The following is a 144,179-nucleotide window of genomic DNA, read 5'->3' on the forward strand; positions in this document are numbered from 1 at the left end:
GTATCAATCAATAACTCTTTCTTCAAAGTCAAAGATTATGAAAAAATGATATTTATTTGAAGATATGACATTTGTCAAACCCAAAATAATTTTATACATGTTTAACCTTCTCCGTCAGTTTATATGTTCAATTTATTGTTTTTATTTCATTTTTACTATAAGTATGATTTGTAATGTTTTTCGATGGCAAAAAAACTAACAACTCAATAAATTATAGGCCCCGAAGAAGCTTCCCACTAGAAGCGACAGCTTGGCAAAGTAGAGCAGAGTTCTGATTTTTTATTTTTTGACTGAGAGAACCCGTTAATCCATTTTCTCTACACCCGTACTCTAACAATACACTTATTTGACCATAATCCGTTTCATAATGATATCCATTATGATACAGATTTTTCATAACGATACAGATTATCAACCAATAAAAACCCATAATTTTTCAATCAAGAATCCTGTTCCTTTGTTTGTCCTAGATTCTAACCTAAGTAACTAATTGCTTTATTTGTCAAAATCAGTTTTCATATTACCTACCTATATTATCAAAATGTCTGAAAACAGCGATTTAGAAGGAATACCATCGACTCCAATATTTTTAAAAGATCAGATTAATTACAGTTGTTATATTCAATATAAATATAATTAGAATCTTTATAGTTTTCATATATCCATGATAATACCATTAAGTTTGTGTTTTTTTTTTAATATGAGTTAATTACTGTAAATGTGTTCAATACAAATATAATATTTATAGTTTTTCATTATTTATCGGGTTTAGAAAAAATAGCGTATGCAACTCTCATGTAATTGTTATTAATACACTCGCATATACCATACAAAACTCGCCTTCGGCTCGTTTCGTATCCCGGTTAATGCTCGTGTCTTAATAACCATCATTACATGATCGTTGCATAATATACTATTGCTGTACATTTCTCCAGTCGCTAAGATCATCCACTTTATACCGGCACAGCACAGCACGGCGCTGTCCGTCGCCTGATTGCGACGGGTAGTAGCATCGCCAACTTGTCCAGCGACAACCAGCATACTGAAGGTGCTGTTTGTTCTATTTCAAGGGAAATACTCACAAAAAAGAATGTTGTCGGTCCATCCCATTTATCAAAAGAGGGCAAATCTGGGAGAGTTTCATCATCTTTTCAACGATCTGAAAGAAGACGGGGAGAAATTTTTCCAATATTTCCGATCGGAGAGCTGGAATCCTTACTTCGTCGAATGAGAAATAGGAGAATAGGATTTTTTCAGTAACGATGTTAACATTGTATTAGGGCGTTTGCTTGGAATATAATGTTTCAAAATATTTACCAAAGATTTGAAAGGGTTATATTTTTAGGAGTGATTAATTTTTTGGGAAAGAAAGTTTTTGGCTTTCTACTACTCCATCTGATACAAAAAAATGGATGAGAGAATCTTCCAAAGAAAGGAAGGATTAATCAATTTGAAAATAAGTAACTCTATACATGGATGTGTAGATCATGCAAAGAAGTAACTTTCAGACACAAACTGAAAGAACGTCCTCCTGAAACAGCTACTTTCATATAAACATTGAATTAAACGAAAGAAAAAATTCTTTCGAAACAAATACTTCTATATGAACACTGAATTATACAGAAGATACTTTTCTCTATTCAGTTTGTATATCGAACATTCGTGGAGGAATAAGAATCAGATATCATTCACATGAGTTCTACTTTAAATGAATGGTAATAAATTGTACTCACATGGAACACTGTCACAGATCAAGCTTATTCCGTGACATTCAAAATCGTAATTCATTAATGAAGTGTGTGTATTTTCTATAATGTTATCCAATTTGGTACTGAAGAGCCTTAGGGCAAGTGTCTTAAGGCGAAACACGTGTATACCAGTTAGGGTGATAGTGTTCCATGTGAGTACAATTTATTACCATTCATTCAAAGTAGAACTCATGTGAATGATATCTGATTCTTATTCCTCCACGAATGTTCGATATACAAACTGAATAGAGAAACGTATCTTCTGTATAATTCAGTGTTCATATAGAAGTATTTGTTTCGAAAGAATTTTTTCTTTCGTGTAATTCAATGTTTATATGAAAGTAGCTGTTTCAGGAGGACGTTCTTTCAGTTTGTGTCTGAAAGTTACTTCTTTGCATGATCTACACATCCATGTATAGAGTTACTTATTTTCAAATTGATTAATCCTTCCTTTCTTTGGAAGATTCTCTCATTCATTTTTTTGTATCAGATGGAGTAGTAGAAAGACAAAAACTTTCTTTCCCAAAAAATTTACCAAAGCTATTTGGAACCTCAGCCCCATTGAGTTTCATATTATTGTATTCAAAGAACTAAGGTGGTGAAGAATTATTTTTGTTATTTTTTGTATACGTATACACAAACGGTTGAAATGTCACTCCACAGTGAGATTTTTACTTGAAATTTCGCAAATCCGCAACACGTGTTTCGCTATACGATAGTATTTTTTGACGTCACAATATCTACGATTTTATGAACTTTCAAGTGAAAATCCCACACCAAAGTATGTTTTTTGAATACGTTATAATGAATTTCTATCAAGTATCGGTCAATTCTATCATATATTCGTTCGAAATATTCGTCGTCTGAATCTTCAGTATCTCAGATATTTACCAAGAAAATCATCTATAGGTATATCAAACTTTATTGAAGTATTCATATAATTGTTAAGTAATTGAAAACGACTCCAGTTGAAAAATCGTATAAGATTCAATACCCAATGAGGACACATAATTTGTCCACTAAACAATTTCGACGTTTCGAAACTCTCTTCATCCTAGCTTCTTGCTTGAATTCTCTCCATGCTGTGTTTTCTGTCATATCCTTAGGCCCCCAAGATTCATGTGAAAGCATCGACTCCAGAACCTGAAAATAAATCGAGAGTGAGAATGAGGGATAGCAAATTTGATTTCAAAAAAATGAAGGATGGAAATCCGTATATACGTCAAATACAAAATTAGTCATCGGAAGAGTGCCACGAATAAAAGAGATATCAAAAATTGTTTAAAGATATCAAAAATTGTTTTGAGACAGTAAGAGGGAAAGTTTCGAAACTGCAGTGGTTCATAACTGATCCTCGACACTCATCACTTCAATCTACGAACTCTTTGAAGAAAGAAACATAACAGAAATTGGTCAAAAATCAAAGAACAATGACTAGTAGAATTAAAAAAATGTGAGGAAATCCGAAATGAAATTGAATAAAAAAAAGGTGAACAATAATCGAAATGTTAATCATATACTTGGGAGAAAACACTTTTTGGCTTTCTACTTCTCCATGTTTCCACAAACAATGTGGAAAACATCCAAAGGAAATATTTGTAGATCATGCACAAAAAATACTACTTTTGAAACTTTTCTAAAAGGACAAAACACAAGTACTACAGGAAAATCCATGAGGTACTCTCAGAGCGGTACCTGTGCGGAAGTATCGATTCACATTGGATTTGAAACGCTGGAGATTATATCCATTTGGAAAAACGTTGCCGGGAAATCAATCTCACGTAAGCGCAGTTCTCCAGATGGAGCAGTTCTTAAGCAATGAAGTTCGTGGTGTACTGAGTTGAACTTCATAACGATAAGCAGCCACAGTCCGTCACGTATCCATGATATGTACCACTCTTGGTGGGATCAAATGTGCCATGTCATCTCGTTAGGAATCACACGTTAAAACGTAAGACCTCGTTAATCTTTAGCTCGCACAAGTTTCGACTTCTGAGGTTTGTCGTTCGTAGAAGTACGACAGCTGGTTAACGGAAAACAGATTTTAAACAGAAACAAAAACTTGAACACTTTCCGTGAAAGTATCTATAGAAGAGAGACAAATCTCCAACCTTTTTCGATGTTCCTGGCAATCAAGGTTGTACGTGATGTTCGCGTACTTTAAGGTATGTTTGGAGGCAGAGCTCCATTCATGAGAACAATACTCCATAGAAGGTATGATCTGAGCTTTATAAAGCAACAAAATTTTCTGAGGTGTGTAAAGTTTTCTGCTTCGGAACAGTGTTCCAAGCTTTTGAAAAGCAGCCTCTGCAAATTCAGTGACATGATTGTGTCAAGACATATTGGTATTCATTTCAACCCCCAACATAATAATAATAATAATAAATAAATAAATTTATTTATCCTTAAAAGATCATTCACATGATTTAGGATGTGTCATGAAATACAACACAGAAAACAGTGAAAACAATAGATAAGTAAAATCTACGTGTTACATTATTCATTTCATTGTAGGGCAATAATCTGAAACATTGTAAAAACATGACTCTACTAAGTGTGATTTCAATTTGGCCTTTAATTTCATGAAATTTTGTTCACCCTCAATGCTGATAGGAAGACACTTATAAAATTTGATGCCAGTAAAATTTGAAGATTTCTCGTACAACGAGCTGGTATGTTTTGGGATCCTGAGTAGGTTACCGTTTCTAGTAGGGTACTGGTGCATGTCTGAATTCAATTTGAATTTTTCAATATTTTGTTCAACATATAATATTATTTAATATATATAAATCGATGAAAGTGTAAGAATTCTACTCTTTCCAAAGTGATTTTAACATATTTCATTATGTGGAAGATTGTATATGAGTCGTATCATTTTTTTTGCAATAAAAATACTATAGAAGCATCGACTGCATTCCCCAAAGCAATACATTGTTTGAGATATGACAATAAGCTATACCATAGTAAACACTTAGCAGAAAAAATATTCATTAGCTGTAAAATCGCATAGTAACTACTACGTAACTTTTCAATGACATAATTAATGTGGGTCTTCCAGCTCATGTCTCCATCGAGATATACTCCCAAAAACTGTGTATGCTCTGAAAACTCAATATTGGGAGAGGTGTTCAGTGGCTCATAGGCCGTCACTTTATTGGAAAATTGAATACATACCGTTTTTTCGCAGTTGATAATTGAAGAATTCCTACGAAACCAGTACGAGAATTCTTCAGTCAAAATTTGGAGTTTATCCTCCAGTTCTTCGAGAAGTTGGCCTCCGTCGCTATTGCCATGTCATCCGCATATAGAATGATATTGCTGGAACTTACGTGACGTGGCATGTCATTTATATAGCACAGCAAAATCAATGGCACCAATATGGAAGCGTGAGGAACACCTAGTTCCATTTCTTTTAGAGAAGATTTACATCCTGCGATATTTACTGATATTTTTCAATGTTTTAAATATGAGGACAGCCTTGACAAGAAATTATCACGGAATCCAATACTCTCTGATTTAGATAAAGTAACATTTGTATTTATTGAATCAAAAGCCTTTGATAGATCGAAAAAAAGTGCGCCCACGTACTTTTTTTGATCCAGCGAGGAATATTTGAAATTGGAAAGTGAAACAGCCGCACTCTCCGTTGATGTACCTGGCAGGAAACCATTTTGGTGATCAGTGATAATTTTATATTCATCCAGAAAGGAGAGCATTTTACTGTGGATACATTTCTCAACAATTTTGCTGATGACTGACAGTACCGTAATGGGTCTGTAATTGTCAACTAGATGGGGGTCACCTTTTTTAAAAATAGGGGTAACAACACCGATTTTTAAATATTCCGAAGAGACTCCTGATTCAATTGATACGTTTATCAAATGAGCTAATGGCTCGGCTATACATGGCCCAATACTTTTAATTACTCTGGTGGAAATGCAACCAACGCCCATGAAATTTACATTTCTGAGAGAACGAATTATTTCAAGTACTTCAAGACTAGACACTGGAAGAAAATAAAACGTATTTTCTATATACGTTGATGTGAAATTTTCCAAATTCAAATTCGTGAAATACGTTTGTATTGCCTTCTTTACTGAAGATGCAAAATGTTCAGCAAAGACTGTGACAATATGCTGTTTTTTATTGAAAATTTTTCCTCCGACACTGATTTCATTTAATTGATTTGGTTTTGATTGGGTCCCTAAGTTTTTGTTGATAGTTTTCCATATATATTCCTGTTTTTTTTGTGGAACTCATTTCATTTAATATATTTTGGAAATGCGCTTTTTAAGAATCATTCATCTTAAGATTGTATTCATATCTTCAAGATTATAGGTCGTGGGGGTGGTTTTATTGATTTTAACAATCTTGAAGAGCTTCGTGGTAAAGTTCGTAGTGTAACAATTTTCAAAAATATGTTTGTACTTGCTTATACGTACAATATCATTCAATTTGAATTTGAGTTTACTTTGTTTTCCTCCTATTCCTTTGATACCTTTGAATTTCAATTTTGTTGTTGAATCAAAATTGATGGGTGCCATACCTATTGTACGATGAACTGATATCTATTAGTTATAGTTGGAAGAATATCAAGCCATTTGTGGTGACCTCTCATCGAAAATTCCTTGTAGAGCCATGCCTTTATTGTACGAATCACTCTTTCTGCTATAGCCGCCTTCTTTGTGCTAAATGTTGAATAATGATTGATATTATATTCTCGCATGAGAGATGAGAAGCTTCTATTGAAAAATTCTTTCCCTTGATCACTTTGTATATGTTTGGGGGAAAATTTGGCTTCCTTTAGTACATGTTCCATTGCATCAGTTATTGTACTACCTGTTATATTTTTAACTGCTACAGTCCACAGATATTTTGAGTAACAATCAATCACTACAAGTATATATTGGTATCCTTTATTACTTTTTGCATAAGGTTGTAGTTCAGCTAGATCTATTTGTCATAGATCTGCAAAACTTTTGATGGTGGTTATTCTCCTACGAAAATTACGTCTTGCAGGTCTATGTAATTCATTAACAACTTGTCGTTTGACATCACTTATTTCATTAGTCATTCTATTTCAAAATGATAAAAGGGAAAAGTTGATAATGTTACTGCATTGGATGATGATATGATAGTGATCATTACTTGTGGATATACCAATATATTATACCTTCTTCACGTAATTCTTCAATTATTGAAATCATTTCATTGTCATGTCCAGTATGCCCAGCTGACTTTGAAGCTACCAATAGTCGTAGATGAGCAACTAACTCTCGCTGAATTCCAGTACACATTCCAGTACACATAATTCACAGGTTTAGAATTATATGTTTTCGCCATTTTCTTTCGTTTGAGTGCTCCACCAATTTTACTTCTACTCCTTATTGGATATTGTCGTGAGTCTAATAGTGATTTGATAACTTCACGAAATTTTTTTGAATTTGTGTTTTTAAAACCATTCTTCAGATGAAATTGTTTATATGGAGCATTCGTTATTTTCAATATTTTGGAATATACTTGACGAGTTTCTCCATTATCAACATCTTGCGGATTCTTCAAAAAGATCATATCATACAAGTCTGGACTACCTGAGCATTCATATTTTTTCACTTTATTAGCATCCCAAAATGAAATGTTTCCATCTTTGAAATGTATCACTAGACTTCCCATTTTCAGCTTTTGTGTAATAGAATCCATACGTACACCAAATGTTCCATCATATGCTGGATTTCTAGATTTTACATTATTCAAATGTTTCGCCAAAACTTCTTCACGAATTTCAATCATATTAGGTGAGGAGTCATAATCCGAGGAATCGATGTGGGTCGATGATGGTGTTTCGAATAGAGTTGTTCTCATATCGTCTTGAAGTGTGCTCACAGATGATACACTACCAAAAGATTGTTTTCTTCCTATTGGAGTACTCATGGGATAATTTGAAGTAGATTGAACATTTCCATGTTTTGACGATAACATTGATGATTTCGAAGCAGCGTTTGATGATATAACATTCAACGGTTTCGTTATGAGCTCATACAATTTTTCAAGTGTCTGCCTGACAGCTTCTGTTGTCTCTACTAGTTGAGACATTCAGCTAATAAATTCGTCAAGGACCGTCTGTTATTACTTGCAATGGTGTATAGATATGAAAGGGTTAAACATTGCACAGAGCGGTAAAAGCACCTAATACGTGGCCAAAAATAAATTGTCACTTTTTCTAAATGTTATTGATTGAAATTGACATATTATGATATTTTTTATAAAAAACAAATCAATAATGAAGATGAAAAAATATATTTTTTTGTATTGAAAAAAGGTTTATTACATAAGACAAAGGCAGTGAATAACATTATTAGAAATAAATCAAACTACAAAAAAATATGGATCTTATTAGCATACTCAACAAATTTCACTTCAACATAAGTTTTAATGAATATTGTTCCCGAGGAAGGTTGTCATCCAATTTAAAAAACTGCTTAGCATCAGCACCAAATGGTTGCTTTGTTTTGTTTTGTTTTCGCCTCAAGCTACTAAGATATGGATCCGAAGTGAGCAAAAGTCGATTAAGTATATCTCCGTTGCACTCTCTTCTGGAAAACTTTCTGGAAAAACTCTCTCTGTACCATCGGAAATGTTTATTTCGAGCTTCCGCAACTTCTTCCGATAATTGTCCAATCGGTAACAAGGCATGAGCTATAACGCTTGATGAGTGGACCAATATATTGTTAGTGTTGCCATACCCAACCTAAGGAATATTCAAGAGTGATCCCAACTAACATTAAAATGTTTTTGAATTTGTTTATTTGCATTTTTGTCGGTTACGCGATCCTTGTAGATCCTTCAAAAGTCCCAACGACTTTTGAAGTTCATCACTTTTTTCCGGGGGACATTTGGTTATCTCAACCAATCTTTCTTTCAAATCCTGGAGCTTTCTGTCAAGCAGTCACTGTGGACTTACTCTAAAAAGCTCGTGTAGTTTTTATCTTGTCATAGATATAACAGAAGGTCCACAATCTGTATCAATTGATGAAATATCTCTTTAAACTATAATTTTGCGTAAATTTCAACAGAAAAATTCTATGGAATATGAATACTCGTGAATGATTTTGCTTCATAAACTTATACTAGAAACTTTCAAGTGTCATGAAACGTAAATATTATTTTGTTGGAATTAGTTGCATTGAAATGTTTAAAATATTCACGATTGCTGAAGAATGACGAAAAATACAAGTTTTTTTCTATACGAATTATTTTACACTCTATATTCGAAAATAAAGCCTATTAAATAAAACCTATGTATCTTAAAATGTAGTGCATACCTTGACCAACAGCATCCATAGCAATTTTTTCACCAATATAACACAAATTATGAATTAATAAATAAGCAAACAAATGAGATTCAAGGGGTTATTTAAAACACATGCTCAGTGAACAAACGCTAGGTTTCAACTGCTCTTATGTGACAAGTAATGGACATACACAGGTAACGATGGTCACAAAGGATGACCCATTTATCTATGTATCCTAATTGCCATTATTACCTGTGCCAATTGAAGTTGACAAATTTCATTTATGACCAAGTTTTAGGTGATTTTGCCGCTCTTTGCATTGTTAATTATTTTAATTTATTGTATTTGTCTTAGAATGTTGTAAGATGAAACTGCAGTAACGTTAGTTGCAATTACGAGCGGTACTGAAAAACAAACCGTTCCATTTCTTATTTTTGGAAATGATATTTTTCGGTGAAAAGTGTTGGCTACTCGATTCTCCATCTTTATTCGAAATAATGTGAAAATCACTATGAGAAAAAAATTAAGCAATCAATTTCGAGTAGAACGTCAAAACTTTTTTTACCGAAAGTCGATATCACCTAAATATATATCTCCTTTCAAATCAAACAAAATTTTTCAAATTCTCTCAGACAAAAATCCATTTTCATTCATAAACTACCTGCGATATGATAGAAAATGGCATCAAAAATCAATATTCGGAACGGTATCATTTTCATCACGCACTAAGTCATCATAAATATCCCCATCAACTTTAGATCATTCTCTCATCAAATTTCTAAAATTCTACCTGTACCTGTTTAACTCGTCTCCTATTGGCTGAATTTACCAGTAATCACTCACAAACCATCTATAAAAGCATTACCAGGTACGCAGCCCCTCATTCAAAGTTTGATAGAATACGGTGATAGTTATAAATTGAAAATACATGTGCGAGAATTGTTTATTTTTCCGAAAATCCAAGTTCCAGAAGAAATACGCTCCTTTTTTACGCTCTCATCATCTGTTTTACATTTTTCAAAATGAGTTCACGAAGAGGACCATCGACGACATTCTACGGCCGAGAAAAACAACGCTGCAAGAAAAGACTATATCCGCGTATTTGGACGGCGAGCTCTCTTCAGTGCACGGGATATGTGTCTGAGGTGAACCGCAAACGAGGAATGAGTACCATATCGAGTTTTCATATGGGGTTGACATCACGGAGAATCGAGCAAATATTGACACCCCAGCTCAACACTTTTTCAAATTTCGAGTATTTATTCGTAACATTGCTTCAAAATTATTTGATCACATTCGACGAAATGGCAAGCCTAGGATACACTACTCCGATTGATATAGAACGTTTCTATTCCCAAGTCTATAGGTATTCCACCGGAAAAGTCTCCTCGATTTCCGGTTCTTCAAACTTCACGACAGCCAGCAACAATGAACTCTCGAACTATGATTCTGCAGGATATCTTCGGAGACAGTCAGACTGTTATCACTATTCGAGGATATGCTGTAGGTGCGGTAAGACATTCTACACAACAGCTGATTTCTACATCACAGCTGAAAGATGTTGCTATCATTGGGGCAAACTGCGGCGATCGGTTCACCCACAAGATTCTACTCGTTGCCAGATGACTCACGAATGCTGTAGAAGGCCGCCAGGTTCGATTGGATGTACCGAAAGTCGCCTTCACGTTTGGAAAGGAACAACCGAAACTTATGACGATTACGTTTTCACGACACCCAGTCGAAATCCCCGTCTATATGGAACTTATGGTGTTTATGCTCTGGACTGCGAAATGTGTTACACAGTAAAAGGCCTTGAAGTAACAAGAGTTACTATAGTTGACTCGAATGGAAGATGTGTATATGAGTCGTTTGTGAAACCTCTTCATGAAATCGTTGACTACAACACACTTTTTTCCGGGATAACGGCCGAAGACATAATTCGAGGTCCTACTAACAGCCTGGCTGAGGTGCAGAGGGATTTGATGAGCTTCATATCAGCAGACACGATATTGATTGGTCACGGCTTGGAGAATGATTTACGAGCCTTGAAAATCGTGCACTACAAAATTGTGGATACCGCATTTACATTCCCCCACTACAGAGGACTACCTTTTCGTAGATCACTGAAAGATTTGATTTCGGAAATCCTCCGAGATGATATACAGTGTAGTTCGAAGGGCCACGATAGTCGTGAGGACGCTACGGCTTGCATGCGGCTTATGTTATGGCGAGTAAGGATAGAATTTCCAGGTTATCTGTAGTCTTTAAGAACGAAGAAGGAGCGTGCTCATTATGCTTCCGGAAATGGCAACGGAGTGCAAAATGCAATGACAGCATTCATTGTTTTGTAACGTTATTTTCCAATAAAACCTTTGATCTGTATTGTATTTCTCAATTCTTCATTCAAATCCTTCAATGGGTCGTACCTACTCACGAAAAATTTTAGTGCCCATAGTAATTTCATCGAATTCATCTTGAATTCATGACATTATTTTCTAATGACACTTTCGAACTGGTATGACATTTCTATAAATTGATTGAATTTTGACATAATTTAGTAATAGAACAAAGACACTTTCGGGATTTTCCAAAAAAAAGAATGTGGTAGTGGCATTCTGGCCACATGCTAGTTTAACTTATATCCTTTTCATTATCGAAAATAAAGCGGACGCAATGGTGGAATCTGGAGTTTATAAACTTGAAAATCCGGAGTGTGATAGTGATGCGGGATAATGTGGCTGAAATTTCTCAAAACGGTATACTGAACATGGAAGGTCCTTCAGACTAGTTGAAAATAAATCGACGTTTTCGAACCAATCCTTGGAATACAGCGACCGTATCTGAACGATACAAAAACTGCACTGTGCAGGCAAATATTTGGAATCCTTGGGAATTCATAAGCATCATCATTGCGGATGTAACCGTCTACATGACTGAATCGACCTGGTTGGTTTCCAGATTAGCGTACCCACATTGTTACAGGTGAACATTCAGCTAATAAATTCGTCAAGGGCCGTCTGTTATTACTTGCAATGGTGTATAGATATGAAGGGGATAAACATTGCACAGAGCAGTAAAAGCACCTAAAACGTGGCCAAAAATAAATTCTCACTTTTTTAAATTTTGTTGATTGAAATTGACATATTGTGATATTCTTTATAAAAAAAGACAAATCAATAACGAAGATGAAATGAAATATTTCTTCGTATTGAAAAAAGGTTTACTATAAGAATCTTCGTGAAGTGTTACCGTAATAAGTGTTGCCATACCCAACCTTAAGAATATCCACGAGTATTCCCAACTTGTCATTAAAATCTTTTTGAATTTGTTCATTTGTATTTTTGTCGGTTACGCGATCCTTGTAGAGTTTGCCATGTAGTAAAATCTCACCATTGAACCATTCGTGGTCTTTTCCTGTAAAACGACTTTCTGTACTATTACAAGCAAGCCATTTACGTTTATATACCACTTTAAAAGACCCAACGACTTTTTGAAGTGCATCACTTTTTCCCGGGGGACATTTGGTTATCTCAACCAATTTTTTTTCCAAATCCTGGAGCTTTCTGTCAAGCAGTCACTGTGGACTTGCTCTGAAAATTTCGTGTAGAAGGTCCACAATCTGTAACAATTGATAAAATATCACTTAAAACTATAATTTTGCGTAAATTTCAACAGAAAATTTCTATGAAATGTGAATACTTGTGAATGATTTTGCTTCATAAACTTATTCTAGAAATGTTGAAGTGTCATAAAACGTAAGTATTATTTTGTTGCAATTAGTTGCACATGTTTAGAATATCCACGATTGCTGAAGAATGGAGAGAAAGTTTCTTTCGATACAAATGATTTCACACTCTATATTCCAAAATGAAGCCTATTAAATAAAACTTATGTATCCTTAAACGTAGTACATACCTCGACCAACAACATCCATAGCAATTTTTTTCACAAATATGAAACAAATTATGAATTGATAAATAAGCAAACAGATGAGATTTGAGGGGTTATTTGAAACACATGCTTAGTGAACAAACGCTAGGTTTCAACTGCTCTCATGTCACAAATAATGGACATACACAGGTAACGATGGTCACAAATGTTAACTCATTCACCTACCTATCCTAATGTTCATTATTACCTGTGTCAATTGAAGTTGACAAATTTCATTATTGGTCAGGTTAAAGATGATTTTACCGCTCTGTGCTTCGTTAATTATAAGGAAAATTTCGAAATTGATCATTTACAGTGAACTATATAAGAACTGATGCCGAAACATTCGTTTGAACATAGGGTTGCAAAACTGGGTATTTGGATTGAAGGTGGGATATATTCACTCAAATACATATACTGAAACCACCAAATACCTTTGATTAGTTCAATATCTCAGGATGAGCAACTTATATTCCGAGCACAGAAACAAACTTCTGAAATACTGAGTTAATATTGAACTAACTATCCAATGATAATGATAATAGAGTTTTCTTTTCAAAATCTCATATAAAACTATAATTATAATATATAAACAAAAATTATGAAACAAATACAACTTAACGAATGGAAGCAGTCACTAAGATTCTGAAGACCTGGTCATATTTCGTGAAATAAAAAATTCGGGAAAAAAGTTTTTATAGTTTTTGTAAGGGAATGTACTTAGGGTGAAGTGGGGTAATTGCGTACTTGGGGCAAATGTGTACTCATTTGAAAAAAGGAGTAAAAACTGAAGCTAGTTGCTATCAGTGGCGCCATTTGGAAGCCTGTAGTTCAGTGAGCACTTCTCAGATGGCTGCACATATGTCCAGATAATAAGGCTTTATCAATCTGCCTCCATTTTGTCAGGTGTTTTTTTTTTCGTTATGAATCATATTTCGTGGACTTCTGTTTACAGTGCTGCAGGATCACCATTTTCAGCTAGATTTGATTAGTTCTTGGATAAATCACTTGAAGGTAAGTTGTTTTATTCATTAATGGCTGCAGATTAGTTAAATTAATGTTTACCTGTACATAATGTTGGGGTATACATTTACCCCGGTTTGTTTTCAGTCACGGGGTAAATGTGTATTTTTTCCTGGGGTAAATACAAAATATGTGGCAAATGTGTACAAAAGAGCAGTTAAGGACAAAAAATTCTGTATATGATTTTTTTATTTCTGAATTTTCCAGTGGAAGCTATGCACTTTTTTTGTTGCCCACCTTCTGTCCTCTCTTAATTAGCACAGTTTACAGAGGTGAAAACAAAGTACAAAGCATAGGAGTAAAAGGTAAAAAACGTCTTTAAGAACATGTCAAAATTTGTATCTTGGAAGGTAAGAAAAAGGAATTATAGTGGCAAGTCCTGGCCAAAATGGGGATAGAAAATTTGAGTGAGACCTCCAGCAACTCTGCTAACCCATGTTGTAGTTTGCTGCTTGAACTGTGGTTTTCGATAGAAGCTAACGATGAATTTTCCACTGAAGTATGTAGGATACTAGGTCCTGACTGTGGCACAGGTTGAGTCGAAGTGGAAGGTGTGGGGAGATCTGAAATGTTTTCTCGAGAGCTTTGTTGGTGGCGGTCCCATCTTTCCAGTGCTTGAGGGTCAAATTTGTTTCTTGGAACTACATCCCGGTTGAAAGGGCTGATGCCACATCCCTCAAATCCACTTTTTATCATATCGTCTGACAACTGTAACCATGTCTGTCCCAACATGATTGAAAACTCTTTTTTGCTTACTTTCCGTCCTAATTTTTTTCTTTGCCAAGTGACGAGTTATTCGTCCCATTTAACTTTGAACGAACGAAATACTGCCTTGTCTAATGGCTGCAGAAAATGAGTAGTGTGGGGAGGGAGTTTGAGAATAATGACATTTTCTTCCAGAGCCTCTTCAATCACTTCAGGACTAACGTGAGTGTAATGCCCATCATAAATTACCAACACTGGTCTCTCTGACCCTAGTGCAGGTATCAAATGTTTCTTAAAATGATTATTGAATATTTCAGTCGTTATCCAGCCATTGTCACTTGCTGTGTATGAGGTCCTTGGATACCCTAATCCTACATGAGCTAACCATTCATCCCAGACATTTTTAGCTTTAAATATTATGAGGGGAGGAGCCTTCGAGCCATCTGCGTTACATGCTGCCAGTACTGTCGTATTATCTTTCCCCCCCTAGTAATACGGGATGAGGGAGTGTTCTTGGTACCAACAACTTTGGTGCGTGAAGGGTCAGAGCAAAATGATGACTCATCTAAATTCCATATCAACTGGGGCTTGTCATGCAGTTTATATTGGGTCAAAAGTCCTTCCAACAAGTCTAAATATTCTCACACTACAAACGGATCGGTCATCTTTTTCCTTACATATTCCAGGGGTTCAGGTTTTTTTATTGATAACCTATGACGAGCTTAGAAATTAAGGAACCAGTCTTCGCCTGGGCGGTTGTCAGTAAAAGGGGTTTTCATTTTGTTTGACTCAACATACAACTTAACTACTTCCAAAACTTCCTTTCTTGACAAACCGAAACCCCATTTTTCCATTGTCTTCAAGCCGAAGCGAGTTTTTCTTCTTCAGCTGCTGGAATCGCAGTCGTTCTACCTCGAACACAACCTTTTTCCTTACCTCTAGTACCGTTAAGTCTTGAATCCAACGTCATCCTCGGAATGCCATAAAGCTGGTGTGCTCTGTGGGCAGTCATAGTAACTCGACGAATGTCTTCAAGTACTTGGTCCAGTAACTCAGTGCTGTACTTCTTAGGAATGTTCTTTGCAACAAATTTTCGAAGCATCTTCTTCCTGATAACAAATAGAATCAATTAATTTATTGTGAGGAGGTCAATCAAACATTTGGGAACAAAAATATAAGCCTGATAAGATTGTAAAAGTCCAATAAGGAGTGGGTGAATGTGTATTCTATGTAAATTTTGCTTGGGGTAAATGTGTACTGTAGTACACATTTACCCCAGGAAAAAATACACATTCACCCCGTGACTGAAAACAAACCGGGGTAAATGTATACCCCAACATTATGTACAAGTAAACATTAATTTAACTAATCTGCAGCCATTAATGAAGAGAACAACTTACCTTCAAGTGATTTATTCAAGAACTGATCAAATCTATTTAAAATGGTGATCCTGCAGCACTGTAAACAGAAGTCCACGAAATGTGATTCATAACGGAAAAAAAAACACCTGACAAAATGGAGGCAGATTGATGAAGCCTTATTATCTGGACATAGGTGCAGCCATCTGAGAAGTGATCACTGAACTAAAGGCTTCCAAATGGCGCCACTGATAGCAGCTAGCTTCAGTTTTTCCCCCTTTTTTCAAATGAGTACACATTTGCCCCAAGTACGCAATCACCCCACTTCACCCTAAGTACATTCCCTTACAAAAACTATAAAAACTTTTTTCCCGAATTTTTTATTTCAGGAAATATGACCAGGTATTCAGAATCTTAGTGACTGCTTCTATTCGTTAAGTTGTATTTGTTTCATAATTTTTGTTTATATATTATAATTATAGTTTTATATAAGATTTTGAAAAGAAAACTCTATTATCATTATCATTGGATAGTTAGTTCAATATTAACTCAGTATTTCAGAAGTTTGTTTCTGTGCTCGGAATATAAGTTGTTCATCCAGAGATATTGAACTGTTCAAACGTATTTGGTGGTTTCAGTATATGTATATGAGTGAATATATCCCACCTTCAATTCAAATACCCAGTTTTGCAACCCTATGTTCAAACGAATGTTTCGGCATCAGCTCTTATATAGTTCACTGTAAATGATCAATTTCGAAATTTTCATTTTTCCTTATAATTAACGAAGCACAGAGCGGTAAAATCATCTTAAACCTGACCATAAATGAAATTTGTCAACTTCAATTGACACAGGTAATAATGGACATTAGGATAGGTAGGTAAATGAGTCATCATTTGTGACCATCGTTACCTGTGTATGTCCATTATTTGTGACATGAGAGCAGTTGAAACCTAGCGTTTGTTCACTAATTATGTTTCAAATAACCCCTCAAATGTCATTTGTTTGCTTATTTATTGATTCATAATTTGTTTCATATTTGTGAAAAAAATTGCTCTGGATGTTGTTGGTCGAGGTATGTACTACGTTTTAGGATACATGAGTTTTATTTAATAGGCTTCATTTTGGAATATAGAATGTGAAATCAATTGTATCGAAAAAAACTTTTTCTCCATTCTTCAGCAATCGTGGATATTTTAAACATGTGCAACTAATTGCAACAAAATAATACTCACGTTTTATGACTCTTCAACATTTCTAGAATAAGTTTATGAAGCGAAATCATTCACAAGTATTCACATTTCATAGAAATTTTCTGTTGAAATTTACGCAAAATTATAGTTTTAAGTGATATTTTATCAATTGTTACAGATTGTGGACCTTCTACACGAAATTTTCAGAGCAAGTCCACAGTGACTGCGTGACAGAAAGCTCCAGGATTTGGAAGAAAAATTGGTTGAGATAACCAAATGTCCCCCGGGAAAAAGTGATGAACTTCAAAAAGTCGTTGGGTCTTTTAAAGTGGTATATAAACGTAAATGGCTTGCTTGTAATAGTACAGAAAGTCGTTTTACAGGAAAAGACCACGAATGGCTCAATGGTGAGATTTTACTACATGGCAAACTCTACAAGGATCGCGTAACCAACAAAAATACAAATGAACAAATTCAAAAAGATTTTAATGACAAGTTGGGAATACTCGTGGATATTCTTAAGGTTGGGTATGGCAACACTAATTACGGTAACACTTCACGAAGATTCTTTCAGACAACTGAAGAAGCAGCTTCAATAACGGGCATCGACATGGAATTATTAAAAAGATTCAAATTAATATTGGAGGTTTTGTCGTCTGGCTTTGAAATAAACTCAAAAAAATGTTCTAGCTTCGCCAATAGTACACCAGAAATATACATAAATGTATACTCTTGGTAACCTGTCGTCTTACAGTACGCAAAATATTGGTCCACCCATCAAGCGTTATAGCTCATGCCTTGTTACCGATTGGACAATTATCGGAAGAAGTTGCGGAAGCTCGAAATAAACACTTTCGACAGTACAGAGAGAGTTTTTCTAGGAAGTTTTCCAGAAGAGAGTAGTAGGATCTTAGTAGGATCAGGCGAAAACGAACCAAAGCATCCATTTACTGCTGATGCTAAGCAGTTTTTTGAATTGGATGGCAGCCTTCCTTGGAAATAATATTCATTGAAACTTATGTTGAAGTGAAATTTGTTGACTATGCTAATAAGATCCATATTTTTTTGTAGTTTTATTTATTTATAATAATGTTATTCTTTGCCTTTGTCTTATTTTATGTCTTATATAGTAAACCTTTTTTCAATACAAAAAAATATTTTATTTCATCTTCGTTATTGATTTGTCTTTTTTTATAAAGAATATCACAATATGTCAATTTCAATCAACAAAATTTAAAAAAAGTGAGAATTTATTTTTGGCCACGTTTTAGGTGCTTTTACTGCTCTGTGCAATGTTTATCCCTTTCATATCTATACACCATTGCACGTAATAACAGACGGTCCTTGACGAATTTATTAGCTGAATGTTCACCTGTAGCAATGTGGGTACGCTAATCTGGAAACCAACCAGGTCGATTCAGTCATGTAGACGGTTACATCCGCAATGATGATGCTTATGAATTCCCAAAGATTCCAAATATTTGCCTGCACAGTGCAGTTTTTGTATCGTTCAGATTCGGTCGCTGTATTCCAAGGATTGGTTCGAAAACGTCGATTTATTCTCAACTAGTCTGAAGGACCTTCCATGTTCAGTATACCGTTTTGAGAAATTTCAGCTACATTAACCCGCATCACTATCACACTCCGGATTTTCAAGTTTATAAACTCCAGATTCCTCCATTGCGTCCGCTTTATTTTCGATGATGAAAAGGATATAAGTTAAACTAGCATGTGGCCAGAATGCCACTACCACATTCTTTTTTTTGGAAAATCCCGAAATTTTCTTTGTTCTATTACTAAATTATGTCCAAATTCAATCAATTTATAGAAATGTTATACCAGTTCGAAAGTGTCATTAGAAAATAATGTCATGAATTCAAGATGAATTCGATGAAATTACTACGGGCACCTATATATAATTTTTCGTGAGTAGGCATGACCCATTGAAGGATTTGAATGAAGAATTGAGAAATACAATACAGATCAAATGTTTTATTGAAAAATAACGTTACAAAACAATGAATGCTGTCATTGCATTTTGCACTCCGTTGCCATTTCCGAAAGCATAATGAGCACGCTCCTTCTTCGTTCTTAAAGACTACAGATAACCTGGAAATTCTACCCTTACTCGCCATAACATGAGCCGCATGCAAGCCGTAGCGTCCTCACGACTATCGTGGCCCTTCGAACTACACTGTATATCATCTTGGAGGATTTCCGAAATCAAATCTTTCAGTGATCTACGAAAAGGTAGTCCTCTGTAGTGGGGGAATGTAAATGCGGTATCCACAATTTTGTAGTGCACGATTTTCAAGGCTCGTAAATCATTCTCCAAGCCGTGACCAATCAATATCGTGTCTGCAGTTATGAAGCTCATCAAATCTCTCTGCACCTCAGCCAGGCTGTTAGTAGGACCCCGAATTATGTCTTCGGCCGTTATCCCGGAAAAAAGTGTGTTGTAGTCAACGATTTCATGAAGAGGTTTAACATACGACTCATATACACATCTTCCATTCGAGTCAACTATAGTAACTCTTGTTACTTCGAGGCCTTTTACTGTGTAACACATTTCGCAGTCCAGAGCATAAACACCATAAGTTCCATATAGACGGGGATTTCGACTGGGTGTCGTGAAAACGTAATCGTCATAAGTTTCGGTTGTTCCTTTCCAAACGTGAAGGCGACTTTCGGTACATCCAATCGAACCTGGCGGCCTTCTACAGCATTCGTGAGTCATCTGGCAACGAGTAGGATCTTGTGGGTGAACCGACCGCCGCAGTTTGCCCCAATGATAGCAACATCTTTCAGCTGTGATGTAGAAATCAGCTGTTGTGTAGAATGTCTTACCGCACCTACAGCATATCCTCGAATAGTGATAACGGTCTGACTGTCTCCAAAGATATCCTGCAGAATCATAGTTCGAGAGTTCATTGTTGCTGGCTGTGGTGAAGTTTGAAGAACCGGAAATCGAGGAGACTTTTCCGGTGGAATACCTATAGACTTGGGAATAGAAACGTTCTATATCAATCGGAGTAGTGTATCCTAGGCTTGCCATTTCGTCGAATGTGATCAAATAATTTTGAAGCAATGTTACGAATAAATACTCGAAATTTGAAAAAGTGTTGAGCTGGGGTGTCAATATTTGCTCGATTCTCCGTGATGTCAACCCCATATGAAGACTCGATATGGTACTCATTCCTCGTTTGCGGTTCACCTCAGACACATATCCCGTGCACTGAAGAGAGCTCGCCGTCCAAATACGCGGATATAGTCTTTTCTTGCAGCGTTGTTTTTCTCGGCCGTAGAATGTCGTCGATGGTCCTCTTCGTGAACTCATTTTGAAAAACGTAAAACAGATGATGAGAGCGTAAAAAAGGAGCGTATTTCTTCTGGAACTTGGATTTTCGGAAAAATAAACAAATCTCACACATGTATTTTCAATTTATAACTATCACCGTACTCTATCAAACTTTGAATGAGGGGCTGCGTACCTGGTAATGCTTTTATAGATGGTTTTTGAGTGAATACTGGTAAATTCAGCCAATAGGAGACGAGTTAAACAGGTACAGGTAGAATGTTAGAAATTTGATGAGAGAATGATCTATAGTTGATGGGGATATTTATGATGACTTAGTGCGTGATGAAAATGATACCGTTCCGAATATTAATTTTTGATGTCATTTTCTATCATATCGCAGGTAGTTTATGAATGAAAATGAATTTTTGTCTGAGGGAATTTGAAAAATTTTGTTTGATTTGAAAGGAGATATATATTTAGGTGATATCGATTTTCGGTAAAAAAAGTTTTGACGTTCTACTCGAAATTGATTACTTATTTTTTTTCTCAGAGTGATTTTCACATTATTTCGAATAAATATGGAGAATCGAGTAGCCAACACTTTTCACCGAAAAATATCATTTCCAAAAATAAGAAATGGAACGGTTTGTTTTTCAGTACCGCTCGTAATTTCAACTAACGTTACTGCAGTTTCATCTCACAACATTCTAAAACAAATACAATAAATTAAAATAATTAACAATGCACAGAACGGCAAAATCACTTAAAACTTGGTCATAAATGAAATTTGTCAACTTCAATTGGCACAGGTAATAATGGCAATTAGGATAGATAGATAAATTGGTTATCCTTTGTGACCATCGTTACCTGTGTATGTCCATTACTTGTCACATAAGAGCAGTTGAAACCTAGCGTTTGTTCACTGTGCATGTGTTTTAAATAACCCCTTGAATCTCATTTGTTTGCTTATTGATTAATTCATAATTTGTGTTATACTGGTGAAAAAATTGCTATGGATGCTGTTGGTCAAGGTATGCACTACATTTCAAGATACATAGGTTTTATTTAATAGGCTTTATTTTCGAATATAGAGTGTAAAATAATTTGTATAGAAAAAACTTGTATTTTTCGTCATTCTTCAGCAATCGTGGATATTTTAAACATTTCAATGCGACTAATTCCAACAAAATAATATTTACGTTTCATAACACTTGAAAGTTTCTAGAATAAGTTTATGAAGCAAAATCATTCACGAGTATTCATATTTCATAGAATTTTTCTGTTGAAATTCACGCAAAATTATAGTTTAAAGAGATATTTCATCAATTGTTACAGATTGTGGATCTTCTGTTATATCTATGACGAAAAAAACTACATGAACTTTTTAGAGTAAGTTCACAGTGACTGCTTGACAGAAAGCTCCAGGATTTGAGAGAAAGATTGGTTGAGATAACCAAATGTCCCCCGGAAAAAAGTGATGAACTTCAAAAGTCGTTGGGACTTTTGAAGTGGTATATAAACGTAAATGGCTTGCTTGTATAGTACAGAAAGTCGTTTTTCAGGAAAAGACCACGAATGGCTTAATGGCGATATTTTACTACATGGCAAACTCTACAAGGATCGCGTAACCGACGAAAATGCAAATAAAAACATTCAAAAACATTTTAATGCTAGTTGGGATCACTCGTTAATATTCCTTAGGTTGGGTATGGCAACACTAACAAAATATTGGTCCACTCATCAAGCGTTATAGCTCATGCCTTGTTACCGATTGGACAATTATCGGAAGAAGTTGCGGAAGCTCGAAATAAACATTTCCGATGGTACAGAGAGAGTTTTTCCAGAAAGTTTTCCAGAAGAGAGTGCAACGGAGATATACTCAATCGACTTTTGCTTACTTCGGATCCATATCTTAGTAGCTTGAGGCGAAAACAAAACAAAACAAAGCAACCATTTGGTGCTGATGCTAAGCAGTTTTTTAAATTGGATGACAGCCTTCCTCGGGAACAATATTCATTAAAACTCATGTTGAAGTGAAATTTGTTGACTATGCTAAAAAGATCCATATTTATTTGTAGTTTGATTTATTTCTAATAATGTTATCCATTGCCTTTGTCTTATTTTATGTCTTATGTAATAAACCTTTTTTCAATACGAAAAAATATATTATTTCATCTTCATTATTGATTTGTCTTTTTTTATAAAAAATATCATAATATGTCAATTTCAATCAATAACATTTAGAAAAAGTGAGAATTTATTTTTGGCCACGTTTTAGGTTCTTACACCGCTCTGTGCAATGTTCAACCCTTTCATATCTATACACCATTGCAAGTAATAACAGACGGTCCTTGACGAATTTATTAGCTGAATGTTCTCCTGTAACAATGTGGGTACGCTAATCTGGAAACCAACCAGGTCGATTCAGTCATGTAGACGGTTACATCCGCAATGATGATGCTTATGAATTCCCAAAGATTCCAAATATTTGCCTGCACAGTGCAGTTTTTGTATCGTTCAGATTCGGTCGCTGTATTCAAAGGATTGGTTCAAAAACGTCTATTTATTTTCAACTAGTCTGAAGGACCTTTCATGTTCAGTATACCGTTTTGAGAAATTTCAGCCACATTATCACGCATCACTATCACACTCCGGATTTTCAAGTTTATAAACCCCAGATTCCTCCATTGTGTCCGCTTTATTTTCGATAATGAAAAGGATATTAGTTGAACTAGCATGTGGCCAGAATGCCACTACCACATTCTTTTTTTTTTGAAAATCCCAAATTTGTCTTTGTTCTATTACTGAATTATGTCAAAATTCTACCATCAACTTATAGAAATGTCATACCAGTTCGAAATTGTCATTAGAAAATAAAGTCATGAATTCAAGATGAATTCGATGAAATTACTATGGGCACCTATCATATTAATAGTGATTGGCGAAAAATTATCTATCATTTGGGCCCTCGAATGTGAATATATGACTTTTCGTGAGTAGGTACGACCCATTGAAGGATTTGAATGAAGAATTGAGAAATAAAATACAGATCAAAGGTTTTATTGAAAAATAACGCTACAAAACAATAAATGCTGTCATTGCATCTCGCACCTCGTTGCCATTTCCGAAAGCATAATGAGCACGCTTCTTCTTCGTTCTTAAACACTACAGATAACCTGGAAATTCTACCCTTACTCGCCATAACATAAGCCGCATGCAAGCCGTAGCGTCCTCACGACTATCGTGGCCCTTCGAACTACACTGTATATCATCTTGGAGGATTTCCGAAATCAAATCTTTCAGTGATCTACGAAAAGGTAGTCCTCTGTAGTGGGGGAATGTAAATGCGGTATCCACAATTTTGTAGTGCACGATTTTCAAGGCTCGTAAATCATTCTCCAAGCCGTGACCAATCAATATCGTGTCTGCAGTTATGAAGCTCATCAAATCCCTCTGCACCTCAGCCAGGCTGTTAGTAGGACCTCGAATTATGTCTTCGGCCGTTATCCCGGAAAAACGTGTGTTGTAGTCAACGATTTCATGAAGAGGTTTCACATACGACTCATATACACATCTTCCATTCGAGTCAACTATAGTAACTCTTGTTACTTCGAGGCCTTTTACTGTGTAACACATTTCGCAGTCCAGAGCATAAACACCATAAGTTCCATATAGATGGGGATTTCGACTGGGTGTCGTGAAAACGTAATCGTCATAAGGTTCGGTTGTTCCTTTCCAAACGTGAAGGCGACTTTCGGTACATCCAATCGAACCTGGCGGCCTTCTACAGCATTCGTGAGTCATCTGGCAACGAGTAGGATCTTGTGGGTGAACCGACCGCCGCAGTTTGCCCCAATGATAGCAACATCTTTCAGCTGTGATGTAGAAATCAGCTGTTGTGTAGAATGTCTTACCGCACCTACAGCATATCCTCGAATAATGATAACGGTCTGACTGTCTCCGAAGATATCCTGCAGAATCATAGTTCGAGAGTTCATTGTTGCTGGCTGTCGTGAAGTTTGAAGAACCGGAAATCGAGGAGACTTTTCCGGTGGAATACCTATAGACTTGGGAATAGAAACGTTCTATATCAAGCGGAGTAGTGTATCCTAGGCTTGCCATTTCGTCGAATGTGATCAAATAATTTTGAAGCAATGTTACGAATAAATACTCGAAATTTGAAAAAGTGTTGAGCTGGGGTGTCAATATTTGCTCGATTCTCCGTGATGTCAACCCCATATGAAGACTCGATATGGTACTCATTCCTCGTTTGCGGTTCACCTCAGACACATATCCCGTGCACTGAAGAGAGCTCGCCGTCCAAATACGCGGATATAGTCTTTTCTTGCAGCGTTGTTTTTCTCGGCCGTAGAATGTCGTCGATGGTCCTCTTCGTGAACTCATTTTGAAAAACGTAAAACAGATGATGAGAGCGTAAAAAAGGAGCGTATTTCTTCTAGAACTTGGATTTTCGGAAAAATAAACAATTCTCGCACATGTATTTTCAATTTATAACTATCACCGTACTCTATCAAACTTTGAATGAGGGGCTGCGTACCTGGTAATGCTTTTATAGATGGTTTGTGAGTGATTACTGGTAAATTCAGCCAATAGGAGACGAGTTTAACAGGTACAGGTAGAATTTTAGAAATTTGATGAGAGAATGATCTATAGTTGATGGGGATATTTATGATGACTTAGTGCGTGATGAAAATGATACCGTTTCCAATATTGATTTTTGATGTCATTTCACATCATATCGCAGGTAGTTTATGAATGAAAATGAATTTTTGTCTGAGAGAATTTGAAAAGTTTTGTTTGATTTGAAAGGAGATTTATATTTAGGTGATATCGATTTTCGGTAAAAAAAGTTTTGACGTTCTACTCGAAATTGCTTAATTTTTTCTCAGAGTGATATTCACATTATTTCGAATAAAGATGGAGAATCGAGTATCCAACACTTTTCACCGAAAAATATCATTTCCAAAAATAAGAAATGGAACGGTTTGTTTTTCAGTACCGCTCGTAATTGCAACTAACGTTACTGCAGTTTCATCTTACAACATTCTAAGACAAATACAATAAATTAAAATAATTAACAATGCACAGAACGGCAAAATCACCTAAAACTTGGTCATAAATGAAATTTGTCAACTTCAATTGGCACAGGTAATAATGGCAATTAGGATAGATAGATAAATGGGTCATCCTTTGTGATCATCGTTACCTGTGTATGTCCATTATTTGTCACATAAGAGCAGTTGAAACCTAGCGTTCGTTCACTGAGCATGTGCTTTAAATAACCCCTTAAATCTCATTTGATTGCTTATTTATTAATTTATGAATTGTGTTACATGGGTGAAAAAATTGCTATGGATGCTGTTGGTCAAGGTATGTACTACATTTTAAGATTCATACGTTTTATTTAATAGGCTTTATTTTCGAATATAGAGTGTAAAATAATTTGTATAGAGTATAATTTCGTCATTCGTCAGCAATCGTGGATATTTCAAACATGTGCAACTAATTGCAACAAAATAATACTTACGTATTACTTGAAAGTTTCTAGAATAAGTTCATGAAGCAAAATCATTCACATGTATTCACATTTCATAGAATTTTTCTGTTGAAATTTACGCAAAATTATAGTTTAAAAAGATATTTCATCAATTGTTACCGATTGTGGATCTTCTGTTATATCTATGACAAGAATAAAACTACACGAGCTTTTAAGAGTAAGTCCACAGTGACTGCTTGACAGAAAGCTCCAGGATTTGAAAGAAAGATTGGTTGAGATAACCAAATGTCCCCCGGGAAAAAGTGATGAACTTCAAAAAGTCGTTGTGACTGTTAAAGTGGTATATGAACGTAAATGGCTTGCTTGTAATAGTACAGAAAGTCGTTTTACAGGAAAAGACCACGAATGGCTCAATGGTGAGATTTTACTACATGGAAAACTCTACAAGGATCGCGCAATCGACAAAAATGCAAATAAACAAATTCAAAAAGATTTTAATGACAAGTTGGGATTACTCGTGGATATTCCTAAGGTTGTGTATGATAACAATAATGACAGTAACACTTCACGAAGACTCTTTCAGAAAGCTGAAGAAGCAGCTTCAATAACGGGCATCGACATGGAGTTATTAAAAAGATTCAAAACAATATTGGAGGTTTTGTCGTCTGGCTTTGAAATAAACTTAGAAAAATGCTCAAGCTTCGCCAAGAGTACACAAGAAATGTACATAAATTTATACTCTTGGTAACCTGTCGCCTACAGTACGCAAAAGATTGGTCCACTCATCAAGCGTTATAGCTCATGCCTTGTTACCGATTGGACAATTATATCGGAAGAAGTTGCGGAAGCCCGAAATAAACACTTCCGACGGTACAGAGAAAGTTTTCCAGAAGAGAGTGCAACGAAGATATACTTAATCGACTTTTGCTTACTTCGGATCCATATTTTAGTAGCATGAGGCAAAAACAAAACAAACCAAAGCTTCCATTTAGTGCTGATGCTAAGCAGTTTTTTGAATTGGATGGCAGCCTTCCTCGGAAATAATATTCATTAAAACTTTTGTTGAAGTGAAATCTGTTAATTTTGCTTATAAGATCCATATTTTTCTGTAGTTTTATTCATTTTGTAATAACGTTGTTCTTTGCTTTCGTCTCATTTTATGTGTTATGTAATAAACCTTTTTTCAATACAAAAAAATATTTTATTTTATCTTCATTATTGATTTGTTTTTTTTTTCATTGAGAATATCACAAAATGTCAAAAAGTGAACATTTATTTTTGGCCACGTTTCAGGTGCTTTCACCGCTCTCTGCGATGTTCAAAATTTCGATTTGAAAACCAATATTCTAGAAGTAAATCAGTTCATAATGATAACTTCTGCAAGTTCCTTACAGAATTACTCACTTCAGAGATTAAAAATTCACTTACCTCACTGTAAAGACGTTCCTTTCTTTTTCTTTTGCACAATTCTATAAAAAACCAGAAGAAGGGCTGCAGAACTCCAAATGCAAATAAAGCATAACCTCCCGCTAAAACAGATGAAAATAATCTTATCAATGAACTGGAATGGTTTTTTCTCCTGACTATTAATCATTATGGATATTGTTGAAAAACTAGTGAAAGATAATATTATGTGATTTCTAGCACAGATCAGACAATACGTTCGGGTTGAGAAGATCAGAGCATGTTTTGCAAGTCATCCATCGAGTGCTGGATGAGAAATCGAACCCGCATTCTCCATAGTGGTTGTTCCACAAGAGGAACTCACTAGTCAACTGGCTACCTCTTATAATCTGTGATATTCGTTGCAAACATACTAATTCGGATCTTTCAACATCGAAATTTCCTGAAGATTTCCATATGTCTAGCAGAGGGGTATGAATTTTATATCAAAACATTTTTTCCAGATTGAAATTAGTTAACCTATTTGTTAATTGTCATCTGACTGCACACTCCAAATCTCCAAATTAATGGTGTCCATACGAGTCAGTAAAGATTGAAATTATTAATTTTAATGGAAGAAAGTATTCCCGATCTATCATCCGTCAACAATTATGCATTATTCAGATATTCCCGATGAGTTGTGATCTCCGAACGATCAAGGAATCAGACACGCATAAGATATATATCTTTATTTGGAGGTAGAGGTTCATATGCCAGGGAGATTTATATATTGAAAATCGAAAAATGAGTAATTACTTTTCAAATTGAATACGATTCATTTCTTCCTGAAAAAACGTTCCCTGCAAGTGGCCATCGACGGATATCTCCCGAATACTTTTACCATCTGCGCTGGTATTCCCCAGGAGTCTCCAACCCTTTTTCTATTGTATATCAACGACTCATTGGTAAGAAAACAAGAATCCAATACATTACTTTGCTGACGACAGCACACTTGTCTCGTAATTACATTTGGATTTCAGGACATCGTCTGCCGATGCACATCCTCACCGGCAGCAGGAGGTTGAATATCTTAATGGGGTAAAAGTAACCAGGTTCAATTTAGTGCGACGAAAACCCAGGCATCGGTTTTCTCCAAGAAGATAAATGTCTCTGAACTAGATATAATAATGTCAGGGTTGGGGGTTGAAATGGACACCAATATAGCTTGGCACAATCATGTCGCTGGAATTGCAAAGGCTGTTTCTCAAAACCTCTCTTCCGAACCAGAAAACTGTACACACCTCAGCAACTTTCGATGCTTTGTAAAGCTCAGATCATACCTTCTTTGGAGTATTGTTCTCATGTATGGAGCTTTCTACCTAAGCATACCCTAAGCTGCTGAATTCCATGCAGAAAGAACCATCCGCCTGATTGGAGATGTGAACATCACTTGCATTTTTGATAGTTTGGAAGATCGAATGAAGGTTGGAGATTTGTCTCTCTTCTATAGATACTTTCATGGAAAGTGTTCAAGTGACTTGGCATATTTGATTCCATCAAGAGCGGTACATATCAGAAATACACGACGGACTGTATCTGCTCATCGTTTTGAGGTTCAACTCAGTACACCTCAATCTTCACTGTTTGAGAACTCTTTCATTGGGAGAACGGCGTTTATGTGATATAAACTGATAAAAGTGTTTGGTAATCTATCAGAATAAACACGTTTCGCTATCATTACTCCAAATTGATTTCATAGAATTTTTTTCCAAACTCTTGTTCTCACACCATAAACCAGAACCGGACCCGAGTGGATGAGATTTTATTAAAAAAATATTCTATCCTGGGAATGTCTGGAGTCATTCAGTGACAATAGTAATTAATAAAATAGCTCAGTTATGCTTTGGTAATGCAACTACTGAGTCGCAAGTAATTGCTGTCCTCTCTTTTCTTAGTCATTGACGAAAAAAAAGATCATGCTGTTCACACAAATCATATAAATGCAAGTCTCAAAATATTGCAGTACACAACCCACAGGGATGCACAGTTGTTCACTCTTTCAGAGTTCGAACAAAACTACCAATCCGTTTTATTGATGAATCCTGGTTTTTTGGCCGTCTGGTATGTCTTTTGTCATTATCTGGCTTCGGAACCCCAATGGGCTAACTCTTGACCGGGCAAATCTCTGATGATATATCAGGGACAGTTTTATTCACAATAAAGGACGTCTCCGAATCAACTTTTTAATTTCGATATTCTATTTTATATTGGAATAGAATATCAAGCCATCGCTCACCCAATTTGTTTTTTTTCTGAATCCGTTTAATTTTATTTCTATTCATCAAATATACATATAAAGATTCTTTTTTCGATGACTAAAATCATCATTCACCGCATACTAACTCTTTCTTCCTTTCTACAATTATTTATCTCTCTCTCTGGTACAACTGAAGTGGGGGGCTCTATTCACCTACTTACTGTACCTTTAAGACCCCCTTCGCTACGTTTTTTGATAACTTTTCTAGTTCTCACTAATTTTTTGACATTCGTAGAAAACCGGCCAGTACATGCAACGTAACAACTATGCTCTATGCAATGGGCTCATTCAGGCTAATTTAGTTTTTTATTGAAAATTATTTATTATAAAAGTTAATCATCTTCCACGTATCCCACAAAATTCTCCAGCAATAGCTGAAGAACTTACCAAGCAACGCCAGGAATTGATGATTAGAGCTAAAGTACAATATGACAGAGAGGCAGTCTGGTCAAAAAATGGGACCATATATGTCAAACACAATGACAAAAAACGGGAGACGAACCTTCAAGCTGACTGAGAGATTTCATTAAAAAAAAATTAATTTAATTTCAATTGTTATATTTATTACTTATTTTTCTTTTGTAATTTTTTGATTGATTTATTTTCTCTTCCTTTATATATATATATATATATATATATATATATATATATATATATATATATATATATATATATATATATATATATGTCAATATTAAATTCTACAAAAAGGATGTGAAGCTTTATATCTTCTATTATTCATCTGCGAGCGCTTTCGACAGTTGGTAGTACCACAGTATACTATATACAGTAATCCCACTTCGGGTGATTTTTGGTTTCAAATTTCTACACGCAGACCCAGGAGTTGCAGTCTCAGGTCTGCGCAAACGACGAGTTCGAAACAGGCACGCAATCAAAGCGTTTAAACACTGCTCAACATAACAAATATTCATATAAACTGCTCAAAAAAATACAGTCGATGAAAACCATGTTTGGCACCTAAGAAAATTGTACAAATGATAATTTTGCATTTGTGTAATATTCAAGTAACGCAGATAATTTCGACAATGATGAACTATGTTTCAAGTAGATTTTAAAAATTCATGGGATCGGATGTGACAAAATATACTTTAATTTCAACAAGAAAAAAGACAAGATGAAGAACGAGTTTTGTTATTCATGAACCATGGTACTGTGCAAGAGCTCTCTAGGAGGAATAACGAGTCCCTGTGTGTATACAACCGTGATAGCATGGTCTGCACTGATGAGAAACTTCAAAACGGTTCGCAGTTGGTTCAGGCGAAGTCCTACTATTTGTCCTAGAGAGCTCTTGCAAAGTTGTTTCTTCAAAGTGAGAATCTTTGCAATTATGTCTGAGGCGACTTGGATTTCGAAAGGTTAACAGTCGTAAGGTATTTTTGATAGTCAAACTTACATTATATAAGAAGTTGCTGACTAATAGGACATGTTTCATTAACTGTTTTTAATCTACGCAGCAACTTTTCGGGGTTGATTAGACATCTAGACTTGTATAAATTCAAATATCAACATTTGTCAATATATGTCGAGTTATTAGCTAAAGAAGTAGTTGTTTTCTGTCGGAAAACATATATAATGGTATAGTCAAAATGCATTTGGACTTGTCAGTGATTTTATTATCAATTTTTACTTGGATAAAAGCTGGAAGCAGCAAAACAACCTATTATCTTACAGTGTGAATAATTCATAACTTCCGACTCCGAAAACTCTCACATACATTTAAAGTTAGTAGGTACATACATACAAAAAAATTATTTTTGTATGATTGAACACTACATACCTAATTACTTATTTACTTCTTCAAGTCCTGAATAGTAACTACATAATTCAGAAAGAATAGGCTCTACAGATTCCTTAATCTTGGGTGATGAATTCGATTAGGAATATTTTTAATAATTGGTCCTTAATATAATCGCCATCTTGAATTCTCCAATCAATAAATGAAAATGCTATATTTGGCCCCAAAAATCCAAAAATCACTACAAAGAAATTTCGCATGGATTCGTACCACGGTTCATGAATAACAAAACACGTTCTTTATCTTGTCTTTTTTCTTGTTGAAATGAAAATATATTTTGTCACATTCGAATATGAACATCTGCCGATTCCATGATCTTTTAAAATCTTTTTGAAACTTAGTTCATCATTGCCCAAATGATCTGGGTTACTTCAATATTACACAAATGCAAAATTATCATTTGTACAATTTTCTCAGGTGCCCAACATGGTTTTCATAGACTGTTTTTTTTTTGAGTAGTTTATATGAATAGTTGTTATGTTGAGCAGTGTATACACGCTTTGGTTGAGATTGTAGTAGGGAGAAATGTCATTAGTGTCAAATACGTCATCATTATAAAAAATGAAACTCCTGGACACCGACATCAAAGGGACCGACGCTGAGCACTTCTGGCACTCCTCGAACTGAACTGGTCATCCTGTTGTCTGTCTCTTTATATGGTTAGAGCGTCTTAACTCAGGTATTTCAGGTACTTTAGGTAAATTTGCCTGTATTTGTTCTGCATCAGGTACTCTTCTTCGTGTTAGATCTTCTCTAGGAATGTGTATGGTTTCGTTTAATATATTGAATGTGAGATCTTGTTGTGTTTTGATTTGTACTTGTCCCCCGATAAGTGATTCATGACTGTTGAATTTGTAGATGTTCAAGTTTTCCCAAATGTCCATGCGGTTTCCCTTGTTGATTTGTTTTATTAGTTTTATGTTATGTTTTATGTTTTCTATGGTATTAGAAAATATGACAGAATTTCATATAAACTCAAGGAAACCAATTGGTTGACTATGGAAAATACTGCTACCCTCTTTCATAAAATATTGATTAACAAATGTCCATCATATTTGTATAGAAAAATAAGATTTCGTAGCGATGTACACACTCTAAATTTGGGGTTTAAAGGGTTACTTTCTCCGCCGCCCCTTCGAACCACTCTATATCGACGATATAGATATATATATATATATATATATATATATATATATATATATATATATATATATATATATATATAGTTTGTACAATAATATTCTACAAAAATATTAAGTTGATAAATTTTCTTCATTTAAGTGCTGTTACAAAAAATATCTCATCGCTGCTCAATCATAAAGCCATTGATTTCATAGATTTTATACTTCTAAAAAATTTTCAGTAATAAATTTGACATGTTTTCTCTCTCTCTCTCCCCTTCCTCTTTTTTTCTCTCTTCTTTTTTCATTGTTTTTTCTCTCATTTAGTTTTATAGGCTGGAACTAAGATCAACAGTACCCTTTCGGTACATGTTGTTTCTAGCCTTATTTGTAGTTTTTTTTTATCATTCTTATAGATTGTATATTTATTGTAATTACATGGAACTACAAATAAATATTATTATTATTATATGTCAATCAACAACTGAGCAAGAGCATTTAAAAATGTGAGATCGTCTGCGGTACATCCTGACGTCACACCAGGCAACGATCTTCGAGCGGCGGATTTACTGGTTTGAAAACACCACATGTTGAGTATTTTTCAATTCTTTTGTTTTTGAAACAATTTGGAAGTCAAGGATCATTATGTGTTCATTAGAAGACAGCTTCAGTAGAGAACTGGGTCACATGGATTCTGAATCGACGTCTCAAAACAATCATTAATGCACTAGTACGTTATTTTAATGTTGTCTAAATGGTATAGGCAGATTTTCCCTGACTTCCTCTATAGTTTTCATCGAATGGATGTTTTCAAATGAACTACTTTCGAAATCGTCCGCCAGAATTTCATAAGAACAATTCAATTTGATTTTCTTCAAAGTAATGGATATATCAATTCTGGGTGACTGGCATTTTTGAGACAAAAGTTCAATAACAAATAAAGAGTCCCTTGAGATTCCAAGATATAATTTCGGATTTTTCTTTATGACGTAAATAGATCTTCGCTCAATATTGTTTTTCGAATTCCAGTTTTGAACAAAAATTCCAGACAAAGTAGAATCTGATGATGTATCAACAGAAGTCATGTCTGATGTACTCGAACTCTCACTGTCCTCGGGGAAACTTATTCGTAATTGTTTTCCAATACTTTCTGTATTTTTTACTTCTTTATAACGATTTATTTTTCGGTGGTATATAATATTTACGATCTGTGTAGCTTTCGATCTTCGAAAAACCTGTTTATTAACTTGAACTCCAACATCAAAGGTCTTTTTCTGTGTACCTGCTTCATCAGACATGATTTGATTTTCAGCGATATCTTCGTTACAAGTATTTAACAAAATTCGTTTTTCCTTTTTTTGAACAAACGGTGGAGCTTTAGATGTATGGGCCGTCGGTCTATCAATCTGGCAATCAAATATATGCGGAATAAAACCTGGTTTCAATATAATTTTTCCCACTTTCATAGTTTTGATATACATGTTTTTCTTAGTCTTCTTCAACCTAAAATTCAAAGTAGTGCTCAGAGTAAAATATAATTATTTTTATTAATCATTATCATTCATATTGATAGATACAAAGTCGGCCCTTCACATAGCGCGCTGTCACAACTTTCGTTGTGACAGCGCGCTATTTAGGAACGATGCAATACTTGTAACCTTTTTTTATCATCATCCATATTCACACAGTTGACACACTTCAGTAAACAACACACAACTTGCTTTCTACGGCTAATTGCACACACACCGATTTTGGACGGCCGATTTTATAGCGGTCGTCCAAATTCCAATAGTGAACCACATGTGGGAACGGGACTTGGCACACACGCCGACCGCTGATCGTCGCCGGTAAAATACCGGTTAGCAACCGTCCACTGCCACTTTATCGCCGGCAGTACCGGGAAGTAGTGGCGTACGTGACTAAAGGCCAATTGCACACATAGCGATTTTAGACGGCTAGTATAAAATCGGTCGATATTTTATTGGTAGCGGATGCTTGTAGACTCAGCTGATTTTTACCGGTCAACGTAATTAGCACGCACTACCAAAACTAACGCTAGTTGCACACACACCGATTTATGACGGCCGGCTTTGTACTGGTCGTCCAAATTCCAATAGTGAACCACTACCTGGCACACACGCCTACCGGTGATCGTCGCCGGTAAAATACCAGTGAGCAGCCGTCCACTGCCACTGTATCGCCGGCAGTACATAGAAGTAGTGGCGTACATGACTCAATACACTCTTGCATACCGGTTTACCGATCATTACAGTCTCGAATGCTCGGTGAAATTGTAGTTACTATGCATTAACTTCGTTTTGGTAGTGCATGCTAATTACGACAACAAAGCAACTGATTGTTTGACCGATAAAAATCCGGTGAGTGTGCAAGCTACCACTACCAATAAAATATCGGCCGATTTTATACTGGCCGTCCAAAATCGGTGTGTGTGCAAATAGCGTAAGTTAATACGTAGTAGCTACAATTTCATCGAGCAGTCGAGACTGGAAAGGTCGGTGAAAAACCGGTGAGTATGCAAGAGTGTATTTAGTCACGTACGCCACTACTTCCCTGCCGGCGATACAGTGGTAGTAGACGGCTGCTCAACGGTATTTTTCCGGCGACGATCACTGGTCGGCATGTGTGCCAAGTCCCGTTCACACATGTGGTTCACTATTGGAATTTGGACGACCGGTATAAAATCGGCTGTCCAAAATTGGTGTGTGTGCAATTAGCCAAATACACTCTTGCATACTCACCGGTTTTTTATCGTGACCGATAAAAATCCGGTGAATCTGCAAGCACCCGCTACCAATAAAATATCAGCCCATTTTATACTGGCCGTCCAAAATCGGTGTGTGTGCAATTAGCCTACGGCTTTAGCACACGTATTTCGCTTATCCGCCAGCACTCCCTTGTCGCCGAGTCGACTGATGTGACGTCAAGCTTACCACGTCCCGTTTTGGTGAACGCCACAGTCAACTTTTAATTTGAGGGGGAAGATAAAGAGTGAAAATTCAGATTTTTTGCAGATGTACTTTTTGAAACATAAACTTTCAAATAATGAAATAAAAAAAAATGTTGAATGAGCCCATTGTGATTTTCGTATGCAGAGATGAAAATTCAAAATAGGAAACCACAGACAACTCTCACTTTTTCAATATTTTGTTTTTTCATGCGAAACGTAATAATTTGCACAAAAAAGAATACAGTCTAACCTGATATCAACTGAAAAAATGTAATCATGAAGAAATATGAATATCTATGAATATGTATGACATATGCCCATTGATGACCCCTACCATTTATTCTCTGAAGATGTAAACAAGTCGATATCCGGCTCCTACCCGTTTCTAGGCTTTCTAGGCAATGGATACTATCTGCCAGGGGGCAGATGGATACTATCTGCCAGGCGGCAGATGGATACTATCTGCCAGGCGGCAGATAGTATCCATTATTTACCCGGAAGCTCATCTAGCAGCATTTTTATTTATTATCCTGTACGGCGAAATAAATGTTAGTTACAATCTTAAGTTACAGTTTCTAGTTACAACCTGACAGTGTTACAAGTACAATTCGTCATTTATATTATAATTTATACTATAAATGTTATGTAACTCAATGGTAATAATAATCTCCCTCATTTTCGAATTATGAAAATGTTCAAAAATTTATTTTGAATAAATTATAACTTGTATTACCTTCTACAGTAATCGGATAAATGTTATCCGCATACCTCAGCGGTTCTAAGTTACTGAGGAAATACACCATCACCGCTAATAAAGCTACGGGTATGATGAGTCCCCAAGACATTCTCCAATATATGCCCGTTTTTCTTCCTAGCATAAATTCAATATCCTTACAAATATCCTCAATACCTATAAAGTATCTTTTGAATATTATTGAGCTTGTTAGTCATGAAAACTTACCATACCACCAAGCGATGATGATTATTTCACTTGTATTCATGAAGAAAAATATTGCAGTTCCTGCGTAGAAGTCTACCATTGTAAATATCCACTGCCCTCCCTGAAATATCCCGAAACATAAAAATATCCATCGTTCTGAAGGAATTTATGAGATTCAAAAGATACACATTTCAATAATATCTGTCTTTTCAAAAATACTAGAAAAAATAATTTTAAACATCGGATTTACTCCTATTTTGAAAAACACGATGCTGTTTTGAATGTCGCAAGAGCTGTGGTCGAGGGATTTGAACAGGGTACTTATACGTCAATCACGCTCCAAGGCTCTCGACTGTATCTCCTATCATATACTTCTGGAGAAAGTACTATGGTTTCAGAGGGGCCTCTCATTGATACATATTTATCTATTCGTTATCAAGCAGTCAAGCAGTGAACTTAAATAATTCAATACCTCAATATAAAGTTGTAAAGCACAGAGTGCCCCAAGGATCAGAACTGGGGCCACTAATATTCAATTTTCCTAGATATAACCTAAAATAAATATTGTTGAACATTATTTCTGATAATTTCACCTCTTTCACGTTTCATTTATAGTACGCGGGGAAAAATGCAAATTTTGGGTTTAATCTGCATTCAATTCAAAATAATTTTCCGACAACACATTTATTCTCTCGAGAAGTGATAACGAAGAACTCTTAAGTGTAGCTGATGTAGTGAATAATATGGTAGAAAGTTGGTTCACAATAGATCATCTTGAATTAAATGCAGAATAAACCCAAAATTTGCATTTTTCTACGCGTACTGTAAATGAAACGTGAAAGAGGTAAAATTATTAGAAATAATGTTCAACAATATTTATTTTAGGTCAACTGAGTGATGTAACTAGTCCCATACTATAAAACAACCAATTTATATAACACACGGAATGCCAGTTCAGTTTGTATAGAACGAATTCGTTTAACAAATTCTCAGGAAAATAGCCTGGACTATAATTTGTATAATGGCCTCTCCTTGAGTTCAAAGTTCTCTGTCAATCTAAGTTTTTAAAAAAACAGTGAAATACTATCTCCTGAGATAATGTTGTCACTCAATCTCTGAATATTCAGAACATATTTTTGTAACCTAGATTTGACAATAGTTTATGTGTTATTCATTTCTTTTTTTTTTTCATTTGTAGGTTAGTCAAGTTTTCTGTATATAATTTTCCTGTTTGGCTCATTGTTATCGAAAAGATTAGCAACTGACCACAACAGACATCTTTCAACAGAATAGATTGATTGATGTAGCCGTTACTACTTGGTTTGAAATCATAATAAAAAGAGAATCGAAAACTTTCTATATTTTTTACCACTTTTATTTGTAACAAACTTCACTGCAGTTTTGTTCTATAAGGACATTTTCAAACTTATACATTAAACTTACAATGGTTTATTACATTAGCCTTTGTATAGGTAATAATAGAGGTACTTGGTGATTGAGTACATGAATTTTGTTTAATAGTTACAATGCGGATATGCTAATTTGAAAACCGGTGAGTGAATTAAATCAATTTGTTCATTCAACAGGTTGCCCCCGCAATGTTTATGCTTGTGAATTTCCAAGGATTCTGAATAATAGAGTTTGTAACCCTTCCTTGCATAGTGCAAAATTTTTGTATCGTTTAGATTCGGAAACTTGTGTATGCATGCCAAGGAATGGTTTGAAAACGTCGAATTATTTTTTCCTAGTCTGAAGGACCTTTCACGTGCAGCACACCGTTTTTGGAAATTTCGACCACATTGTTCCACGTAAACAATATTTCACTCCGGACACTTGAGTTTATAAACTCCAGATTGCTCCAACTTGTCCACCTTATCTTTGGCATTGAATAGAAAATCAGATGACCTGGCATGTGGTCTGAATGCCACTTCCACATTGTTTTTTTCTGAAATAACTCGCAATTTTTCCTAGTCTGAAGGACCTTTCATTGTACCACATTGTACCACGTAAACATTATTACACTCCGGACACTTGAGCTTATAAACTCTAGATTTCTCCAACTTGTACACCTAGCATGTGGTCTGAATGCCACATGCCAGATTCGTATACAAATAGTCCGGTAAGAGAACTAGGAATACGTATTAACCAGTTGTTCAAAGATATTACCAATTTGGTCGCACCTCACACGTGGGACCAAACCAAATTAGTTCCTTAACCTAACCACGCCACATATAATTCAATTTTAGTTTCATTCGATGTAAAGAGTATGGTCTCCAACCTACCGTACAAGCAGTATAAGCCCCTCATTTTAGATAGAATCAATAGATTTCCATGTGTGCCTAAATCAGAGCTACCTACAGTTCAACAAAAAATTTTATAAACAGGATTCAGGTTCACCAATGGGCTCACCCCTTAGTCCAGTTTTAGCAGACATATTCATGAGCAGCTTGAAGACCACTATAGGAAATTCCGACCTGGGAAAAATACATATTCATTTTTGGTACATATGTAGACGATATTCTCGCCTGTTGTAGAGGTAATACAGAACAGCTGACCCAATTTATGACATTCATGAATAATCTCAATAGGAACATTCACTTCACATTCGAAACAGAGATAGAGAAAGAGAGAAATTTTTTAGACCTGACCATTACACACGATCAGAATGAATTTGAGTTCAATGTTTTCAGAAATCTAGCTATACAGACATCACCATCCCAAGCGATTCTTTCCATCCAGGCAGTCATAAATTAGCAGCCTACAATTCAATGTTGCACAGAGCATTCTCACTGCCTTTGTTTGCTAACAATCTTGCTAGGAAAATTAAAATGATTACACATATAGGTCATAATAATGGTTTCAACGCAGATACTATCCAGAAGTTAGTCAGACAACAAAGCCGTAAATTCACTTATAGATTAATATACCCTCAGGTCAAACAACCAGAAATCAAAAAATGGGTAACTCTAACATATTTCGGAAAAAGAAGAGAGATAATTGCGAGTTTTTTCAGAAAAAAACAATGTGGAAGTGGCATTCAGACCACATGCCAGGTCATCTGATTTTCTTTTCAATGCCAAAGATAAGGTGGACAAGTTGGAGCAATCTGGAGTTTATAAGCTCAAGTGTCCGGAGTGAAATAGTGTTTACGTGGAACAATGTGGTCGAAATTTCCAAAAACGGTGTGCTGAACGTGAAAGGTCCTTCAGACTAGGAAAAAATAATTCGACGTTTTCAAACCATTCCTTGGCATGCATACACAAGTTTCCGAATCTGAACGATACAAAAATTCACACTATGCAAGGAAGGGTTACAAACTCAATTATTCTGAATCCTTGGAAATTCACAAGCATAAACATTGCGGGTGCAACCTGTTGAATGATCAAATTGATTTAGTTTACTCACCGGTTTTCAAATAAGCATATCCGCATTGTAACTATTGAACAAAATTCAGGTACTCAATCACCAAGTATCTCTATTATAACCTACAGGGGTGCTATACAAAGGCTAATGTAATAAACCAGTGTTAGTTTAATGTATAAGTTTGAAAATGTCCTTATAGGACAAAACTGCAGTGAAGTTTGTTACAAATGAAAGTGGCAAAAAACATAGTAAGTTCTCGATTCTCTTTTTATTATGATTTCAAACCAAGTAGTAACGGCTACTTCCATCAATATATTCTGTTAAAAGATGTCTGTTGTGGTCAGTTGCTAATCTTTTCGATAACAATGAGCCAAACAGGAAAATTATATACAGAAAACTTGACTAACCTACAAATGAAAAAAAAAGAAATAAGTAACACATAAACTATTGTCAAATCTAGGTTACAAAAATATGTTCTAAATATTCAAAGATTGAGTGACAACATTATCTCAGGAGATAGTATTTCACTGTTTTTTTTTTAAACTTAGATTGACAAAGAACTTTGAACTCAAGGAGAGGCCATTATACAAATTATAGTCCAGGCTATTTTTTTGAGAATTTGTTAAACGAATTCGTACTATACAAACTGAACTGGCATTCCGTGTGTTATAGGTATGTGCATCATACTGTCTGATCAAGGAACTCGACTGAACTGCAAATATGTATAATGTAGGTGATGACATTATCTTAAATTTCATGAAGATATGCTAGCAATGTTCTCTTCAACTAGAGACTGGTGATTCGTATAGTTCTTTCTTGAATCTTGAAAATATGCGCAGCTCCCGTAGAATTTTCTCAGAAAACTACACCATAGCTAACGGAAGAGTGAAAAAGAGAAAACTTGGTTGTTTTTAGAGTATGGGACTAGTTACATCACTCAGTTGACCTAAAATAAATATTGTGGAGCATTATTTCTAATAATTTTACCTCTTTCACGTTTCATTTACAGTACGCGCAGAAAAATGCAAATTTTGGGTTTATTCTGCATTTAATTCAAGATGATCTATTATGAACTAACTTTTTACCATATTATTCACTACATCACCTACACTTAAGAGTTCTTCGTTGTCACTTCTCGAGAGAATAAACGTGTTGTCGGAAAATTATCATAAAATTTAAGATAATGTCATCACCTATACATATTTGCAGTTCAGTCGAGTTCCTTGATCAGACAGTATGATGCACATACCTATAACACACGGAATGCCAGTTCAGTTTGAATAGAACGAATTCGTTCAACAAATTCTCAGGAAAAAAGCCTGGACTATAATTTGTATAATGGCCTCTCCTTGAGTTCACAGTTCTCTGTCAATCTAAGTTTTGAAGAAAACAGTGAAATACTATCTCCTGAGATAATGTTTTCACTCAATCTTTGAATATTTAGAACATATTTTTGTAACCTAGATTTGACAATAGTTTATGTGTTATTTTTTTTTTTTCATTTGTAGGTTAGTCAAGTTTTGTGTATATAATTTTCCTGACTGAAGAATATTTCCGGTAATTTTTGAAGTGTTTGTGTTGTCCAATATTTATGACTCATTTTGATTGTGAATTACTTGCTACAAACATGTTTGAGTATGTAACGTGGTCAATAAATTAACTTTGCTTTATATTACTTTACATCTTTTGGCATATCTAATACCTTGATCTCTCATAAAATCACAACTTATCGAAAAAACCAATGCATCACGTTGAATGAAGATTTGATCAGGAATGATTTCTCTCATCCTAATTTGTCAATCTGTATTTTTTCTGATTCGTATAGACACTATCAATTTTGCAATTTGGAGTACGTACTCGGATGACAATTAACAAATAGGTGAGCTAATTCAAATCAAGAAAAACAATTTCGATGAAGAATTCATAGCTCTCTACTGTAAAGAAATTTCTCAGAGATTATAGTTTGAAAAAATTTTCAAACCTCCAAAACATGATATATCCTTTTCGACTCACAAGAGAAATTGAATTTATTGCATAACATAGAACTTCATTTCTGATCGCTCTGAAACCATAATAACTCTTGAATATGTGTAACACTTTTGTTATAACCATCAACCGATTGCTTGGGATTTTTTTTATCATATAGGCCTCTGTTTAGTTGTCATCTTTTTGGAGATTGATTTTCATTAATGAATGATCCCATAAAATTTCGATGTGCCAAAAGTTCATGAAGGAGATTTTCCTGGAGATTGAGGAATATATACCTATTGCAAAAAACCAGCCAGGGGTTTGAAGTCATTCATTCATCTACCTGGAATAAATTACTGTAGAGTTGTTTTCATGGTTTTCCCGAATTACTTCACATAAACAAACAATCGCTTCAACCATAATGAAGTGATGAATGTCAATTTGATATAATACACCGTTCAATGAATTGCATGCATTAACAGTAGATAAATTAAAACATGACGACATACCTATTTGGATGGAAAAATTTATCATAATTTTGAAACTGTTTGGCTCATTGTTATCGAAAAGATTAGCAACTGACCACAACAGACATCTTTTAACAGAATAGATTGATGGATGTAGCCGTTACTACTTGGTTTGAAATCATAATAAAAAGAGAATTGAAAACTTTCTATGTTTTTTACCACTTTTATTTGTAACAAACTCCACTGCAGTTTTGTCTTATAAGGAAATTTTCAAACTTATACATTAATCTAACAATGGTTTGTTTGTTGTAGTCTTCAGCTTAATGGTTCATTACATTAGCCTTTGTATAAAACCCCTGTAGGTAATAATAGAGGTACTTGGTGATTGAGTACATGAATTTTGTTTACTAGTTACAATGCGGATATGCTAATTTGAAAACCGGTGAGTAAACTAAATCAATTTGATCATTCAACAGGTTGCACGCGCAATGTTTATGCTTGTGAATTTCCAAGGATTCTGAATAATTGAGTTTGCAACCCTTCCTTGCATAGTGTAAAATTTTCGTATCGTTTAGATTCGGAAACTTGTGGTTGCATATCAAGGAATGGTTTGAAAACGTCGAATTATTTTTTCCTAGTCTGAAGGACCTTTCACGTTCAGTACACCGTTTTTGGAAATTTCGACCACATTATCCCACGTAAACACTATCACACTCCGGACACTTGGGCTTATAAACTCCAGATTTCTCCAACTTGTCCACCTTATCTTTGGCATTGAAAAGAACATCAGATAACCTGGCATGTGGTCTGAATGCCACTTCCACATTATTTTTTCTGAAGAAACTCGCAATTATCTCTCTTCTTTTTCCAAAATATGTTAGAGCTGACCATTTTTTGATTTCTGGTTTTTTGACCTGAGGATACATTAATCTGTAAGTGAATTTACTGCTTTGTTTTCTGACTAACTTCTGGATAGTATTTGCGTTGAAACCATTATTATGACCTATATGTGTAATCATATCAATTTCCCTAGCAAGATTGTTAGCAAACAAAGGCAGTGGGAATGCTCTGTGCAACATTAAATTGTAGGCTGCTAATTTATGACTGCCTGGATGGAAAGAATCGCTTGGGATGGTGATGTCTGTATAGCTAGGTTTCTGAAAACATTGAACTCAAATTCATTCTGATCGTGTGTAATGGTCAGGTCTAAAAAATTTCTCTCTTTCTCTATCTCTGTTTCGTATGTGAAGTGAATGTTGCTATTGAGATTATTCATGAATATCATAAATTGGTTCGGCTGTCGTGTAGTACCTCTGCAACAGGCGAGAATATCGTCTAGATATCTGTACCAAAAATGGATATCGCACTAGTATTTCTAAAATGCCACAACTCAAAAATCGGTATATTTGAGTTGAGACTATGAAAAAATTGGTAAATATTTCTGTATCAAGTTGTATTAACTGTATCAAGTTGTATTAACATCCAAACTGTATCAACTTGATATAGTTCAGATGATACTGTATCAACTTGATACAGTTTATATGATCGATAAAGAAATATTTATCGATTTTTTTCATATTGATTTTTGAGTTGTGTCCCTTTAGAAATACTAGTGCGATATGTATTTTACCCAGGTCGGAATTTCCTATAGTGGTCTCCAAGGTGTTCATGAATATGTCTGATAAAACTGGACTAAGGGGTGAGCCCATTGGTGAACCTGAATCCTGTTTATAAAATTTTTTGTTGAACTGTATATAGCGCTGATTTAGGCACACATGGAAATCTATTGATTCTATCTAAAATGAGGGGATTACACTGCTTGTACGGTAGGTTGGAGACCATACTCTTTACATCGAATGAAACTAAAATTGAATTATATGTAGGTTGAAGAACCAATTTAGTTTGGTCCCACGTGTGAGGTGGGACCATATTGGTGATATTTTTGAACAACTGGTTAATACGTATTCCTAGTTCTCTTACCGGACTTTTGTATACGAAACTGGCATGTGGCATTCAGACCACATGTTAGGTGTACAAGTTGGAGAAATGTAGAGTTTATAAGCTCAAGTGTCCGGAGTGTAATAATGTTTACGTGGTACAATGTGGTCGAAATTTCCAAAAATGGCATGCTGAATATGAAAAGTCCTTCAGACTAGAAAAAAATGATTCGACGTTTTCAAATCATTCCTTGGCATGCAACCATAAGTCTCCCAATCTAAACGATACGAAAACTTTGCACTATGCAAGGAAGAGTTACATACCCAATAATTTAGAATCCTTGGAAATTCAGAAGCATAAACATTGCGGGTACAACCTGTTGAATGATCGAATCGATTTAGTTTACTCACCGGTTTTCAAATTAGCATATCCGCATTGTAACTAGTAAACAAAATGCAGGTACTCAATCAAACCAAATACCTCTATTATCACCTACAGGGGTGCTTTATGAAGGCTAATATGATAAACCATTGTTAGTTTAATGTATAAGTTTGAAAATGTCCTTACAGGACAAAACTGCAGTAACGTTTGTAACAAATAAAAGATGTAAAATGTATTGAATGTTTTCAATTCTCTTATCTTTTTTTAACAGACATCATATAATATTTTTTCCACACGTTTGAAAAGATTTTCATACGTCTGATGATTTGGTAAACAAATGTGCATCATTGTTTTCTTAGTGAGCGATTCAAGAAAATTTTCCACATGGGTTCAATGATTCAATTATATTCTCGTTACCAAAGTAATAGATCAATATAAATTTTCACTCTTCAAGTAAAGTAGACACTCTGTTCCAAATCTTCTTTCCTGCACTTAATTTCCTTCATATTCATGTATTCAATGATAACTCCTGCGAAAAAAAACTCGATATGATTATCTAGGCACTTTCGAACCGGCCAAACAGGGCGCTACTATTTTACTATTTTTTTTCGGCAATTTATATTTTCTCGCTATGATGCATATTGCTGACTTCACTTTTGAAATAATATAACAATTATTCATGCACACATAATCACGAAAGTCATAACCTCAATTATATGTGCACGCCTATTGACAGCTGTCATCAGCTAACAAACCGAACTTTGTCAATTTTTCCAAATTTTTTAATTGTTTCAAAAGTCATTTTGCTATTTCGGGCGAAGACATATGTAATGAACTAACATTCATGAAAACCGGTCTAGCCGTTCCTGAGTTATGAATGGTATAATTCACAGGATTAAAATTTTGTTCAGCTTTCATTGTTCTATCGATAGATTCGAATGTTTTGATGAAGAAATGTTATGATTTTGACGTTGAAAAATGCTCGATTCAGTAGATTAGCAGAGATGATAGGATCAGAAAATTATTTAAAAAACTCTAAAATTTAAATAACATCAACCAAAGTTTAGGACTATGAAGGCAGATGGAAAAAAAATGGGTTTTAATATTTCTTCAGAAAGTGTATAATATCTATCGAATATTTTGAAAGTGTTATGTGCATGATGAGAGACAATCAATATATCTGATAATATTTTTCAACGATATATTTGATGTCATGGAGTATGACATTCAAAATAGCATTCAGTGACACCAATAAATAAAATTTTTCTGTTGATTTTACCAAAAATTGTGAAGTTGATACTGACGGATGCATAAAATCTATGAAACTTACCGGAGTGATATAAACAAGTCCAATGATGAATCCCACAACAGCAGTACCAAAAGAAACATATGAAATGTTCAGGTGAGGATATGAATCCATGATCACAGTAGAAGCACTAGCATAGAGAGCTATCAGGCTTCCAACTCCTAAGATAAACAACATCGAAAAAAATAACACAGCAAAAACCTGAAAAAAAGTATTCAATTTCAGAGTCAATTCAATCAGTATACAGATATAGATGTTAGTGAGTGTGTAAAAATTGGAAGAATTTATACATGAACAGTGATTTTCTTCAGTGCCCCCTCTTATTATTTTTTGAACGGGTCAACTTGAAAAATTGTGAGTGTGAAATTGACAGATGAAGCTTTCAAAATGACGAATGGGCGCCATCTGGGAAAAAAATTAAAAGAAAAGGCGGTTTTGTGACGCATCTTTTTAAAGCTCCCTACAAATGCTTCACAACCCTAAAATATAATATCAATATTTTCAATTGATACAAAATCGCGGAACTTTCAATAATTGCCTGAATACATTGACATTTAACTACATAATATGAGGTATAAAGCTTGAGACTAGTTCATAAGATGCCCGAAATGGTTGCCTTCAACTTCTTGACATATGAACAGCCTATCCGATATTTCACGCCGAACATTTTCGAACACAGTAACGTCAATATCTCTACAAATATTAATTACTCTCTGCCGTATATCCAATATTGAAGAAGATTCAATTTCGTACACCTTTTGCAATAGCCCCATAAAAAAGTAAGAGTCCAAAGATGTCAAATCTGACGAGCGGGCTGGCCATTTTGTAGTGCTTACATGAAACGAGAACGAGGTCGTAATCTCCCTTGTCCCCAAGTCTCGTTACTAGTTCTATGTGTGCTGTGTTCCACTCTAAGTTCGTACTGGTCACTCTGCTGTTCGAAGCCCATATTTATGTTATTGTAGCAGATATCTGGTTTTCCTGACCGTGTACCTGAGTCATTTACAGGTATCTTGCGTGAAATCAATGGTCTCTATGTTTGTGGTAGTCTCTGCGAATCATCTCGCTTGTTAAGGCAGTTGAGGCGTTTTTCAATTTCGATTGCTTCCCGAATTATCCTTGCCTGAAGATTTTTCTCTGTAGCAATGGTCTTGGTGTTTTCCAAGCTTATTGTGTTGCCTGTTTCCTGATGGTATTTGGAGAGAGATGATGCTGGATCTGATTTGCGAACCGCCAGTTCATGATCGTAGGCTCTGTTGGAAATTCTTCTATTGGTCTGGCCGATGTAAGTTCTGGGGCAGTTTGAACATGATATTTCGTATATGCCCTGTGCTTCATTGGGTATCGTGTCCTTGGGTGTTCTTAACATAATGGAGATTTGGTTGTTGGCTGTGAATACTGTCTTCAAGTTATGATTCTTCAGAATTCGGCTCACTTTGTCAGTGACTCCATGGATGTAGGGGAGAAAAGCCTTGGGTAACTCGTGGGGTGGGGTTTGTGTTTGCTGTCGTTGGATGGATCTTTGTATTTGGGAGACGGGATTGTCATTGAGGTAGCGGTTAGTATGGGTACGTTTTCGGTAGACAGTGTGTGAGAAGGAGTTGTTGGACTTTGTGATGAGAACGTCTAGGAAAGAGAGTGAGTTAATATTTTCCAATTCCATTGTGAACTTTAGGTCGGGGTGTGAGTAGTTGATGTGGTTCAGGAATGCATGAAGATCTTCAGAACCATGGGGACATATGACGAAGACATCATCCACGTATCGAAGCCAACTCGTGGGTTCGAGATGAGACTTGTCAATGGCTCTGGTTTCAAAGTCCTCCATGTAGAGATTTGCAAGGACTGGAGAGGGAGGAGAATTCATTGGGGCGCCTTTGACTTGTTTATAGAATTTGTCCTGGAAACGCCAGGATAATTCGGGAATCAATCGAAATTGAAAAACATCCCAACGGCCTTAATAAGCGAGATGATTCGCAGAGACTATCACAAATATGGAGAACATTGATTTCACATTGATATATATATATATATATATATATATATATATATATATATATATATATATATATATATATATATATATATATATATATATATAAATATATATATATACAGTGTGACCCATTTAAAATGGAACCACCCCTGTAGAATGTGCATTTTTCAATCAATCTCAATTTTTTTTTTATTGAAATATTAAGCATGAAAAACTGTATCTTGACACTAACTTTCACAATTTTAGTTTCATTTCCAAGGCACTCTATGGTTTTTTTTGTTTGTCAAAAACGGCAAAAGTTTATTAGGCAATTTTTGTTTTTAAATTTGACTACACCACTGGATTTGTAGTCGTTATAAATCAAAACTGTCAAATTTTCATTAAAAAATATTTGTTAACAACGAAGTTACAACAACTTCAATTTTGGAAACAAAGTATTTGTTTGTAATTTTTATTCAGATTATAGACATATTTGAGATCTGACAATACTGTCATCACCAAGTAGGACACCAGTGAATTTGTACAGTGAAAATCCGAAGTCAACAGCTCAATGCGTTCTACAGTTATAACTCCTGAAAATATGGTAATGTGAGAGATTTGTGGTGCAAGCGTTTTGTAATAAAAATCTGACTACGCCACTGGATTTGTGGATAATATTCCCTTAAAATCATTCATTTGAGTGTAGGTTACGAGAAGTGTATTCTAGAATAACAGAAAATTAAAAATTCATTTTCAAGTTATGCAGTACTTGATACATTCTTCCGCATAGCCGCTAAAATCAAATTGATTTAAAGCATGGAAATCATTTATTTAATAATAAAACAGAGAGTAGGACAAAAATTGTTTTCTGTAAATTCTTCATAACTCAGCTAAAACAATCTTTTAGAGGAGATATCAATAATTTGAGGAAGCTGAACTCATTATGCAAAGGTTTTATAATTAATCAACAGTAGGCTGTGATTTTGACAGTTAATCATAAATAAAATAATAGTTGTTAGTTACGTGCATTTAATAATGGCTTTGCAATTATCATTAGAAGAAAGAATTGAAATTGTGAGAATTTCTGGGGACAATTATCATAGTGAAAGAGAAGCAGCTAGGATATTTAATCACAGACATCCAAATCGACTTCCCATTGACAGAAGCACCGTCAGTAAAATTAACAAAACATTTAAAGAAACCGGTGCAGTCAGCAAACATATTTTAAAAAATAATCACCGAAGAAGAAATTTAAACGAAGGTGCTGTTTTAGATTATTTTAGAAACCACCCAAACAGAAGTTTACGAGTCGCCAGTTTGGATTTAATTTTACCGAGAGAGACTATTCGACGATGTCTTAAACAAAACAAAATGAGAGCATTTAAACCTAAATTTCTTCACTCTTTAAAGGCAGGTGATGAAGTGAAACGTATGGAATTTTGTTTGTGGGCACAAGGCGAGTACCTGAATACAAGAAATTTTTTAAACTGCATAATGTTTAGTGATGAAGCTTCTTTCAGCACCAATGGGGTAGTTTCATCGCAAAATGCTCGGTATTGGGCTACGGAAAATCCGCACTGGATCATAAATTGTAAAAGTCAATATTCCGAAAAAGTTAACGTTTGGTGTGGTATAGTACAAAATAGAATAATAGGTCCATATTTTTTTGATGGAAACATAAACGGGCAAAATTTATTGGAATTTCTAAATAACCAATTATCGGACGAAATAGATGAAATGCCTCTTGCGGAACAAGTAAATTTATATTTTCAGCTCGACGGCTGTTCCGTGCACAATTCGAGGATTGTTAAAGAGTGGCTAAATAACCAGTTTCCAAATCATTGGATAGGACGAGGTAGTGACTTAATTGAATGGCCACCTAGATCGCCTGATCTAACAATATTAGACTTTTTTCTGTGGGGTATTCTGACACAAAAAGTATACAGAACAAGACCAACGAATCTAGCTGAACTCATGCAAAGGAAACGACAAGCTTGTGCCGAAATTACAGTTCAACAAATAAGAAATAGTGTAAACAATATTCGGAAGAGATACGATAAATGTATTGAACTTAATGGAGGTTTGGTAGAAGCCACAAAAATTTGAATGTTTAGTTTTAAATCAATGTTTATTTTAGTATCAGTTTTTTCTTAATGGCAATTAATTGTTGAATAAATACTTTGAAACTTGTTTGTATACATTTTGTTTTCATCAGCTATAGAAGAAGGTAGAGTAAGTTCAGAATCTCATAAAATGTGATTTTCCAGGTGCGCTGTTACAAAAGTACTATTATTTATTATTGGGAAACTTCCAAAAAGCTTACAAGTATGACCATTAATACTTCAAGATTCTATCAAGATTTGGTAAAAGCGCAATTGGGAGATCCCATGACATGAGATTCTGAACTTGGTCTACTACTGCGTTACTTGAAAATGAACTTTTAATTTTCTGTTATTCAATTATTCAATTTTTATTTTAATTTTCACTTCTCGTAACCTACACTCAAATGAATGATTTTAAGGGAATATTATCCACAAATCCAGTGGCGTATTCAGATTTTTATTACAAAACGCTTGCACAACAAATCTCTCACATTACCATATTTTCAGGAGTTATAACTGTGAAACGCATTGAGCTGTTGACTTCGGATTTTCACTGTACAAATTCACTGGTGTTCTACTTGGTGATGACAGTGTTGTCAGATCTCAAATATGTCTATAATCTGAATAAAAATTACAAACAAATACTTTGTTTCCAAAATTGAAGTTGTTGTAACTTCGTTGTTAACAAATATTTTTTAATGAAAATTTGACAGTTTTGATTTATAACGACTACGAATCCAGTGGTGTAGTCAAATTTGAAAACAAAAATTGCCTAATAAACTTTTGCCGTTTTTGACAAACAAAAAAAACCATAGAGTGCCTTGGAAATGAAACTAAAATTGTGAAAGTTAGTGTCAAGATACAGTTTTTCATGCTTAATATTTCAATAAAAAAAAATTGAGATTGATTGAAAAATGCACATTCTACAGGGGTGGTTCCATTTTAAATGGGTCACACTGTATATATATATATATATATATATATATATATATATATATATATATATATATATATATATATATATATACATATATATATATACATATATATATATATATATATATATATATATATATATATATATATATATATATATATATATATATATATATATACAGGGTGTCCCTGGACTTCCTCTTTTCCTCTCGGGAATGTATAGATGGGGTCAAAATATCACCAGTACTTCATATAACTTTTTTTCCTAAAAGTCTTCGTAACCAAGTTACGGGCCCTCGAAGTTACAAAATGAAAAATGCTTTTCTTTGATAACTTTTCAAGTGAATATTCAAAATCATCCAAATTTTGGTAATTGACTAAACAAATGAATTCCGTCGATGAGCTTTCATGCATGAGTCAGTTGTTCTGCTACAAAGTCATGAACGGACTACCCCCTATGGTCCACACCCCAAAACTTTGAAATGACAGATATTTTTCAATATTTTTCAACAAAATAAGGTTACTTGGACAATTTTATGAATAAAAGTACTCGTGTGGAAAGTCGATCGGAGCAACGAGTCTTGATAAAAATGTAGTTCTACTCGACGACATCAAACCCGCTCGTCCACCATTATTTGAAGTGAATAATTATTAAAGCAGAAATAATAATGATAACGTTAATTCAACAACATTTATAACAGGAATAATACAAAGTATGCTAAAATGAAGTCGTAAACAAAAAGTACAGTACCTATATGGAAGTTTAAGTCACAATTGTGATAGCAGATATTTTTTCAAAAGAAATATCAAGTTCTGTAGATTCGTGGTGTTTTTAAACTAACAAGCTACTCTACTATGAAATATCGAATTTATTCCATATTTTGTATGTACATAATACTTGTGGAATAATCACGTTTCGTGTTGATCTGAATCTCATGAAACTCAACATTCGAATGTTTCAAATTCTTCTTCACAGCTAAACTGTTGATGAGTTTCACTGATAATTATAATTTTATGGGAGAAATTCTTTAACACGAATCTAAATTTAGCTGAAAAAACGCACATCGGAAAAAATATTTACTATACTAATAAAAAGCAAACGAATGAACTACAAAAACGGCTGCACATGATCAGGTGAAAAATATCCAGGGAATAATTATGTTCCATTTCTTTCACAGATGTTGACAAAAAAACCTTTTAGAAAGTTTTGATAAAAAATGAGAAACTGGAATGCGATTTTGTTTTGTTGAGTGGTGCGTTGTCATATGACTATCATTGTATTGTCAATATTCTATAGGATATTTTGAATTTTTTTGATATGGCCGAACAGTTTACATTCAATGAATATGCAGATATGCATGTATTTTATGGACGAGCATTTTGTAATGCTGCAGAAGCTCGTCGTCTGTATTCCGAGCATTTTCCCAATCGAACGGTACCGTCAAGAGAAACATTCGAGCGTGTCGATCGCAGCTTGAGGGAGACAGGTATGTAATAATTGATAATTAATTTGAGCACGTTGTTTTATTTCGATATTATTGTAGGTACAGTTTTGCTAAAACGAGGTGGTGAGGGCGCTCCTAGGACTGTACGTACCGTTGTATTGGAGGAAAACAATTTGGAAGCCGTCGCTGATGATCCTTCAATGAGCATCAAAAATCTATCAGAACAGTTCCATACATCCAAGTCCACTATTCATAGAATAATTAGGGAACAACTGCTCCACCCATTTCACATCCAGAAGGTACATGCCATGACACCTCAAGATTTTCCAGCACGACTGGAATATGCCAATTGGTTCATGGATAGGCAAAGAGAGGATATGACTTTTATTAATCGAGTTTTATTCACTGATGAAGCAGGTTTCAGTAGAGATGGAGTTATCAACTCTCATAATCTCCATATATGGGCCGAAGAAAATCCCCATGGGATATTGCAAACCAAACACCAACGGAAATTCAACGTGAATGTTTGGGCTGGTATCATAGGAAACCATCTTATAGGACCATTCGTTCTACAGGACCGATTGAATGGAGAACGTTATTTGGAGTTCATTCAGAACGATTTGAATGGAATTTTGGAACATGTTCCATTGCAAACCCGAAGAGATATGTGGTTTATGCATGATGGCGCTCCTCCTCATTTTAGTTTGATTGTGCGTGACCATCTGAACCATATTTTCCACAATAGATGGATTGGTAGAGGTGGGCCATATTCATGGCCATCGCGGTCTCCGCATTTAAATCCATTGGATTTCTTTCTGTGGGGGCATCTAAAAAGCCTTGTTTACGCTACACCTATTCACACAAGAGATGCATTGTTGAATAGAATAACATTACATTGTGAAGCCATACGAAACGACCCTGGAATGCTATTTCAAGTACAGAGAGGGTGTCTTCGCAGACTAAGAAAATGTATAGAGAGAGAAGGTATTCTTTGAACAACAGCCCAGCAATTTTGACTGCATCCCCAACATAGAAATATTCAAAATGTTATGAATTATATTTAAAAAAATCTGGTTCGAAAATCATGTGAATTTTCATCAGTATCTAGTAGGAAGGCATAGATGTCATTGCGGTGATCAATGTCTGATCTTTTATCTAATCTTTTTTTGATATAGTTCAGGGCCCACTTAACTGTAGAACTATCTGTGGCAATGATTCAATTATAATCGAATAGTTGGATACGTGTGTAATCCAAACAAAAAATTGAAAATTGATGAAACGAATTCAAATGGAGCTAAATGAAATTCAACCGTTTCTAACAAATACTTACCCAAGGTACAGATTCAAACCTAGCTATAGCTTCTGGGTATGAAATGAATGCTAAGCCTGTGCCGGAAGTTACAACTTTATCGATATCCACATTTAATTTCAGTGCTAGATTACCCAATATTCCAAATATGATGGTTCCTGCTAACATTGATGTTCCCGTATCCAGTATGGAAACTATTATCGCATCACTATAAAAAAAAAAGAAGTCGACAAATTTCTTATAAAATATCGACTAGTTTTCATTTGATATTTCACAATAATGAAAATAATTTTTAGACCGTCTGAAAAGAACAATTGAACAATAAACATTTTTCGAATACATAAAAATCACTCGTGAGGAGCAGAGTTTTTGAAAAACTATCTGTTACATCTGAAGTTAAATCATTCGAATATCAGCTACTGGTTATAAAATGATCAATTACAAACGGCAGAATGATTTTCGATTCCAACTCCGAAAATTCATATGTTGAATTATATCACAAAACAAAATTATCAACAATTCTCTCATTCCTTGGCCTCCAAGGTGTTCATTTCTAGACTATCACTTTTGGTTTCCTTCAATCTATACTTACAAATGCGAAAGTTACCCACATGATACATATTCATCTCTGTTCCTCCGTACTGGTAAGTCCTAGAAAGCTAAAATTTTGTATATGGGTGATTTTAAGGATAAAACACGAACACTGCAAAAAAATCTCTGAAGCGCTCTGAAAGCTTTTGCGAAAGTAGCAATTCACGTTGGATTTGAATCGTATCGAAGGAAATTACATTCATTTGGAAAAACGTTCTCAAGAAGTTTTTTCCATATGAACGCAGTTCTCCAAATAAAAGAGTCCTCAAATAGTGAAGTTCGGGGTGTACTGAGATGAACCTCAAAACGTTGAACAGTCACAGTCACAGTCTCTTGCGTATTTCTGCTAGGTACCGCTCTTGGTGGAATTAAATGTGCCAAGTCACTTTTACATCCTCCATGAAATTATGTATGGAAGAGAGACAAATCTCCAACCTTTCTTCGATGTTCCAGACTAACAAGATTGCAAAGGATGTTCGTGTCTTCAATCAGGTGGATGGCTCTTTTCTGGATGAAATCCAGCAGCTTCAGGGTATGCTTAGGGGCGAAGCTCCATACATGAGGACAATACTCCAAAGAAGGTCTGATCTCAGATTTGTAAAGCATCAAAAGTTGCTTAGATGTGAACAGTTTACTGGTTTGGAATAATGTTTCAAGATTTTGAGAAGTAGACTTTGCAATTCCAGCGACATGATTGTGTTCATTTTAACATATCGAAGCAGAAAGCGGAATTGTCTGTCCTGACATTATTATATCCGGTACGGAGACATTTATCTTCTCGTGGCAGTGAATTGAACCTGGTCACTTTCACTCCAATTCGAAATCACCTCTAGATGTGTTCAGGATATTCAACTTCCTGTTGCCGGTGAATCCAAATAGAATGACGAGACAAGTGTGGTGTAAGCAATGAAATACATTGGATTCTTATTCTTTTCCAATAAGTCGTTGATATTCAATAGAAAGAGGTCTTGAATGCTCACTAAGAAAGGATTTTTAGATATTTCAAAAAACGCGCGTTTATATATCTTTCGTCTCATCTGTCCATGATATTTCCGAAGATTTAAAATGAAGGGACATAGCGGTTGGGTTGCGGTGGTACGGGGCCAATTATATGTCGATCTTTCAAGGATAAATTCTGGAGAAAACGTGTTTGTATTGTCTACTGACGAAAAATCTGTGAACGTTGTATATAAAGACATTCATAGTATATTTAGTATCAGCATTGCACCCGTGCGGAGCCCAGGCGGATCTTTAGTCTATACATAATATAAATTATGTCCCTTGTCATGTCAGTCTACCTGAATCAGATAAACACAAACTACACAATCAAATTTCATACGGTTTTCAATGAATGAATAATTCAGGAAATATGTTAATGTGTATAATTATTCAATGTTTTGTGTAAATTGGTTGAAGTATGACAATTTTACTGTGAGAAGTCGAAGCGATCTTATCATCTTCCGAGTAATCATTCAAAACTGCGCCTCATTTCTTCTTACATAGGTCCGAATGTTCTGGTCTATTCTAGATATTTCCAGAAGACAAAACTTTCAGCTGTTGTTTCTTCGAAAGCATGTCCTCTAGGCGAAAATGAAAAATTTCTCTTCGGATGGGAAATCGAGGGCTATCTCAACGTAAAACTTCCTATCTGTTCCACAATCTTCTGGAATGTTACGAAATATTGTCGAATATTCAAGATCTTCCCAACCCATGGGTAGGGCTACCTATCAGGCGCGTCCCCAGGTGGTGGAGAGGGGAACGGCCAGGGAAGTAGGGGCCCTGCCCCGGAAGCCAATAAGTAGCCTTACGGACGGGATCGCCGGACTCCTGGCCAGTGGCAGGAAAAAGTAAGGTGAGGGGAACTAAAACTCCCCAAAAGCCTTTGCAAAGTATGCCATCGTGGACCAGCCTACCCAAGCTAACGTGTAATCGTGTGGACAGCTGAATGGCCGCAGGGTGATATGCGTTTACGAACGATCCCCTTGGGAAATCGGGCGAAACCTCATTGTAATGAGTCTTTTTCTGGTTATGCGGGGCTCTGCCAGAGGTGACGAACTCTTCCCTTGCTAATCGTTTGAACACACATACAAACAGACACAATAAAAACCAATCCCGAGACTGCACAAAAGTGCTCACCTCAATCTATGGCGGTGGCTGGGGATGAACAGAAATGTCCACCCCAATCTACCGCTTAGAATGAGGCTGGACACAGCAGATCACCTCGAGATATAATACAAAGGCGGCGCCTTTGCGGCGCCAAGGCAAAAATGAGAAAGGGAGCGAATGAAGCAGGAGTGGCAGCAAGTATAACTGCACCCTCCTCCTCCCCCACTCCATCTCCAACTGCATTTCCTGCGGCAGGCGCCAAGATCTCCGCCTTGAATAAAGGCAAGGAATCGGCTGCCCCTGCACGAAAGTGCCCTCACTTCGAACACCTCCATTAGGGGAACCCCAGGAAGGTTGAAGAAGCAGCGCAATGGCAGTAATGTCGCTGCACCTTCCAAAACCCTCACGGAGGCCGCCGTGAGATACCTCAACGTTGCCAAAGAGAGTGTGTGTTCGGCGAGGCTTGGCCTACACGTGCCGATATAAAGGATATGTTTCCTAGTGGCCTGTCCACCTTCCTGGGAAGGACATGATGAACGGTGACCTAGGAGGACAACTCTTTTGGAGGATGTACAATGGGTCACATGTGGCCTAAGTACTGTGGGTTTACACTCACCCTCCCTACTATATACCTACATACATACAAGATCTTCGCAAGCATTCCATAAAGTTCCGGAATATTTCAGGATGTCCTGAAATATTGAAAAATAAGCGTCAAGATCAACGCTTGAGAAAGCTATTGTAAAAACCCTATGTAGTGGAAATCTACAATAAACTGTTTCAATAAGTTTCAATATGGATTCTCATCAAGTATCGGCCAGTTCTATTCGATTGTTTAAGAATTGATTTTGAAGTAAGGGATTTGAAAATAATTGAAACAGAACTGTGAAGTTGTTACTTTGCACATCGGTGATTGGCCTCGAAGTTAGTGATGTTTCTGGTCGATTATGATTGGTTTTGAAGTGTGAGTCATGGATCATTTTACCTACTTACCTAAAGAAAATGGTCACATATTTGATGCTTTTTTCAATAGTCATTGAAAATGGTATATTATTCAACGAGGGAGAGATGTAGCCATCATTCGTGAAAATGAATTTTGTTGGCGTCAGTTGAAGGCGAGCCTAGTAAATCAATCAAACGATTGATGAATCACGATGGATGATTATTCAAGCATATTCAGAAACAATCTGAAAAGCTTCTGGAAAATTTTTCTGTTTCTGTCATTTTGAATAATTCCGGATATTTCAGTGGTTAAAATGAATGAGAAGCCACCGTTGATGAGAATGGAACAGGACCACTGACACACAACACTCAAGTCCACCTTCTAACAACTCCAAGAAGTAACTCAGACGTTAGTGACATAAGAGTATTGGATGTTTTCATAACTCTCATTTTATTACAAGGCAAAGAATTTCCAGAAAATATAATATTCACGAACTCGTTATCACTTTTCGAGATCATGTTCATATTTATGTTTACCTTTAGAAACTATGTAATTAAAAAAAAATGTCAGTTCAATTATTGAGTTTTAACATTTTGGAATATATTCTGAAGTACGGAATCATCAAAGCTTATTTGTGATTGAGAATATTTGAAACGCAATTGGTTCGTAGGTGTCAGTTATGAATCATTTTGCTTACTTATCCTGAGGAAAATGATCAAATAATTTACACTTTTTTAATGGTCATTCTAGACGACTGACTGACATTGAATTTCCACTTCTTCACTCGTATTGATGTTATTTTTTATTATTATGTTCCAATTTAACCAACTCCAGTATCGCACACAGCATCATATTATTACGCATTTCGATAATGAAATCAGATTGTTTTAATAAAAACTCAAAATCTAATTATTCAATATCACTTTTTATAAAACTCACCGATATGTATTATGTCTAAAACTGTTGTAAGAAGCATACATAGTAACAGTTCCAAATCCAATGTTCAGTGAAAACATACATTGTGTTATTGCAGCATACCAAACCTGAAAACGACAAATTCCTTCATTTGAAAAAGATAACTAAAACGATATAATCATTATGAGTTCAACCTGAGATAGATACAAAAAATGAGAAGGTTTCCTATTGATTCATTTTTCAGAGACTACTTACTTTTGCTTCCAACAACTTTTCCCATTGAGGCAAAAAAAAGAAAGCTATGCCTTCCGCTGATCCTTCCAATGTAGTTGCTCTTATCAGAAGAGAAAATAATATAATGTATGGAAACAACGCCAGAAAATATGATACTTTTCCCGAACTCTTGACACCTTTTGAACAAATCAGAAATGTAACTATCCATGACGCTAAGAGATATAGGGCTAGACGCCAATCTGGTATTCCGAGTCCTTCAGATATATCGGGAGATTCTCTTAGAACCTCTATCCTAAAATGGAATCATCATCAATGACATCAACCAACCATCCACAGTAATATTGTGTCAAACTAGGCTAGAAGGGTCAAGTGGTTGTATCCTTCCGACTATACGACCAATCTGACCCTGTTCAGATTCAAATGAGTTTTAATAATAATAATAATTGACCCGCTAGGTGAGATCTGAGGCAAGGTGGTGAGGTTTATGACGATAACTTACCTACCGATGACCACCCTGGCAGTGACAACTGACAGTTTGAGTGAACGCATGGGCTGAGAGATGCATTGCTACGAGAGTAGTGAGCTCACGCGGAGCGAGGATGCGTGCTCCGTGGTATGAAACATATCCGGAACATGCCGCCTTTTCCTATGGAAACTTTAGAGATTACGTATCTGATATTATTCGGCGGCTCTTTTCCAGCCACCATGAAGTGGTGAAGGTGATATTTCTACCACCCATTGACACGGCTGAAGAAACTAGCATAATGACACCAATGAAGATAATCACAAGACGCAGTGCGCTTCACAGAATTGAGTCCCTGGAGCTACATGAACTGGTTTGTTTGGATGCTTAGGTACAGATATGGCTGACATCTCGCAAATTAACATCGCAAATTTGCGTCTCCAACCAAAAAAAAAATCCCTGACTTATGGCACGGAAAATAGCTGCCAAACTAGTCGAAGCGTGCTTTTGAACTTTAAATAGAACTGTCTTGAACCGACACAAATGCCAGTAGCTGTTATAAAGTCACTAGTGAGGCGAGCGAGAAGTATCGCGGGAAAGCTCAGGTTCCGCGTAAACCCTCATCAATTAATTCAAGAGCATTTGCGTGTTGTGGATAATCCGCCGAAGGCTGATCAGGTGCAATCCTTCTGGAACGACATCTATGAACGCCTCTAGCTACTCAACTTAAAATTTCCAGCCCTAGGGCAATACGAAGCTTTCAGAAGAGAGCTCCGATAGCCTAAGCTCAATGAACTGCGCAACCCGATAACTTCTGATGACGTTCGAAAAGCCTTTGAAGGTTTCAAGAACTTTGCTGATCCAGGTCCACTTCGGCTGAGTAGTCATTTATGAAAAAAACTATCGAAAACTCACCACCATCTGGTCAGTGTTTTCAAATCAGGCTGGATGGAGAGCAACCGATTCCGGATTGATTTTTTGAGGGGCGAGGCGTTTTCATCCTCATAAGCAAATATTTGTCGATTTCTAAGAATTACAGAATGTTAACATACTCAAATTTGTGTTATGATTTATTTATGAGCATCTTATACACAAGAATATTCACTGCAGTTGACTGAGTGTTCGAACAGATATATGAGTAAATAGGGTCGAAGATAGGAGTCGCTGGATGTAAAAAAACCTTTTCAGTAAGCGATACACTACAAGCGTAACCTCTCTATAGCCTAGATCGATTACCGTAAGGCATTCAATACAACATCGCATGAGCTTGCATTTGCTCAAATGCCTTGAGGTACCCGACATAATAGTGAGATGAGAATCTAGTGATGTGAAGCAGTAGTCGGCACAGGTTTTTGAACATGACCTCAAATTTGTTTTTTCATATGAATGTGAGAGAGATGGTATCGAACTGATCCGTTTGAACGATATTATTAGCGCAAACATTTCGGTGTTGTCGGTTGTTAAGTAAAGCATTGTTCATGGGGGCGATGTGGCTTGTGAGGCGTTGCCGGATTTTTGAAATCAAGTGTGAGTATGAAAAATGAAAATGACGTCGCCGGCGATGATTAGGAGGGATTGGAGTTTCAACGTGCGATCCGATATGTCAGAAGAGCAATGAGAGTTGTATCTTCTTCACCAAGTTGGGCATGTAAACTCAAAATCAAGCGTGGGTAAAAGAAAAATAAATGAAAATTTCGCCGACGGCGATGATTCAGAGGGCCTAACGTTTCAACGTGCGATGAAGGTGTTAATCAAGTTGACATTATCAGGAGTGGACGAAGGAAATAAACACAGATGGCGTGCAGCACATCGAATCAAAGGGAAATTATTGTGTAGATGAAAAAAAAAGGATATACAGTGTGTGTTTCAATGAATTTTTTCATTGCAAAAACACAAAGAGTCATACATTTTATCATAATAATAATATTAGTAATAACAATAGTGTTTATTATACCATCTTACCTTCCAATATGTAACCAAATATGAATGCACATTCACATGTGTCAATAACAATCTGATCATGTTGAATACGTGTTAACGGATATGCTGATGACGTAGCTAGTGGTCTCAAAACACTTGCTTCTTGCTGTTGATTTATTTTTTCAGAAGTCCACTTTTTAAGGTTCTACGATGGATAAAGGTTATCTAGTTGCTTTTTAATTTCACTTTCATCTTTAAAAAAACTAATGACTTTTCTTAAAATACACAATTTTTCTTCAAATTCTTCTAATTCGTGTTTATATCCTTTCGAATACATTTTGGTTGATACTGATAGTTTTTTGTATAGATCATCGATTGAAAAGTATGGTATTCATGTCATGATGCTGCCAATACACCTCTTTTACGTTAGGCCCTCCTAATCATTGCTGTCGACGTCATTTGCAATTTTTTCTACCCACGCTCAATTTTGAGTTCACACGCCCAACTTGTTTAACGAAGATACAACTCTTACTGCGCTTCTGACATGTTGGATTGTACGCCGTTGGAATGTTAGTCCCTCCTAATCATCGCCGTCGACGTCATTTCTTCTGATAAAAGGAATGTCATGGACTTCAAAGTCATCAGAAGTTTGGATATCCTTCTCTGCATGATCTGCAACCATGAGAAAACAGAAACTGGAAAATTTCTCTTTAAGGCAGCTTTTCGAGCGACGAATGAACTTGGTTTAGTTTTTGACACAGAATGAGATGATGACAACTCCATCAGACACTTGGAACTCCTCAAGCAAAAAGCCCACATAAAAGTCCACGTCACATATAAAAGCCTACTGCAACACAAAGATGAACCTTAGATTATCCTAGCACCTGAAGATTGATTTCTTTAGGTCTTATATGCCGAAGACGATAATTGAGCGATTCGGTCTGCCAGGATTGTGTATTTTACACCTCAGTCTACCGTAGTCGCGTAGTGAAATGAATGATCACGAAACCAGGTGCAAGGCTTCCCCCTAGACGCCTGAGAACGAAATTTAGTTGTTGACGAGGTGCCTTGCTTATGCGTTATCAGTCTATAGTCATCGACATAACCCGTCCCCAAAATCACTTCATTATGAACTAAGCCACTTCTATGGTATTGTCTTGTGTCTCGTGAATATAGAATTCGTTATAAAGAATGAGAGGTACCGAATTTTTTGAAAATGCTCAATCTCCAACTTCAGACCGATAGATACAAGCGAATAAACCTGATGTAGTCCTTCTCGACCATCAAATTGAACTTTTAGCTCCGACTGGAACGAATATCATTCAAATAAAATGAAAACGACTGAAGTATCGTGATCAATTTTTCGAACTTCTCAACCATCAAATCCGAAAGATATTCGCCATTGATTTTTCTGCTCGGACTGAAACGAGTATCCTTCGAATAGAAAAAAATAATGAAGTATCGTGATTAACTTTTAGAACTCTCTTTTTCTATAGAATACTCTGTTGAAAATGTTTTTCTGATCATCGACCAAGAATCCTAGGTGGAATGAAGCCTTCAATATTCTCTTACACTCTCTTACACCTGCTCTTCGATTCGTCTCCTTACTGAGGCTTGAATGATAGATTATTGAATCATATAGTTGGATGTGTCATCAATATCCAATGAAGCAGCCAAAAGTATTCAGTTGTTTCCTTCATAGCATAAACCCACTTATATTAATAAATGAGTACATTCTCTTTACGGGTACTGATCTCAGTTCAGTGTCTTCCGGTCTGTCCCTAAAATTTCTGTCAAATAGTTTTCATAACATTTTCAGAAATTGAATTGAAAATGATATATTTTCAGAATAAATCACAAAACCTCTTGTCTGTCCTATGTTTCAGAAATATACATGTTTTGGAAAACTAATTCATATCAAATTTACATGATCTGAATTAAAAATATGAAAAGAATCTTACCTGAAATAAAGCTCAGATGAGCTGACCGAAATATTATTCGAAACGTTAACAGATTTTGAAGAAACACATGTTTTTCCCTGCAGAAATGGGTTGGTTTTCCATTCATCTCTACACTCGGTCCAAGGAAGATCAGATGTGAAAGACTGAATCAAATAGAAGAGAGATATCGCCATAAGGGTACAATAGTAAGTAGCCACAGAAAAGTCACCAATAAGTTGTCCATAACCGATACCTGAAAGTTATACTAATGAAATTATTTCTAAATATGTGTGAATGTAATTGTATGCGTTCAGAAATTCGTATATCATTCGCAGTTCTAGTGCCATTGACAAGAAATATAATTTTAGACAGACTCACCAGAAATCAAGAAGCAATTATATGATTCACATAATTGAGCAAGATCCATTCAGTCCCAAAGCTGACTAACAACATTGTTGGTGTGTCCTTTTTTTGTACACTTCAGAAAAATAACTCAATATAATACGACGTTGAGCTAGTTGGGAAATGATCATGTTTGCTAATACAGATCCGAAAAAATATTCATCTTTTCATTAGGATTATTATCTTGTGATTGAAATAGAAATTGTAGCATCGATTTCTAAGAGAGGAGGTTTTGTTTACTTTAGAATATTCCTAATGATTATATACAGTACAACTATGTACTTTCATATTATCATTACTATCATTATTATTAGTCGGTCGGTAGCCGGGCGGTTCGACATGGGTGCTTTAGTCACTCAGTCAATCGGCCGATGTGTCACTGGATGGTTCAAGCCACAGACTGAACGATCGATTTTCACTTGCTATCGTCCAACCCATATTTTAGACATATATATTTCAACATATATATTATCAATGAAAAAAACTTTCAACAGATGTATCCACTGAAAAATATTATTTGAATGAAAATAACACAAAGAAGGCCCTGGGATGATTTGTTACTACACGTGTTAGACACATGCATGGGAAAAGACAAATTATTCTCAATGAGTACTAGTTAACCTGGGATTAATTTTCTCCCATCCCAGCTTCACAGTGCACTTGGAAAGCACACGACGAATGTCGTGGCCTGTAGATACTTCCTATAGAAATGTTCAAGCATGGGACATGTGAGTTGATATTTGCTGGGGAGAATAGCAGGGGTCTAAGAGTATACTAGAAATTGAAGGCGACTACCCATTCTGAGTATAACATCTTGTCCAATAAATGGACCAAGCTTCTTATAGATACTCTCTCATCTCGAGTGGGAGTAGTCAAGACAGACAATAGAATTTCAGAAGAGTTAAGCCTTCAACGAAGAAAAACATCGCAGCTGGAGTTCGTGTGTCAGAAAAACACAGTTTCAGTTCTCTGAACTATAGTGAAATTCTTCATTTCCTGAGGGATTTCGAAAGAATATGCTCATTCTGAATTTTCTCCGAACATAATAGGTACTTCCTGATTTGAGATTTCTTTCTAACTGCCTCAATTTCTTCAACGTTGAATCCAGAGGACAATTAAAGGTAGATGAAAGGGAAATGAAGTTAGCAGGATGGGTGATTTTCGCAAATTCTACCGCCGTGCAGAATTTGCGGAAAAAATATTCGCTCCTAGGAGCATCTCAATCGAATCAAAAATGTTAAATTCAATATCAGCAATGAGACCAATTCTCACTGGACTCATGAGGAACGTGCATAGTAGAGCAGAGTTTGGGTATTATGGTGATATCAACTTTGAGAATTGTCAGAGAACAACCCAAAAGTCTGAGCGCTCAAGTTACGAAATTGTATGAGATTGAGGATATTGTTACCTGGGCCATTTATGAAAAGCCGTAATCTATATCATGGTAGATTTAGCCTGTTTACACACGATTCGATAATGTAACTAGTTTGGTACCCAAAGTTGAGTGAAAGTCGGGTATTATGATAATTTTCTCGAACAACCGACACTTCCACTTATATCAGTGGTTCTTAACCTTATAGTCATACGGGACCATTTGACAAAATTTTTGTCAGGCCATGGACCACCAAGTTGGTTAATTAGTTTGTAGTTAATATAAATTACCTTACGATAACTTTCACGTATAGTCAGTGGGCATACTTGAAGACTGGCTATAAATCAAATCATCTAAAAGAACAATTCGTTCAGGCCAGTCTCAACACCCTACACAGTAGGTTAATGGACTGACACCTATCAGAAAACAACTACTCCCCTGGCTAATACCACGAAGGGCGTTGGATTATATCCGACAGGTGTCAGTGCAGGATTCTTCACTGAAGTTATTCCTGCATATGCTGTTGGCGATACAACTGCCGCAATAGATTTTCAATTATTGGAACACACTTGCAGACCGGTTTCGGGCTGTTTGGCCACTCGTCAGTGCAAGGTAGTGTATATCATGCAGTTGGTTACCTCGTTCACAGGCAGATGGAGCGACGAGAAACCTGTTGTTTGTTGTAGTCTTCAGCTTAGTTCGGAATTCGATTTTCGGAATTCGATTTTCAATTATCGGAAATCATCAACTTTATGTTGATGATATACACTACCTTGCACTGACGAGTGGCCAAACAGCCAGAAACCGGTCTGCAAGTGTGTTCCAATAATTGAAAATCTATTGCGGCAGTTGTATCGCCAACAGCATATGCAGGAATAACTTCAGTGAAGAATCCTGCACTGACACCTGTCGGATATAATCCAACGCCCTTCGTGGTATTAGCCAGGGGAGTAGTTGTTTTCTGATAGGTGTCAGTCCATTAACCTAATGTGTAGGGTGTTGAGACTGGCCTGAACGAATTGTTCTTTTAGATGATTTGACCTTACGATAACTACAAATAAATACAGTACAGTACAGTAAATAAATGGAATGGTTGTTCTAATGCATCTATAAATGAAATACGCATGAAATTATTTAAAAATTAGGTAAAATCTGTAACTGTAACAAAAATTGCATTATAAATTAATGCCATTATATGCGAAATATGTTCTTTTGTATTTCTCTTTCAATTCCAGGACTCTGTCCATCAATAATTTGATTAAACTTATCAAACACGTAAAAGTTATTACTTTCGACCTTGTTGTCGACAGTGATGAACGCACTGATTTTATCTTCATAAGCAAAAATACCTTGTTGATCCATAGCTCGATTTTAGCGATAAACACACTGATTCCATTTTCATAAGCAAAAATATTGCTCATGCCTTGCAACTTAAAATTTCACGACTCTTGCAGTAGAAGGTTTGATTTGTTCAGTTGCGCAAAAAATCGACCAAATAAGCAAGATGTATTTAAAATTTGGACTCGTAAAACTGATCAAACAAATCTTTGTTTTCCTTGATGATCAAAATAGTTCTACTTCCTCCCTTAATTGAAAGCAAAGCATTCTGGAAGCGTCTTGGCAGCTAGTGCTTGACGATGAATAACGCAGTGCGTCGCAATTGCAAACGGATTTTTGTTTTTTTTTCAATGCTGCAAGACCAGAGCGAGAACCAAGCATAGCAGGAGCACCGTCCCTACAAAAGCCCGCAAGCCGTTCCCACATAAGTCCATGTTTCTCCATATATTGACTTATTGCATCCATAAAATTTGCACCTTTCGACGTCGTTTCAAGTTCTTAAGAAAATAGTAATTCTTGTTCAAACATTCTAGCGGCGGGTCGCATTGTATCGTGTCGACTCGTCTAACATATTCATAAGGATGGCTTAGCGGACCGCTTGAGATGCTTCCAGGGACCACCAGTGGTACGCGAACCACCGTTTAAGAACCACTGACTTATATGATAGGAAAAAGAACAGTAGAATATCTGGGAGAAGCACTTGGAGTTGATGTGGGTTTCAAGAAGTTCATTTAAGAGTCTCAGTTTAATTGGAATCAACCGATCATTAGTTGTGCAGGGTGCAGGAAATCATTTGTTGGCAGAGAGTAGAATACAGTAAGTGGAAGACAGCAGGAAATGGTGTCTCTGTCTACAAACCTTACAACAAGACTTCAACAAATGCAATCACGATGTGTATGTTTGGTATACAAACATCATTTATTCTGCTTCACAAGACCATACCTATTCTATGGTATATCGGATAGTAGTATTATTCAAGTAACAAACAAGATCCTTGGAATGTTGTATTTCAAGTTAGTCACGAGAGCAGCAGAAAAATGGGACTAACTAACGTGATGTATCCGAGTTGACTTTTGTCATTCTCTCCAATAAAATTGAGATGGGAGTCCTTCATTCTGAAATCTAGATGTTTGACTGTTATGAGCCATAGCATAATTATCAATCATGAACGGCAGTTTTTCATCAAAGCAAAAACTCCAGTTGAAACCACAAACAACGAATATTGAAACTCTCCATTGTTAGAGAGGGAATTATCATTATTATGAAAAGGAGAATTGCAATGATCAATAAAGGTTGGTCATAGCTTCAGCCTTCGATCAAATATGGGACATTTAATTTAATATTCTATGTGAAGAGATGAGATGCGATAAAGTAACGTTTTAAAATAGAACAGAGAAAATGCATTTTGTGATACTATTTGTCCACTTTCTGACGTATCGATTTTTCGGTGTTGAAATCGGGATCATCTTGTAAAGCAACTAGTTGTGCAATGGCGATGTGTTCATGAATGTATCTGACTCATCATATACCACGTCCAAACCAGATTATCAAACTCTGAAAATCACATGAACAGATGCGTCGCCTACGGAAGATTAGCTTCCTCAATGGGCTCATTCAACAATTTTTTTTATTTAATACTGCAGGAGATTTGCTTTCCTGCTGCTGTCGTTTTCGAAGCAGACTATCAAATTGGGGAATGATCAGATGAATCAATAAATTGTAAAGCAAAATTCTGACAAAATAGTTAATCCATTCACAATTTTAAACTTTGCAGTAATATAATGTTCAGTAAGAGTGTTGAGCAGTGTATGTATTGAGCAATGTCCTAACAATTTCCAAAATAGATAAAAAAATATTTCATATTTTACGACGTAAAAACTATCATAAAAATTTTTCTGCGTTCGGTACTGAATGAAAATAAGGAACGGCTTCTCAAAATTTACTCAAGTAAACAAGTAATGAAAATTATTTCAATTGTTTTTGTAGAGACAAAATTTCAACAGGTAATATGAATAATTTGTGATTGATTTGTCCATTACTTGATGAAGATCCATTGTAATTTCGAGAACTATACCTAGCGATTTGATGTTTGTTTGAAGGTGATTGACAATGTTTCGTGATGAATTTCACTAGTTCGGACTTCCATTGTCTACTATATAAAATGATTTGAAATCCCTGAAACAAGTAAAAAGGAATAATTAAAAAAGAATAGCTGAAGATAACAATTATATTAAGTAAACAATAAACCTGAAATGAAATGATAGTGAAATAACCTACAAGTAAAAATATAATAATTGAATAAATAAAAATTAAAGGAATGAAAAAAGAAAATAATAAAAAAGTGTAGAGATTCCAAGTCACGTTAGTTCACGACGTTTCGATTGTTGGTATCTACAATCGTCTTCGGGTGATGACTGGACTGATTCCTCCGAGAGATGACTATTTATAGGCCGTTGAAGTACTTTCACTTTCTCTGCTTTCCATTTTCCGCTTCACTGATTCCGTGAGAGATGACCGTTTTGTCGGGAGTTGGCCATTTTTCGTTCGATGATGGGTTTCCATATGTTTCGTATTTCTATGCTGGCCTGGCTGAATACGTTGTTGGACAACATGTATGCGGCTTCCTTAAATTTTCACCTAAACCAATGTTCCTCTCTGTGCAAGATCTCAGCTTGAGACCACTCGATGTTGTGTTGATGGGTCCAAACATTGTCTGCTATTCCTGATTTGCTGGTTTCTCCTCGCTGTGTGTGCTTCTTGTGCTCGGCAATGCGAACATTCAATGGTCTCTTAGTTTCACCAATATAGGATTTTCCGCACTCACAGAGTATCTGGTAAATGCAATTCTTGGAATCGCAGTCCGCGTTTGGGGGCCTGGTTTTCGTGAGGCTGCTACGGATAGTGTTACCGGATCTGAAACAGGTTCTGATGTTGTACTTGGAACCAATTCTTCTTGTCCTCTCCGATAATCCTCTGATGTAGGGAAGTGCATGCACTGGTTGTGACGGCTTCTCTTCCTTGCGAGGCTCCTGCTGTCTTTTAGCCAAAGTTTTCTCTACCATCGCTTTGGAGTATCCATTCCGCTGAAGATCATTTTTGATGATGTCTAGTTCCTTCTCGAGACCTTTCTTTGTATTACAGAGCCCAAAAGCCCAAAAGCAGGACGCCTTCCTGAAACACATCAACAGCGTGAGACCTTCCATCACTTTCACAATGGAGAAGGAAATCCACAACGAATTGCCATTCTTAGACGTTTTGGTGAAGAGGACCGACACTAAGTGGGAAACATCTGTATACCGAAAACCCACTCATACGGGACAGTATCTGAACCACGAATCCAACCACCATCAATCGACAAAAAGAGGAATCATCAAGACTCTATTAGACCGTGCTTTTGGGCTCTGTAATACAAAGAAAGGTCTCGAGAAGGAACTAGACATCATCAAAAATGATCTTCAGCGGAATGGATACTTCAAAGCGATGGTAGAGAAGACTTTGACTAAAAGACAGCAGGAGCCTCGCAAGGAAGAGAAGCCATCACAACCAGTGCTTGCACTTCCCTACATCAGAGGATTATCGGAGAGGATAAGAAGAATTGGTTCCAAGTACAACATCAGAACCTGTTTCAGATCCGGTAACACTATCCGTAGCAGCCTCACGAAAACCAGGCCCCCAAACGCGGACTGCGATTCCAAGAATTGCATTTACCGGATACCCTGTGAGTGCGGAAAATCCTATATTGGTGAAACTAAGAGACCATTGAATGTTCGCACTGCCGAGCACAAGAAGCACACACAGCGAGGAGAAACCAGCAAATCAGGAATAGCAGACAATGTTTGGACCCATCAACACAACATCGAGTGGTCCCAAGCTGAGATCTTGCACAGAGAGGAACATCGGTTTAGGAGAAAATTTAAGGAAGCCGCATACATGTTGTCCAACAACGTTTTCAGCCAGGCCAGCGTAGAAATACGAAACATATGGAAACCCATCATCAAACGAAAAATGGCCAACTCCCGTCAAAACGGTCATCTCTCACGGAATCAGTGAAGCGGAAAATGGAAAGCAGAGAAAGTGAAAGTATTTCAACGACCTATAAATAGTCATCTCTCGGAGGAATCAGTCCAGTCATCACCCGAAGACGATTGTAGATACCAACAATCGAAACGTCGTGATCTAACGGGACTTGGAATCTCTACACTTTTTTATTATTTTCTTTTTTTATTCCTTTAATTTTTATTTATTCAATTATTATATTTTCACTTGTAGGTTATTTCACTATCATTTCATTTCAGGTTTATTGTTTACTTAATATAATTGTTATCTTCAGCTATTCTTTTTTAATTATTCCTTTTTACTTGTTTCAGGGATTTCAAATCATTTTATATAGTAGACAATGGAAGTCCGAACTAGTGAAATTCATAGCGATTTGATTTTCAAAAATTTTATTTTCAAAAAATATATCACAACATGTTTCGCTATCACAGTAGCTTTTTCGTGTTGAATGACATTCTGACAGACAGTACGTCATTTACTACGAAAAAGCTACTGTGATAGGGAAACATGTCATACATTTTTTTAAAATGAAGTTTGTGCAGATCAAATCGTGAGGTGTAATTTATGGAAAAATGAAAAACTTAATTCGAAGTCTAACAAAAAATTTTGCAAGAACATTCAAAGTGTTGAAATGTTATAAGTTCGCTAATGAAAAATAAGATCAACGTCGCCTAGCTGGAGTTCCACGTCTCTTATGGCATGTTTCTCCTAGGTATTTTTTTTAATAACCGCATCAACCGCGAAGGATTATTAGCGGAGGAACAATTAGGTATAATTATATTTTATGTAATATATGAATAGATTTCAAAAAGGTTCCTAAAAAGTTCAAGTTCACCACGTTTAGGGCAGAATTGAGATCACTGGGAAGTCTTGCTTCTTGTCTTTCATATTCAAAGACTGGGCACTGCAGGATAATGTGTTTCACACTGTTGATCACACCACAAATATCACACTCCGCAGAATATTCTTTTTTCATGAGGTGTTGGTGTGTTAGTCTTGTGTGTCCGATTCTGAGGCGAGTAAGAATGACTTGATGTCTTCGTTAGGCTGACTGGTAGTTCCGGAAGCGCATGTCAGGATTCATCTCGCGTAATTTATTTGATTCCATGGCCATCCATCCTTCTTTCCAAGTGTTTGCTATTAGTTTCTTTATGATTTTAAAGTAATCTGAGTATGAAATTTGCTCAAACAATGTTGCGGAAGGAGTAACTGTAACATTGCGAGCAACTGCATCGGCTTTCTCATTGCCTCTGATTCCAGTGTGGGAAGGTATCCAGATTTGTTTAATACATTTTTGATTCTGCATTAGCTTGGAAATCCTTTCCTCTATACGAACAAGTAGTGAATTCCTTGAGTATAACTGTCTGGTTCCATGAATTGTGCTGAGAGAATCGGTGATAATAACAGAGTTGCCTTCCAATCTTTCACAGTGTGCTACGGCTTGATCTATGGCGTATAATTCACCTGTATACACACTACAGATTGACGGCAGACGTTAGGCAAGCTCCGTATCTCTAATGTAATGACACAATCAGAAGATTTTGAAGCATCTGTGTATAAGTGATTGTATTCCTTGTACTTGGAGATTATTTCAGAGAAAGTTTTTCGGATAAAACTTGATGTTATATCATTTTTCCTATGGGTGGAGAGTTGGGTGTTATGGGATCTTTATGGTCCATGGTGGTGGATAGCAGATACCAAGTGACACGACATTATTAGGGACTACAGGATTATTAGGCATTTTTGACATTTTTGCGTGGAGTGGTAAAGCCCTTTATTACTTTGATTGAAAAAAAGGAGAAATCTGTTACTGAAGGTATAGTGATAGGCGGGGTTGTTTATATTATCAGAAATTCTTGCAGCATACGTCATGGTCAGGTATTCACGGCGAAGATCAAGAGGCTGTTCTCCTGCTTCGATAAGTAAACTTTCCACTGGACTACTACGGTATGCTCCTAAGGCTGTCCTAATGGCGGCATGTTGAATGACATACAGCTGACTTATTTGTAGTAGAGTAGGCAAATACATCCATAGACTATTTTAGATCTTATTGGCGCCCGATAGATGGTTAACAAAGTATTGCAGTCCGCTCCCCAGGTGTGATTTGACAAGACATTCATTAGATTCAAACCATTTTGACAAGATTTCTTAACATTGCGAATATGGGCGTTCCAATTCAGTTTGTAGTTAAACGTCATCCCAAGAAACTTCGTTTCCTCAACGAATTCTAACTGCTGTCCATTAAATGTAAAGTTTGGGAAACTAGTTGCTTGCTGTTTGGAAAATGGGAGGCATTTGGTTTCCGCTGGTGGAAACCTGTATTGAGGGACCATAATTCCAGACTTGATATTGCCTCCTGAAGAAGTGACTCTAATATGTTTATATTTCTGCCACTGACAAATAGGACTAGGTCATATGCTTTTAGCAGCCCTTTGACTGGGGATTTGATATTCTTCAAGATATCGTTGATGGCTATGAGGAAGAGGGTGCCGCTGAGTGATGATCCCTGAGGGGTTCCGTTTTTGAGGTACTTTTTCTCAGATTTTATGCTATTAGCTCTCACAGAAAAGGATCTATTTTTCAAGTAATTGTCTATAAAAGCAAGTAGATTTCCTTGGATATGCCAATTTTTCATCTGTTCCAATACATTGCGATTCCAAACTGTATTGAATGCTCGACGAATATCGAAACAGATGGCTTTAACCTTGTATCGATTTGCGAAGGACTCGTGTATGGCTGACTGTAGGATAACCAGATTGTCTCTTGTTGATCGGTTTTTGCGAAATCCACTTTGTTGGGGAATTATCAGGTTATTCTGCTCGAGAAAAAACCGTAGTCTAGCTTTCAAAATCTTCTTCAATACCTTACACATGGTGGAGATAAGGGTCTATATGGAGCCTGGCTCCTTGATCCTTACGGCTTACGTTCGTCAGAAGGAAAAAACGAGATGAGGATTGACTGTATGAAGGTCCTGAGATATCCGTAGAGTCTATATGAGGTCTATATGAGTCGGAATCAGATGAATATTCATTCTGTTTCAGAAGAGGCAGTACAATAGAAGTCAGACCAAGATGTGGGAAGTTGTCTGGTGCGGTATAAAGTGTTGTAAATCCCTAGGAGATGGAGTTTGCCGGATTGTGGCAGTTTCGTGATAAATATATAAGAAATGTCATCTGGCCCCGGTGTATGGCCTTTCACTTCAGACAATGTCTCTTCGAGTTCATCCGTGTTTATATCGATGTTTAGTAAATTTTCATCGTCGTCTTCAATTACAAAAGGATTGGAGTCTAAGACTTCCCTTCTTTCTAAAAAGTTAATATCGTAGTTGACGTCATTAGACTGGAATTTAATAGCTAGAATGTTAGCAATCTCGCGACTATTTGATATGACGATATCGTCATCAATAAGGAAGGAAATGTGATTTCCTTTCGACCTTCGGATCCTGTTTATTTTTCCCCATACTTCAGCTATTGAAATGTGCTGGTTCAAAGTGTTTACATAATTTTTCCAAGATTCTCGTTTGCTTTGCCTTAGAAAAAATCGTTGGTGAGCTCAGAGACGATTAAATTCGACTTCGTTCTCAAGGGAGAAATGTCATTTCAATCTGTTGAAAGAACTTTTGCACTCAATTGTTGCTGCCTGACATTTTTCGTTCCACCATGGTACTGGATAGTGATGTGTTAATTGTGAATTTTTACCTATGGCAGTGGATGCCGATTCGATTATAAGTTTGGTGATTTTCTCCACCAGCGTATTCACGTCATAATCGAAATTTGTAGAAGAAATATCTGATAACTTGGAGTCAATGAGGTTCTCATAGTGAGTCCATTTGTCATGCTGTACATTCTTGAGTTTCCATGTGGGATGATATATTGTTGTCTGAAATGAGTTATCATTGCTTACAATCAAGATTGGAAAATGATCACTATCGTATACCTGTGATGATACTTTCCAAGAGAGCGATGTAGAAATCGTTGGCGTGCAAAAGGCTAAGTATGTAGCGGAATGGTTGCCAGATGTGCTATTGAATCTCGTTAATTCAACATTGTTTAATATAACGAGGTTGGAAAGGTTGATGTATTCCTCTAAGACTTCTCCGCGTTTGTCAGAAGATGCGCAGTCCCAAAGAGGATTGTGGGCGTTGAAATCTCTCACAATAATGAAGGGTTTTGGAAGCTGTTGAATTATCGTATCAAGTTTTCGAAAGGTTAAGTCTACATTCGGTGGAATATATACATTGCATATGCATAATTTTCGCGGAAATGTGACAAGAACTGCTATAACTTCGAGTTCTGACGTTATTGAAACAATTTTTGAAGCGATCGATTTTTTAGTATAAATGGTAACTCCACCGCATGCTCTTATTGGGTTGTTTCTAATTTTATGGAAAGAGTTGTAAGATTTCATTTCGTATGTATGTGCAGTCTTGAAGTTAGTTTCCTGCAAACATATAACTAAAGGGTTTTCCTTATTCATCAGAAGTTGGAGCATTTCCAGATGGGGAAATACTCCATTTATGTTCCATTGAAGAATGAATTCTGTTGATGAAAAAAAATGAAGGAAAGGGGGGTCATAAACTTCAATAGGTTCCTTGTGAGAGGTCGCTTTCGTTCCCAGAAAGGGAAATATTTGAGTTTATTTCGAGTTCATTATTCAGTTGTTTCATCAACTTTCCCTTTAATTTTGTGATACGAGGCTTAATACTTCGTTCAGTCAGAGCTGGGTATATTGTTGTTGATATATCCATGAGAAAATGCACGTTGTCAGTATATTCACGTGCTATACTGGGAGGATCGGATGACCCGTACGTATTTTCCTAAAAACTGACTCTTTGATTGAAGTCTAGAGAAAATGGTGGTGATTCATCGTCAAATATCCTTTTCGCTGAAGAAAGGCGTGCAGCTGTAGCGTTTGATGAGGTTTTCTTTGGTTTCTTATGAGTTTCCGAAAACGGCTGAATAAACTCGGGCTGTTTATGTGGATTGGAGTCGGTGTTTGATAACGTGGGGCTTGTTACCTCTGGTTTTGAACGTTTTTGTGTTGAGTTGGTGATTTGTGTTGGAATGACCACACGTTCATTTCACAATTGGTTTTCGGGACTAACTGTGGTAGGGATATCATTAACTGTTTCCGTGCAAGAGGCGGCTTCATGACCATCCTTTTTACATTTGAAGCAGGTTAGCTTGTCTTCGGATAGAAAGATACGGTATGGAGTGTTTTCGAAAGGAATAACAATTGATTCTGGGAAGGTAGAGGTATCGGTTTGAACGTAGACTTGCCTCTGGAAACTAAGAATATGGCTGAACTCTGGTTGTGAAATCCCGATTCTGAGAAATGTTATAGGGGACATAAGGCTTAAACCTAGGTCTTCAAGGCTATTTTCAATTATGATGTGGGGAATTGATGAGCATACATTTCATAGGTTGCGAGTGTTATTAACCTCCGTGCTTTCAGTAGTTGTTGGTTCACCACTATTTCTCCACCTTGTTGAAGAAAAGTATCTACAACTGCAAGACTGGAAAATTATATCTTCAGGCTGAACTCTGGTTCCGATGATGTACTTCTGTATTTTAACTCCTTCGATAGAATTGAAGACTATGGCTGCTCTCTGGATGGAAATTTGAAGTTTTGGACTGCAGTAGAGTATGAGTTGGATTGAACATTTGATTGATTACTTTGAGTGTCCCTGTAGTCAGAAACACTCGGTATGTTAGTGGGGTTCATGGTAGTATCAGGAATTTATGCTGATAATATTCAGCATACCCCTCTGAAAAAACCACTTTATCTTTCTCTTAGGAAAGAAGTCTCACCGATATAAATTGAAGTTAGGATCTTGCTACACTTTTCACACCTTTTTTTTAATTTTATCACTTGTAGAGATTGATAGCGGCCACTACAACCATTCACGACGAATTGTCAGAGTCGACTCTTCTCCTAGGTATGTTTTCAAATATTCTTGATTTGTTAGTGAGGGATTGCATAGTGGTGAATTCATGAAAAAATGAACGATTTTGTAAAAACAGTGGAAATAAGACAAAGTCTCAAGTGTCAACAAAGGTAATACACCGAACAGTATCGAGAACCTTAGACTACTCACGATTTTATCGATGGGAATGTCAAAGGGGGTGTTTGATTGCTACTGATACAAGATATATTTCATATATCCAGATACGCTATGATTCGTTATTTCACAAGCAATGTGCTTTCGACAAAAATCTTGACATTTTCATTCATGAATGCAAATTTTCAAATATATATTCTCAAGGTACTACGCCACTGGTTTTGATGTAGTGACGTCAGTTTATTCATTAATTGAAATATAGGTCTCGTGACACTCCATCTGAAAAGTCTTTCAATATTGCATTCAGTGATGATATTTGATTTAGTATCTTTGTACTGGGTGACTCGAAAAAAATTTTTAAAATAGGAGAATAATCCAATATTCAACATAATACAATAGTTGATTGAAATATTCAAAGTGCCATCCATCAGTCTTCAGACAATGATCAAATCTACGGGGATATTTCACATTGCGAATAATTTCTGGGGTAATTCTGCTAATTTCGACCTATAGCAGTCTACCTATAGCAGGGGAGCCCACGATGCAAAATGGGGAATTCCTCGAGGTCATTGAGACATATTAGGTTGCAAAGCTTAGATGATTAGAAGAAAAAAAATGTATATAATATATACCTTTTCATCGGTGGGGAAAGCGGCTATAGATTTTTGAATATGTAAAAAAATACTGTTGCATGGACATACTCGAGCGCATCAGATATTGATAGCATGAATGTCCTACGTATTTTCAATAATGTTGGTATGTTAATATGATCGTTTGCATGATGTGGGTGGTTGTACATAAGGGTTTGAAGTGAAAAGAAAAAAAATTCAACCGAGCGCGTCAGATTTTCTAAGGAGGTGTTAAGTGCAAGAAAAAAAAAGCTCTCATTCAATAATCTGACGATTTCGATCAGACGCAAACTCGCCGCCATTATTATAATGTGAAAAAAATTCGCCATTTTGAAATACTCAAGCACGTCAGATTAGGAAATATATGGTTCATCTTTATGTTTCAGACGTGCTGTCTCATAATCTGACGATTATCTAGAGGGATTCGCTTAATCTGACAAAAACAATATTTTATTTTTTAATTTTTCAATTCATCGAACTTAATTAATTGAAAAGCTCAGGAAATAGCATGCAAATAAATGAGTGTATTTTTTTAAGTAGAATACTTGTATTTATAAGAAAAAAAAATTTTTAAATGCTCAAAAAAAATTTAATTTTTTTCAATCAATTGATTAATTGACGAAGAAAAGAGAAATTTAACTTTGGTAAAAAACAGAAAGTTTAATTTCTCTTTTCTTCATTATGATTTCCTACCACGTAGTAACGGCTACATCCATCAATTAATTGATTAATTAATCATCATCTTCATCACGAGCGAGTCTCTGTGATCAACTGTGATGGCATCATGGCAACAGAATTCACAGTGGGAACGGAGTGAGAGAATAATAGATAGAGAAAAAGTGAATAGAGAATAGAGAAATAGAAACTCGGAGAGGGAAATATAGGTATCACACAGCTGCACGCATTAAACTTCATCGACGAATTTTTGTTATTTCGGCTTGCAGAAATCGTCAGATTATATATTTTTCATTATCCTTGAGTTATTTCCTTCAAAATGAAAAAAAATAGCTACGCTCCAGAATTTCGAAATGGAGTTATTTTTTTTACAACTTTGCTGCCCTCCCCTTTTCTTTACGTCACTCTCAAATTGTCACATCACTGGAATATACACATTTTAGCAGGTAATTAACTCACTCTACCTTAATCTGACGCGCTCGAGAATTTCTGATGATCAATTTTTTTTACTAATCTGATCCTTTATCCCTCACAGGCGGCCTTATAAATGGAGCTCATATTTGGTGGAGGTACTTAACCGGGTACAAGGTATCCCCCTATATATTAATCTGCCGCGCTTTAGTGAATCCCGAAATCCCCGCTTGGGCTACCCTATTACTACGCAGAGTTTCGATTTCAAATAACTTCACAGTATTATTCTTACAAAGTGAAAATACATCTACAAAGTAATGAAGATGATCTCGTTCACTGCATGGAAATCTGTCAAACGATGCAGGATTTATGTAACCGCAATCCATGTTTCTTTAAACAAATTATGTGTTTTGATGAGGCAACCAATGAAACTGTAGATATTGGGGTAGGAATAATCTTTATTGAAAAAAAGTCAATGTTTGGGCATAATAAAAGCCAAGATTTTTGGCCTTAATTTTTTGAAGGAGATCCTACAGAGGAGCGTTATACCAAACGCCAACAATCCCAACTCACCAAATGGAAACATAAGGCTGCAACATGACGATGCACCATGCACGTGATGTTCGCGAGAATCTGAATAAATGTTTCTCTAAGACAGGGGTTCCCAACCTTCTTGCACCTGCGTATCAATTGACTCTTTGAGAAATTTTGGCGTACCACCAAACCTAAATATTTCAATGAACGTATAATATTTAATTTTATAAAAGTTTTCAAATGTTTTTTCAATGGAATTCTTGGGAAAACTTTATATTTAATAGTTAGATATTTATTTATTCATAACATGCTTGAAATGAAGGAGAAATAGAAAGATTGAAATGGTATTAATTTGCAGTTTTATTTTTTACCCATGGGTCTAAAATCATACAAATGAAAAATTAGTACAAATTCAGCAAAAAATTAATCATCATACAAAATATACTTTTATAGTATTTTGTGCGAAACTTGTTGTTTGCCTGTGATTAAAATATCAACATTAGGACTGATTGAACTCAACTTCACTCTTGAGTCCTCTTCAAAAGTTATTCTGCTTCTATGTTCATTTTTTATGTACAAGAGTTCAGAAGATCCACTCTCACACAAGTAACTCATAAAAAATGATATCAAGAATAGCAGAGCTTGCCTGAAGATCATAGGGTACTTGGTTTTACATCCGATCCAGAAGTTAATTGAAGATTTCCCTTTAAAATAATCTTTCATGGAACTATTTTCTGTATGATCGTTAAAATCTTGTTTTAGTTACAATTCATTTGGTGAGGTTCCTGAAAAATAATTTCTGATCCAGTCCACTTTTGAAGGCCATCCAAGTGAACAATGATATCTGCAACCACATCTGGCATTGGAGATATTTCATTTCCTTCAAAAGATGATGATAGAGTAGGAAATGCAGATAAATTCTTCTCCTGTATTTGTAAACAAAACAGAACCAACTTTCTCTTGAAGGAGTTTATTTTTCCACTGGCTCTGAAGGCTGTTGTGTTTGGTCCCTGAAGTCCCGAATTCAGAGTGTTGAGTTTGTCAAAAATGTCGGATAGATAAACCAATCTTGACAACCATTCTTCATGAGCAAACAATTTTTTGACGTCATGATTTTTTTCACTCAAACATAAAAACTTCTGATCTAAGTTCAAAGAGATGGTTCAAAATTTTTCCCTTAGATTAAAACCTCACTTCTGTATGCAGGCTTTACATCCTTTACAATTCTTAAACTAGCAAGGTATGACGTATCAAGTTAGTATCAAGTTAGTATCAGTATTGACAAACTTCGTCAAACATTGAGTTTCTTAAAAGATTTTCTTTAAAAGACTCAATGGATTCACTGATCGAATCAGGGTGTTTGGTATTTTGATGTCGCATCAGTAAAGAAGGCTTCGTGTTTTGGTTCGACAGTGTTTCAAGAAATACAACACATTGAGGAATAGGAATGTCACTACGTCCTCGTCCCTGGCTTCACTATAAAACCGTGCTGTAAGTAGCTTTCATCGTATTTATGATTGGCCGGTGATTTAGATTTTTTAGCTCAATCCTTTGAAGTAGAAGAGAACGTCAGAAATCATTTCTTAGTTCAGTTTTCTTATATGAAATCACAATTAAGTATTACAACACCCCATCACAACAACATATAAACATTGCACAATCACTAGCAATATCGTGAGGCGGAAAAATGTAGGTGTGGGGAAAGAAGGAAAAACAGCTTTCTGGCGCCGTCACTCCTCACGCGTACCACCTAAAACGTTCCCACGTACCACTAGTGGTATGCGTATCACCTGTTGGGAACCTCTGCTCTAGGAGATAGATTAGTAGATGCGAAACGATAGAGTGGTCCCCAAGATCTACAGATCTCACGCAACTAGATTTTTTCTCATGAAGTAAGTTGAAATCAAAGGCCTATGTATGTAAATCGTAGAATGTAGAGTAGTCAAAAAATCGATTGAGGGTCGAAATTAGCAGAATTACCCCATGAGTTATTCGCAATGTGCCAGACGAATGTTTTTGTAGAATTGTTCCTTGTCGAGAGACTGGTGAACGTCAGTTCAAAAATCTCATTCAATAGTTGTATTTTTTTGGAACTTTCAAACTATCGATTGTTAAACCAATCTATAAAAATGGCGAGAGGAGTGAGGTGACAAATTACAGACCAATATCCCTTATTCCTTGCCTAGCCAAGATATTAGAAAAAGTTGTGAAAGTTAGGCTTAATAAATTTCTTTCAAAATATAAACTTTTGTCAAATTCTCAGTACGGTTTTCGTGAGGGAAAATCCACGCAAGACGCAATTGCCATTGTGTCAAACAATATTTATGACTTTCTAGATAAAGGAATTCCGTCGATTGGTGTATTCCTAGACCTAGCCAAGGCATTTGATACCGTGGATCATTCCATTCTTCTGGACACACTTGCAGATTTGGGAATAAGAGGTACAGCACATTCGTTTTTCAGAAGTTATTTGAAGAACAGAAAAACAGAAAGTACGAATACAAGATAGTGAAAGTGAAGAACAAGAAATCACATGTGGTGTATCCCAAGTCACGGAATTAGGGCCTGTATTGTTCTTGATATATCTGAACAATATTTTTCAATTGGAGAGAAACGGAAAGATCGTTAGCTTTGCGGATGATACCGTCATAATATATAATGACAATAATTGGTATGAACTTAAATTAAAAATTGAAAATGACCTGACAGAAATAAAATTGTGGTTTGATCATCGCTTATTGTCAATCAATTTCAACAAAACAATTTACTTACCCTTCAGTAGCTTTGAAAATGCACTCTCCACCTTTGATATCATGATCCAAAAGAAATATAAAATAAATCAAGCCAAAAATATCAAATATCTTGGTATTGTATTAGATTGTCACTTCAAATGGGACCAACATGTGAGATTTCTGACTCAAAAGTTACGCTGTATCCTGTACAAATTCAAACAACTGACGCAATATCTCAATATCAAGCAGAAAATAATGATATATAAGAGTTTAGTAGAATCTCATTCGAATTATGGAATCATTGGTTGGAGGGGTCTTTCGAAAAGTTATTACAATATACTGGAAATCTCGCAAAAACGGTTTCTCAAAATTCTTCTCAATAAGAATAGAAGATATTACATACAAGCAAATCTGAGACACTTTATATACAGATCTGAGTTGATAATGCAAAACCATAATTACTCGACTAGGCATAAATATAATTACAAATCACCCCTTACGTATAAGTCGATCGGGCAAAAAAGCTATCCATATCTTGGGCCTAAGTTGTTTAATACATTGCCAAATGATATTAAAAATGAGGTCTGCGCACACCGTTTCAAAAAAAAACTCTTGAACATTATGTACAAAATACAAGCAGAAACAATTTTCATTAAAGTATAGAGAGTTAAATCAAATAGGCAATGGATTGAAATGAATAGAATTAAAAAAAATTAAAAAAAAGTATAATAAAAGTAATGACATTTTCACCATTGAATTCTTCAATGTAGATATTTTAGTATGTTTTTGCTTTTAGATTTTAATTTTAGATCATTTTATTAGATGAACTTATACACTCTGTGTATGTATATTTCGTTTCAATTAGTAATGTCTTATGTGTTTCTTTTAAAACTTACAAAGAAGTACTTGTACTTCGTATGCTGTAAATTTATTAACCGTTAGTTTTAGAAATTTGTTTTCAAATTACAATTTTGTACTATTATCCTTGTACTATTATCCTTGTGTGTGAATAAATATTATTATTATTATTATTATTATTATTATTATTATAAACCTATTCTTCCACTGAAAAAAAAATAAATTTTTGGTCACCCAGTACAAATATATCAAATCAGTTATCTTTTCACATATAGTCAATGGGCATACTTGAAGACTCGCTATAAATCAAATCATCTGCATATATGCTGTTGGCGATACAACTGCCGCAATATATTTTTAATTATTGGAACACACTTGCAGACCGATTTCGGGCTGTTTGGCCACTCGTCAGTGCAAGGTAGTGTATATCATCAACATAATTCATTCAGTTTAGTTCGAGGATTGATACTCTGAAGGAATTTCATTTTCAATTATCGGAAATCGTCGACTTTATATTGATGATATACACTATCTTGCACTGACGAGTGACCAAACAGCCCGAAACCGGTCTGCAAGTGTGTTCCAATAATAATTGAAAATCTATTGCGGCGGTTGTATCGTCAACAGCATATGCAGAATAACTTCTGTGAAAAATCGTGCACTGACACATGTCGGATATAATTCAACCCCCTTCGTGGTATTAGCCAGGAGAGTAGTTGTTTTTTGATAGATGTCAGTCCATTAACCTACAGTGTAGGGAGTTGAGACAGGCCTGAACGAATTGTTCTTTTAGATGATTTCAAATCAGTTAGCATCAGTGAAACAAAATATATTTGAAAACACAAATGAATTGAATTTGATTGAATGGATAAAAAAAGGAAGTGAACTCATTTGCACAGTGTTACCATATCTTTCGATTCCCAATGAATTACCTTTCAGAATAGGCGCCAAACTCTCAAACATTTTGACATTTCCTCTACTCGTGAATTGACCCAGACACATTTCCAAATAATACATTGGCCTTCCAAAAAAAGTCAAAACTAAAAGGTAAGGAATCACGAAGGCTCCCCCTCCATTTTCATATGCTACGAATGGAAATCTCCAAATATTTCCCAAACCAACGTTCATGGCAATGCAGGACATCAAGAATTCTATACTACGTCCCCATTGTGGCCTATCCTGTGGGACACCTTTCACGGCATTGTCCTGAAAATTTTTATAATCAGTATGGAAAATATTCGTTTTCGGGTGATGATGCTTGTGGATACTAACAATCGAAAAGTCGCGAAACAATTTGGTTTTGAAATATTATAATTTTATATCAATTCATTTGTTCAATTTTGAATTTTTTGCTTATTTTTATTTCATTTCAAAGTTTTTTGCTTTCAGTTGTTTTCAAATCATATCATATTAGACAACGGAAGTCTGAACTAATGAAATCCACACTTCAGATTAGGTTAGGTTAGGTTATGTTAGGTCTGAAGTGGGTGGGTCTATTCGACCCTCCACCGCAATCCACAAGGGTTTATTGATTATTATCACATATTCATATGAGTGGTCTTTCAGGTCAGATGGTGAGAGTATGGCTCTGCCGAACTCTAAAAACCTGATTCGATCCCTAGCGTGGCAGGCAAAAAATATGTGCCCCGCTGTTTCATCATTTTCCAGAGGTGACACACACTGTCTTTCTACAGTCCGAGTCTCTGCATAATATGATGTTTCAAATGATAGTGACCTATAAGAAGACCTGTTAAACCGCGTAATTCATCCCTACTGTGGTCTAACAACAGTTTGGTATCAAGCTTCGAAGGGTGAATAAACGCCTTGGAGTGTGCCAATCCTGGAAGATTCTGCCAGAAGTCCTTAAATCATTTTGCCATCCAGGTGTTCAATCTTTGTTTGGCAAAGCCTAAAGCTATGCCAATGACAGGTTCTGGTCCGATGAAGTTGCTTGCAGCACCCTCCTTTGTAAGGAAGTCAGCAGCCTCATTGTTTTCTAGGTCAGTATGGCCGGGAATTCAGACCAGAGACAATCTCTTGAGTCTTTTTATCGAGGAGAGTCGTTTTTGGCAATTTGCTACCAATTTCGACGTTGTTCGGTAGGAGCCAATAGGTTAAAACGCCGCTTGACTGTCACAGAATATTTTTATTGACTTGTGTATGAGGTTGGATTCTTTCAATCTCCCAGCACACAATTCAATAACGTGAATTTCCGCTTGAAATACAGTCGCATAGGTTCCTAGGCATGTTTTTGATCCATCACTCTCTGTTCTTAATACCTTCTTTTCCTGGAGGATCCAGTCCTCTCTACTCGGGAACAGTACTTCATAAATCAGTTGGTAGTTGACAATTGGAGACTTCCAGAATGCTGTGACTTCCAGTGTCAACCAACAGTCTGTTGCACTCTGTATTGAATTGATTTGTGCAATTGGCAATGTGTACAGGTGTATATGCAGCCCATCTAGCCTCTGTCCCCAGAAAAATGTGGAAAGGAGGTAGATCTAGAGATGGATCTCCATGGCCGCTGACGGTCTGGTACTGATGGCACCACTGATGGCCAGACAAGCATGTCTCTGTAAGCCAGAGAGCTTCGCCTGTGCCGTTTTCTGTGAAGCCTTCGGCCACCAGGCAATTGCACCATGAGTAATCATTTGTCTGACAATCATCACATAAATCCAATGGATTTGTTTAGGACCTAAATCCCAAGTTTTACCACAACCCAACTTTTACCACTACTGAGTACTGAAAATAAGAATTTTTCCCCTTTGATAACCCTGTATGTGAGCAGTTATTTAACCTCTGATCGGGTAAAATTCTGGTTATTTCATGACCCACTCAATCCAGACATTCTAACCTTAGAGCAGTTGGAAGCTTTTTGCTACGGCAGACTGAACAGAATGGATTTCACGAACCGATAACCACTGAAGAAGTTAAAATAAATATTTATTTACTCACATTCTCAATTTCTTTTTCGGCCTTTTGCTGAATTTCCACTTCGTTCGTATCTCTCATGTAAGACGGGTTATCATAAACAGTAATCTGAAGAAATATTGAATTTCAAACTTGATATAATTTTTAAGAAATTTCATTTGTCACCTCTTCAACTTCATTTTTTGTATTCCCTTCAATGTTTCCGTTCATTTGTTCTTTATTCATGACGTGAGCACTGATTTTGGAAACGTTCTCCTTTAATATTTGTCAGATATAACATATGAAAATATTATCCAACATTAGAACGAAATTTTCACTCGGACATTTTTACGCCTGATTTCCCATTGAAATACCACTTCACATTTATTCCATGTAATTAATGCGTTTGAATAGATTTTGCAACTGTTACTACGCTCAGATTCTGTTCAAGATATAAGCTTTGCTTTTATCAGATTGTTTGCCATATAATATTATATTTTCAATGACTATGGGTTTATTTGCAGTTTATGGGCGCTGTGAAATAGTGTGCAGATTATTTACATTTTTTGATAGAACCGGCGCACATCATAATTCATAGTGAAGTGATTTAGGAGCAGCACTCCTTCTAAGTTAGAAATAGTTGCCAGAGTTATCAAATAATTCAAAACAAAATTGGCGACGAGGACTAAAACGTGGTTTCAATGAATATTTCAGTATGGATGCTCAGCAATTTGTTATTATTTATCTATTTATTTTTATCCAAACAGACCAAAGATCTAATTACATGGATGATGATTATAAAATAATCTTCTCATTTCAATAATTATAAATCATGAGAGTCAGTGACCATGCTACGACTGGCCAATACATGTAGTGTGCTTGTAGATTCGGATTGGACTCTACCTCAGGGAGTATTTCGTAAAGCAATATTAGATTATTTCTTGAATACATCTGTTTGATACGGTATAAATACGTGTTAGGAATCACACGTTAAAAGGTAAGACCTCGTTGGTCCTTAGCTCGCACAAGTTACTCAACTTCTGAGAGTTGTCGTTCGTATGGGAGCGACAGCTGATTAACGAAAAAACAGATTTTAAATAGGTTTGTTTCGATTCAACAAAACTTTCATTGTTTCCTCGTTGTGTACCTACTTAAAAACTTTGAAGTTGAATAGCAATGAACTATATGTACTCTGTTATTGAATAAAGTTGTGCAATAAAATCGATAATAATAATATATATATATATATATAAATTTCTTATCAATAGAAAAGCATATTCTTGCACAGATGAAAATGCTGAATATAATCTGTCTGTTCAAAATCTGTTTTTCTGTTAATCAGCTGTCACCCCTATACGAACAACAACTCTCAGAAGTTGAGAAACTTGTGAGAGTTAAGAACTAACGAGATCTTACCTTTCAACGTGTGATTCCTTACACGTATGTATGCAGTATTGCACAGATGCATTCACAAAATAATCTAATATTGCTCTACAAAATACTCCCTGAGATAGAGTCAAATCTAAATCTACAAGCACACTACATGTATTGGCCACCAACGGAATATTGAATGGATAAGCTCCGGGAAGGGGCATTGAATCTCAGTAATGATAGGATTCCTGGTGCATTTATCCTGTTGTTTATTACATCATGGTGACGGATCTCCTGGTTTCTGAAGAGAGTACTGTGAAGTCATGTCTAAGTTGATTGGATCTGATAACTTTATAGTCAGCCCCAATATAGCACTGTTTATAATATAAATACCTAGGCAATTTATTTTGTATTTTCTCGATTGCATTGATTGGACCGATATTCACCTGACCATATTATACTTGCAATTTCCAATTTGGGTATCACAAGTGAGTGGTATAATAATTTTATAGTATTGTTATTCGTAAAGTCCCGAGTTTGTCTAATAATGAATCCCAACATTCGATTTGACAATTTAGCAACATTTTGAATATGTTTGGCCAACGATAAAGTACTGTTGTAAGTTACCCCAAGATCTCTAACCTCAGAACATCTGTGGAGGACTTCCCTATCCATCATATAATCAAAATTACCAGAATCCTTCAAACGGGTTATTGTGATGATGCTACATTTGTTAATATTGAATTTGAATTTATTTGTGATGCTCCACTCATAAATACTGTCGATGTACCTTTGCAAATTAACACAATCCCTAACTGTTTGTATCTGTTTATATATTTTCAGATCATCGGCAAAAAGCAAACATTCAGAAAATTTCAAAATGAGTAGAACAAATAATAGTGGTCCAAGGTTAGATCCTTGAGGAACACTAGAGTTAGCATGAAATTTACCTGACGTGTTACCGTTGTGTTCAACACAGAAGTATCTATTTTGTAAATAACTTTTCAATAATTTTAACAAACCCTCAGAAATTCCAATTATATTTAGTTTATAAAAAAAAACATCGTGGTCTACTTTATCGAAAGCTTTTCTGAAACCCGTGAATATGGTATTGAGTTGACTCTTTAATTCTAGTGTATTAGTAAAAATGAATAGATTGGTATTTATTGATTTATTGTCAACAAAATCAGGCTGTTCTTTCGTGATATATATTTTTGTGTGGTGAAATATTCGTGTATGGGTAATTTGCTCAAATAACTTGGCTGGAGCACACATTATGGAGATTGGCCGATAATTTTCAATGACACATTGTTTTCCACTCTTATAAATAGGTGTTGTTATAGCAGTTTTCCACATATCTGGAAAAACATTTGACTTGATGATAAGGTTCAATATGTGCAGAAGTGATATTTTTACTCAATCGCCACAAGCTTTCAGGATGTATGGGGAAATTCCATAACACCAGCCGCTTTCTTTGGTTTCAATTCCTTTATTGCATTTTCAAAATCTGATCCTCCTATTTCCCCAATGTGGCAAAAATTGTTAACTACATCACCATCATTTATGAAATTGAGATTATATCCGGATTTACTTGTCTCATAAACAGAAGAAAAGAAACTTGCAAATATATCAGCTGTATCATTGTCATCTATTTGATTATTTTTGTAAGAAAAGATTTCTGAAGTCGACAATTTTTTACTATTATTAAAATAATTCCAAAATTGGTTCACATCGGTTTTTAATCCATCTTCTACCTTTGATACGAATTCTTTAGATTTCGATCTAATCAAGTTTTCACGTTTTTTTCTCAATTCGTTATACCTTTCTCCGTAATAGACCGATACTAGTCTTAACTTTGTAAATATATTTTCTTCTTTCCATAATTCTTTGACCTCTTTATCAAACCAAATAGGATTTTTTTCCTTTTCGAATATTGTTACATTTTGGCACGCATTCATCAATAATTGTGTTCCATACAATAGAAAATTTATCTACAACCTCATCCACAGTATTTTCATATAACACACTATCCCAATAAGTATCTCTAAGTTGTTCACTCAGCATAAGACAATTAGCTTTTTTGCATATAAATAAATCTTGGTTCTTATAATTCGTTTACACGTTCTTTTTCACGTTGAATTTTTATAGTGATTTCTAAGGCAGGATGATAAATATCTTCCTTGACAAATGATAAAGAATCCCTTAGCCTTCAGAAGCGATTACCAAGTCCAGTGTTTTTCCCTGCAAATTGGGAATGTCATTATACATATAACTGAAAAGTATTAAAATTCATGAAATCAGTTAAAATTGCAAGTTTTTCACTTGCAATTGGATAGTTCAAGATTCTACCAGTTATTTCTATGTTTTTACAACAACATTTATATTACCTGGCAGAAAGTCCATGGCCGATTCATAAATATTAATGTAACTATTTGAAGGAATATATAACACACAAAGTGTGTACTTACAACCATTAACTTCCACCTTCACAACCAGTGCCTCAAAAAGTGTCGCTTTCCTAACTACTTAAATTTCGTACTTCTTTCTGATAGCCAGTAAAACACCTCCTCCCGTAGACTTGTTTGTATATTCGAAATCTCTGTCAGCTCGTACCAGATGAAAAATATCTGTATCTACGATTTCACCGTCTTCAACTCCCTCTCGTAACCATGTTTCAGATATATGTAGCTATAACTTCTTAAGCCCAAACTAAGGAATTTCTGAAAAACTCGTATATTTACTATTCAAACCTCTGCAGTCTTGGTAGTATACCCTGAAATTACAAGCCATATTCATGTGGAACTTCCAGGGCTCACACTCAATAAAAATATAACACACAATGTTTTATGAAATAAGAGTAGCGATGAATTCCTAACTACTTAAAATGAAACTACAATGAATTTCAAGTACAAATGACACATATGAGTGTAAAATAACAGCTACATATAATTTTAAACTGAATATTCAACATCATCATCAACCATCATTATAGAATTAGATTTATTCTCAATTGTAACAAAGTTTCAAATTGAACAGTGTAAATCTAGGTTAACCAAAAGAAGAAAAGAAAAAAAATCTCATGCCTTTATCAGTACGAAGTTTACCTTTTTATAAATGTTCAGCTCAAGTAACTGTGTCCTATTTCCAATTTGTTTAACAATGTGCTTAACGGATACTCTCCCATTCCTCCAAATTTCTTTTTGGCGTCCATTTGCGGTTTATAATTATGTTTAGACAAATCTTCATTGATGTATATGCCTGTTCCTTTCAAAGCCAACCTGGCCCGGTACACATCACCTCTTTTCAGAAAGTGTACGATGACTGTTCTATGTTTAGACTGATTAATCTCACCAACTACTTTCCCAATCCTAAATAGATTGTTCAGTTCCCATAAGGCACATCTTACATGCAGTGAGTCATTAATTAGAGTTAGTTAGTACCTCAGGTGTAAGATTTTCATTTTGCTCTTCTTTTATTCCCGTTAGTCTCAGAGTATTTAATTTCAAGCTCTGCTCCATAATATTCTGCCTTTTGTTCACTAAATCAACACCTTTATGACCGGCCTGCATCATTACCTCCATTGAAGATACCGTTTGAATGACATCATTCAGTGTAATCTCCATGTTGCTCAGTTCTTCATCAATTTTCTCGCAAAGTTTCTCAATCAACTTAGGTGCTAATTTGCTGATGATAGTATCAATTATCGAGAGAAGTTGTTTCAGTGTTACCCCATCATTGCTATTATATTTTCAGCCATTTTCATTTCCAATATATTACTGACAATCAACCACTTATACGAATTTTTCACCAAATAAACAAGCTTTCTGTTAATACATCAGCCAAATTGAAATCATATAATAGATGTGGTTATGAACCAACAAGTTTGAAATTGCACCCATTCACTTTTTCTTCAGAAAGCTTTGATGCTGGAATCATTCTTCAAGAAAATGATATAGATAGATCCTCTACTAACAAAATCAAGAAAGAATCTTCTCAGTACTGAATGAGCAAATAAAGATTATACTCTCGTTGGCGGTATTCATTTCAAGGGGCAACGAGTCGCAATTCCCTTCTCGTTCCAGAATAATATTTTGACAAAACTTCATATTACACATATAGAAAGTACCAAGATGAAAACGTTAGCTTGAAGTCTGCAGTCTTGTAAAATTCTTCCCTTGGAAAAACCTGAGGAGAACTGGGATGGTGTTCATATGAACTACGAGTATGCAGGTTTATACGAAGGGTAGCATATTTCAATCTTAGTTGATGTAAAATCAAAATGAATTGATATTCGAACTTCCAATGTTCGAAAACTATTGAACTAACAGAGAATATAAACATTCACGGCCGGAATCACAAATGAAGAAAAGAAAACCCTGGATGCTAGGCCTTGGTCGAATGGAACCTGAAGTACCAAACGTTTCGTCTGCTACTGCGACATACATCATCAGTAGTGAAAATAATATTTCTCATGAAATTTTATCATTTTCAGTACAACTCCTGATCTGTCGAAACTTTATTTTTCTGTCACCTATAAGATCAGTTTCATTGCGAAAGTCGGTACATCAAATTCAATGCAATAAAGATAAATTATAATCGTCTCGAATATAACCATAAAATGTAAACAGAGATATGAAAGTTTCATGTTCCACAAACTACGAATGTCAGTGAAATTATGAAATGATTGAGGATGATTTTTGTTGATGATGAATATTCATTTTTTTTTGTTAAAATCGTTGAAATTCACATTACTGAGAAACTTTTGAAACAGACATATTAATGTAATGAATACGAATCAATAGACTCAGAATATATTTCAAATATTGACTTTCAAAGCAAAGGTGTCATTGCGAAGAATAAAAACTCGGAGTCGTCTCCACAAATCAAAATCACCATCAGATGTTAGACCGGTAAAACCATCAATCAGTACATGTTTTGAACCTATATAGTTTCATCATCAGTTAATTATTTGAAATTATGGAGACGAAAATGTTTTATAATGGAGAAAAGAAAAGTATCACATGTTGACAATGAAACAATAGGTCAAAATGACAGGTTGATAACAATTAAAAAAAAATTGAGGTGGTGAAAAAACGAAGAAATTTATAACATCATATTTCTCGGTGATTGAACTATGCTCGGCTAGTTCAATCACATACAATCAGTGCTTCAACTCAGGAGTTTTTCCTGACATATTTAAAATATCTTACCGATATTTGAAAAAGATGATCCCAATATTTTAAGCAACTATCGTCCAATTTCAATCATGAATATTTTTTCAAAAATAGTGGAGGTATTATTTAAAGATAGGCTGACAGATTATTTCGAAAAAAATAAGTTTATATCAAACACCCAATATGGTTTCCGAAAGAACAAATCAACAAAATCATTGGAGATATTGTCGAAGGTCTTGAGATCAAACAACATGCAATTATCCCCATGTGCGATTTGTCCAAGGCGTTCGACTGTGTCTCACATGACCTTCTGTTGCTTAAGTTAGAGTGTTACGGTATCAGAGGTGTACCTCTCAAACTATTATAATCCTATCTAAATAACAGACAACAGCTAGTAAAAATAGGTACAAATATTTCTGATCTCCGAACCACCAAATATGGAGTTCCCCAAGGCTTGGTACTTGGACCGTTATTGTTTATCATATATATGTATATATATATATATATATATATATATATATATATATATATATATATATTATATATGTGTATATATATGTATATATATATATATATATATATATATATATATATATATATATATATATATATATATATATATATATATATATGCAATTAAATGATCAGAAGACTCAAAAATTAATCATTTCAATAAACAACAACTATACAACAGGTGCACATTGTAAACTTCTTGGTATTAGAATCGATGACTCTCTCAGTTGGTACATGCATACAGAAAATTTAAACAAAGGTCTATTCAGTATCTTGTTTCTTCTAAGAAGGCTACGATGTATTGTCAATCCAGATATTTTGAGAAATACATATTTTGGTTTATTTCACTCCCGAATTAGTTATGGCACAATATTATGGGGTTATTCCTGTCATGCTGCAAAAATTTTCAGGTCTCAAAAAAGACCATACGCCTGATAACCGAAGTAGGTCCTAGAGTTCACTGCCGTGACTTATTTATCAAACTGAGAATAATGACGCTTCCATGTATTTACATTTTCCAAACTGTCTGTGAAATACACGAAAATAAAAGAAACTATTCTTACACCTCTGATATTCACACACATGATAGTAGATCTGCTAACCAAATAGCGTTGCCAAAATTTCGTTTAACAAAATACAAAACCAACTCCATAAATTTGAAACTTCACAAGTTGACTTCAGAGATGCGATCACTGAACAATTCTGGATTTAAAAGGACTATTAAAAATGTACTTTTAGATCACTGTTCTTATAGTATTAATGAATTTTGTTGAGTAGTGAATAATCTATTGATTAATATATTGAACAATAATCCTTCAGTGATATATTCATATTTGTGAAGTATGTTACTTTACAACATATTTTTAAAGCGTGCGTTATACTATATTGTGCTGTCCTTTTGAAACTAAATGTATGTAACAAAAAGTTTTTTATTGATTTATATATACCACGTCTCTCTATGACCATTTTGGATATATGACATACTGTAAACTTATGGTAAAACAGTCAAATAAATCTATCTATCTATATATTTATTCTTTTCTATAATAGGTAGTAGCATATCTTTAATAATAATCACAGTACATTAAAAAAATTGAAAAAATTAATAAGTAACAATAAATAAATGGTGGTGTTTAGTTCATGGGAAACGCCAAAGCAAAGCTTGTGTTGCGTATTTTCCCAGATCTGATCACAACCATGAATGTGAGAAAAAAAACTATTCATACCTTTCAGTAAGAAATAAAAATTTATAATAAAAAAAATAATAGAAAGCAATGATCAACCTGAAGAAGTATTGAACCAGACAATAAGGCGAAGAGGAGACAGGTGTGAGATAAATAAAAATAATTCAGACATGGTTCAGTGAGTTGATTCAAATATTTCTTTTGAGAAATCAAAGTTGTAATCATTGAAGGATCTAATTGTTTTCTTGCCTTCATTAATATTTTTTAAATTTCTTAGTTCAATGGGAACTTGATTGACAAGTTTCGACCCAAACCTTTAGGTATATATGTTTTTACAAAAAGGAACACTAATTGTGCTCGGGTGTCGTGTATGTGGGCCAGATATGTGAGAGGCGAGTTCAACGTCCATAGTACACAGTGATAGGTATATACTTTTCTGATATTGAATAAACTAGCCTCCTTATAGAAGCTATCAGTTTAAAATCTGTTCTATTCAAAATCTGTTTTTCCGTTAATCAGCTGTCGCCCCCATACGAACGACAACTCTCAGAAGTTGAGAAACTTGTGCGAGCTAAGGACTAACGAGGTATTCCCAGCAATGTGTTTTGTATCACTTGAAGATTATTTATGTAAGTGTGTTTTATTCAACCCACTCCAAACAATAGTACAGTACCTTATAACTGATTCAGCTAATGCATCGTATGTCATTAGTAATAAATGTTCATTTAGTATGTTTCTGAGTTGGTAGAATTTAAAAATGAGTTTTCTAAGTCTTTTCACGAGAAAATCTACATGTTTGTCCCAGCATACATGCTGGTCAAGTATCACACCCAGATATTTTATTGTATCCGTTTTTTTTTATACGTGGACAAGAACAAATTAAAGGAGTTTGGCAATTGGTAGTATGTATGAAAATGTTTGCTACTAGTGGTTGGTCTCTTATTGTTGATAAAAAGGTTAAGAACTTTGTTTTATCGACGTTCAGACTCAGGAGACTAAAATCCATTTTGTGCTTTTGCATGTGTTACCATGCGTGGGTTACCGGCAAATGAAACAATATCACCATCGAAGTACTTCAGGTTGTAAATGCTGTTAATATATATGAGAAATAGAATTGGACCCATGACAGTGCCCTGGGGAACACTCATGACGACTGGTTATGTCTTGCTAAAAGTGCCGTTTATTATGACCCTTTGGATTCGGTCTTGTAAATAATCAGCTATTAGTTCTAGAGGCTTACCCCTCACTTCCACATTTCCTAACCTCTTTAACAAAATATCATGATTGACAGTGTCGGAGACTTTGGCCAAATCTAAGAACACCGCTAGACATTTTTCTCTTCGTTAGCTTTATTCAGTATTTTATTCTCCAAGTGAAAAACTGCGTTTTAGGTTGACATATTTTCTCTGAATCCATATTGGCAAGGTGATAGAATCTGATGTTTTCCAGAAAATTTACAAGTCTACCTTTTATGCATTTTTCAAAAAGTTTCGCAAAGCTATCAATTACCGATATAGGTCTATAGTTTGTTACAAGTTTTTTGTTTTCGGATTTGATAATAGGCGTTGTGATGGCTTCTTTGAAATTATTTGGAATCACGCCATTCACAAAACATTGGTTGAATATATGACATAGAGGATCAAGAAAGTATTGGTGACATTATTTTATTGAATAAACAGGTACTTAGTAGGGCCACCAGAAATATTGTATTTTAAACTAGAAATAAGATTTATTAGTTCATTGCGTGTTACTGAATGATGAAATAGGGACTGAATATTTATTTGCTGTCCGGAGATGGGAGTAGTTGTTTTATCGATTTTATTTGCCATGTTCAGGCTAATATTAGTGAAAAATTTATTGAAATAATCAGCTTTGTTCAGATCATCTACAATTTTATCCCCCTTTTCATAAATTATATCATATTGGGTCATGTTACTAGGGTAAGTATTTATATTTGTTATTTCATTGATCTGCTGCCAGCTTTTTTTATTTTTATTTGCCTCTTCGATTTTATTCATATATAGTAATCATTTTGTTATTTCAAGTAGTGAGTTGAGATAATTTCTGTAGGTTTTATACTCTATTTTGGAATTCAGAGTTTTATATTCATTGAACATTTTCTTCAGTAGATCTTTGTGTCTTATGGAATAAAGTAGACCCTGTGTCATCTATGGTTTAAATTTTTTATGATTTTTATTATTTTATTTGTTTTGCTACATCTTGCAATGGTTTCAGATATTTTGATTATAAATTTGTTGTGGCCTAACTTTGGATCCTGTTAGGCCACCGCTTCTCATTCTTCTTTCGAAATAAGTTTTTCGAATTTGTAATAGTTGATATAGGTATGTGTTTTTTGTTCCTTTCTGTATTCAGTTGTTTGACTGGGAAGTTCGATAGATAGTAACAACATATATAGATTAGTCAAGTTTAAGGTGAATATTGAAGAGTTGAAACTATTTTTTTTTGACACTTTCATTTAACATTTTCACGAAAATATGATCAAAGTCGATGATGTTTCTGTCACTGTGGTTGGTTTATCAATATATGACAGAAATTCTTGATGTGGCATACTACAAATGTAATCGTTAACCTTTTTGTCAGTGGTATCCAGGATATTAATATTGATATCGCCTATGAAAATTTTTATGTCGGCAGTAGCTTGTTGCGTGGAGTAGTTCTCTAATTCTCTCAGATACAATTCCAAATTTATAGAGGGTGGATGATAATATGTCGTTAGTTTGAATGACGTGCTCTCTAATGTATACAGAAATTCTAAAATTTTAGTTTCACTAAAATGTTTTACATCGGTTATGTAAACCAGACCATTTTTTATGTAGACAACCACACCGTCGTCGATTAAAGTAGGATTCGTTATATACTTACAATATTGAAATTTGGTATTTCAAAGTTACTTATGTCGTCCACTCTCCATGATTCCGAGAGAACAATTATATCTAAATTGTTAACAGACAAATATTCTAAATACAAGGGCAAATTCATCGATTTTTCAAGCTCCTAATGTTTAATAATATTAAATAAATGCTTACCACTGAACCGTTCTGTGTTTTCGAATATACCATTATATACTGTTGCCTTCCTCTTCGCGTGCTCATCCAATTTATTGAGATGGTTGATCATTGATGAAAAATTAATGTACTGATGAGAAACTATAATAAAATAAGAATATGGAATACAAAATAAAAATATTCAAATTAGTCTAATCTGGCTGCCTAGTTTAACTTTTTAGCTCAAACAGTATATTTCTAAATCTCGATGGCTATAGATTTTTTCAGTTTTTTCCTCAATTTTCACAGGGTATGTGCAGCGTTAAAGACAAAAACATTGCTGCTTACGTGAAGGAAAAAGCATGACTGCCAATGTTAAATGAAAAACATGGCTGCCATTGAGGTGTACAGTGTGTGACAAAATACATCATTCGAGAAAAAACATGACGGTTCAAAGGGGCTCTATCGTTTCAAAGTGCGATCCCTCAGTGTATACAGGTAGTCTCAAAATACATTAAGAAAAAACAACGCGTTAATGTGTACAATATGTGGCAAAATACATCATTCAAGAAAAAAACATGACAGTTTAACGGGGCTTTTACGTTTAAACGTGCGTTTCCTCAATGTCTACAGGTTGTGTCAAAATGCAAGAAAACAGAAACAATTTGGCGAATTGACGCCATACAATCCACGTCAACGTAAGCTTCAGCACGTCGATTTTTTTTCTTCAGTGACGATGAAGTTAATGGCATTTTCTTCTGGTTCATTTCGCATTTTTCTTTCCAGTTTTGGAAAATAATGCCGAGAGGGATGGCGACGATTAGGGAACCTCTGAACATGAATTCGAGCTGCATCAGTTGAATTCTTTTAATTCTGCAGAACCTCCAACACATTGGGATTTCTTTTGTCAAAAACTCTACACGAAAATAGGTTTAAAAAACGAAATACTATATTAAAAATGTACAATGCTCCTGTAGAAAAAGTTATATAAGGTAAAGGATCTAAATGAAAGAACATCGGATATTTGTTATGGAAAGAGAGAACAGGATCGGGCACAATGGAGCATATTCTCCAATTAACGCAATGATTACGCAATGAAAAAAAATACACCAACAAACCTCATGGAAATATGAGAAAACCCAAAGAATCCGCACATATTCTTTCAGCAGGTAACGGGTGTGTTTCAAATAACTTTATGGGTATGGGTCGAACCAGGTTGCTATTGCTAATGCGAAAGTTTGAAAACGGAAATATGAACTTGAACTGAATTTTCAGAAAACACTTGGTATTTGTATTCAAATAAACTAATCGGATTTAAAATCTGAACATTCCATTCTTTCAACATGCGTCAAAGTAAATAGCTGTTGTGAATTTTTGTGGTATTTTAAAAAAGAAAAAAAATACGTCAACATTCTGAAAAAAGCTTAAAAATGAGTAAAGAAATTTCATTTCTTCCAACCGATTATTCAATTCGTATGCAAAATTTATAGATACAAGTTACTGTTAGTATTATATTGTAACTTTCCGGGATGAACTTTTCAGTTTGCATTTGAATAAAATGCAGTAGATTCTCCATTGATATAACTTTTTTGATTTTGCAGACTGTAGAAGGTTATACACCCAAAATACAATGAAAAGTACACTTTTTTTCAATTCGAATATCATTATGAGGTTGTTAAAATCAGAATTACGTCACCAGTTTTTATAAGTTACCTGTTGTTTGAGATGTATTTTTACTATAAATATACGTTGCAACAATTTCAATTCACTATCGGCGAATTGTTGAGCAATTATTCTCAAAACGATTTGTATGTAATACTAGATCATGCAATCAATTTATGAGTTCATTTATGACTTACTTCAACATTAGGAATATTCATCGTCTGTTGTGTTAGCAGAAAAACAACTGTAAATCGTCTATGGAGATAAGAGAATGTTTTTTATTTCTTCACAAATCATCACAGTGGAAACGTGTTGAAATTAATTTATTGCGAAATATCACAGAAAAGTAGAACATTTTTGTTGAATATGGTAAATATCTATGAAAAAAACATTAAGTCACCTGGAAAACTTATTGTACTAAAGTACAAAAATGCCCGCTCTGATTTTAAAAGATGAACATTCTGGTGCAATTGTCTGGAATTGCGTAAACAACATTTCCATACAAGGTGGCAGGAATCGTTGTTGTAATGGAATTAGAGAAACGGCAAAGTTCCCCAGACTTATCTGGTATTTGATAATTTCGAATAACAAGCTTCAAGCCAATCAACCGAAAGATTTTTCCCTCAGTCATATAGATAGTTTATTTTTTCACTAAAAGATGGTGTTCACCCAATTGTGGTTCATATTCTTGCACTCACGGAAACCAAAATCAGTGCTACAACAAAACCTGTCGATTTTCTATATCCCGCCTATGATTTCCACTTCGTATCTAGACGTCTTAAACAAATTCATTTCCAACAATATTTCACTAGTCACGAACTAATTTATTTATTACAACACTCAGCAACCAACGCTCAATTTATTTCCACTATTTGAATTTCTTGTTTAGCCGATCGATTCACTTTCTGAACTGCCCTCTTGGGTCAGAAAGACGTGCTCATATCGGTAACGGTCCTTTCTAGAATTATGTAGTTGGTTCGGTACTAGAATTTTACCAACGATTCCAGACTGCATTCTCTCGCGGTGATGTCATGTGTTTGTTCCATGATTCTGCCAGCGTACTGGTCAGAGGCAGCTTCAGATTTGTTACATTGCCCCCTCTCAAAGACGTTTCGCCACCATGTCTTCCTTGACGTGTGACGATACCTGCAGGACCCCCCATATCTGCACTGTGAAGTTCGATGGAAGTCTTTAAGCACAGTTTTCAAGCTCTGTCGTGGAAGATGATTACCGCAAACAAAAATCTTAATGCCGCTGGATCTGAATATCGTTTCCAAGCCTGTCAAGCCCAGAGACCAATTTTGGGATTGCCAAGTCCACAAGATTCTAGTCGAGCATGGTGTCCCTCAGTCTGATAAGACTCCTCCAGACATTTTCATCGAACGGTTTGTTTCGAGAATGTTTTTGATAGCACAGTAGAAAATTTTCTTCAACCCTTCTTCAACTGTAGCACACCTCGAACTTCTGGATTCTGTTCTCGCAATGTTTGGAGCTGACCGAATTTTTTGTTGAATACCACCCCTGGACATTTGGAGATCCTCTGCCACGCAGTGAGCTAGTGCGTAATCAACTGAAACCTTGAAAACGTCTCGTGGCTCTACTTGAGTTAACCCATGTACGACCTTCTGTCCGTTCGAGTATAAAGACATGAACTTCGGGAAAGTCATTTCATCGCCTGGTGGTCTGAGAGCGCGAACCTGGTCGTGATTTTCAGCATAAGGAGCAAATCCCTAGGCTTTCCTCGAGGTGACTAATGGATTCGATAGACGAGGTCATTTATCTTCTTCCTGATTTGGTACGGACCTTGTCACGAGTTCCACAGCTTCGGTGATAATACACAGCGTCGCTTCGGGTTGTACAGCCAAATAAGGTCACCGGTTTCGAATCCTCCAGCATTCCCCTTGATGTCATAGGCCTTCTTCATCCTATCGCTGGCACTCCGGATGTTCAGATGGATTCGTTCACGGATGTCGTCCATTATCTGCCGAAGCTTGCTGTCATAGTCTTCCCCCGAAGTGTCTTGTTCTGGCGGCATCCCAAATTTCAGATCACAAGGAAGCCACAGCTCTCGGCCTATCATAATACTGGCAGGGGTTTGGCCGGTTGACTTGTGCACTACCGAACGATAGGCCAACAGGAACAGATGGAGGTACTGGTCCCAGTCTCTTTGGTGGTCAGAGACTACCTTGGACTACCTTCGTTTATGGTCTTATTCATTCGTTCCACCATTCCATCAGACTGTGGATGTAAGGCTGTGGTTCTGTTCATTCGAATGTTCAACAGTTTACACATTTTTCGGAACAGGTTGGACACGAAATTTCTGCCCTGGTCTGCCCAATAAAACCGTTGTCATAATTTGTAGAGGGTCTCCGTTACTCCCAGATGTCCTCCAGTGACTCCATCATGGATTTCGTCGAGCACCTCCCGTTGTCTATTCCTGGATATCACTGTCTGGCGCTTTTCTTCTCTACCGTTCTCAGACTTCAACACCCGCTCCAGAACCCCGTTTTTTAAGGTAAGGGAGTTTCATTGGGCCCAGTAGAACTTAATCGCTGGCGAATAACCTGATACCTTCTGCCACGATGGTCTTTGATTAATTTTCCTCCATCCGATGACCAACCCAAGATCTAGGTATTTCTCTTGGTCTTTCTTGATCTCACTGTCCTCTCAGTTGTCGTCTACAGCTGTAGTTCTACAAATAGCTGCTTCCTTCTCTTCTGCTCGTTGGCAATGTTACCAGTCATCGGAGCATGGTCTCCGTGACAGGGCATCTGCGTTTTTATGGCTAGTCCCAGCCCAATGTTCGATGTCCAAGTCAAATTGTTGTAGACTCTCAATCCAGCGCGCTACTTGACCCTCGGGATTTTTGAACTGTAGAAGCCATTCGAAAGCTGCATGGTCCGTTCTCAACAGGAATCTTCATCCATACACGAATTTGTAAAAATGCTCTACACCTTTGACAACGGCCAATAGCTCTCGCCTTGTGACAAAATAATTGCGCTCTGGTTCACTGAGCGTTTTACTGAAGTAGCCAATAGCTTTCTCCTCTCCCTCCTGAATCTGAGAAAGGACTGCTCCAAGTCCCACGTTGCTGGTGTCCGTATCTAAAATGAATGTTTTGTTCGATAGACGATAGCTTAAAACAGGAGCGTTGATTAAAGCTCTTTTCAACTTCTTGAATGAGTCTTGGCATTACTCGGACCACTGGAACTGGATCTATCCCTCTGTGAGTCGAGTCAATGGTTTGGCGATGTTGGCAAACCCCAGCATATATCTGCGATAGTAGGTGCACAAACCACGGAAGCTCCGAAGTTAATGTATGTCTTTTGGAATAGGTCAATCCTTAACCGCTTCGATCTTTTGTTCGTCTTCCACCACTTCTTCTCTAGAGACAATGTGGCCAAGGTAACGGACTTCTTTGACCACGATTATATCGTCGAGATACACTAGACCCGTCTTCCATGAGAGTCCCTTGAGAATCGTCTCCATCAATCTTTCGAAGGTCGCTGGAGCATAACAAATCCCGAATGGCATAACCGTAAACTGCCACAATCCTGAGCCGATGGTGAAATCTGTCTTTTCTCGATCTCCTGGGGCCAATTCATCTTGCCAATATCTACTCTTCAAATCCAAAGTCGATAAAATTGTCGTGCCAGCTAGCGTGTCTAGGGTGTCTCACAGTTCCAGCATCTCATTTGTTTCCTCTCGAGCAATACTTCTTTTATTACCTTTCTGATGGTGGCCTCAATATCAGCAGGCACCTGTTCGACTTTCTCGATAGTTCGAGATTTGCTCTGATTCTTGCAGAATTGTTTGCAGCTTCAAACTCCAGGGCGCTTGCCAGTGCATCCACGAGATGTTTGGGATGAGCTAGTATCAAGGCCTGTCGCGTTTTTTGGTCGCGAAGTCCGTCCAAGAATGCCTGAACTGCTAAACACTCCATTACATTTTCCGGTGTAGCAGGATCAGGAAATGCCAGACGAACCAAAGGAGCAATGTCGCCTTCAAATTCCTGTAGAAATTCTCCTGATTTTTGGCAGCAGTTCTTCAGCTGTAAATGGTAAACGTGCTCTAGGTGGGCCTGCCCATATTGTAGCTCAAGATGCTCAATAAGTTGGTCATAGTTTTCCTGTTCTTGGGTCGTGAGAGTTTGCAAAATATTCGTTGCTCCTCTACGCTACGACATTGGTAATGCTACATTCCATCCATTCGCTCTGGCCGCAGCTTCGAATTGTCGGCGGTAATTTGCCCAAGCAGTTTTTCTGTCGACCTGTGACACCTTCGTGGAGAGCTTTCCTGGTTCAGGGCTGACTTTGACATCTTTCATTGCCTTTTGAAGTTCTTCCATGTTAAAAGTCAGTTCCAGAATTGAGTTTTTGCTAACAGTTTCTGTGATGTGGGCAGAATTAACGATTTGGAATTGCAACTGGGTAATTATTTACATCATTTTGCTGATTTCTGCCACAACTGTAACTTTGATTTCATCGCCTATTTTTTCCATTCTCTTCATTTCTACCCCGATTTCATTTTTGATCTCCCCTGTGATTTCCTCTACTTCCGTTTTCACTTCCTTCCTGATTTTGCCTATCTCTGTCTTGATGGTTCCCATCCTTTCGTTCAGTAGACTCGCCACGCAACAAAGTTCTTTCTTCAAACCTTCCTCAAACGCAATGAAGTTCTTTCTTCAAGATATTCGAATTCACTAGAAATTTATCTTCCAAATTTTTTGAATTTTGTTGGAATTCATCTTTCAGCGATTTGGTATTCTCATCGAGTTTGCCCATTATTGAACTCAAATCGCCTCCCGAAACTTCGAATAAATATGTTTCGGGATCATCTCCTAATTCAGTCAAGTTATCCCACAGTCCCCTCTGGAGTACTGATTTCTTTCCAGAATAATCTAGCTTCCTCTTCTTCAATTCTTGCTTCAATTCGGTGACTTATTTTAATCGAGTCCGAAAACACTCATTCACTTTCATAAGTCTATTTTTCGCGAGAAAGGTCTATTAGTTTATATTTCCGTTGTCGGGTACTGTCCACTTCGCGAAACACAACAAATCACCAGTCTTTCTGCTTGAACAAGTAGTTTTGTAGTCAATTTCCGCGAAAAACAAAGATTGTCCACCAAGCGCTCACAGATTTATTTTACAAATCCACTTCTGGTCACCAATTGAGACAAATTAAAGAATTAACTGTCTTGGACAAATTTATTTCCAACAATATTTCACTAGTCACGAACTAATTTATTCATTACAACACTTAGCAACTAACGCATAATTCATTTCCACTATTTGAATTTCTTGTTTAGCCGGTCGATTCACTTTCTGAACCGCCCTCTTGGATCGGGAAGACTTGCTTATATCATCAACGGTCCTTTCTAGAATTCTGTAGTCGGTTTGGTACTAGAATTTTACCGGCGATTCCCGTCTGCATTATTTCGCGGTGATATCATGTGTTTGTTCCATGATTCGACCGGTGTACTGGTCAGAGGCGGCTTCAGATCCGTAACAATATCATGCGTATACTTGCTAGTCAAGTTTCGAACATTTATTTATGAAAATGTCCCTTCAGAATGGTGTCCCTATTCTATTTTGTAAGCAGGCCATGATTAGGTACTATTCGACAGTAACGTAGTGACATTCTCCTAATAATATTGATTTTTTCGTGACTTCAGAAGTTTCAAAAACCTTCAAAATGATGAAACAAAACTATTCAAACGAAGTTCTTATGAATTAGTTTATTATTTTTGAACAGTGTGATGAAATCATCAGCAGGACCACCGTTAAGCATTTTTTCAAAAGAACTATCTTCCAGGCATTTCCGCAAAAAAAATTCCGGATCAATATCGTTTTTGATGACTTTTCAACCATCTGTCAAAATTTCATGAAAATCACTAAGGTTACCATATTCGCTACTTTTTCCTATGTAGGAAGTTTGACGAAAGGTATCCGAATCTACTGCAAATGAACCTCAAGAAATTTATAGGAATCCAAAACAATTTCAATACATTTGGGTCAACTTCAAAAGGATTAAGAAACTTGCCTCGACCCGTAACTTGTGAAGACAACCTGATTAATGACTTAGAATTTCCTGAGTCACCGATAAGAAGTGATGAAGAAGATTTGAGTCAAAAATATTCATGGATTTAAAGAATCTAGCGAAGACATAAAATGCATGATTATAAATTCACCAAAGTGCAAGCAATGAAGCCTCAAAATCCTCAACAGGGAGTTGAATTTTGTCTCATCACATGGTTAATCAAAATTGTAACTTGGCAAAAAATTATTTTCGAGTAAAAAACATTTTCAATTTTTTATTTTAGAATTAGTGACAAATTGAAATGTATGTGTATTGTATTGTACTTTATTGGTCAGTGTCACGACATAGTGTTTCGATACAGCTTGATACAGCAGATAGTGATTGATTACAGCTAATCCTAAGTCTATGTACATTTTTTTATGATTGAAATATACATATTGGATTTCACAATAATTATTATACATTTTCACAACACTGTTTTTTGGATTCCAAATTTCAAAATTTATAAAATTCATTTACATGTTTGCTAAAATGGGTTTAATAACGTTACATACAGTTTCATCGACTAACATTGAGAAAATCTAAATTCAGAGATGTCATAAAAGGCACAGCATTGCAAGTGAGTTTTCAGTTTTGCTTTATAAATGTAGCTTCTTTGATAAAGTCTGGTAGAGAGTTGAATGATTTGATGCCAATAATTTTTTCTTTCGTAGAGGTTAATCTGTTATTTGGAATAGCGATATGTGTAGTGATAATGATAATAACAGTCAGCTATTAACTATAATATTTTTAATGGAAATATCCCGCAACCTCAACCAAAATATATTATTACACTTATTCTGCTCGATCGACCGTCCAACACTCTCTAATTCCAATTGTCGCCACGTAGCCTTTTTTTCTCCGTTGTCAGTTCGTACTCGTGAATTGGCTACTTTTTTATCCTTTGATATGCATTAGCGTAAAAGGCGACTCTCCCAAGGGGTAGAAACACGGAGTCAATCTCCTTACATATGGGATCTCATTCTAGTCAGATAATGGGGAATGTTCCTCCTGACGAAAGTCAAGAAGTTTTCATAAAAGAGCTCTGAAACAACGCATTTTGAACTTATCATTTCAACTTTTTTCTTTAAAAAATTATTTAAATACTTATTAAAGAGAAATGAAATAATGCATTCAACATTTGAAGGGATTCGTTTCTATTTCACCATTTGGCAACATCGGTTATAGCTTATAAAGGACAATTAATCTGTTACCAGTAGGAGACAAACAAAGATGAGATATTTCAGAGGCGTGCTGTTCTGTTTACTTATGTTTCGAGTTCCGAGACATTCTGTGACATGACATTTTGTGCACCTAACCTATCTTCCTGTATATAAATAAATAACAAAACAACTGTTATTTATGTGGCTTGTGGAGGTAGTATTGAACTATAATTTATATTTCGCCTCAATTGTTGTTTTATAAAGATAATTTCCTTTTATAAAGTAGAATATCTAGGTACGTATAAATTATTCCAACTTGATATAGGCGCTGTTGCCAATATGTGAATTGGAAACAAATCCCTTTTAAAATCAAAACCCAACATTTGAAACATCAATTCGAATACTTTTCGAAGTGAATTTGAAAAACTCATGAATTAAACTCGACTTTATTTTGTTCAAACTTGCATTTGCTGTAATAACCCAAATTGAGGAACATTCCCCATTGTGTGTATCTCCATTAAGTGTGTACAAATGCATGTGCGTTTTTATGTACATTAGTTCGTTATAAATAATTGCTGACGGAAGTGTCAGTATTTTAAACTTAATGAAGCATGGTTTACAGCTTTCAGTCTGAGTTACACCCACCAGAGCTCTAATGGCTCTTTTCTGGATAATAAATATCGACTGAGTGTAGCAATATTGGCCCCAGTTATTTAGACCGTAAGTCATAATACAGTGAAACATTCCATGGTAAGCAGAGATGGCTGCCTCCAAGTTCACAAGCAATTTCATCCATCTAATTGCAAATATTGCTTTCGAAAACATGCTTAGTAATTGATCTACATGAAGTTTAAATCGGGATCAATAATATGTCCTAGAAATGTTATGCTCTGAGTGGCAGTATGGTATTGAGAATAAGCGTTTGAGTCTTGCTTGTGTTTAAACTTAGTTCGTTTGCCGTGAATCACTCAGTGGCTTGATTGTTGATTGATCTTATCATTTCATCAATTCTTGTAGAATTATTTTCGATTCTGGTTGGGAAGGTAACATCATCGGCAAACAAGGTTGTTAATGCGTTTATGATTTTGGGTGGGTCATTTATATAAATCAAGAAAAATTGCGCTCCTAAAACGCTTCCTTGTAGAACACCTTTGCGTATAATCAGTCTTGAACTGCTCTTATCATTGCAGTAAACTATTTGGGATCTATTTTGAAGGAATGCGGTTAGCAGTTTTATTGCGGTGTCAGAAAATCCGTAAAATTTTAACTTGTCAATAAGTAAATGATTGACACGGTCACGTGGCCAAAGAAAACCGCCAAAGAGGAAGTTGCGGCTTCAAACCCATCGGCTACAACTCAACAAATCTACTCACTACTTCAGCTGTAGATTTTCCATTCAAAATAATTAATTATTCCAAGGTAAATCAGTTTCTCAGCTGATTTTGCTAAAATAGGTAGGAGAGCTATTCCACGGTAATTATTCAGATCTTTTCTGTCCCCTGATTTGAAGATTGGAATTATTTTCGCCATCTTAAGGTTTTCTGGAAAAATATTATCACACAGAATGGTGGCGTTGGTTTGGCCACCAAAACAGACTATCTGGATGTTTTCCCACAAATGAAATTCGAGTGGTTGCAGATGACCTTACTTTGCTGTCGAGACGTTGTTCTTTGGTATTGCAACACTTGGCTCCCTGATGGTTGCGTTCTCAGGCGGCACCCACAAAACTTCATAAAACGTATATAAGAGACACATATGAGCTGCAGAAACATTAGCACCTCTATGTTTAGTCATGATTACCTTAGAAGATCCTCAAAAGTCGACACCTACACGAAGGAAGGGTTTCAGTTGACTGACTCGAAGAGCATGTGAATTACTCAGTGATGGTTCATAAATTTTGGGATTTTGTCGAAAAAAACTGAACATTTGAACAAAACCAAATGAATAGCCTTTCAAAATCCTTGGTAAAAGCATAAAATATTTTCCATTCAAAGAAAGTTGGGAGTTGGCATGTCTTCCATCCACTTTGATGATATCATCAGTGTCCAGGGATGTGTCATTGAGTTTTCTGAATGACAATGAAAGTTTCATTTTCTTCTGATCCAACAGTTTATTACTTCAATGAAATAATTGTTTTGACTATGTTCACCTCAAACAAGCAGACCATCATGGATGTCATATTCTACCAGAATGCAACCTGATTTTCTTTTTCAACATTTTTCATAACGACATTACGATAGAAGCTTAAAAAATAAGCTACGATTTCCTTCATTAATTTTCAGTAAGAAATATTTGCCCAATTATATATCCAGGTCTTTGTTACTGGGAATCACTACAAGCAACTTTTTCCTCTCCAGAATTTCAAGAGATAAAGGTTCATCAAATATTCTACTTGGATTTGAATTGAGCCGCGAAGGACCATTCCACGATGTTTAACGAGTTCCAATGGGTTGGAACCCCTTGATGCTGCATCATTTACCAGTAGAGAGTTTGTTTTGAATAGAAGGTACTCAATTCTGGAAACAAATTCTGTCGAATTTGCTAATAATATACAACCACACAACTATTCTAATCTTGATGGTGACAATATTTTCAAAGGAAATATCTTGGTTTGTGCACAAAGTAAAAAACATTTGTAGGATCCATATAATATCCCAAGTAGGTCATGGATGTATGTCTTTTAATAATAATAATAATAATAATAAATGTTTTTATTGCTACACAAAAAGCAATTACAAAGAACAAGGTTGATTGTTGTTATGTAGCAAATGGCATCGTTCGCTCTTCTATCTTCTGAGAAAGATAGAATAGCGCTCTTCCACGCAACCACGTCAAGGGACCAGTGACAAAAACTGGTCCCTCCAGACGAAAAAAGAATATACCTTCTCATAAACATAGTACAACTGAAAAAGAATATACATATAAATATAAATAAAAATAATAATTATGTCACAAAGTGCAATGAATGTCGCATAAGTTCATCAATGTATCAGAAGTCTATTGCTAAAGTACCATCCAACAAAAGACTTTTAACCTTTTTCTTAAAGTTGAAGATTGACAAGTTTTTGAAATCATCGGGAATACAATTGTAGCTTTAAGCGATGCCATAGGAGAAGCAAGATCGGTAAAGGGAAGTGTTGTGCTTGGGTACAGATAATTTCTGTCGAAACCGGACATTAACATTGTGAGCTTCAGAACGCCTCTGAATTTTTGAATATAGATATGAAGGTTTTTTTGTGAGTAAAATTTTGTGATATAATACACAGCAATGCAAAATACGTCGTTTGTTCATAGGCAACCAGCCCAGTCCAGTAATGTAACTCGAGGTCGGAGTCCGTCTTTTAATACCGCATATCAGTCGGGTGCAAGAGTTTTGGAATTACGTTGTGCTTCCAGCAGTCTGGGGTTCGTAGAAGCACCAGTAATGTTGAACTAGTTTTATAACTCTGACTAATTGAACTTCACACAAATAAAAGTTATTCAGACCTCACTATGTGCTTTATTCAAATAGAAAGCTGGTCACAAACTAATTGTGTACAATAACAATTCATGTGCTTATATAGACACACTATGACATTGGTAAAGGTAAAAAGATAATTTACGGGAAAAGGTCTTACTATGCAAGATAATTCCCGGGTAGAATTCATAATCATCAAAAGATAAGTCTTGGTTAAAATGCTTATGATATGTTATAGGTTGTAAACATCAAACAATGGTTGTAAACAATTAAGAGATAAAGTTCGGCAAGAATGCAATGTCAGCAATTACCGGTTGTTATCTATAAATAAACAGGTTAGTCCAGGGTTGGCTCGGGAATAATGTAACTCCTCCCGCCTAAAAGGGAAGCCTAGGGCAGATTGGGCTGACTAGGCTGGGTCTGCTGGTTGGTCAGCTCGAAGTCATCAAGTGGAGGAATGGATCTCCGGTGTCTCAGGTAGGTAATGAAGTTGTATGGGTAACAGGATTTGTAGTAGCATGTTACTCCAAAGTATGTAGCTATGCAGAGTGCCAGGCAAATGAGGATAATGGTCCATATGGGCATGGAATAGGCTGCTACAGGCTCGGCTGGCAGGAAAACTTCATGGTGGGTGTTCATTTTCGCTGTGAGATGTTGGATCTCTTCTAAATTCATCTTGGTAAGCTTGACTGGTACAGGTCTAGTGTACAATCGGGAAATATTTAATGATGGAAGCTGGATGACTTTCATCGGTGTCAGCTCATCATTTCCATGAGAAAATTTCTCATTGCCAATGAGAAAATAACAGTTTTCTGGGATTGTAATGAGGTAACTCCCAGGTTTGACTTCATGATGGTTTTCGACGGAGCAACTTTCAGTTATAATGACATTGCTCGGTGTCGAGAATAAGACGTTCCATGGTGTGACTTGGTTTGCAATGGCTTTTTCCAAGTGGACATTCAATGTAGTACAGTTGGCGGCTTCATTCTTCAGAATGACCATGACAATACAATCTTCTTCGGATTGGAGGTTATTGTTGCAATAACACAAATCTTCAATCTCTGGGCAAGGTTCATCGTGATATTGGTAAAGTTCACTACTCTCATTCAAGGTAAGGAAAGGTTTCTGAGGTGAAATCATTTTATTTAGAAGTGGTATAGGATAAAGGAAATACGTTTGGAATACAATGGGCATCAAAATAGGAAAGTGTATGAGAAATATTATCCTCTCACTAGTGAAAAGTAATTGTATTCCTAAGAATGCATAGTAGCTATGTTGATTTTTGAATGTAGCTATTTGATCAGTAGAATATATCATATTCAATTTTTGTATCATAATACGTAAGTTTGTTAATGAAAGAAATGTAGGATGTATTCGATGAAAATTTGCAAATGTAATTGCGTTTACAATTTGATTTAAATGACTTTGCAAGTTGATAAGGGAATCAATTATCAGATGTAAAATATTTATTTCATTAATTTCTTCTTGAAATTTATCAATAAGGTTCATAGTTATGAGTATATTTGATTTTATCTGGTGTAAAGTACGATTTGTTTGTGTCATAAATTCTTTTGCAATAGATATCTGATTATTTATTGCGTCTTTAAGTAAGTGATTGTTTGTTTCTATATGATTTAGGATCATATCAATTCTTTTACCGTCTTCATCATCAAGGGTTCCAAATAACCATTTGGATATTTTTCCACCAATATTTATCAGTCCGCGTTTGCTAACAATGTGTGGATTTATTGTCTGTAAGAGATGGTCAATTTGTTTAGATAAAGTAAAGGCTTGGCGTAAAAGTAAGTCTGACTGATTACTTATGCCTTGCTTATTAGCAATGAAACTCAGTTGGGTATCGATATGATGTTTCATTTCAAAGAATTCAGTAATATTCAAATAACTGACAAATGTATGCTTGCTCACAATGATTTTTGTTTTTCCTACATTAATAGGTACGATTGGGTTATTAAGTTTCTGAATGGATCCGTTAATAGGGTGAATGATTAAAAGGATCGAGAGTATGAACATTAAGTCCATCTGAAAATATATGAAGAAATAAGCATATTAGTATTGTTTGCGTTTCTTCAAGTTGTGTTTAGAATATTTAGATGTTTCAGTTTTAACTTTATTTTTCGTTTGAGCAACTGGCTCAATTTTAGTGAACTTGGGTGCGAGTTTATCTCTAGTTTCTTCTTTGAGATATATTTGATCTTGATGTGTTATTGTCATAGGTTTTTTGCGATCAGCATTAATTCTTTTTAATTGATCAGTTTTCTTTTCTTCCAAATTTGTATTCATTTTGTCATAAAACTTCTTCAAGTTTTCTTTATGGTCTTGAACATATTTCGTCACAATATCTTTATCAGTTATATCGAAAGGATCTTTTGAATTGAAGTGTCCAGTTACGACTTCAAAAGGAGTATATTCGGTGGATGAATGAACCGAATTATTATAATGTAATACTGAATATCGTATTAAATTATTCAAGGATTCTGTTGGGTATTGTCTTGTTTTTATTCTTACTTGTTCAAGAAATGTTGAATGAAATCTTTCAATGTAGCAGTTAGAATTAGGATTTCTTGGAGTTGTTACATGAATTTGTATCTTATGTAGCCTACAAAAATCTTGAAAGTTATTGTTATTAAATTCGCTGCCACCATCACACACAATTGTATGAGGTATTCCGTAATGTGAAATAAAAATCAGTAATCCATCAAGAATGTTTATAGAATTTGCTCCCATTATTGGATATACTTGGGCAAATTTAGAAAACGTGTCAATAATGGTTAAAAATTTTTCTTTTGCTATAGACAATGTATCGATATGAACTCTTTCAAAAGGTCTGGTACCTACAGGAATAGGTTGAAATTGAAATTCATTAGGTTTTCTTTCATATTTGGATCTTTGACAAATATTGCAGTTGTTGATATAATTTGTTATATCCTTGACAATGTTTGGCCAATAATAATTTTTTCTAATTGATTCAATGGTTGTAGTAATTCCTCTATGACCTGTTTTATAAACATGGTGATAGTTTATTTTTTCTTGTTGTTCATTTTGTAAAGTTACATCCTTCACTTTTGTTGAACAAATAATCAATTTTGAATGCAAGTTAATGATTTTATCTTGAATTATTTTCAGGAAATATTTTTCATGTTCTTTGTCAGGAAAGTATAACTGATAAGTTGTATCATTATTCAGTTCTGCTATAAAATTTTCTAAGTCTTCTTCTATATTTTTCTTTCTCAAATTAATAAAATATCTATTATTGCCAAAGACTTTTTCTCTAATACAAAGAGGTACTTGAGGCTTCTGATATCTTTATTATGACTTGATGTTTGTAAAAGTTCAAAGGTTTTTCTGCATAGGGAAAAGTCAGTAAGGGAGTTTCATCAGCTGAATGTGCTGTTGTAGTATGATTCTCAGGGACATCATTCAAAAATTCATTAATGATATCATCTATATCTCCGACTTCATTTATGATAGAAATATCATCTTGTGGATTCCTAGATAAGGCATCCGCGACGACATTGTCTTTACCTTTTATATATTCGATTTCATAGTTATATTCGGATAACAATAATTTCCATCTCACTAATTTTGAATTAGGTTCTTTTAGATTATCTAACCATTTAAGAGGTTTGTGATCTGATCGTATTTTAAAGAATCTTCCGAATAAATGAAGTCTAAAGTATTTCACAGACCAAATAATTGCTAATAATTCTTTTTCGATAACAGAATAATTTATTTCATTTGGATTGAGAGTGCGGCTTGCATAACATACATGTTTTCCATTTTTGAGAAATCTGGATGAATGATTACGTGTCATAGAAATTCGATTTCTCTTATCATAAAATCGCTTTTGTCTAGTTGAACTTTCAAATTAATTAATTTAAAATTACGTCCTCTTTTATGTAAAGGATAGAACACCTTTAAGATAACCGAGGGAAAGTTTCTTTGTGCAATTATTATTTATTTTTTGTTAATTTCAAATAAGTATTTTATTGATTTGATTCAATTATAATTTTATTAATATATGAATATTGAATAAATGTAAATACTTTCAAATTATTCATTAAATTTTTTTTTCGCAACATCTTTTGAATCATATCATATATTCATCCAAAGTTGGTGAAATTTAATAACACTTTTTGCGTTTTTTGAAATTATATTTCGAGAACTTTGGATTCTCGGATTTTCTTTCAATTTCTGTTTGTATGGGGATTACTTTAACAAACTTCGAATTTAAATTATCCATTGTTTGTCCTTTGTTATGCATTTCATTATCTTGGGATGTAATCATAGGTTTCGTTTGTTTAGAATTGGTTTTTTTTATTGTATTATTTTGTTTCCTTTTTAACTTCAGGTTGAAATTATTACATGTAGGTTTTAGAATATTTTCTTTATTGTTTGGAAAATATTTCGTTTCGATTTTTTCAGTAAGAATATAATTTTCTTTTTGTAACTCATTTAACGGAATTAGAATTTCTTCAGTTGGTTCATTATCTATCTCAAAAAATAATTGTTTCTCAATATGGGTTAACTCATAATTGTTTTTATCTTCGTTTTCCTCTTTAATGGGTGAATTTGTATTAATTAAATGAAGTTGTTCAAATTCAAAAGTTGGTCTTGATTGGTCTTCATCATTTATCATCAAGCTGTTATTTTCAAATTCTTCATTTATTTCTTGTTGATATTCTGTTTGATACTCTATTTCTGGTTCATAATCAATATTTGGTTGTTCAAAATAAAAATTATCTTCAGAAGGATGAGGTAATAAAGCCCCATTATAATGTAATTCTTCTACACGAAAATTAGGTTTAGATTGTGGTTGAAAGAAATTCTGTTGTGTATTTAAATGTCTGGTGGAAGTAGACATTGGTGTTGGTTTATTATTCACTTGTTGATTTTTTGGTTTCCAAACGTTTACATTGGAAGGTTTACCAAATACTTGTTGATTTGAAAAATATTTTTGAGGCACTTGTCGAGGTGTCAGTTGAATTGGTTGACTTGGGAAATATTGTCTTTGGGTATTACCAAATTGTTGTTGGTTGTAATTTCGGAATTGTGGTGTTTGAAAATTATTTGATGAAGAAAAGGTTGGTTGAATAATCTTTTTCTGTAAATAATTGGGTTGTGGTTGATATGATTTTTCCATGGGTGGTTTCAAATTTGGATTTGGTAGTGACTGTGTATATGACTGTGTATAATTCTTCCTTCCTTCATTTACCAAGGATAAAAAATTCTCTTCCTCGATAAATTGTTTCATAGCTTCCTCTAAGCAATTAGGATTTTTCAAACGAACACTAGTTTGAATGTTTGATGGAAGATATTTCAAAAATGTGATCAACACTAGCTTTTCAATGTTGTCAATCTGTGCAACCTTTACGTCTCTAGTCATGTTTAAGTCATTATTGATAGAAGAAAAAATTAAACTTCTCACATATTGGCAACGAACACCAAAACTGTAAGGATTTTCTTTAAGTTGTGGTCTCAAACTTTGTAATTCTTGTAATAGACAATTAAAAGATCGTTGATCAGAGAATGAGATTTTCAAAATCTCTTTCACTTCGTTCCATGAGTTTAATTCAATACGGCTGGCTATCAGTGTGAGAGCTTTTCCTTTAAGTTTACTCAATATAGATCTAAATATTAATTTTTTTTTAAACTGAGGTTCATTGTTGTATTGTTGAAATGTTTCATCACATACAGCAATAAAGTTATTTAGTTCACACGGATCTCCGTTAAATGTAGGAATAATATCCAAAAATAGTCTCAATTGTTGATAATTTGGTTCAGCCATGATATTATTATCAGAGTTCAAGCTCAAAGATGACAAACTTTCACTCAAATTAGCTAAGTCTGAATTTGAATTATTTCGTAATGTTCTTATTTGTTGTCTAGCGTCACTATTTATTTTTCTCAACTCTGAAATATCTCGAAACATAAAAATAATAATAATATGAGAGAATAATTATTTCACTTCACTATAATACTAAGGATATATAAATAAATAGGGATATATGGTATAAATGCAAAAAAAAGGTTTGAAGGAATTGTTTGAGAGTCTTACCCTTGCTTCTGGGTCTCTTCTTTTGTTTCTGTTTGTCTTTCTTTTCTTTGTTCTGGTAACCGGTCCAGGAATATTCGGTCCCTAGATGGTTGTCAGCTTCTTCTCGAATATTCGGTCCAAGAATCAGCCCCGTGCAACGCAAGAGAATATCCAGTCATCTTCCCGATACACTGTGGTTTGGTCTTGTAGCTCCTGTCGAAGATTTGGTAATCACCAGGCAGTAAGTTGCTTGCTGTCTGTACAGGTATCCTACCGACTGCGCCAATTACGTTGTGCTTCCAGCAGTTTGGGGTTCGTAGAAGCACCAGTAATGTTGAACTAGTTTTATAACTCTGACTAATTGAACTTCACACAAATAAAAGTTATTCAGACCTCACTATGTGCTTTATTCAAATAGAAAGCTGGTCACAAACTAATTGTGTACAATAACAATTCATGTGCTTATATAGACACACTATGACATTGGTAAAGGTAAAAAGATAATTTACGGGAAAAGGTCTTACTATGCAAGATAATTCCCGGGTAGAATTCATAATCATCAAAAGATAAGTCTTGGTTAAAATGCTTATGATATGTTATAGGTTGTAAACATCAAACAATGGTTGTAAACAATTAAGAGATAAAGTTCGGCAAGAATGCAATGTCAGCAATTACCGGTTGTTATCTATAAATAAACAGGTTAGTCCAGGGTTGGCTCGGGAATAATGTAACTTTGGAGTCTTTGTAGGCGAGTTCTGTCGGAGTTTTTTATAGCCGGCCCATAAACAACATCGCAGTAATTTAGCTGGGATAGCACGAGTGACTCGCATAGGGTGATTTTGCATGCTTTATGTAAAATATCTCTGTTGGAATAGATCAGTTTTAGGTTTACGAAAGCTTTTTTAATTATATGTGATATATGCGTGGAAAACGTGAGGGAGTCATCAAGAAACAAGCCTAAATTTTTTTCGCAATTTGACAATTCGAGTGTTTCATTTCGGATGTAAAGGGAAATTAGAGGTCGGGATCTATTTTTGGTTCAACAAACTGTTACAAAATCCCACTCAATTACCCTGAGAACTAGACAAAAAGTCAACAAATCTGGAAATCTTCAATTGTGCTGAGACTGGAAGCTGATTTTCAAATTTGGACGGAAAAGTTTTTTCGTAACCTCATACTGTCGTTTTGATTTGACGGTATTAGATGACAATTGAGAAGTTGATGTTTACAGCGTCCGTTCGTTAAGATTTTTTAACGGCCGGCGGCCGTTAAAAGCAACCGTGTATGTTCATCTTCCTAAAACAGAAATTTCTTCAGAAAAATTTTTGCTTTGTTTGTTGTGTATCCATCAGACTTTCGTCTCAAGAACAAAAGTTATTTTATAAATCTGAAAATACCCTTTCTGTAGATAATACTGTAATATGTTGTACGATTTGAAAAACTAACCTTGAAATGTCAATGTTGTTATAAATTTTCGAAGCGAGTGTCCTCGGAATCAAAATGTAATCTTTCAACGGCATTACGAAAATATTGACGACACACGGCCGATAGGCAAATACCGGATTCGTTTGTTGTATTCCTCGGCTGCACTTCGAGTTACAGTAATCAACTTCATCCAACATTTGCTATATACCTATAGGCCTTGTAATGTTAATAACTATTTCCAAAGAAGTGCCTTCTACTTTACACTTTCAGGCTTGATAACTGGATGTTGGGCTGAATAATATACCTCAAACACAGGTTTGAAGCAACAAATCCGAAATCTTTTACATAAATCCCGCTTCCAAATATCCTTCCATGAAAACGTTATGAGAAATATGCTACAAGGGATCTATAATAAATTTTCTTTCTAACGAGTGAAGTCTTCGCATCGACATTTCCCTAGAATTTCTAAACGAAGGATTAATTTTTTTGCGAGGTAGGATTACCAGTACCAGAATCTCGAGTGAATTTTTTTCTCATTTCTTTGTACTTTTTTATTTTTAATGGAATTTATCCAGCAGTATCAACCAACGACTACTCCCCACACCGTGGGATAAGCGATCATTGGGTCCTAGAATCATTAGCCCTAATGAAGCGCAGTGAGCCAAGAATGACAGCCTTCTGCATCTGTCCGGCTGAGATATCTGCCTTAGTGCGGCAAGCTGGTATGATTTTAAGATTCCAGAGTAAAGAGGGCATCATTCCACCAATGACTTCAATAATCAGAACAACCTTCTTGACAGAGTTGTCTGGATAGAGTCTGCAGAGTAAAAGTGCCATAGATAGTAATATAGCACTCTTAGGGCCGCGTGATGTAGATGAATATAAGCCAAGACCGCATATGCTGGACATGCTCATATCAAGTGCATTAGGGTCTCGGACGCCTCGCGGCAGGTGCTGCACCTTGTGTCAGGAACCTCTATACCCATCACTCGACTGCGGTGGACTAAGGTATTGAATACACCATCGTTGTATGCCAGGATGACCCCCTCAGTTTCTGACTTCAGACCACTCGACCTGAGGAAAGCGAAAGTCAGGCGCTTTGATAAGAAAAGGTCTTCAATGTCATTGAAGAAGACCTCATGCATTGACTTATCCTTGTGTTGCCGCAGAAGTGGGGTGATCTCTGCGGATTTCATATGAGCCTTTTGCTGAACGGGTTCCAACTCGGTGACAGAATTGTGATCACCTCGTTCAGTGTCGAAAACTGAACCGAGTTCATTAGCTGCTCGGGCAGCTGTCCTACAGAGAAATGCTCTAGTTCCTGCTCTCTCATGGTCGCCGACCATGCAGAGAAGGAGATCCGAACTCCCGATGACTTTGCAGGCTACATCTAATGCCATTCTGTCATGTACATAATCCAAACTCAAAAGTCCACGGCCTCCCTGTTGTAGGGGGAAGTACAACCGTGAAACGGATATTTTTGGGATGCGAACTCTCATGATGCATTGCACTGCGTCATAATTATTTTTCGGGTCTATACGCCGAGTTGATACAGCTCCCCCGGTGTCCACTTCACTACTCCAAATGAGTAGAGTAAGATTAAAACGGTAAGTTTATTTGTTGCAGCAACTTTTTCTTTCCCGGCAGTTCCGTTGACCAGATCTATCGAAATTTGTGCTGACAATTGCCGCGGAGAGAGTTCTTCAGTGCTATTGCCTATTTTGCTATTGCCTATTGAAGTATTCGCTTCTCCGGCATCCAAAAGGTGTAGGATACTTTCATCTACGAGCTGCACATCCTCTCCGTAATCCCAGTATCGTCCTATTTCAAGATGGACCATTGCACATTTGTATATCCCGAATTCCAAACCGATAGCATGCGTTTACTCTTCCACCACCGTCAAGGAATGATAGAGGTCCTTCTCTCCAAAGGCATAGAGTTTAAGATCATTCATATAAAATAAATGGGGGACCTTGGCCCCTGGTTTTCGGGGGTGCCATATTCATGCCCTAGAGTATTTCTGAGCGAAACGGATAATGGCAATAGTGAAATGCAGAAGAGAAGGGGGCCCACCCTGTTTGGACTCTGGCTTGACCAGATGTTACGGTGAAGCGAGTCCGCCAGAGTGGTATCAGTTGTTCAAGGCATCTCACTATTTTTTCGGGTACCGCAAAGCATCATTATCATTAGTTATCTTGCTTTGACTTTATAGAAAATGTCTGAGAGGGTCCTTGGTTATTTTTGAAACACAAGACTTGATGTTTCTGTCGCTTTCATAAAATGTATTTCCGTGAGGAGAGATATCCCTATTCACTCAATATTTGTTGATTCTCATTCTTGAGCACAGTTTACGACAGCAGTTTGAACACCTAAAATATCTTTCCTCATTTTGTTCTACATGCATCTATGTGACAGAATTGCAACAAATAGATTTTGCTTGTTTGATTAATTACTTTTGTCCGATTTCTACTTAGTTTTACATTTCTTACAACCAGTTTCGGTTTGTTAAATTGACGTATTTTGACAAACAAGTCCTTTAATATACTTTTGTTAGCAGAAATAGGTAACTGAAATAACAAGAGTTACCAGAATCATCAATACCAACACTAAAACAATAACTTTTCAACTTTTATAAAATATCAAAATTTGGATGTTGATCCAAAAACCGTACTTATGGATTTCTCCAGCTACCAATGGATCCTAAACTAGTTATCTAAATTCTAAAATTCGAAAGGGGAGAGCTGCATAGTTCTAGTTAGTCATTGAGGGTTTTGAAATTTGGATTTTCATAGAAGTCATTCATTGCTAATGCTTGCAACATATCCATCCTCCCTAATTCAAAAGCCTCAATGACCAACTAGAACTATGGAGCTCTACACTTCTGAGGAAGCCATTGTATGGCGAAATACGTGTTGCGGTTTTGTAAAACTGTTTAGTGAAAATCTCACAATGAAGCTTTCAACAATATGTTTGATGAAATTTAGTGTGAAAAATCTATAATAATTATCATGGATAATGTTATTTATTTTCTTCAAGTGGTGTGTAATAGTATTCATAATTTGGATACCAGTTTCGAAAATATTATTTATTCACTGACTTTTGCAATTTTTGCCATATCTCAAAAATTCCATGAATTTCCAGACACCATACCAATTCTAATGACACAATTTTGATCTCAGAGGTCAGACTTTCTATGAATGGCATTCATGAACCAAGTAATTACATGATTCACATATCGGATTCTCCTAATTTCAAATCTGTTCATGTATACTCGTTCACTGTTTTCACATTATTCTCATTATAATTTCATTAGGGAAAATTCCATTGAATAACTCATTTAAAAATAATTTTTATTAACAAATAACTTGGATCATTATCATCGATATTTGACAATAAACAACTCAATATATATTATGATAGTAGGTATGATTCAACTATCACTTTCACCCTTGTCCGTGTTATTTTCATCCACAAAATCTCCTTTTGTTACTGAATAAACAGTATAGGGTTTTTTAATTATTTGATGAATACCATTAAAACAGTTAATCTTAATATTATGTTTTTTGTACTCTAAATATTTTTGAACAAAAAATCGATTCAGATCGTGAACTTGAGGGTGATTCATATACTCATCGATATCCATCCACTGGCACTTGGCGATTTCTCGATCACATTTTTCTATATTTTCCGAAAGAGGTTTGAGGCTGACGACCGTGTAGATATCTGAGCAGCCGAACATACCTTTATGCGTTTGTCTGAATGTGAGAACAGATTGAAACTGTGTCAGTATATTTGTTTCTTCTTGTACTTCTCGGATAGCTGCGTCGATCAGATTTTCACCTGGAAATAAATGAAAGATTACAGGACAGTCTATGCATAGGGATCTCGTGAAAAGAAGAGATAGAGTATACGTTAATATAGCATAGTTGCCTATTCTTGTGTAATGTTGAATGGTAACAAATAATCGATCCTAGCTTGTTTTGGTTTAATTAAAAAATAATTCGAAGAAATATCTCGCAAGCTCAGTCAAGAAACGGCGATAAAGGACGTAATAAATTGCTATAAGTAGGTCGCAGAATATGATTAGTTTATTTTCTCATTTTAGTTATTTCATTCATATTTTCAATCGATGCATTATTCATTGTGATCCGTTTTTGTGGAAATCAATTCTTGCGAGACCGTAATAATGTTCTATTTCGTGAGATGGGCCGTCAGTTGCACACTCAGGAGCACTTCCTGTAGTTTTGGTAAGCTGGAAAGCAATATTATGGTTATTATAGGCTTGTTCTACGAAATTCAGGTTCTAGGACGTCAGGATTATGCGCAATTGATATAGAGCGGTCTGGTTTATTGAGGATAAGCTTGGATTGATGAATCCTCTGTTCTGGTTTCGACTGTGAAATGATCCTAAACTGTCTGGAACCGTCCCGAATCGTTCTTGCTCTCGAGGCTAAACTGTTGAGAACCATTCCCGTTGCTCATGTGCATTCATGTGGAAATTTTTTTGGGCTACTTTCCAGGATGTTATTTTATTTATTTGATTTAAATAATTGGTTATTAAGGTTAGATAACATGTGAACTGACTACAAGGAAAGGCTTCATAACAAAATGGACAAGATCAATAGTATTTTCTCATCTTCATCTCTTCATATATAGGATAGATGGCACAGTGGTCTTCTCCAAATGCATTCTGGTTTAACCAAGTGTCCGAGACTATTTAGACTGTTTGAGATTTTTTGCTTGGACGCAACATGTCTGGCGCAGTTTCCAAACAATTTAGGATGTTAAAACCGGAACAAACCTTATATATCACAATGAAAGTCTTGAATGAAGAGATCCGGCAGAGAATCGAGAGACCTATCGAATGATGATAAGATTTGAATTAATGTCTCAATGAATTTCATTGGAGTTTCATTAATTCCGCTATTTTTTCTAAGTTTGAGCTCTGGATATCTCATTTTTCCTTACCGATGTCAAGATAAACTGATATGAGGTTCATGTTTCTCAAACGGTTGGTCATACTTGCTATAAAGAGATTTTGGAACCGATAAGGCTTGATAAGTATAATATACCCCCAACTTGATCAGTCTATAAGCAAACAAGTATCATTTTCCATAGCATGAAACAAGCCCATTCATTTTATGGAAAAAAATGAAAACGCAGGAATTTTGGCATATCATTTTCAAAACCGTTTCACAAAATGCATGTTTCAAAGTTCTCAAGTAGCCATACAAGGGCTTTCTTCACCATCTTCACAACAAACAATGTTTTTAGTCTTATTGACTCATTACTGGCCTTTTTTAAAGGCGAAACACAAGCACTACAGAAAAATCCTTGAGGCGCTCTTAGAGTGGTGCCTGTGCTAAAGTAGGTATTCACATTGAATTTAAATCGTTGGAGATCAAATCCATTCGGTAAAACTTTCTCGGGAATATTATTCCATATAAACGCCGTTCTCCAAATGAAAGAGTTCTCAAACAGCCACGATGAGCAGCCACAGTCCGTCGCGTATTTCTGATATGTACTACTCTCGGTGGAATCAAATGTCACTTTAACACTTCTCATGAAAGTATAGAAGAGAGACAAATCTCCAACCTTTCTTCGATATTCCAGACTATCAAGGTTGCAAATAATGTTCGCGTCTCCAATCAGGAGAATGGTTTTTTTCTGAATGGAATCCAGCAGCTTCGGGGTATGTTTGGGGGCGGAGCTCCATACAGGAGAACTTTATAAAGCATCATAAGTTGCTGGGGTGTGTACAGTTTTCTGGTTCGGAACAGTATTCCAAGCTTTTGAGAAGCAGCTTTTGCAATTCCAGCGACATGATTGAGCCAAGACACATTGGTGCCCATTTTAACTCCCACCAAACTCATTGAAGCAGAAAGCGGAATTGCCTGACCAGAAATTATTATATCCGGTTCATAAACATTTATGTTTTAGGAGAAAACCGATGCCTGAGTTTTTGTGGCATTGAATTGTACCTGGTTACTTTCATTTCAATTCGAAATTACTTCTAGATCCTCATTAAGATATCGAACCTCCTTTTGCTGGTGGAGATATGCATCCACAGCCAATGTCCCGGAATCCAAATGCAATGACAAGACAAGTGTGCTGTGATCAACAAACCAATATATTGGATTCTTTTTTTTTCCAAAAAGTCATTGATATACAATAACAAGAGGGTTGGAGACAATATGGATCCCTGGGGAACACCAGCGTTGATGGTGAAAGTATTTGAGATATATCCATCGACGGCCACTAGCACTGAACGTTCTTTCAGAGAGCTAAGGAGCCATACACAAAAATGATTCGACAAGCCGACAGAGTTCCTAGACTTAGCTTTACATATGCATCGTATTGCGCGATTTTGTATCAATGATACCTATAGAAAGCATGTGGTAGAATACACACCCCTAAAGCCAAAACCATAATCAAAATGAGATTCAAAGAGGAAATGACAAACCATTCTAGGTACTATGAGCTCCAATGCAGTTACTTTTATTGCATAACATAAAGAGCAGAGCTTGGATTTCAAACTATCTATATATGAATTATTGTTAATGAACATGCCAAGGAATTTAGAAGTGGTTACATTGTCAATTTGAATATTATTCAAGTGTACAACTGGGATCAGGCAACGATAGGAAGCTACTTTTGTTTTTGATAGATTCGAAGTTTGGCCAGCAAACCCGCGTGCCACAAACGGTCAAAGACCTTAGAAATATCAAGCGCAACAACTTGACTCTCCATGATTCTTGATTGCGTTATTCCAAATATTGGTGACATATGTATATTCCATTAAGCAATATATACTACTAATATCTTATACAATATATTCATCGTAGACTATATATGATGATCCTTTATTCTTTATCCGCCATAGTTTTTAGGTTACTACTGACTTTCTGGCATACTTTGAGTACATATTATACTCCCAAAATCATTGGATGTAACATGTGAATAATCTAATTAAGATTATCAGTGTGAAGATACCGACTCTCTATATAATTCATCACTACATTATAATACAAAGTTCTCTCCGCCGCGTTTATTTCTTGGTCTTTCTGTCTATCAGAATGCGTTGAATTCAAAAAGTACTCAATTCGAAATGAAGATTTGTGTGTGTAATTTATTGATGTTTCGTATGGATTCGTTGAAGTATGATATGAGAAGTCGGGGCAGTGATGCCATTCAAGGAGCTTTCATGAAAATTGCTATCGAAACATAACATAACAAATGTTCTGCTTCCATAGATCTACAAAAAGTCTGCGATGATATATGTATTTCCTTCAAGAATAGCCTACTATATCCATTTCAATATTTAAAATAAGGGTCACGTATAATGTGGTAATTGGAGACCTATTTAGACGAATATGATACTAATCCCAATTAGGAGTTATCGCAAAATGAAAACTACAGCACGATAAAATGAATTCAAGCGCGTGTAATGAAAAGAGTTTGCAATTGCGTTACTTTTGTTCGACAAACTGATGCACTTCAAGTTCATTATTATTAATTACAAGCTGGCGTGAAACTACGACAAAAAAATGTAGGCATACATTTTCTGCTACCCGTCCGATGTTGGGTCGGATAGCTGATATATTTTACAGTTTGTCAGGTTTTTTTCTTCAATCCCTACATTTCATTTCATCCTGTGAGTGTCAATTTTTCATCTTAGTCGGCCTAGGTTTCAAACTCAACAGTGATGAGGATAAGGAGTTTTGAAATGAGAAATGTATTGAATTTATTGTACTTCTATGAATACATTTCAGGGTGGAGTTTCGGGTACGACTCATATCAAGATTACTCCCTTTAAAAATAAAGATTGACGTGTACCTTGAATTCTCCGATCACCCTTTCAGTTTTGACTCACAGGGAGGATCAAATTTTCATTGAAATGCCCTGCATGATGCTATCAATTATTTTAAGATGAAAATTAAACGTTTCTCTTGCGTATAAATGAAAACATGTTTACTGAATTTGTAATCGAATGGATATATTGTCCATTGAGATGAGTCCAGTGATTTTTATGACAAAATAACGGACTGGTAAAAAAATTCAACTAGTTGCAATCTAATCAACAGAATTTGATAGTCTTGAAATTATTCAGTTTTTTCATTCGTAAATAATTGATTATTTCCATATTGCATCTTTTCTTCGCATGGTGTGATTACGTTTGAATATACCAAGCGATATAACTTGTCATTTGACCTGTAATTTTTGTTCTGATAATACTTACAGGTTGAGAGACCCAGTTCGTGAAAATATTGAAAAAATAATCTGCAACAATGTAAATGAAATATGAGAATATTTTTTCACCTGGCTCTACATATCCTCCAGGAAGTTTCCAGAATGGGCGATTTATCACAGAGTATTTTTCGCATACAACTAAAATTTGAGACTTGTCATTAACCACAACTGCTCCAACTCCTACCATCGTATGGGCGTACTTTGGAATGTTACACTCTTCGGTTTCAGGTAACCATAAATACATCATGACGTACTCCTCGCGAGAATGGTGGAATTTGAACCCATGCTGCAAATAACAAAATAAACCGCTAGCTAACTGAGTCGATATCATTCATGAATGAGTTGATTGATCATCACGAATATCAATCACACCAACTTGTGCAAATTCATAAAAATCATTCTTCGAGAATATACTCTTACTGAATGAGTTGCTAGTCTCCAATCAGAAACATTTGTAGTTCATTATTTAGAATATCTATACACGATACTAGTGTTGTTACAAGCTGATTGATAAATTGGAGATCTCACTCGGCACTGAATCAATTGCATAAGCTTTCGCAACGTTATGACGATTTTTTTTCATTTTGATACGACTTATTTGACCACTGACTGTGTTTTATTGAGCATTGGATGAGAAAGCATTTTCTTGTGGGAATTAATCGAATGAGAAATACCATCGAAAAAAAAGGTTCACATGAACAAAGAGATAATGTTCCAAGCACCTACACAGAACGAATGTTTCAAAACAATATGACTCGAAACGTCACTCAGATGGATAACGTGAAAAATATCAAAAACTTAGCAAAATGGCTCTGACCAATGTGTTCACCAGTTTACGAGAACACGCATATATTGTTTACATTTCTTCTGCGATACAGTAACATGTAACTCATCTAATCAAAGTAATTCGATCTATGTGTGGCCAGCTAAATTTGGCTCTTGGACTAACGTTTCGTGGGCGTAGTGGAAACGGAGAAAAATTAAAATATAGAGGGAAGAGAAATGGGAAAGAGAGAAAAGGATAAAGAATAAAAAGGAAAGTCGAAATGCAAAGTCTTTGGACATCTAAAGATGAACATTGCCTTACGATCCATTACGGGGGTGGGATATATAACGAGTAGCTCTACCATTAGCAGATTCTCAGTTTCAAAGTTACGTCTGAGACAACTCACTTCCTGCCAGAGCTTACGCGAGGGATTTCCTGAACTTGATTAGAAATAATTTAGGGGTACGTTATAAGAATTCCGGGCAACGGACCACCTACTATTTTCTGACTTTTCCAAGATGTCCAGCAAATATCTCAAGAAAACGTGCATTATGAGGGATGCATTAAGGATAAAATTTTGCAAGCTTAAGGACATCCAGTTTCTGTCAAGAAGATGAAACATCATTATCATGTCAGACCAAGCCTAGAATGATTTTCTTGTTACCAGCAATACACACCATGGTAACTCATATACAAAAAGTGGATGTGTGCATGCAACTTGAATTTGTATTGAGAAATTTTTGAAGCTGTAAAAAATTATTCCTCAAAATCAATGAAAATTCAGTTACGTTTCAGAAACGTTATTTGAAATTTTTACTTAATCGTTGGTTCGAAAAACTGACTTCAAGATAGAAGTTTGGTAGTTATATGCACTCAAATGTGTGGAAACTTGATTTTTAATTCTTCCTTCGCAACTACTTTTCGGGATTTTTCAAAATAATTTTGTATAAGAGAGGTTTTGGGTATGCTGAATCTGAAATACAAAACAGTTTCCATTTATATTGACCTCTGATATACCTTATATAAATTCATATCGACTCTTGATCCATTTTCCACTCGTAGGAAACGACGCCAATGGGCATTACCAATTCACGCACTGGATTGTCACCCATGGCAAATGGTAGCTACACCACTGAATGAGTGAATTGCGACTCGACCACACATCAAACTGAACTGTTCATTGCCTGTGGCGCCATCTACCAACCACAAATAGAAAACAAATAATGAAATGTTATTTAGTCTTGTGAATCAAATATTTCTGAGATTCAATTTCGAAAAATTTTCTTCAAAATCACATTTTTTTGAGCAAATTTCTCATTTTAGTTGGGATTACCAAAAATTATCGTTACAGTAATTCGTACACAATAGCTGTAAGCTCCGATGGGAAGATGTCGCTGCATGGAATCACTATAAAATGTTATACAATTTTATGTTAATTTATATTGAGAATATTTGATTTCATGGATAAATCAGTATTGAACAGAAGTATACTAGGACCTTCTCGAAGGTTTCAAAAATATAGCGTCATCATCACATGGCGATTTGAACCCATTCATTACCCTTGCTTTGTTGAATGACTGAATTGCATGACCCACATTCTATTTTTATCTTTCTCCAAAACTGTAATAAACTGAACACTAAACTAACCTTTGCCAAGACAGGTACCCAATCTGTGTGTGTGAGGTTAACTTTGAACCACAGTCCCCTTTTTCCGTTTTGTTTCCAGAATTCCAGCGAATCTAGAAACGTTTTTCCAATCAATATTAGATATTTCAGATACTGATGTGAGTTTTACCTTCAAGTTTGCGTGAGAACTGTTCCACATTTTCACACTTTTCTAGAGTAGAGTCGACAGTAACTCCATTGAATCTATCAGTTTTGCCTTCAAAAAGTTTCTTAGGTGTTGCCATCGCTAGTTGTAGACTGAAATAGATTAAAAAAAGGTTAGTAGCACATATTGATCCAACTCACTCATTACCTTACTTTTTTGACGTAAAATAATATCTAAAGTTGATAGCGAGATCAGGAAATAATGTATACAACACAACTGTATTCCTTCTACATAACCTCAATGTACACATCAAGTGAGGGTATAATTTTGAAAAAAAAATCATTGAAACTAATTACCATATCAAAATTATTCATCAGTCTCTCATTATCAACGAGATTCTAAAAGTTTATCGGACTTCAGATTATTGAACATGATAGACATTCTGAAAGCGTAAGATGTTATTGACATCGAGTCATTATGTAACGTTTCAAAGTTTACCTACATGTAGATATCGTATATGAGAGCATATAACATGTGTGAGTAGTTACTATTCACGTAGATCTTGAATGTACCTATATTTTCGTTGATCTCCATATGAAAATACTTCGCGATTAGGAAATCGATTGTTTTCATGCTAACGAAACAATGTATTTCCATTTCCTCAACAGTTTAAAAAACATATTCGCTTGTGACTGGCTCCATCTATACAGTAGACTTTCAAGTTGAATATACATGAGACATAAGAACTTGAAGGCGATAATGTTTCACAAATAAAATCACTATTCATGATTTTTCCATTGTCTAAGGATTCATAGACAATTACTTTTTTATGACTATTATCATAGAAGCTCAGAACTGGCATTTTCGTGTACCTTAAAATTCTTAATACTTACCCTGACCACTAGATGGCGATGCTAGTATGATGTCAGTATTTAATGTGATTACCAACAGAACTGTGAAGCTGTTGCAGACATTTTAATTTTGGCGTACATCCCGACTTCAATATGATACGGATGACAGGTTGCCAGCGACTGCTAGCTACCTTATCCTGTTGATTGATACTCACATCAAATACTGACATACATCGTACTGCCATTGCCCTCTGGTGGTCAGAGTAAAAATTCTTTGATTTTACCAGAGCCGCCACGAGATATGATAAACTCGTCCAGATACATTTATCGGACATTTTGCCAGAGCCAGAGGTGAAACAGAAACAAACTACTGTAAGCTGTTTTCATATTCTGTTGTAGTTTCTTGTGCTTCTCGTGAGTGAGTTATTCATTTTGCCTATTCAACAGTTTCTCATGTCTTATAGTAAACGCACTAAAAACATTTCTCTCACAAATTCACAATGAAATAAATCAACGCACGCAAAAATAAACATAACCCGTGTTTAACATTCCGTCGAACAACAGTTATGTTACCTCGGTTACTTTGGCAATAAAGTTCAGCAATATTTCGTATTTTCTAATCTTTTTCCGGAAACAGTGAAAAATGTATTTTGAAGGCATCATGAATATTTGAAATAACGGAAATAATAGAAAATAGTGGAAACTAAACGAAAAATCCGAGCAGAGGGCGGTATACCTCTATCAACATTTTAATCAGACACCCTGCCACCTTTATATTTTGTTATAGTATTGATAAAAGTAAACGAAGAAATATAGAAGTGACGAAATCAAATAACCGGCCGTCGGAGGCGGTACAAACTCACCAATATTTTTATTAGAGTTTCTGCCACTTTCATATTTTGTTATAGTAGTCACAACTGGAAATAAAGAAATATGGCAGAGGTGAACTCAAACAACCGGCCGTCGGGGGCGGTACAGATCCAGCAATATTTTTATTAGAGACTCTGCCACCTTCATATTTTGATATAGTGGTCACAACTGGAAATGAAGGAATATGGCAGAGGTGAATTTAAAAAACCGGCCGTCGGGGGCGGTACAGATCCAGCAATATTTTTATTAGAGACTCTGCCACTTTCATATTTTGTTATAGTAGTCACAACTGGAAATAAAGAAATATGGCAGAGGTGAACTCAAACAACCGGCCGTCGAAGGCGGTACAGATAAAGCAATATTTTTATTAGAGACTCTGCCACCTTCATATTCTGGTATAGTGGTCACAACTGGAAATAAAGAAATATGGCAGAGGTGAAATCAAAAAACCGGATGTCGGGGGGGTACAGATCCAGTAATATTTTGATCAGAGACTCTGCCACCGTCATATTTTGGTATAGTGGTCACAATTGGAAATAAAGAAACATGACATAGGTTAAATGAAAAAACCGGCTGTCGAGGAGGGTACAGATCCAGCAATATTTTTATTAGAGACCTTAATATTTTGGTATAGTGGTCACAACTGGAAATAAGGAAATATGGCAGAGGTGAATTTAAAAAACCGGCCGTCGGGGGCGGTACAGATCCAGCAATATTTTTATTAGAGACTCTGCCACCTATATATTTTGGTATAGTGGTCACAACTGGAGATAAAGAAATATGTCATAGGTGAAATGAAAAAACCGGCTGTCGATGAGGGTACAGATCCAGCAATTTTCATATTAGAGACTCTGCCACCTTCATATTTTGGTATAGTGGTCACAACTGGAAATAAAGAAATATGGCAGAGGTGAAATCAAAAAACCGATCATCGGGGGTGGTACAGATCCAACAACAATACTTTTGTTAGAGGCCCAGTCACTTTCCTATTTTGTTGTAGTTTATTGATTCAGTATAAAGAGAAAAGGCAGATAGAAAATTAAAACCAGCACATGCAGAATAAATGCAAAATTATAGCCAATGAATGACAATGCAAACTGAATTATATTACTTATTATAATATAAAAAAAAAACAAAATGTAAATCACATCCTAAAAAATGCTATTACATCATAAATCAAAGTCAACGCAAACTAAATTTCACAACACAACAATCTCAAAACACAAAATATCTTAAAAATCATTATCAAAAGCCATTTGACATACACATCACATTAAATCATAATAAATCAATAACAATACAAACTGAACTCTTATCACGATATAATCTGGAGCCTATTGGTGAAATAATACAAATTTATAATAAATAAGAGACACTGCGTACTGTATTCTACAGTGCTTTTCCTTAAAGTTCCCCCCTTTCATTTTTTGAATGGTTCATTTGAGAAATTTCAAACTTGGAATAATGAAATTGATGCTTGAATACTATATTTTGGTGTAAAATTGACGAATAAAAACGCGGGCACTCTAATCACCAAAATCGTCGAAGCGACTCCTAATGAATTCGATATGGATATTGTATTCCAACAAGCTAGAGCACCACAACTTCAGACAAGCCAGAAACTATTTAGATATCAATTTCTTCGGTGGTTGGGTTGGTCGTCGAAGTCCTACGGAACGGGAGGCACCTCTCGCCAGATTTGACACTTTTGGAGTTTTTTTTAGGGCTGTTTCAAGCGCAAAATTGTACGAAACTAAACCTGCTTCAATATTAGATATACGGCAGAGAATAATGAATATTTGTAGAAATATCAACGTTACAGTTTTAGAAAAAATTCGACGTGAAATATCGGTTAGGCTGTTCTTATGTCAAAAAGTTCAAGACAACCATTTCGAACATTTTCTCATTTCGTTAATTTAAGAATCGATGATTTCGAATAATTATTAAATGTGCCGCCATTTTGTAGTAGGTGAAGATATGGACTTTATATTCTAGGGTTATAAAGTTTTCGTCAGGAGCTTCAAAATGATGTGTCACAAGAACCCCCCTTCTATTCAATTTTTATTTTCGCGCCCAGTCGCCAAATAATAGGGAGAACTGCAAGAAAAAGCATTGTAGAATACAGTAAACAGAGTCTGTTATTTATTACAAATTTGTGTTATTTTACCAATAGGCTACCGATTTGAATTTTATTCATATTAATTTTTTGATATTATATTGTGATATAGAGTTCAGTTTGTATTGTTATTGATTTATTATGATTTTGTGTGATGTGTATGTCAAATGGCTTTCGATATAGATTTTTAAGATATTTTGTGTTGAGAGATAGTTTTGTTGTGAAATTTAGTTTGCATTGACTTTGATTTATAATAAGATTGCATTTTTTAGGATGTGATTTACATTTTGTTTTCTTTTGAGATCATGATAAGTACTATGATTCAGTTTGCATTGCCATTCATTGGTAATAATTTTGCTTTTATTTTGCATGTGTCGGTTTAAATTTTCTACCTGCCATTTCTCTATATACTTAATCAATAAACTACTACAAAATATGAAAGTGACTAGGCCTCTGACAAAAGTATTGCTGGATCTGTATCGCCCCCGACGGCCGGTTTTTCATTTTACCTCTGCCATATTTCTTTATTACTAGTTGTGACCACTATACCGAAATATGAAGGTGGCAGAGTCTCTAATGGAACTATTGTTGGATCTGTACCGCCCTCGACGGCCGGTTTTTTATTTTACCTCTGCCATATTTCTTTATTTCCAGTTGTGACCACTATATCAAAATATGAACGTGGCAGAGTCTCTAATAAAAATATTGCTTCATCTGTACCGCCCCCGACGGCCAGTTTTTTTTATTTCACCTCTGCCATATTTCTTTATTTCCAGTTGTGACCACTGTACCAAAATATGAAGGTGGCAGAGTCTCTAATAAAAATATTGCTGGATCTGTACCGCCCCCAACGGCCGTTTTTTTTATTTCACCTCTGCCATATTCCTTTATTTTCAGTTGTGACTACTATTCCTGAATATGAAGGTGGCAGAGTCTCTAATGAAAATATTGCTGGATCTGTACCGTCCCCGACAACCGGTATTTTAATTTTACCTTTGCCATATTTCTTTATTTCTAGTTGTGACCACTATACCAAAATATGAAGGTGGCAGAGTCTCTGATAAAAATATTTCTGGATCTGTACCGCCCCCGACGACGGTTTTTTTATTTAACCTCTACCATATTTCTTTATATCCAGTTGTGACTACTATAACACAATATGAAGGTGGCAGAGACTCTAATGAAAATATTGCTTCATATGTACCGTCCCCGACGGCCGGTTTTTTTATTTCACCTCTGCCATATTTCTTTATTTCCAGTTGTGACCACTATACCAGAATATGAAGGTGGCAGAGTCTCTAATGAAAATATTTCTTCATCTGCACCGCCCCCATCGGCCGGTTTTTTTATTTTACCTCTGCCATATTTCTTTATTTTCAATTGTGACCACTATACCAGAATATGAAGGTGGCAGAGTATCTAATAAAAATATTTCTGGATCTGTACCGCCCCCGACGGCCGGTTTTTTTATTTAACCTCTGCCATATTTCTTTATCTCCACTTGTGACCACTATAACAAAATATGAAGGTGGCAGGGACTCTAATAAAAATATTGCTGGATCTGTACCGCCCCAGACGGCCGGTTTTTTCATTTCAACTCTGACATATTTCTTTTTTTCCAGTTGTGACCACTATACCCAAATATGAAGGTGGCAGAGTCTCTAATAAAAATATTGTTCCATCTGTACCGCCACCGACGGCCAGTTTTTTGATTTCACCTCTGCCATATTTCTTTATTTCCAGTTGTGACCACTGTACCAGAATATGAAGGTGGCTGAGTCTCTAATGAAAATATTGCTGGATCTGTACCGTCCCCGACAGCCGGTTTTTTTATTTTATCTCTGCCATATTTCTTCATTTCTAGTTGTGACCACTATACCAAAGTATGAAGGTGGCAGAGTCTCTGATAAAAATATTTCTGGATCTGTACCGCCCCCGACGACCGGTTTTTTTATTCAACCTCTGCCATATTTCTTTATATCCAGTAGTGACCACTATAACACAATATGAAGGTGGCAGAGACACTAATGAAAATATTGCTTCATCTGTACCGTCCTTGACGGCCGGTTTTTTTTTTTTATTTCACCTCTGCCATATTTCTTTATTTCCGGTTGTGACCACTATACCAGAATATGAAGGTGGCAGAGTCTCTAATGGAAATATTGCTTCATCTGCACCGCCCCCATCGGCCGGTTTTTTGATTTCACCTCTGCCATATTTTTTAATTTTCAATTTTGACCACTTTACCAAAATATGAAGGTGGCAGAGTATCTAATGAAAATATTTCTGGATCTGTACCGCCCCCGACGGCCGGTTTTTTTATTTAACCTCTGCCATATTTCTTTATCTCCAGTTGTGACCACTATAACAAAATATGAAGGTGGCAGGGACTCTAATAAAAATATTGCTGGATCTTTACCTCCCCAGACGGCCGGTTTTTTCATTTCACCTCTGACATATTTGTTTATCTCCATTTGTGATCACTGTACCAGGATATGAAGGTGGCAGAGTCTCAAATAAAAATATTGCTGGATCTTTACCGCCTCCGACAGCCGGTTTTTTCATTTCACCTCTGCCATATTTCTTAATTTTCAGTTGTGATCCTTATACCAAAATATGAAGGTGGCAGAGTCTCTAATAAAAATATGTCTGGATCTGTACCGCCCCAGACGGCCGGTTTTTTCATTTCACCTCTGACATATTTCTTTTTTTTTCCAGTTGTGACCACTATACCAAAATATGAAGGTGGCAGAGTCTCTAATAAAAATATTGTTCCATCTGTACCGCCCCCAACAGCCGGTTTTTTGATTTCACCTATGCCATGTTTCTTTATTTTCAGTTGTGACCACTATACCAAAGTATGAAGGTGGCAGAGTCTGTAATAAAAATATTGTTCCATCTTTACCTCTCCCGACGGCCGGTTTTTTCATTTCACCTCTGCCATATTTCTTTATTTCCAGTGGCAGAGTCTCTAATAAAAATATTTCTGGATCTGTACCGCCCCAAACGGCCGGTTTTTTCATTTCACCTCTGCCATATTTCTTTATTTTCAGTTGTGACTACTATATCAAAAAATGAAGGTAGCAGAGTCTCTAATGAAAATATTGCTGGATCTCTACCGCCCCCGACGGCCGATTGTTTGAGTTCACCTCTGCCATATTTCTTCATTTCCAGTTGTGACTACTATAACAAAATATGAAAGTGGCAAATTGTGGTGGTGAATTTGTACTGCCTCCGACGGCCGGTTTTTTGATTTCGTCACTGCTATATTTCTTCGTTTTCTTTTTTCAACACTATAACAAAATATAAAGGTGGCAGGGTGACTGATTAAGATGTTGACAGAGGTATACCGCCCCCTGCTCGGATTTTTCTTTCAGTTTCCACTATTTTCTATAATTCCCTGGGAAAGAAAGTTTTTGGCTTTCTACTACTCCATCAGATACAAAAAAAGGGATGAGAGAATATTCCAAAGAAAGGAAGGAAGTAATCAATTTGAAACTCTATACATGAATGTATAGATCATGCAAAGAAGTAACTTTCAGACACAAACTGAAAGAAAGTCCTCCTGAAACAGCAACTTTCATATAAACATTGAATTACACGAAAGAAAATAATTCTTTCGAAACAAATACTTCTATATGAATACTGAATTATACAGAATATACTTTTCTCTACTCAGTTTGTATTTCAAACATTTGTTGTGGAATAAGAATCAGATATCATTCACATGAGTTCTACTTTGAATGGTAATAAATGGTAATAAATTGTACCCACATGGAACACTGTCACCCTCACTGGTATACACCGATGTTTCGCCTTAAGACACTTGCCCTATGGCTCTTCAGTACCAAATTGGATAACATTATAGAAAATACACAAACTTCATTCATGAATAACGATTTTGAATGTCACGGAATAAGCTTGATCTGCTTATGTCATCGATGACATCGTAATGACATTCATTCACCTATTTGATTTAATCCCAGACAAGAGGAATCTTATTTGAATTGAAGGAGTTATATTTTTAGGAGTGATTAATTTTTTGGGAAAGAAAGTTTTTGGCTTTCTACTACTCCATCTGATACAAAAAAAAGGGATGAGATAATCTTCCAAAGAAAGGAAGGAAGTTATCAATTTGAAACTCTATACATGAATGTGTAGATCATTCAAAGAAGTAACTTTCAGACACAAACTGAAGAAAGTCCTCCTGAAACAGCTACTATCTTGCTAAACGCAGATATTGACGACGCGTGGTTCTTGAAGTCCATCCTCTGGACTGACGAATCGAAGTTCTCCAGGGAAGGAATTACTATAATTTTCGTCATTTCAAATATTCATGATGCCTTCAAAATACATTTTTCACTGTTTCGGGATGAACAATAGAAAATACGAAATATTGCTGTACTTTATTGCCAAAGTAACCGAGGTGGTTATGTTAGCTATTTGTGTAGCGCCATTATTGGTGGAAATTCAGCCTCATGAAAACCATTGAGTGATTTCTTGTTGGGTAATTACCTATCTCAAATTATTCATAAACTAATCATATCAGTTGACTAGATTCATAACTGACTACTTTAAGGCCAATCACAGATAATTCATAAGTTTATAATACTATGACAGAAATTAGGGATCACTTCATTCGACAAATATGTGATGGAATTGGTCGATTCTCGATGATAACCATTACTTATTCAACGAACACATAAGTGTGATGTTTATATTGAACAGATTACAAAACCGCAATAGGTGCAATTTGTAAACTGCTACACCAGGCGTGTTCATGCTGAACGCCCAAGTGAAAACGTATTGTAGCTTCACGAACTGTTCAGTAGAAATCTCACAAAGGAGTGCTACTCAAATAATATATTCGAGAAAGTATTTGAAATATGCCAAATTGAAGGAAGAGAAAATGAAAGCGAAAAATGGGATATAATACTATGACTAATTATTAATGGAACTCACAACATGATTCAGCATAGGAGCAGGGTCGAATTTAGTAAATTGCAGTGTCAACATTATAGACCTACTCATTTTTTTCACTAGTTCGGACTTCCATTGTCTACTATATAAAATGATTTGAAATCCCTGAAACAAGTAAAAAAGAATAATTAAAAAAGAATAGTTAAAAATAACAATTATATTAAGCAACAATAAACCTGAAATGAAATGATAGTGAAATAACCTACAAGTAACTGACTGGGTCATCATCAGTCATCACCCGAAGACGATTGTAGATACCAACAATCGAAACGTCGTGAACTAACGTGACTTGGAATCTCTACACTTTTTATTATTTTCTTCTTTTTTCATTCCTTCAATTTTTATTTATTCAATTATTATATTTTTACTTGTAGGTTATTTCACTATCATTTCATTTCAGGTTTATTGTTGCTTAATATAATTGTTATTTTTAACTATTCTTTTTTTATTATTCTTTTTTACTTGTTTCAGGGATTTCAAATCATTTTATATAGTAGACAATGGAAGTCCGAACTAGTGAAATTCATCACGAAACATTGTCAATCACCTTCAAACAGACCCACTCATATTATTACAAACCCACAAAAAGACTGAAAGGTAGATTTGTAATCTCTGACGTGAAATAAATACAACAGAAATACTTGTTCCACATACCTGAACATCAATTTTCTTCCCAATGTGTATTTTATCAACCAAGCCAGCGTTATAATGTGATTAATCAAACTGTTTTCAAAATATCTGGCAGATCGAATGAGTTTTTTTGTTCTACTAGTAAGTACCTAGTACTAAGTAAGAAGTGGTGATAAGCAACAACATATCTAGGAATTCGACTGAAAACTCAAACAACGAATGGAGAAAAAATCGAGGACCTCTACGACGGATTCTTGCAAAGCATTTCACTAAAAACAGCCAACTAGATCATACATGAAACAGAGTTTTATATGATTCATTAACAAACCGAACTGTTCTGATCTACCATATATTTCAGTGGTAAAATCTTCTAATATTCAAAGGAAACAACCCTACCTGAAACAGTACCAATGATGAGTTCTATGACAGATCACACAATTTGTTTTCATAGCTAATTCATTTTTTGAAAAAATAATTGGAAGTGTTTAAAACTAACTAGGTTGCTATATACATTGAAAAATCCCCAACACATTGTTTAGTGATGTTTGCCATATTTATCAAGTTACAACACATTGTTTAGTGATGTTTGCCATATTTATCAAGTTACAACACATTGTTTAGTGATGTTTGCCATATTTATCAAGTTACATTCATCCATTGACTACGGATATTTACTTCAATAATACAGAAAAGACATTTTTTGGAACATTCCAAGACCCTGTATCTTGTAAACAATGCATTTCCGGGTCCATTTTCATATGTACACTTTTCAGAAATTTGGCTCTGAGCACACCCAACAATTTTACATTACAATTAGGAAACACTCTGTATATAAATCTTGGAAAATTTTCAGTTACTCCCAAAAATTGATGATTGTGAGTAAGAAATGTTTTATTAATTAAACAGAGTAGATACACAATGGTTATATAATGTAGAATATAGAAAGTTTAGTATGTCGAATGTAATGCAGAAATTGTTCAATACTTCAAGTTTTTAGGTCTCCTAAAATTGTATTATGCTCAAATTGATTCCAGACTAAGCTACGGGGTGCGCTTCTTGGGCCTATCCCCCTTATCATCGGATGTTTTCATTGCACAGTATAGCGCATTATTCGTACTATAGTTGGAATTTCAAAACGCTCATCCTATAGAGATCACTTCAAGAATCTATAAATCCTCACGCTTCCATCACTGTTAATTTTTGAGTTCTACTTATACGTAAAAAAATCGTAGTAACTTCACACCGAACAACTCCAGATACGAATACAAATCACGCCAACAAGACCATTTTTATATTCCTTTCAGTTGTACAAAAATTCATTATAATTCAACTAGAGCTGCAATGGCTCCCTGGATTTATAATTCATTACTCGACGGAATAAAAAAGGGTGAAACGCTCTATTGTTTCAAAAACAAACTTCCTAGTGACAAAGTGTTTCTATTTTGTAAAGGAATATTTACAAACTTAATATGTTATCTGCTCATTTATTTCTTTGTTTTTCTGATGTAATTGTTTCAACCTTAAATTATTTATTTGTGTATTTGTGTGTTCCATTTTATTTTATTTTACTAACTTGAGAAATCCAATACAATTTTCAATCGTCAAATGGAAAATAAATTATTATTACTTTCACCCTTTATTTATATTTACTTCTAAGAAAGCAGAGTTCTGCCAGTGAAACAAAATCTCGCTGTATTTCTTATTATAGCATAAGTATCAGAGTTCATCTTCATTTTCATCAAGATAATGGAAAAATATGATCTTTATTCAAACCTTAAAAAATTTGAAAATAATGTTTTCTTAACTTATCTGATTGAGATGAGTTGTGGAGAGAGAAAGGCCTTCAAATTGTCTGAAAAATCTCATAATGAAGTGTTATGCAAATATTTATGAAATGGAGGAATACATTTTTAGGTCTATTGGTTTCACCTTACTAGGAAAAAATAATAAATGGTCACGTATTTGAGATATATATTTAGTCATAGAGTGTTTCATTATAATTTACTATCTTAATCTCAATCAATAGATTTTTCTTGGTAAAATATGTTTACAAGAATACACTTAATACAATACATTTCATAAAATATATTCATTTTCATAAACTAAAAACTTCTGCAAGTTTTCTACGATATCACAATTTGCATTTGGAACTCTCACGCCTCAATACAAATGTACCAAAAAGTACCTCATATGTAAAAATAACGAATTGACTAAATAATTGGAGCGTAAAACTCATTTCGTTTTTAATTGAACATTATGAATACTTCAATAAATACCTATGTCTACGAAACGATATAATTACGGAAAGTTTGAAATTGAGGTATTGATCGTTCAATTCATGATGGAATAAGCAGGTTTGTGCTGAATGAAAATATTCAAAATTCTCACTTTCACATGTGAATATTGATTTGTTAAACAAACTTCAACTGCTTTATAGAAACGTACATTTGAAAGAATGAAATGATGCACCAAAGAAATTGAAGAGATAAGAAAGAAAAATTGGAAAGGTAGAAGCAAAAAAGGATGTCGACTATATCAATACCATGGCCATGGCTATGTCAGTTTCAACTATTAGGTTCCATTCAGTAAACAACTATCAAAATGATGTAACAAAAAAAACTTCCGTATTCACAAACAAAAAAACCTCTTTACGTATACATATAAAATTTTAGGGTACAATCTAGAATACTAAGTACATATAATTTGATAGGGCTACGGAGAAAATGTTATCATTCTAGTAGGATTTGATCCTACTAGAATGAGAAGCGGAAATTGAGTATTGATTAAAAATTCATGAAATTCATGACATTGTTTTGTTGACTCCTCTCAGAAAACTGTTATACGAGTCTTAAATGAAATTCTGTTGACAGATGAATAGAAAAAAATAAAATATTGAAATGAACATTCAAAAATATATAATTTAGTAATGAACATTTAAAAATATACCTGAAGACGAAGAGAAAGTAAGAAAGTAAAACGATGATGTAAGCGTGGCATCTATTCCTACTGAGACACCATGGGTAGGTCAGAGGTTCTGTAGGATTTTCGTTTTTTTTTGTTGAATAACTACTGAAGAGAACTTATGAAGCATCAACTTACATACCATGACACACTTTGTTGTGTAATAACGCTCAGAATAAATTGGTCTACCGTTTAACAAGATTCTCAGAAATGTATAATTCCATTACATAAATCCGACTATATTTTGTCTCCAAATATCAATGTCAGTGAAAAAACTGAATATTTCAAATATTTTTCGAACATGGAACCCCAAGGTCTATCTGCCATACATAGAAGGTGTCAGTAACCGAATCGGAAACACTCACCATCTATCGTCACACCGTCTTCAAACCGACGAATGAAAAATTGGAGTATCTGAGATCAGCACGAGACAGCAGAGATCCACTCAAATCAGCGAAAGGATTCCATGTAACTGCGGTAGAGTTTATATCGGTCAGACGAAAAGGAGCATTGGTATCTACCCGCCTAGTCGAGCACAAGCGGAGTTGCCGGTTGGGACAAACCAAGAAGTCTGCAGTCGCTAAACATGCCAAAGGGAAACACAAGATCTTTTTCAAAAATATCGAGAGCCACGTGAAATCATCATTTGACAAGAATGTATTTAGAAGCCAAAAAAATACACAAACACCAAAAAAACTTCAACAGAAGAACTACGCATTAACAATGCCACAGCTTGACAAGCCCGAAGGCCATAAAGCACAGAATTCCCTCTATCTAACGAAGCCACCGTCAAGGAAACCCCATCACCTCCGCTTCACCCCCTTCACCCCGCGAAGGTGCCCTGTAGACACTTACGCAACGTGTCGGGAAAAAAGCGGGGAAAGCGGACCCTCTTTTTCTTTTATTCATTAATAAAAAAAATAACCCCTATACAACTTTCATAATAACATAAGTTGTCCAGACATTGGACCTTAGCTTTGAAAAAACACAAAAATAAAATGAATTGCATTGAACAATCCTAACTTCAAAAATAGAAAGTTCAACTCCAAAAACTGTGAAAAGCTATAGTCTTGATCAATCCATCTACGCAGTAGACTCATGTAGAGGGGCAAGTCGACATAGATCGCGCTTTGCTTGATTCTCCTGTCAAGCCTTCACTCACCGTCAAGCCTTCACTCGTCGGATAATAATCTTAAGGGATGAAGGGATGTAAAATGACTCAATCCAGTCATTTTACATCCCTTCATCGTCAATGACATGTTCAGCCATCTCGTTTATAAACCTCACCCATTCCTCTTTTACTCCGTTGTTATCTCTTACCTGCGGCTCCCCTCTCTCTCCCACCTCCTTTCTCAGCTTCTCATTCCATCTCATTTTCTTTCAGTCTACATACTCTCACTATGTGTTATGCTGTTTTGGGGTCCCCAGTGCCGCAGGAGCATGGAACTTCCCGGCCTAACCCAAATCTACTCAGGTATCCGGTGAAGTTGCCGTGCCCCGTCATCAGCTGCACCACCTTCCAATTCAACCCCAGTCTTCCTGTCCCTACCAACCTACACCATTCATATGTCCATCTTCCCTTGTCACTCGTGTCCCATTCTCTTTGCAATTTTCCCTTATGCTCTCCTTTATCCTTCTTCTTCCATCCTTCTTGTCATACACTACTACGCTTTTCCATCCTATTTCTTCCTCATTTACTGCCTTTAGACATTTCGCATATGCTCTGGCATTTTTTTCATTTGCTCTATCGTGCCCTTTTCTCCATTCAATCCATGTCTTTTTTCCCCTTCTTTTACGATCCTCAATTTTGTGAGTATCTCCACTGCTCGTTTGTTTTTTTGTCGAACTTTATGTAACATATCGACTGCGATCTTTGAGTCACTGACTACTCTTCCACTCTACTCTATTGCACTCCTTCCAATCACCCTCTCAATCGCTGCCCTTTCCACTTCGTTTATGTCATTCATCCCTTCTACTCTCTCTCTCTCTCTCCTCCCTGTTGCCATGCATTCCGTTCTCTGTAGGCCCAGCCTACGCTCATCCTTCCATCATTCGCCCTACCGGCGTCCACATATACTTCGGTCATGTTTTCACACTCCTCCAGTCCTTTTCGGCGCTCAGTTACTCTTGCCCTATTTTTCTCCCTTTCGTTTGCCATCCATTTCTGATATCTAGTCGCCACCTATATGTTGAGTGGAGCTACCCCGGCCAGTACTGTTAATGCAGCAGTGGCGGTCGTCCTGTAGGCCCTACTTATCACCAACAGAAAAGGTCTCTGCGCGGCTAGTATCTGTCGCCTTATCCTCGTGTCATTCGCTCTGGCCCCCCTCACTTGTACTCCATACAGAAGTGCAGGTTTTGCCACCCTTTAATATATTATCCTGACGCACTCTCTTCTTACATTTAGTTCTCTTCTAGTCCATCTTCTCATTTTCATCATCATTATGGCCTCTATCAACCACAATCCCGAGGTATACCTGATGTTCTCTTTCGCTTCGATTGTTTTTCCATGCATTCTGACCACAGGTGGTCTCTCAACCTTCCTTGCTGCTACAAACATACATTCCATCTTTTTGTGGTTGTAGTTGACCCATGTTTCGTCTTCCCATTCCATGCATGCCTTCCATACCATACTCCATTTCTTCTATATAACCTTCGCGGATGGTCTTCCCACAATCAGCATCTGATCATCTGCATAGGCTTGTGTCCACACGATGTCAGCCCTGACATGCTGCTCGTAAGGAACTCCCTCATTCACTCACTAATTTTCTCGTTCATTCATTTCTCTTATCCTTTCGAACCATCTTTCCATGATGATGAGCGTAGGTCCCAGGCTTGATCCCTGTGGATTGCCTCTGTCCTCGAGGTCTACTAGTCCCCCACTCATCACTTCCCTGTTCCTTATGAAGATCATGCAAACTCTCCCATTTTTTCAGGGACACCCATCCCATTCATGCTGTTTTCGATGGCTGGGGCTCAAGCCGAGTTGAAGGCGTTGGATAAATCCAGAGCGGAAATCAAGCTGTGCCACCCTTCTCTCTTATTCTCCTTGATCCGTTCCACCACCTTATCTACTGCCATTACCGTGTCTCTTCCCGCACGAAAACCATATTGGTTCGGCGAGAAGTGATTCCCTTTGTCATACCAAAACTTCAACAGAAAGGAAGAGAGAACATATCTACCAAAGTTCTGGCACACAGCATTGAAAGGCGCCAAAATGAAGCCATGTCATTCAAATCGCGCGATAAGGTCGCGCGAACCTGCTATTACAGCACTATAAATGACATACCAGAAATGAGAGCTTCAGTTTCAGTTGATACGTCAAGAAGAGTACTTTGACCACGCTACTGAAGATGACCGCCGTGGTTGCAGTAGAAACGTTTGGAGATTGTAACCTAAGAAAATCACGGCAAAACCCAGAAACCAACCAACACTGTGACGCCTGCCGTGAAAGCCTACATTTCTCTGTAAATTACATTTTGAGCGAGAAATTGAAGTGAAGTCGAATGTGCCATAAAGAAAAATCAACGCTTTTTTGACAAGGGAAAATTATAAAATTAATCGTTTTGAAATATTTGGCGGAAACCCAGAGATGTCCGATCGTTAATTTGAAGCCATCTGAGTATGCATGAAAACACACAAAATAGATATTATCCTGATTTTGCCCGTGTTTTTGCGTTCATTCTAAAAAATTTACCTAGAAGTGAGTTCAAAAATATTAGCAAGTATCATTCTTTTAGATGAAAAATTATTTACTTTCAGTTGCATTAATTTTTGTTCTAATCATTTGAGAATTACAATATGAGTTCAAATACCCTCATATTCAAGTCCCCTTGTTTGATGTATTTCAAAAAAAATGAATATGAACAATACTCAATTTTTGTCAATACTTTCCGCAAACTATATCAATATGGAATAAATTGTTAATTTTACAATTATATCATAACGCAATATTTTGGCAATATTTTGGTACACCTTCAAGCCTTTCTTGAGCATAGGATATTTCAAAGGAGTTCTATGAGTCCTTCGAGGGTAACATAACATTTTCCTATGAAGTATCTACAATAAACTTAACATATATCTTAACTCCATAGAGAGTAATACAAAGTTTTCATAATAACTCTCATAATTCAAACTCTGCATTCTCGTTCATATGGGATATATTCTATAATCTCTGTATAACTGTTCGGAACAAAATTGAGAAAAAATAAATCTATGAAGTACAAAAAATATAAGTTTATCTAAGTTGAAAATAGATATAGATAGGATCTGATATAGGATAATACCGGTATGTTCATCGATATATGTTATCATTGTGAATATTTTTCCAAATGATATACAAATATTACACCAAACACGGAAGCACAAAAAATCACATCTGCTCAAAAACTGATAAGTAGAGACTAGAGCTAGTTGAAACGAATAATGTCTTCCATAATATTAACATTCGTTTTCGATATATCTGATTTTGAAAATATCGCCTGATTTGTATATACTTGTTAACCACAGAGCAATCTGAGAATTCAAATAAGTGTGTGTTGAATAATATCTGCGAAGAAAACTTCGATTTCAATAATGAGTGGACTTTCAGTTTTATTTCGTGATGAAAAGAGTAGCGGCGTTGGCTAAAACTGAGACAAAATGGTCCTTTTTTAAATTTCAAACACCCAACAAAAGAGATTGCAGACTCAGACGCATCATGTTGGAACTGAATACGAAAATTTTTCTTCAAGTGACATTCTCGATATGAAATATATTACTATTACTGAAATCTAGTTGAAAAATATTTTGTTAACTAGAAATTGATGATTATGGGAATTACTCAGTACTTGAGTCACATAAAAGCATTTTTCATAAAATTACATATACAATTGAAAAACTGCATTGTTCTGAATATTGTTCAATTTCTAATAGTATATCATCTCTGAGAAAAATTTGGTTCCCTTTCATGATTCCATTGTCTCTATGGTAAAAACGTATTGTACATTCCTAGAAACCACTGCCCACTTG

The 144,179-nt window shown here is 35.6% G+C and overlaps 4 protein-coding genes and 1 long non-coding RNA gene across 10 annotated transcripts in view; 2 read left to right on the forward strand and 3 right to left on the reverse strand.

Moving 5' to 3' along the window:
• Positions 1-2,654: 2,654 nt before the first annotated feature.
• Positions 2,655-85,335, reverse strand: LOC111515807 (sodium-dependent nutrient amino acid transporter 1). The gene is made up of 12 exons (XM_074184837.1): positions 85,074-85,335; positions 84,933-85,016; positions 82,910-83,183; positions 62,931-63,162; positions 58,608-58,878; positions 58,377-58,480; positions 53,819-54,005; positions 46,058-46,234; positions 36,632-36,731; positions 36,404-36,580; positions 27,494-27,594; positions 2,655-2,891 (listed from the first exon to the last, which is right to left on the reverse strand). The coding sequence occupies exons 1-12, from the start codon at positions 85,131-85,133 to the stop codon at positions 2,736-2,738; spliced, it is 1,923 nt and encodes a 640-aa protein (XP_074040938.1). The 5' UTR covers positions 85,134-85,335; the 3' UTR covers positions 2,655-2,735.
• LOC111515289 (putative exonuclease GOR) lies at positions 10,663-11,301 on the forward strand. Its single transcript, XM_074184649.1, has one exon. The coding sequence runs from the start codon at positions 10,663-10,665 to the stop codon at positions 11,299-11,301; it is 639 nt and encodes a 212-aa protein (XP_074040750.1).
• Positions 85,336-119,307: 33,972 nt separating the features above from the next.
• LOC111508774 (uncharacterized) lies at positions 119,308-127,395 on the reverse strand. 3 transcript variants are annotated; one of them, XM_023164380.2, is made up of 6 exons: positions 127,264-127,394; positions 126,974-127,203; positions 126,786-126,913; positions 126,638-126,729; positions 124,294-124,510; positions 119,308-119,814 (listed from the first exon to the last, which is right to left on the reverse strand). In XM_023164380.2, exons 2-6 carry the CDS (start codon positions 127,102-127,104, stop codon positions 119,405-119,407), a joined length of 978 nt encoding a protein of 325 aa, XP_023020148.2. In that variant the 5' UTR covers positions 127,105-127,203; positions 127,264-127,394; the 3' UTR covers positions 119,308-119,404. The 3 variants fall into 3 exon arrangements, with proteins under 3 accessions (XP_023020148.2, XP_074040894.1, XP_023020147.2); XM_074184793.1 differs by lacking the exon at positions 126,974-127,203 and having other exon boundaries at positions 127,264-127,395; XM_023164379.2 differs by lacking the exon at positions 127,264-127,394 and having other exon boundaries at positions 126,974-127,251.
• LOC141486590 (uncharacterized) overlaps positions 126,832-144,179 on the forward strand; it is a 37,351-nt gene continuing 20,003 nt past the window's right edge. The window contains exon 1 of the long non-coding RNA XR_012467937.1: positions 126,832-126,933. This is a non-coding gene — a long non-coding RNA (uncharacterized lncRNA). The remainder of the gene's footprint in view (positions 126,934-144,179) is intronic.
• Positions 138,168-144,179, reverse strand: part of LOC111508777 (uncharacterized) — a 272,401-nt gene continuing 266,389 nt past the window's right edge. For all 4 annotated transcript variants that reach the window (XM_074184796.1, XM_074184794.1, XM_074184795.1 and 1 more), the window contains one exon: positions 138,168-144,179. This exon is cut by the window's right edge and continues 233 nt beyond it. The gene's annotated coding sequence lies outside the window, so the exon portion shown is untranslated.

The sequence above is a fragment of the Leptinotarsa decemlineata genome, unplaced genomic scaffold (assembly GCF_025532065.1).
Source record: "Leptinotarsa decemlineata unplaced genomic scaffold, Ldec_3_MD MMD2_tig00026358_RagTag_RagTag, whole genome shotgun sequence".
NCBI lineage: Eukaryota > Metazoa > Arthropoda > Insecta > Coleoptera > Chrysomelidae > Leptinotarsa > Leptinotarsa decemlineata.

Excerpts from the sequence above, each read along its gene's own strand:
- LOC111515289 (XM_074184649.1), top strand. The coding sequence starts at position 10,663 with ATGACTCACGAATGCTGTAGAAGGCCGCCAGGTTCGATTGGATGTACC.
- LOC111515807 (XM_074184837.1), bottom strand. The coding sequence starts at position 85,133 with ATGAATAAAGAACAAATGAACGGAAACATTGAAGGGAATACAAAAAAT. Across the intron at positions 46,235-53,818 it reads GGTTTGAATCTGTACCTTGG|GTTTTTGCTGTGTTATTTTT; the intron begins GTAAGTATTTGT and ends ACTTTTTTTCAG. Across the intron at positions 27,595-36,403 it reads TTATCCGATTACTGTAGAAG|CGGGAGGTTATGCTTTATTT; the intron begins GTAATACAAGTT and ends CATCTGTTTTAG.
- LOC111508774 (XM_074184793.1), bottom strand. The coding sequence starts at position 127,394 with ATGAAAACAATCGATTTCCTAATCGCGAAGTATTTTCATATGGAGATC. Across the intron at positions 126,730-126,785 it reads GTTCTCACGCAAACTTGAAG|ATTCGCTGGAATTCTGGAAA; the intron begins GTAAAACTCACA and ends AAACGTTTCTAG. Across the intron at positions 119,815-124,293 it reads TGGAGGATATGTAGAGCCAG|GTGAAAATCTGATCGACGCA; the intron begins GTGAAAAAATAT and ends ATTTATTTCCAG.